Genomic DNA, 144179 nt, shown 5'->3' with positions numbered 1-144179 from the left:
TCTACAATGATCTATTTAAAAAATAGAAACAGTCACAAATGTTTGCCCCGGGGACATGGATTGGGAGAAGAAGAAGGGTAGTACAAGAGGCACTAGCTTTGCTTTATAAACTCTTCTATACATGTGCCAGAAGTTTGACTTCAGTTTTAAAATTAAATTCAAGGCAGCCTCTGCTTCCACTCAGGGTGGAGGAGGACTGACAGTTACTAGAAAGTGGATTGAGCTATCTGGCCATTCGCTGACCCCCAGGAAGCCAGGCCTCCCAAGGATTATGGAGGGTGAGACTAGGAGGCTTGGGGTAGGGGCAGCTCTGCTGGTCAGAGCCCCCAGGGTATGCCCAGCAGAGCTGGGATCCCTTGCTGCCTTGAGAACCTCTAGAGGCACATGGAGTAGGAAGCCCAGACTTCCAAGTATTGGCCTGTGCTGACCATCTGATGCCCTGGGCAGAAGCCAAGGAGCAGGCCTCTGTGGGGGTCAGTGTCATAGCAACTCCTCCCCCATGTGGTCTGGATCTGGCTAATAAGAGCTGGCTGCCTGGGGGACCTGAACTGATTCTTCCACCCTCTCACCCATTTAGTCATTTTGTCCTATTGTATACTACTCATTCATACTGCGTTGAAACCACTCCTGGACAGAAATTCAAAATATCAAACATCTGACCAAAAACAGTAACAAAGTGGCATTTTAAGACAGCATCTCAGGGGTTCTAAATAGCAAACACCAAAAAAATGCAAGCTCTGCTGCTTTGGGAAGGCAAAGGGACATCTACTTTTCCAAAAGTCTTCTAAAACTTCCTCTTAGGCAAAGAAAAAAAAGAAGTCCCTCAGCACAGCCACCTGTCAAGTCAAATAAGATGTTCCTAGACTTAGCAAAATTTTCAAATATTTGGTCTAGGAATGGAGTCCTTTCATTCAGGTAAGAACTGGCTCACAGTCCTGGGGCCATCTGCTCCGAGGCCAGCTCAGAATCCAAGAACAGCTCTCTTCAAAGTGTAGACTGCACTCCTGTGGCCGCTGCTGTGAACAGCAACTCAGAATGAAAGGCTCGAGGAGTCCAGATGGCTTCTTAAGTAGGAAAACTATGTTCCACGGGCAGGTCTGAACTAATTGCCAGGGGAGTGGAAAATAGGATTTATTTAGTACTTTAACATCATGAAAGACATTATAATTCTGGCTTGGTTTTGGGGGTTATTTTTGTCAGCAGAAACTAGGAAACCTCTGCATCAATGAGCATTTCCCACTAGCCCTCAGCCTGGAACACCTCTGAGCCCTTATCCACAGGTGCTTTGTTCTTTAATTGAGAGCAGTGGTTCTCAAAGTGTGGTCCCTGGACCAGCAGCTCCAGCATGCCCTGGGGATTGGTTAGAAATGCAAATCTTGTCTTCACCCTGTCTGGAATTCTGTGGTGGAACAGTCCAGAACACTCTGACAGAAACTCTGGGACTAAGACTCTGGCATCTGTGAGCTAACAACCCCTCCAGAGAATACTCAAGTTTGGGAACTTCCGCTTATAGTTTTTTAGAATTAGATGTGATTGGGTTTATTACTGCTTGTCACTGAAACAGACCTAATAACCAAAACACTGACCCTTCAAGGGACCAGAAGAACACCTCTAGAGATTCCCCAGAAGTTTTAAAGTTTTAATGGTGAGAGTCTTGTCGTCGTCTTCGTCGTCTCCTCCTCCTCCTCTTCCTCCTCCTCCTTCTTCTTCTTCTTTCTTCTTTCTTCTTTCTTCTTTCTTCTTTCTTCTTTCTTCTTTCTTCTTTCTTCTTTCTTCTTTCTTCTTTCTTCTTCTTCTTCTTCTTCTTCTTCTTCTTCTTCTTCTTCTTCTTCTTCTTCTTCTCCTTCTTCTCCTCCTCCTCCTCCTTCTTCTTCTTCTTCTTCTTCTTCTTCTTCTTCTTCTTCTTCTTCTTCTTCTTCTTCTTCCTCTTTTTTCTTTTTAAAGATTTTATTTATTTATTTGACAGAGAATGAGCATACAAGCAGGGAGAGCAGCAGAGAGAGGGAGAAGTAGGCTCCCCAATTAGCAGGAAGCCTGATGGGAGGCTAGATCGCAGGACCCTAGGATCACAACTCAAGCTGAAGGCAGACGCTTACCCAACTGAGCCACCCAGGAGCCCTGAGAGTTTTGTCTTCTTGCTCAATGCTCAGAGTGGATTCCCCCAGCAACAGACTCTGAGACTCAGGGATAAGCAGTATATTGGGGAAGTGATCACAAAATACACCTGTTGGGGCATAGGGAGAAGCCAGCAGAAGGTGTGTCCAAGTTGGCACTGTCAGAGCCTGGGTTCAGTCCCCGGGGAGCTTCTGAGGATGCTGGAGGGCATGTCCCACCCAAAGGTCATGAAATCAGGGATATTTATCCTCCATTCCCCTTCTGTCATTGCTGAGGGAGGATCCTGGGTGCAGTCCCTCGACACACACATGACCCTGGGACATCCTTTCCTGCTCCAGGTGAGGCCAGAGTCTGTGGCCAGAGGACCTTCATCCAAGGAGAAAACGGAAGGCATCCCCATCATCTGCTCCCTGCAGCTTCCCCAAATTGCTGGCAAGAAGGAAAATTCTTGTAATTCCATTCTGAGCTCCCAAGACTCTGGTTCTTTATTCAAATCCTCCTCACCCATCAGGGCACCAAACCCATCAAGTCAAGTGCAATTTTGTTTTTTCTTTTTCCTTTTTCTTTCTCCTCCTCTTCTTTTTCCTTGTTTTTCTTCTTCCTCCTCCTTATTCTTACTCTTCTCCTCCTCTTCCTTCTTCACAAACACCCAAATCTCTTTTATTGGGAGGAATGGGTACCCAGAAGTTGGACATTGGGCCCTCTCACTGCACTGCTTATTTACCAGCTCTGCTTCCAGAGTCCTCCAACTTTATCTCATGATGCAGCTCCGGTGGGCTAGTGCCTTCCCCAGACACCCCCATAGCTCCCAGTTCAGAGCTGTCTCTTGGAAAGCAAGGATCAGCCCAAGATCAACTCACCGCTCAACTATCTATGCTGACTCTGAATAATGGCAGGCCCACACAGAATGCTGTGCCCAGCCCGCATTTGGGAGAGAGCTCTTCCACAGATGACCGAGATGGACCAGACAGCACAAAACAAGAACTATCAAAGGGGCACAGAAACAGTTCAGAGAGCGGATGCACCACAGACTGTTCGGGAAAGTGGGGAAGGCTGGGAGGACAGCGATACCTGGACCTGACCCTGAAGGCTCGAGGAAATCTGTGCAGATGTGGGGAATGCCAGCAGCACAGCCACAGTGAGAGAGCAGGCTGAGGGCTGTAGAAGGCAGCAAGCACCCCGTGTGGCTGGAGCTTATCAGAGGGAGAGAGGAAGAGTGGGAGCCCATGTTGCATGGTGAGAGCCCTGCTCTGGGCAAATCCCTTTGACCAATTCCTGGGCAAATTCCCAATCAGAAAAGCCAATATCCCAATAAGGAAAGGAAGAAAGATGGAAGCAGATGTTGGGATGCTGTCGTGACAAGCTGTGCCACTCAGGGACAGGCATTGCCTGTCCATCCATGTGTCAGCACTAGGTATGGTGCCCTGGTTTTAGAGGAGGAAACTGAGCACTCCAAGGGTTAGGTCACTCAAGTCCATATGACTCCAAGTTCCCATGTTCTCTCTGCTTGACCCACCTGGATTGTTCTAATGGCTCCAGAGAAAGACAACTGAGCCTGAACTCCAGGATCCACACAGCAGCTATGGGGGCATGAGCGACAATGAGACCAAAGTGAAGTGAAGAAGGAAGGCACCTGTGTTCTCCCAGGCAGACGGAAGACTGGCACACAGCAAGACAGAGCCTCATGAAGCAAGAGGAGCTTAACACACTGTAGAAATCACAGTCACTCTGAAGGGAAACCCTTCAACACTGAAGCAGTTTCTCCCCCTTCCTCCCTGCACACTGGCACACACCAGTCTGCATTCCGTCTCTCTGGATTTATCTAGTCTGGATATTCCATATAAATGGACTCATAGGACACGTGACCTTTTGTGTTTGGTTTCTTTCACTCAGCAAAATGTTTTCATTGCAATATATGTCAGCATTTCATTTATTTTGTGATCAAATAATATCTCATTGTGTGGCTAAGCCACAATTTCTTTATCCATTCATCCATGGATGGACATTCAGGCTATTTCTACCTTTTGGTTACTCATGTTCACATACTTGCATTAAGTACCTGTCCTTCAGGGTACCCCTTGTGGGGTCACATGGTACCTCTCTGTTTAGGTCTTTGAGAAACAGCCAGACAGCTTTCCACAGTGGCTGCACCATTCTACATTCTACACCATTATACATTCCCTCCAGCAATGTAGGAGGATGCTGATTTCTGCGCATCCTCACCAACACTTGTTATTTTCCAACTTTTAATTATAGCCATCCTAGAGAGTGCTACAGAGGACTTCACTGGGGTTTTGATTTGCATTTCCAGGGCAAGCCATTTTACGGGATCATCCATCATTCCCTGAGGCTCTCACGTTGACAGTTTTCTCCCCTAGGCTCATGAAGGGCAGGAGACATCTTACTCTCCCCCACGTGGTCAGCTCAGGGCACCAGGGCTTAAGGAGGTACACAGAGGAGTTGGGACACCACCCCCAGATCTGCAGTCAGTCAATATGCCTGGGTGTCTGGAGATGATAACCCTGTCACCAGCCATCTCACAGGCCACACCCTCTAGTGATGTCTATGAAGGACACTGAGTGTGCCAGCTCATTCACTCTGTGCACTACCACTTACAATGTCTGCTGCAGTGGATACCATGGGTCCACCACGGGCCTGGGAAAATTCAGCTGAATAAATCTGAGATTAATAAATTTACTCAATAAATTTATTGAATTTTTAAAATTGAATAAATTTATTCAATAATTCATAAACTTGGCAGCATCCCATCTAGGAAGTAGAGAGGAGCTCCCCTGAGTTGGAGAAAAGGAAAGGTTTTTAAAGGCAGAAAGGGAGCAGAAAAAGAAATTATTAGCAAATAATGCATTGTTTCAGGGAAAGTTGCCTTCCAAAGGGGAATGGAAGGGCTGCAGGGTGGATTATCTCATTAGTGCAGAATAGGTAATTCCACGTGACTGGCTTAAGGTTACACTTCTGGGGGAAGCTGAAACTTTAAAGTCTTAAGTATTAAGTCTTGGTTTGATGGCATGCGGTTTAGCACAACTGATCTCATTTGGGGCCTGTATCCTTTTTAATTTAATTTTATTTTATTTATTCATTGGACAGACAGAGATCACAAGCAGAGAGAGGAGGAAGCAGGCTCCCTGCTGAGCAGAGAGCCTGATGTGGGGCTCAATCCCAGGACCCTGGGATCATGACCTGAGCGGAACATAGAGGCTTTAACCCACTGAGCCACCCAGGTGCCCCTGCTGTATCCTTTTTAACAGTGAACTACAGGCTTTCTCCATATTTGGAAGGGAAACATCTTGGCCCCTCTTGCCAGCAGGCCAGAAGTGCCAGGGAAATGACACCCTCCCCAGCAGCCTTCAACTCTCAAGAGTTGGTGTGTGAATACACCAGCTCCCTCCTACCCTGCCCTCTAAGGAAGATCTATCTGAAGCCTGTGTTCTCCTGCTGTTCTAGGCTGAGCTGTGCAGCCTGGTTAGGCTCCACTGACCATGGCAGGAGCTGGCTGAGTAACCAATTGGGATCACCAATTCCAGTGTGTGGATTTTTCCCCCTGACACCGAACAATTCTCCAACACCAGTTAGTTATCCTATAATTCAACTCAACACTGACACTATCTACCTGGAGACAGCATCAGATCCTACAGAGGAAGGGCTGAGTCCTGCAAGACTGCCCCCTGCACACACTGCAGGTGTCACTTGCAAGTCCAGGTTGTCACATATTTCTGATCTACTGGCTATAAATCAGAGGTTCCCATGTGCTCCCCTCCTTGGGTTCAATTAATTTGCTAGAATGACTCACAGAGCTTGGAGATACATTTTACTTACTAGATGCTGGTTTGTCATAAAAGGATATAACTCAGGAATAATCACACAGAAGAGAGGCACAGGGCAGGGATGGAGAGGATGCAGAGCTTCCCCGCCCTCTCCAGGCACGCCACTCTCTTCAAATCTCCGTTTTCACCAACTTAGAAGCTTTCTGCACCCCATCCTTTTGGGCTTTTAGGAGGCTTCATTACACAAGCATGATTGATTACATTATTGGTCAGAGGTGATTAAAATTCAATCTTCGGGCCCTCTACCCTCCTAGATGGTTGAGGGGTAGGACTGACAGTTCCAACCCTCTAATCACAAGGTTGGTTCCCCTGGCAACTTTCCCAAGGACTTTCCCAAAAAATACCTCATTAACATAACAAAAAGGCTTTAATTAACACTTTTATGGCTCTCAACACTTAGGAAATTTTTACTGCTTTAGGAGCTCTGTGCTAGGAACAGAAGACCAAATATATATTTCTTATTATAAATCACAATACTATTATCTACTTTTTCTTAATTTTCCTCTCCCCTACTGGTGCTCCTACACCTCCCAAATCAGTGACTTCCGCCTCTTAGAGAAGCAATCCAAACCAAGACATCTGCCTACCAGCCACTTCATATACATAAATTCATGAGCCTACTTAGAGACAGAAAACTAAGACCATCCCTTCAGGTTTAAAGGGAGTGGAACACTGGCTGGAGCAGACAAATGAAATGTCATCTTTAAGAGAGAGAAGGTTTCCAGCCCCCACTGCTATGAGGTCAGAGAACAGCTTGAAGTATTTGCCAGCTGAATACTGAAACTCACAAAAACAGGGGTAAGCATAGGTGATGCTGGTAGGAAACTCTGCTCATGAACTCAGTATCTGGTCCCCACCAGGGACAATTCTCTTCCTGGAAACACAGGCCCTTCTGCGGTCAGCTCCACAGCCCATTAGCTGCAGGGATCATGCAATCACTGCCTCTCCTTGTCCTGACCCACACTCCTGGGATCACCTACTGGTGCTGCTGGGGCTCTCTCTCACCTGCTTACAGAGAACATGCTTGTCTTGCAAAGGGGCATATGCTAGTGCCTGGGAAGCTGGTTCTGGCTGTAGATAACAAACTGATACCTTTCTCAAAAGTACAGTCTTGACTAATTCTTAGAGCTCAGGAGAGAGCCACCCTCCAGACAGTGGTGAGTTCCTTGAGGTGGTATTGCCTTATAAGGCCTCTTGGGGCCCCATCTTCAAGGTTCCTTTGGCAGCAGGTGACAAACCTGATTCATACAAATGTCAGTTTAAAGGGGAGGTATTGTCACTTGAGACTTTCTCCTAAAGCCTTGAGGCAGGGCCTTAGCAAGACTTGGGAATGATGGTGAGAAAGAGCCCTGGCTCTCTTGCTTTATAACCGACGGCCATGAACCCCGGTGACTTAACAGGGCAACAATCATTTATTTTGCTCACAAATCTGCTATTTGGGCTTGGCCAGGAAGCCTCATTTCTGCCCCCATGCCACTCTGGCCCCAGGTAGCCCAACCCAGGACCAGAGGGTCCACTTCCAGGGCCATCCACTCAAAGGACTTCTGGCTGCCAGGGTTCCCCTCCACACAGGCCTGCCCATGTGACCTGGGCTACTCACAGCACGAGTACTAAGAAAACCTGGCAGAGGCTGTATTACAGAAGTTACACACTCACAGGAGCCTGCCTGAGTGGAGGGCAGTGTAACAAGCAAGGTTCCAGACAAGATGTGGGACTAAAATATTTTTGTGGCCATTTTTGGAAAAAATAATCTGTCACAATAAGGAAGAAAAACTACCGGGAATCTAGGGATCCACTCTCCACAGCTTGTGAGTGTGTATGAGAGGGGAATGTGTGTGTGTGTAAACTAGCTCACACTGTCCCTCTCTTTCTCTCTGGCGACATAGTTCTCCACATCTCCTTAATTTATTCTCTGCTCAAGGCCACACCTCAGCTCCTAAGCATATGGGCAGTTCTTCCTGCCTTCCCAGAATCTTCCCAAACTCAGGGCCTCAAGTGACCCAGAAATATAGCCCCAGTTCACTCTGGTCCAGCAGCAGTCCATTCGATTCTGCTAAGACAGGGGGAGAAAAACCACACATGTTTGTTTTTGGTGACAATACACTGGGGGTACAACTGCCCAGCCTCTGCTGTAAATTGCCTGGCAACAAGTGAAGCAGCCTCCCATGGTGAACAAATGCTATTAGATCCTGCACCAGAGAGCTATGCTGATGATGGAGAAAAGCTCAATCCTGTTTGTGGACCCAGACGTCCAAGAGTCTGTCTTCAGAGCTAACAGAGGCTCAGCCTGTGTGACCAGATGTGCCCCAAGTTTAAAAGCCTACTGTTGGGAGGAACTGTTGGCCAATAAGGAAGTTGCTGCCAATGCAAAACATCAAGACTAAAGTCTTCTGGATGCTTCCTTTGTGCTTGGCCTGTGTTAAGCACTTGCCAGGCCTTGTTTCATTTGTTCCTCATATCAACCCAAGGAAAGGAATATTGTTACTGTTCCGCTTCTACTGATGAGGCAGCTGAGCCTCTGGGAGGTTAACTCGCCTGCCACTATCACGCTGCTAGTGAATGGCTATTAGAGAGGACTCATCATAACTAGAATGTTGTGGAGCAATGACTTGAACCCCAGCCTGCCTATTCATTCAAACACCACTGACTGAGACCTTGTTGGGGGTCAGGCACAATTCTAGATGCTGGAGACACAAACCCGGAAGGTTCCTTCCCTCCTGCCCTATGGTGGCTGGTGCTGGCTCTGCTCCCTCTCAGGGCTAAAGCCCTGTGCTTTTTACAAGGCTTCGGAGCTTGACTTGTGTTCTAACCTGCTTTTCTACTTTTGAAGCAGCTTTGTGGCACTTAACGTCTTTCAGTCTCCTCATCTATAAAATCAGAAATAACAATACCTCCGCCAAAGTTACAAGAATGAAACAAACAAACAAAAAGACTTACATGGGAAACATGGTGAGACCTGAAGCATCACAGCCTCCAACCTACCACACAGGCAACAAGTCAACCCTCATTCCATTGATGTGATGATTTGGATTTTTGTACATTAAATCCAAATTTCACTGTCCCAGGGTTTATAAAGACGTCTGTGTGAATACGGTTCCAAAGATGCTATTTCACCCTCTCTCATCAGCCTCACCTTATTATAGTCCAAATTCTTCACCTACTTGATTTAAGTGGAGGAGGTGGTTTGCCTACATGAAATTGCCCATCTAGTTTCTAAATGTGTCATGAAATCTGAAAGCAAGGGTTCTCTCAGGAATGCAAGCAAAGGTACACCAAAGGGAAGCCAAGACAGTGTAAGTTAAATGCACTACACTCCAAAGATGTGGCAACATCTGTAAATTCATCATGCTTAGAGGGCTCCCACTTTTGAAGGAATTACTCAGTCTCTCAGACCAGTGGATGGAGTTGAGGATCTTGTTGAAGAATTTTTTTTTTTTTTTTTTTAACTGTAAACTCTGTTTCCCAAGCCCCACACTAACTGTTTCGATCCTGTTGAGTCTATCGTTTTAAAGAAAAGTTCAGGTTCCAGATTGGCTGAAATGCAGCTGGTTTCAGGACTGGAGAATATAAGCACAGTACCACCCAGGCCACGGCTGGAGCCTCGGAGCTCCTCAGTTCCCAGGACGAGAGAGGAAGCTGCCTTTGTTTCCTTTTCTGGCACACTTCGGTTGCTTCCCAAACTTAAGACTCCTCCCACCCTGGACTCCTCTCTTGCTTCCAGTTGAGTTTCTCACTTAACTAAAACGGGTTTTCTTCCATGCGTCCTTTAGGATGCCAACTCCTAAGTCCGGAGGGACTTAAACTATCCAGGAGAGTAACCTGCTAAGATACTTCATGAGGCAGAGTTAACAAGGGCCCTGCCGGCTTCACCTGCTCGGCCGCCGCGGGACATTCTGGCGCCCCACTTACTACGTCTGTGTGAAAACTTTAGTTGCGTCACTGCTGCTGCTGGTGGTTTCCCGAGGTTGCATCAAGTCCTCTTTTGACTAGAATTTTAACTAGAATTACCCGAATTGCAGGAGAAAGGAGGTCGTAGGACAAGGATCTAATCCCGCCTCCCACACTTTCCCCATCTTCTCCCGTCAAGCGGGCCTCCACTCAGCTGGGAGAGACTCGCGCGTCTCTAGCTCCGGGGGCGGGACCTAGGAGATTTCATCCAATAAAGAATCGCACCTGACCAGTTGGCCCGGTTTCTATAACCGGTTAAGCCAATGAAAACTCGACCGCTGATTTTTTTTCCTGCGGTCTTTGGGAAAGTGCCTCTCCCGGAAGCCACCTCCTCCCTTGAGCCACAACTGGGCGGAGCTAGCCTCCCCGTCTTCCGTCCCGCTGGCTGGCACAGCTGCCCGTCATGGGAGGCGGGCGTGGGTGGAGCCGTGGGCTCTGGCGTCTGCGCGGCGCACGGCGGGCTGCGCGCGGGAAGCCGCGGACAGCGCCGACAGGTTCCCGGGCTCAGGCATCTCCGCGACCGGGCGGATCTGGGAGGAAGGGTGGGAGAAGGGCGGCTCTTCCGGTTCCTCCTGAGGCGAGCGGCGGAGGAGCGCGGATCCTAGGCAGGCTCGCCCCGCGACCTTCGGGGGCCGGCCCTCCGTGGAGCTGGGGGTCGCGCGGGGGGCGGGCGCCGCCGCCCACGGTAACCGGGAGACAACCCGCGCGAGCCGAGGGCCTCGCCCCGCTAACCGGGATCGCCCGCGCTGACTCGAGCCGCCCACGTTGGCCGAGGTCGCCGACCCCCGCCTACCGGGGTTACCGCCCCCCCGCTGACCGTGGACGCCACCTCCGCCCGCACTGACCCCGGACGTCACCAGCCGCGAAGGTAGGTGTCCCCCACCGTCCCCCGCGCCCGGCAGTCTGAAAACCCCAGGGCCGGCCTAGGGACTCGCGAGACATCTGCCACGTGCACCCCCCCCCGCTCTCCCCCGATTGTCAGGAGTCAGCCGGGTTTTGTCTTCCCTCGTGGTGTCGTTGCAGTGCTGCTTCAGGTTTTTGCCCTTGCGGCGTGCTTGGCAATAAATCCTCTTGGCGATGAAGAGTCGGGGCCCTGGAGGTCTCGACCCAGAGATGGCCAGGGAGGGCTGGCTTTGTTTTTTGCGTGGATGAAAAGCGACTCACCGCCAGAAATGAGGCCTGTTGCATCTTCTCTGGTCCAGCTCCAGAGATCCTGATGGTGTGGGCTTCCGAGAGAAGGCGGCATGTTCACAGCCTCATGCTTATCTCACTTTCCATGATTCTTTTCTCTGATTAAGTAGAGAAGGGCAAGCTTCAGCCTGGTAGGTAGCAGAACCACAAGACAAGGAGGTGTTTATCCTACTGGTATGGGGCCAGGACAGGTTGCTAAGGTGTGTTTGGAAAGTCTCTTTGGCAGAACTGAGCAGGGGTGGCGGAGGGGGCGTTTCTGAGAATGACTTGAGATGGTGGAGGGACTGGGGTACCTGAGGGTGAGGAGTAATGTGGGTGGTCAGGAATTCCAGCAAGAGAGAAATTGAGGCCGCTGAAAGGACAACTTCAGACTAGCAGTCCTGGAATGGTGCCCTTAGAGACTTGATTTCTTAAGTGCAGGTAAAGGACAAGTGAAGGCTGAAGATAAGCAGGTAAAGGATAGTTAAGCAAAAGAACAACATAGTCCTGACATTTTCAAAGGCCAGGTGCCTTCTCATAAAGATACATGAGGACTGTGCCAGGACCTTGATCCAACCCCTAAGTTTCTCCCTTTTGTTTGTAAAATTGTTTTATCTTTTTGTGGTGACCATTAATGAGGTGTGATATATGTAAAGTAAGCAGCAGATTACCCAGTTCATAATCTGTGTCTGCTGAGGCTTGAGTTTCCAAGAAGGGAGTGCAGAGATGTCTGTCTGTGCCTGGTCCTGTCACTGCTTACTTCTAGGACCAAGCTCCTTACCTGCTCTTTATGGTTCTTTACTAGAGGCAGTGGCCTCCACCTTGCTCAGCCCTTAAGAGTACTTGACTCTTTCCCAACTCTATGTGAGATCTTTTATCTGTTTCATGACATGATATAAAAAAAAGGTTAATGTCTTAGAAATAAAAAAGTTTAAGTGTATATTTAAACATATCCATTATTTTAGTAATGTTCTATCATGAACTTTTTTCTTTTAGTGAAATATTTAAAAAAAATTTTTTAAAGATTTATTTATTACAGAGAAAGGGCACGAGCAGGGGGGAGGGGTAGAGGGAAAAGCAGACTCCCAGGGAGCCCATTGAAAGTCTGGACCAGAGAGACCTAAGCTAAAGGCAGATGCTTAGCCAACTGAGCCACCCAGGTGCCCCACTTTTAGTGAAATATTTTAATGATGCAGAAGAGAGCAGAGAGCTGTAACAGTTATACCATACTCTGAGACAAACAAATCATAATTTTTTTTTATGCTTTTGGACGTCCTTTTTTTTTTTTAATGGAAGGTGACATTTCAGCTATAGTTGAGATTCTTTTTTGATGCCACCACTCCAACCTTCTATTCCATAGAACTTGTTTCTTTTTTTTTTTTTAAGATTTGTATTTATTTGTTGGGGGTGGAGGGGACAGAGGGAGAGGGAAAAGCCAACTCTGTGCAGAGCTCAGAGCTAGGTGGGAGCTTGGATCCCACAACCCTGAGATCATGACCTGAGCTGAAATAAAAGTTGGATGCTTAATAGACTGAGCCACCCAGGCACTCCAGAACTTGCCTTTCCATTTTTAACTTGTCTTTCATTTTGGCTCACAGGATTTGCCTGATAGGTATTTGTGCTCACAGAAGCTAGGTGCCCTCCCTTCTTATTCCCAGTCAGCTGCCAGGTTTGCTTGTCATGAGGTGTGTGACCACTATTTTGGTACTGTCCTAGTGACATTTACTTTCTTATCCTCTTAAGAAATCTGCCTTCTCTTTGCTCTCCCAGTATCTGTTGGGTGAGCTCATGATAGGTTTTCTCAGACTCGCCACCAGCTGAGGATCATATGCCATCTGATTGGTCTTTATTGGGCCACTGTTGCCTTTGTTGTCTGTTTCTCCACTTCTCTAGGGGCAGTCACACCTGGTCCATGCTTCCAGGAAAAAGTGACCTTCCATAGTCGAATGTACTGTCTTTTACAAAATGAGATTTTTAAATTTATAGTAATAGCTACCATATTTTTGGACATGTAGGTATCAGGCTTTTTAATTAAGCACTTGGTGGACACTGTCTTGTTTAAGTCTCACATTACAACTGTGTCATGAATGGTGATATTTCCATTTTAAAATGAGCAAACTGAGGCTTAGTAAGATTAGGTGTCAACAAAATTTGAGCCTAGAGTCATCTCCCTACAGTATGTAATTGTTTTGCTACCAGTAGAAAAGGAGAATTATTCCACTGTTGGGGCAGAACGAACTAGAGCATTCACATGGGTTCTCTTCAACCTTTCGGCTTCGCAGCCTCCACTCCCTCAGGCGCAGGAGCACCTGGGCCTCCTTCATCAGGGGCAGAGATGGCATCCGTGGACTTCAAGACCTACGTGGATCAGGCCTGCAGAGCTGCTGAGGAGTTTGTGAATGTGTACTACACCACCATGGACAAACGACGGCGTCTGCTGTCCCGCCTGTACATGGGCACGGCCACCCTGGTGTGGAACGGAAACGCTGTTTCAGGACAAGAGTCCTTGAGTGAGTTTTTTGAAATGTTACCTTCCAGTGAGTTCCAAATCAACGTGGTAGACTGCCAGCCTGTCCATGATGAAGCCACCCCGAGCCAGACCACAGTCCTTGTTGTGATCTGTGGAACAGTGAAGTTTGAAGGCAACAAACAACGGGACTTCAACCAAAACTTCATTCTGACTGCCCAGGCCTCACCCAGCAACACGGTGTGGAAGATAGCAAGTGACTGCTTCCGGTTCCAAGACTGGGCCAGCTAGTGGGGCCAGGAAAGGCCTCTGTTGTAGCCCACCTCTGTAGGGAAATACACATCTCAAAATGTGGGGACACAATTTCCTTTCTCCTATGTCAGGCCACACTGCCCTGGCTTAACTCTGCAATTGCTGGAGTCCTGTGAGCCCCTTTCTGAGTGTATTCTTGTTTGTCATAGATGCCTTTTCAAAGTAGTCGATTTTTCTATTTTTCTATTTGTCCAGTAGAGACCCTGGTTCTGGAAATTCTGACAAATAAAATAGTAAAAATGTTGCTTCTTTTCCCTTCCTTGATGTGTTTGTCCAAGTTTTGAGGGAGGCAGAGTCAAAGGAGGGTTAAAGGCAGAAGCTTAATAGAAAGCACCTGAAATGAAATTCTTTAGGAAAATACTAAAAAGTTAGTTAACAACTGCTTATAAATGAAGCAGCTGTATTAACTACTCTTGTAAAGAAGAGGTGAGGAACTGCTTTTAAGAGGAAGCTGATTTTATGGACCCCGAATATCAACTCTAATTCTGTTTTACCACTGTAAAAAAAAAAAACAGAACTAGAAGGTTCTATCATCCTTTGACCAATAAATGAGATCTCATGGCCACTGTCTTCCCCAGTTACTTTTTCTTTAATAAGAGTGCTAGGTTTGAGATAGGTTTATGGGCTAGGATATTGGAATGGGAACTTCTGAGAAGGAGAAGAATACTGATGTGTAATGGAGGCACAGATCGCAGTTTGCTCCTCATGCCCTTCTCCTTATCTAATTTCTGAAGCCCAATGGTGAATGGAACAAAGTACCCACCAAAAAGAGGGTTTGTTATAATGACTTAAGTCCTGGTCAGTGATGGAGAATTGTGGGAATTTTCTTGTTTGTAAACCCTTCAGTCCTCTGCCTGCTTCCTTGAGAGCAGTTACGATGGCCTGACCACTGGCTCTGGCTCATTCTGGGCTGTGGAGGCAGCTGTACCCTAAAGGTAGGGTTGTGTTAAGTTGGAAGGAGCCTAGATCCTTGCTAACTATGTGGAAATATTCAAATGGACCTAGTTCACCTACCTTTAGATTTCTTTTTAAATGAGAGAGATTTTATCTGTAAGACATTATTGGTTTGGGGCATGTCTCACCTACCATAGTAAAATCTAATCCCAAGTGAGGAAAAAGATTTGCAACAGGGGCAGACAGTGAGTGTGTTGTAGGGGAATGGTTCTGTATAGTGTCCTGGAGAACCAGACTAGTTCCAGGTGCCCTCAGGAATTCAGTTCACAGTCTAATTGGGAGGCAAGACATTTTTAAAATGGTAAATAAATTCAGTTTCAAAGCCACATATGAATAGCAGTCCAATCACTCCTATAGAGATACATGCCTAGCAAGCAGAGACAAGCAGTTTAGCTGAGATGCTGGTGAAATACTTGCAAGATTGGAAGTGAGGTCCCAAATCACTATGTGGAATTGTCAGACCCCGGAGCTTTGTCCCATAGGGAGGCCAGTGGAGTGGGCTGGGAAGGTTAGTGCAGAGACTGATGTGGAGATGCTGGCCTTCAGATCTGAAAACCCTCATCCTTAAGGGGTGAAGTAGGATGCCACCTGTCATCTCGGCCTTGGATAGAGGGTGCGAGTCCCATCCGGCCATCAGAGAGCTTGACATGAAATCTCAAGACTGAATCACATTGGCCTGAAAAGCTTCAAGACAGCAGCGGTGGGTGTTCCCATGGGACAACAGGTTTGGGAAATTAAAAGTCTAGACGGCATTCTGAAGAGAGCACCAGGGCACCTCTGGTGGCCTCCCATTCTCCCCTCCAGGAACAAAGGAGAGCGGGTTCAGTTGGGAAAGCATTCAGATGAAAGACCACCCCTCCCTAGACTACACAGTTAGTGTGCTCTGAGACCCGATGAGGACAGTGAGGTGTATGAAGAAGGGTTATGAGACACTTCAGGGAAGTTTCCTTGAAAGACTGGGGCAGCCAATCTTTGTTTTCCTTCCACCCAATCTTCCTCTACCCTGTCATTTGGAAAGCAGGTATGAAAGTTGATGTACTAGAAGCTCTGTTGGGCCATGAGGCTTATTTGGCCATATGCAAGTGGTGGAGGAATGAGAAGCAGGTCTTGGGCTCCCTGTCAACCTCATGGAGTCCCTCACCAGTCTTGGATGACCTCCCTTGGCTCTCAGGGGCAACAAGAAATGCACTTTAATCTTCTTGAAGCCACTGTTGTTTGACTTAGACACGTAGCCAAATGTACTCATCAGTAACAAACTGGAGAAAAGTACGTACAACAAAGGACAGACATAGTATTTCTTTACTATATAAAGAACTCTCAAGTCAGTAAGAGAAAAAAATAAAAAAAAAACAGCACAAGGAAAAGACAGGCAAAATATATATATGGAAGGGTGATGGGAGGGAGGGAGGAAGGAAGATACATAAACCCAATTTCCACCCCCCTCCCTGTTTAGCAACCACTTCAGTGATGGCAGGAGTTAACCATCTCCCATCTAGTCAGATGGGCAACAGCCAGAAAACCCCAGACCCCATTGCTAGCCAACATGGACCATCAGGGTGCAAGTGTTGATTTCTTCATAAGATGGGAGAGTGAGGGTGAAGAGAGTGAGGGGGAGTGGAGTTAAGCATTTTGGGAAGAGAGGAAGTTATCCCCCCACTGCAGCTCCAAGGGCCCTCAACAGGGAAGTATGGTAGGGTGCCAATTCCCTTGCCTCTAGCCCAGGGAGAAAGGACTTCCAACAAGGTCTGACTAGCTTGACATGGATAGTCAAGGGTCTATGAGATCCTACTGGACACAGCCTGAAGCTACTAGAGGCCGGTGCTGTGGCATCCACCTGGGATGGCTGGGTTTGGTAGGCCATTGCTGCCATGTTGGGAAGGGTCTTAACTTCCCTCTGACATGGAACAAAAAAGTCTGAACCCTGGGGTTCAGTACTGAGGAGACAGTGTAGGGGAAGGGGCAGCAGCTACTGCACTGGGGTGAGCCTGTACACAGGAGCAAGCCTGGGTCAGTTTTCCAGGCCGAGACAAGGGCCTGAGCAGGGAGCGCAGGCTGGGCGGCATTTGGGAAGAGCTGACCGGAATGTGGAGGTGGCCCTTAGGGTTCCTCAGAGTTGCTAGGGAGGCATGAGCCCCCAGAACAAGAAGTCTGTTTTCCAAGGCCAGAACACCTCAGTGATGTGGGGAGCCTCAGAAAAGCCATTCAAGTACCCTCAGAGAGGAAAAAATCACAAGTTCAGAGAGCACAAACTCCTCTTACCAGAACATTCACCTCCAAAGGCTCATGCTTGAGAAACCCAGGAGTGACAGAGGTGGGCGCAAGTGGCTAAAGGGGAACCTCTGCCTCCTCCAAGATGGTGGCTGACCCAGCTGAGGGAAGGGACAAGACACAGAGCCTTCTACTCACACTTGAGGCTTTGGGGAGGGAGGTGGAATTGAGGTGAATGCAGGACTGTTTCATCTAAGAGTGAGAATACAGTGTCATCAGGGTAATGGCGAAGGTGTCCCCACCAAAGGGACCATGTATGGCAGCATTAACTGTGCTCTGGCCCCATCCCACAAATAGCCCCCTCAGACATTATTTGCTCTGTGGGTCTTAGCCAGATAGACTGACCACCCAATTTGCCCAGGACAGGGTTCCTGGAGGTGGGCTTTCAGTGCTAAGATAAATAAAGTCCTAGAAATACTAGGACTAATTGATCATCCTGCTCTTAGCCCAATTTATGCTACAGACCAGTAAACTCTAAATCGCCCTGTGATCTCTGGAAACAGGGAAGAAGGGGAGTGGTGGGAGCTGCGGCCACCAGTGCTGAGAATAGGGGGTTATCAGGCTTTGCAACAGAGCCCTCATGGGCAGGCATGTCCCACCAGCCACCTGGGCCTCCTGAGCACCTGAAATGTGACTCATAAGACTGAGGAACTGGGTTTTTATTTTATTTTAATTAATTTAAATCTGAATAGCTACATGTGGTTGGTTCCATCTGTATTGGGTGGTACAGTGGAAGCAGAATTGCTGGTCTAGAGACATTCCCAGGTAGCTGGGAAATCCTGAAATGAGGAAAGAATGTCACCACCACCGGGGCCTAAGTGTTCAGAGGGTACAGGGAGCTCCTTAACTGGAATATGTCTCAGAACCAGACAGGGTTCCATGGTCCTTGTTGGGCACAGGACAGGAAATGCAGAAACCCCACTTCATCTAATGAGAGAATTTCTCCTGCCCATCAAGGTTCCATGGAGGCAAGGCAGAAGAGACCTCAGCAACCTGCCTGTGCTCTGCTGCTGTCCTTCTTTAGTTGTCACCTCCCAGCTGGGAGAGGGATATGAGTTAGGTGATTAGTTGGCTTCTTTTCACTGACTGGCACAAAGTGATTAAGGCAATCCAGTTCCAGAGTATTCTTTCTCCTGACAGGGTCAGGTGGGAGTGGAAAGGCTAGAGTATGTGCCTGACTCTTCTGCTGTAGCCTGAGGATGAGCTATTGCCCTAAGGAATGCCGTGCATATGTGTGAACTGCTGTGCATGTGGGGGCCAGCTGCCATGGATGAACCTTCCCCCAACACTCTTCCAACCACCCCCCACCACCATTCCCAGCTGCACTAACTTGGCAACATTGCCATTGAATTTTTATATTTCAGGATTTCATAACTAGGTCCTTTTATAGGACAAGGGAAAAAATAGCTTACAGAAAACTGCCAATTACTCAGCAGATAGACTGCACATATTCAAGGTGTAAACCTCAGTAGAAAACAGGGCTTCAGCAGCCCTGTGCACAACCACAAGGGAAGTGAGGCCTGCCTCCACACTACAGATCATGTGGAGGACGAGCCCCTTTCCACCCCTGGCAGATCCCTGAAACCTATCTGTGGGTGGTGACCAGGTGAGTGGTTTCAAAACAAAGGTAGACAGCCCTCAAACTTCACTGTCCCATAGATCACAATGAAGACACTCATCTGGCCATCTGTTTCTGGGGGCTTCATGGGCTGGCAGTGGACTGTGCTGATGTGGAATGACCAGGAAGGGCCAGAGCTGAAAAACTCACCCTGAGACTTCTGTCTAGAGATGGGCTATCCATTCCACATCAGCATGGCATCCACGTATGGCCAGCTGGTCTCTCTTCATCCATGCTGGTATAGTAAACATCAGCACTTGGTGGTAGTCGAGCACACCAGCTCATGACATTTCTTTCCTTTTTTTTTTTTTTTTTTTTTTGCTCATGACATTTCTTGAAATACAATGAAGAAGCCATAATCTTAGGCAGCCACAGAAGTACTCCCATTTCGGGACATCAGGAGCCGCAACCCTAGGAAGCAGCCTGAGTCTTCAAAGACTGATCCCTATTTCTACATGCACTCTAGAGTACTTCAAGAGCAGCGGTTCTCTAGACCATCAGCTGGGCCCTTGGACTGGGGCTAGGGACCTCCGGCAGGGCCCAGGTGTCCAGCTATGTCATTCCTGCACCCTTCCTCTGGTTCTGGGTCTTTGCACTGGCTGTTTTCCTGCCCGGAGATCTTTCCCAGGAGTCCCCAGGTTGCACGTGCACCTCCTTGAGTTTTTGTTCACCTTCCTTTGTCCTATTCTGAGCCATAAGCCTCAGATTGCCCTGCCCCAGACTCTGCGACTCTGCAGGCATTGCATTCCAACCTTTATATAATTAACGTTCTTACTTGTTAGTGCCCTGTTTGCCCAGGCCAGACGTTAACTTCACTGACCAAGGACTTGTCAAGTGTTTTGTTCACGTGGCAGGCCCGCGATACTTAAGTGGGCCTTATGGGCATGGGAATTCTGCCTGAGAGATGCCAGGGTGCTCCGGGGTCATGCCCACCTTACTCATAGAGCCCAAGTCTGAGCACAGAGTTGACGGCCCCAGGGCAGCCCACTCCATCATTCCTCCAACCCCGCCAGCAGTGATGGGGATGCCACCTGGACTTGCAAGGTGCTGGGCCACATAGCATGGGGTGTGGCCTGGACCACCCTCAGGGAAGCTCTCCTCCTCTTCTTAGAACCAGGGATTCCCTCCACCCCTGCCAGAGGAAAGAACAGGCCAGCAAAAGAGCCAGGCACAGACAGAACTCAGCCCATGGTAGACATTTGAAATTTTGTGGGTGGTAATTCCCATGGGAGGTCTGCCTCAGAGTGACAAGTAGGGTCAAATGAGTCCACTCGTGATTAGCATTCTGTCCCCAAAATCCAGCTTGCAGGACCATAAGACCCTTAAGAGTCTCCTGGCAAGCAGTTCCTTCAGGAGCAGAAATCTCTCCCAATCACCAGGGTAGGGGGCAAGAACAACCAGAGAGGGGTCTTCGGGGGTCCTGCAGAATGCCAGAGAACTGCATAGATGTGTTCAGGTTGTCATCTCTAACTTGTCCCCATCATTTCTGAAATTAAGGATGACTAGGTGAAGTATTTTTATCCCCACTATTAAGGGTAAACAGTGTTTTCATCACTTTTTCAACAAAGCAGCAGAGCAATATTTTAAAACATCCTGTGTCTTTACTAAAAGTAAAATATAAGCTTATAAAGACTTATTAAGATTCTAACACAGGTCAGAATAACTGTGAATTTGGCTAAGATGGTGTCTGTGCATTGTGCTAGTTTTTGGAAATAGGTATGTCCCCAAAGTGAGACCTCTGTGTGCTAGCAGTTTATTGACTGAAGTCGGGGTTCAATATGTAAATACAATAGGAAAAGACTGCACAGATTTCTGTAGGGGTCTGTGTGAGTTACTTATGGTTTCAATAATGCTGCGTAACAGATAATCCCCAGACCTCAGTAGCACACAGCAGAAGCTTTTACTTCGTTCAGGTGACACCAGGCTGAGGCATAACTGATCTTATTGGAGTTTGCAAGTTATGGTTGGTGGGTGTGCAGGGGTGCTCTTCTAGCCTGCGCTGAGCTGATTCACCTTAGCTGGCAAATCTCTGATCCATATGCCCCCATCTTCCTGCTGGGATCAATGGGCTTTCCCAGGGGTGGTCTCATGGTGATGGCAGAGGTGCAAGGGTTCAAGTAGGAATAGGCTTAGCCCTTTGATGCCAAGGCTTGTAACTGGCACACTGTGACTTCTGCACATTCCATTGGCTCAATCAAGTCATATGGCTGAGTTCAAGGTCAACAGAATGGAAATAGATGCCACCTCTTAGGGAAAAAGCAGAAACACATGGGAAAGAGGGTGGTCATATGTGGGGTGAGGATGATGCCAATGATCGGTACAATCTAGGCCCAATCCTGGAGCATGGGGGCTTGGGGGCAGAATGGGAAGGGCTTCCTTTAGGAGTCTGATCCTGCAGCTAAGACTTGACAGGGGAACAGGACTACGGAATCCTAAATTCTCCCACAAATCACTTAAAGTTATATTGATTCTCTCAGACTGGGAAGGGCAGTCTGGTAGGAGCTGCTTTCAGAGCAGGTAGCTTTGGTGTCTTGGGGGGAAGATCAGAGATCAGATGCTGCATTGGTTGACCTTAAAAACCAGCCCTGCCTCCTCCACAACCTGGCCTAATTCTGGCACCATGTCTCATTTGTGAAAAAAAGCTGCAGGAGGGGCACCTGGGTGGTTCAGTAGGTTAAAGCCTCTGCCCTCGGCTCGGGTCATGATCCCCGGATCCAGGGATCGAGCCCCACATCGGGCTCTCTGCTCAGCAGGGAGCCTGCTTCCCCCTGTCTCTCTGCCTGCCTCTCTGCCTACTTGTGATCTCTTGTCTGTCAAATAAATAGATAATAATCTTTAAAAAAAAATGCTGCAGGAAGTTCCTCTGTCCCATAGACAGAAGGCTGGGTCTTGGTAAGATGAGGTGCCTACGGTGCAAAATTTAAGGAGGTGCCACTGTCAGAGCCTAAAGGATGCCAATAAATTGAGGAAAATATCTGTCACAGGACAATGATATTTTCTTAACAATTTAAAGAGAATTTCTTTACCATTTACCAGTTCCTTTACCATAATTTCTATAAATCAGTAAAAGGCTTAGCAAACTGGAAAACTTGTAGAAAGATACATGCATGCAGATCACAGCAATACAGATGACCTATTAAGATCAGACAAAGCACTCCAACCTCATTTTTATTTTTAGTTTCTTAAAAGATTTATTTATTTACTTATTTGAGAGAGAAAGAGAGAGAGAGACAGTGTGCACGCACAAGTGGGTGGGGCAGAGGGAGAAGGAGAATCTCAGGCAGACACCGTGCTGAGCTTGGAGCCTGACGCAGGGCTCAACCTTACAATCCTGAGATCATGACCTGAGCTGAAACCAAGAGTTGGATGGGACACTATACTGACTGTGCTGCCCAGGCCCCCCTAATCTCACTTTTAAATTACATATTGCTGTAGTGGATGTTGTGGCCATTTCCCTGGAACCCCCCTTGTAATAGATTTTTAAGGTACTGGACCCCTGCTCATCTCTGGGTAAACTTCTAGTGGGTCTCAGGCAGTCAGAATAATCCTGTTGCTACTGCCAGAGCAGCAGGTTCAGGGACCTGGGCCAAGCAAACAACTGAGGAGCAGAGGGAAAAAGGAAATTGAATGCATGATGGTTTGATGCACCATAGAACTAATCCAACCACAAACCCCATGTGCACCACCTCCAGGTCTTTTGGAAGTCAAGTCATTTTTTTTTTTTTTTTAAGACTTACTTATTTTAGAGCAAGCCAGACAGAGCTCAAGGTGGGGGGAAGGGCAGAGGGCAAGCTCATGCTCAAAACCAATGAGATCATGACCTGAGCCAAAACCAAGAGTCAGACACTTAACCAACTGAGCCACCTAGGTACCCCTCAATTAATCTTTTTTAACATGTAAGACAGTGTGATGGGCCGCTTGGCAACTTTCAATAAAAGTCCAACAGATGTGAATCACTAGTACTTTTCATTCATCATAGTGATAATGAACCAAAACATTTTGCTGTACTCCATGTTGGTTAGGGTCCAGGGAAGGGAGCATTCCTGCCCAGTTTGGGGGGATGCTGATTGGTGCAGGTTCTTCTGAGGGCAAGTGACATTTCAAACACACTTACTTATCTTTGTAGTTCCATTTCTTTTTTTTTTTTTTTTTTTTTTTTTAAAGATTTTATTCATTTATTTGACAGAGAGAAATCACAAGTAGATGGAGAGGCAGGCAGAGAGAGAGAGAGAGGGAAGCAGGCTCCCTGCTGAGCAGAGAGCCCGATGCGGGACTCGATCCCAGGACCCTGAGATCATGACCTGAGCCGAAGGCAGCAGCCTAAACCACTGAGCCACCCAGGCGCCCTGTAGTTCCATTTCTATGTGCAGTTACCGTGGGTTTGAATGACGTGGGTCCACTTAAACATGGAGTTTTTACATTACAGGACTGTAAATGCATTCTCTCTTATAATTTTCTTAGTGTTTTTCTTTTCTCTAGCTTACTCTCTTGAAAGAATATAGTATATAATACATATAAAATATGTGTTAATAAATTATGTTATCATTAAGGCTTCTGGACAACAGTAGGCTATTAGTAGTTAGGTTTGGGGGTGGTTAAAAGTTGTATGTGGGGGTCGCCTGGGTGGCTCAGTGGGTTAAAGCCTCTGCCTTCGGCTCAGGTCATGATTCCAGGGTCCTGGGATAGAGCCACGCATTAGGCTCTCTGCTCAGCAGGGAGCCTGCTTCCTCCCCGCCCCCTCTCTGCCTGCCTCTCTGCCTACTTGTGATCTCTCTCTGTCAAATAAGATAAATAAAATCTTAAAAAAAAAAAGTTGTATGTGGATTTTTGACTATAGAGGGGTCAGTGCTCCTAACCCCCTGTTACTCAAGGGTCAACTCTATGAATATGTTGCAGATGGCCATAAACACACACATCTTCATACAAGATAATTAATCATAGCAGTCTTTGTGATAATCATGAAAAATCTCAAATGTTCAACACGAAGAGATTCAGCAAATTATAATATTCCCACAGAATGGATTATTGTGCAGCCTTGAAAATAATAAGAGGCAGACTTGTACATGGTATGAAGGACATGAAATCTTGGAGATAAAAATTTAAAATCTTTGTAGTATATTAACAATAGTTATAACAGGCAGTGCAGTCAACATTCCAAGAACTATTCAAGGTGTTTTGCACTATTTCCAACCTCATTTTACAGTTGAGAAAATTGATTTTCATGTTTAAAAAATGAGATTCCTTTTAGGCTTGCGCTGTATGTGTGGGCTTTCTGGAAGGACTGGCAAAAACTTAACAATAAGTTAAGTTCATGTAAAACTTAACAGTAGCTGTCTGGGTTTGGATTTTAGGGTCTTAATGTAGGGACAAGGCATTTGATGTATATTCTCTCAGACTCTCCATTTTTATAGTATGCATGTTTTGTTTTTTCGATTAAAATCTCATTTAAGAATTAAGAGTATGTTTTCGTAGGCAGGTGTAAAGGGCATTCAAGTTGCAGGTATCCACGATGAGAGGCCTCCCCGCTCGCCGCAGAGCAGCCAACCCGAGCCTGACCTAGCGCAATGAAGTCTCTAGGTAGATGCTTCACGGAAACATATTGGGGTCTCAAAAAAAAATACACATTTAAAAAATTTAAAAGTCACCAATTAACCTTGTGAGAAGTAACTTAAAGTTCTAATGATCTGCCCAAATCTACAGCGGGTGCTAAAATTCAAACTTTGACTGACCCCCAAGTTATGTAGATATGCTTCATTTCATCTGGAATAAGCCACTTCTTGGTCTTCGGAAGCCTGGAAATACAAACGTTAAGAAAATCACCCAGTAGGCGGCGCCGTCGTTCCTTCCCGAGAACCGCCAGGCCGCCAGGCCGCCAGGCTATGGGTCGCCGCGGCCTCGACGCCTGACTGACTACTATCCCCTCGCTGGTACTCGGGGACCCCTGCAAACCGGCGCCCTTGCCCGCAGCCGCCCTCTGAACCAAGAGCTCCCCCACCTTAGCGGGACTTCCCGGGTCTCGGGATGGCGCCAACATCATCATCCTGCGACCACCGAGGACGAACTGGAAGGCGGCCTGACAGCACCCGCGGCGGCGCGCCCACGTGACCCAGCGCCCTAGCTCCGCCGTCTGCCCTCGAAGGAGCCCTGAAAAGGAGAGGTCTCGGCTGGGAAGGGCGGACTTCCCGACAGCCAATGCGTGGTGAGCCGCCTGGCCCTCACTTCAGTGGTGCGTTCGGGAGTCCGGGAGGGGCGTGGCCTGGACTGCGGGGTGGACTCGGGTGGCGCCGGGTGAGCGGCTGGGCGTGTCCTGGTGGGCGGGGCCGAGGCGGTCGCGCGCGTCTCCCCAGTGTCGAGTTCCGTACGGTTCCTTATCTAGTTTTATAGATTTGTTTTTTAAATCAGATCATTTCTTATGAGAATAGTGTAATCTCCTTTACTCATTATGATAAAGTGAGCATTTCCCCAAGGTTTTCCAGTTTTACTGGAAGTAATAGCTGACAAAATTCCATTTATAGCATACTTTATAAATGTATACATTGTGTAGTAATTACCACTAGTTCCAGTAAATAATTTTAAACGTTACTTCAGTGACTGCATAATAAACCAATGCATAGATATATGTAAATTATTCAGTCCTCTCCTTGTGGGTAAGTACTCTGTTTCTAAACTTTTAGTAAATGCACTCCAGTGAGTGCCTTTACGTGAAAATTGCTCACCTCCTTGTATTTCTTCAGGATAGCTAACGGGTAAGGACAGTTCCGTGAATAGATAGATTTTGTTTTTCCTAACTGACCCTGAGATTGCATTCCCCATGGATACTTGTGCTGCATCAAACGTTGTGTTTAACCTTGGGCAATTTATCTAGATATTGGTCTGTCATTTTTATACTATTTCATTTGTCAGTGAAATCTCTGCTATTTGTACACCTGTATTTGAATTGTCTGTGTTCTTTGCTAATTCTGTTTTGGGTTGTTGGTGTGTTTTTTTTCTTATTGATTTCCAAAAATTCTGCAAAGAAGCTTGACATAATTTCTACCTTTGAACCTGATTATCTGGCATTTCTAAAGGGAACTGAATATAAAATTTATGATAGTCATATCTGGTTTCTTCACTTGGTCAAGCACTAGAGTTATTATGACACCCAACTGAAGAAGTCTTTCTGGCAATGAATGCTAACTATCTTACCTGGAATACAGAATCCTAGCTGCTCTTGTCCACACATGTTGTTGCTGTTGTTTTAAAGATTTTATTTTTTTTGACAGAGAGAGAGAGAGAAAGAGAGAGAGAGAGAACACAACCAGATAGAATGGGGGAGAGAGAAGCAGCACCGAGTAGGGAACCTGATTCGGGGCTCCATCCTAGGACCCTGGGATCATGACCTGAGCTGAAGGCAGATGCTTATTGACTGAGCCACCCAGGCACCTCCACATATGTTGTTTTTAATGTATATTTAGACTTCTAGCAGATTCTAACGTCATGTGGTGTTTTAAATACTTACATGAGATTCTTGATAGTAAGATTGCAGTAGTGTTACAGAAAGGTTGTCCTTTCTGTCATGAAGTGCAGTGTGCCAGGCACAGTGGAAGCCATACTAGGGGAAGCCCTATGAATGTGGGTGCTGTGGAGAGCTGTGCAGCTTCTGTAGTGAGCTGCCTGCAACACTCATGGTAGGGACACATGATTATGTGTGTGTGTGTGTGTGTGTGTGTGTGTGTGTGACAGAGAGAGAGAGAGAGAGAGAAAGAGAGAGAGTCTGTGTTTACAGTAAGTTACAGCAGGTTTTGTCAGGGTTTAAACTTCCAGTCACTTTGACTTACTATTGGAATTGCTTAATAAATAAACAGCAAAAAAGATAAGATGTTTAAATGGCAGATAGAAACATTTGCTTCATCACCAGAGAGCTGAGGCTTATAATTTGATTTTAGAACCTGCGGGTTGGACTCTTATTTTGAACCTTACAGTAGGCAAGTGAATGAATTATCATCTAATGTTGTATTTATAAGAAGTTGAACTTTACCAGACATTCATTTGAAGATATTCAAAATATAAAATACATAAAAATATAAAATCAAATTTTAATAACAACCGTAAGAATTTTTTTTTAAAGATTTTATTTATTTATCAGAGAGAGAGAGGGGGAGAGAGCAAGCACAGGCAGACAGAATGGCAGGCAGAGGCAGAGGGAGAAGCAGGCTCCCTGCTGAGCAAGGAGCCCGATGTGGGACTCGATCCCAGGACGCTGGGATCATGACCTGAGCCGAAGGCAGCTGCTTAACCAACTGAGCCACCCAGGCGTCCCAACCGTAAGAATTTTTACATTGTAATATAGATTCATTAAAAAGGAAACCTCTTTCAATTGTAGATTTGAATGCAGTGTAATGGACTCATATGAGAAAATGTGACACATATTCCAAGAAGTAGTGGTTTGAAAACTTTGGAGAATTAATTGAGGCCATGATTTAATAGGTTTTCTGTCCTGAGAGTATATCTTAGTGCCAAGAATTTTCAGATAGGGTCAGAAAGTGACAGTTAAAATGGGGGGTGGGAGGCAAGGGCAAGGTCAAGGTGGTTAGAGGATATGGAATGGTAGATTAGTCCATGCTCTCCAGAGATACAGTAGCTATATGTATTGAGATAAATAAAGAGGAGATTCATGACAGGAATTGGGTCATGCGGCTCTGGAGGCCAAGCCCCACACTCTGCTGGCTGCAAGGTGAAAAGCAGTAAAGCCAGGGAATCATTCAGTCTGAGGTCAGAGACCAGTGGTGTACATGCTGGAGTCCAAAGGCCCAAGAACTAGGAGCTTTGAGCTCTGAGGGCAGAAGGTGGATGTCTTGGCTCAAGAAGAGAGAATTGGCCCTCGCTTTGCCTTTTTGTTCCACTTGGGCCCAATGGATTCGATGATGCGGCCCACATTGGTGAAGGTGGATCTTCTTTATTCAGTCTACGGAACCAAATGCTAGTTTCTCCTACCCCTGCAGACACATGCAGAAATACTATTTTACCAACTATTAGAGCCTCCCTTGGGTCAGTGAAGTTGGAACAAAATTAACTGTCACACATCAGATAAGACCAGAAACTAGAAAAATTGAGGGGAAGAAAAATCTCAGTTGTTGAAAGGGGAATTTTGTTTTACTGTAGAATTCATCCTTTTTCGTTTCCATAAAGAAGGCTGCTACTTGCTCTTCAGCATTTCTCCTGCTGAATTTATGGTTACCTGTCTCCTTACCTTGATCTGGAGGCCCTCCACATGACTCTTTTCACATCACACGCTTCCTTTTATGATCTTAGATAATCTTACTCAGTCCTCTCTGGTCTGTCTCTGGATAATTCTAAGATTTCTTTGGTTCTGTCATTCTGTAGTTTCATTATATTGTGATTAGATATAAATTTATTTTTATCCATCCTTCCCAAACCTGAGAGTTTCTTTATTTAGTTCTGGAAAATTACCAGCCAATATTTCTTTGGCTCTTGCCTCTCAGTCTTTCTTCCTTCTTCAAGTCCTACTGGGAATATACTAGACTTTATTATTCTTTCCTCCATCTTCCTTAACTTCTCTTTCTTATCTCCCATCTGTGTCTCTACTGCATTCTTGGTAATATCCTTAGGTCTGTTTCCAGCCCAGTAATTCTTCAGCTGTGCCAAATCTGCTGCTTACCTCAACGCAGCTTTTTATTTCAGTGAGTATATTTAACTTTCAGAAGTTTTATTTAGTCCTGTTTCATATCTGCTTATTCTTTATCTTATTCTCACATATTTAAGTCCTTCTTTTGTTTTAAACAATGTGAACATATTTATGGTGGAATCTGAGAGTCCCAGTAAAGTTTTTACAGGTCCAACATGCTGATGTTCCACCGCTGGCATCCACTTGCTCAGGAATCTTGCTCCCTTGTCCGTCCCTCCAGAGCAGTTTTACATTAGCTTCTACGGGTGCTCCTGGAATGTTTCTGGCCAGAGACCAGGCTTTCTGTTAATTTCCAAGTTAACAGGTTCCCAGGTCTCCGGGGAGCATAACTTGGACAACAACTCCATGTGCATCTGCAGGCCCATATTTATAAACCTTCAGGAGAGACTTTTACACCTCTAACTCAGGAAAAACTCAACAACTACTTGATTCTCTGTGCTAATAGATTTTGTTTTCTCTAAACTATTGTTTTCATTGAGGGTGTGGTTCTCAGCTTTCTGAGGCTCAGCTTTATGCAAGGTTTCACTCTTCTTACTTTTCAGACTCTGTGTGTGTGTGTGTGTAAATCCAGACTCCTAGCTCTATTATTAAGACCAGACCCACAGCCCCTTCTAGGGCAGTGCAGCTCCCACAACAACAGGCTTCATATTGAGCTCCCTCTTTATTTCTGGACCCCAGAAATTTTCCAGATTTCTTGCAAACTTGGCCACGAATTCAAACGACAGCTGCTATATTTAAGCTACCATTTCTAAGGATTTGTAGCAGGATTGTCAAGTTATTACATAGTTGGCTCTTTTGCTGGAATTTTTCAAATCTTATTTCTACAGCCTAACTTGGGAAAGATCTTTGGCTTCTGGCAGGGTCAGCAATTCAAGGTGACACATACCATTCCTTTTGCTTCACTTGCAGGAACAAAGTGAGCTTATAATGTAACTAAAGAGACCCTGCTGGTGATCTGAGTGACCCAATAACTACCGTGTGGGAAACAAAAGACCAAGTAGAGAAGTGGCCACATGTCTGCAGTCAACAATGGAGCATGCACACTGACTGAACACATGTTACATGGTAGAGAGGAATAAGCATGCCTTCTTTATCTCCTTTTACTTTCTTTTTACTGAAAAATAAGACACAAATACAGAAAACTACATAAAACAAATATTAAGCTTAGTAACAGACCCACTTGTAACTACCACCCAGGTTGAAACAGATGTGCAGCCACTCCAGCACCCTGTCCTGTACCCACCCCAGTGTAGAGCCACTGCTCTACACCCAGGAGGTCTCTGAATGGTACGTGCCATTTTCTTTCCCATCTCTGAGGTTTTAGGCTCTCCCCCAAGGAATTGCCATGTTTGGACACTAAATACCAAGGGGCTGGCACCACTAACCCACTAAAGCACATTCTTTTAGTGTGTCTAACACCACAGTGATGGGAGATGTTCCCAAGGCCTCCACCTGTCCAGGGGCTCTTAGAGAGGCATGCACTGACAGACTGGGTGAGCTGTTTGCCTCAAATCCTGTGGTTAAGAAGGAGTAATTTTTTTTTTTTTTTAAATCCGGAACCCACCGGTCTCTCATCAGCCGGTTTCCCCCTTGAGTCTTGATCCCCACATAGGGGATGTGAGCTGTGCATTATCTCATTCCTTAAATGTTTACCTTATTTCTTATAGTTTCCCAGTTCATGTAAATGAGTGTTTATTCACTGCAATTACATCTTGTTTTTCTACAGAGAAATACATGAATCCAGACAAGACAAAAACTGCAGCCAGTGTGCTGGGTGATGGTCCCACTTAACCAGCTGATCAGGGGCAAGACATGATGAAACAGATGTACCTGGAGGAACACAGGGGCAGCATCAGATCCTGGATCAGCAGGGGCCAATCACAGGGAATCTGCTGGCTGTGAAGAGGAGGGAGCAAATTCATTTAATGCAAATTTGAAGAAGAGAGAAAAGATGAAAATGATGATGGAGAAGAACATGGAGGTCAGTTCATCTTAAGAATGCTCTTTAGGACATATATTTCCCACACTGTATGTAAAACTTCTTCTGAGCAAACTAAATTTGCATTGTTCTTTCTGTAGACAAAGCTTTATGGCTTTTTTCCCTTTGGCTACCAGGAATCTCAGAGCCACATGTACAGCCTGTTCTGGACACTGTAGGTGCTCTGGGCACCATCTCTGCACTTGTGTTCTTCCTGTCCTCTCTATATTTACAAGTGTTTCCTGAGCTTAAAATCAGCAGAAGAAAACCCAAGAGAAAAGACTGGCAGATCAGCAAGAATTTTAAAACCTCTCCATGAAAAAGGAAAACTCCACACTAACTGAGACAGTGTGGTACTGAGGATAGTCCTGTCGATCAACTGAACAGAGTCGAGAAGTAAATGGTGGCATTCAGTCAAATGATTCTTGACAGGAAGGCCACACAGTTTAATGGGGAAGAACAGTCTTTCCAACAAATGTTGGGACAACTGGATAATCTCCTGCAGTTAGAATTAAGCAGGACCCCTACCTCATATGTATACAGAAGTTAACTCAAAATGTATCAAATTGAAATGTAAGAGCTAAAACTTTTGGAAGAAAGTAGGGATAAATCATCATGACCTTGAATTAAGCAACAGTTTCCAAAAGCAAGAAAGAAATAAATTAGACTGGAGTCCCTCAGAGTTAAAAACCCCTGTGCTTCAAAAGATACTATCCAGAAAGTAAAAAGAAATACTTACAAAATATATGTGATAAGGGACTTTCATCTAGAATATAAAAGTTTATAATAAAAAGAACAATAACTAAAAAAATAGAGGATCTGAATGAATAAAAATTTCTCCAAAGGAAATACACAAATGGCCAAAAAGCAATGAAGATTTAAGTGAGGATGCAAATCAACTTTTAGCAATGTAAAATAAAATCATAAAATAAAAAATTATTCTGGATCTGGGGCCACAAGTGAAAATTGTGTTCATACCAATTTCCTGGAATCATGGACTACAAAAAGGAGTGTGCCTAAGCAAAGATGCCTCTCTTTCACTCTTCAAATACTGACTTAGTACCTAGTATGTGTGGGAAGCTGGCTCCTGTTGAGATAAAACGGAAAATAAAATCTTCTCCCCTAATCTCTATAAAAGTAGTAAAGAAAACACTTTTTAAGGCGTATTATTGAATACGCCTTAAACCAGAATGTAACATGCATCACAGGCAATTGACAAGGAAAGAAATCTCAGCCTTTTCATGTTAGCTAACTAGGTACAATCTGTCTCAATGTACAGTAATAACTAGTGCTCCAGTAAGACGACTAGACACTACTACTGATCACACATAGTTCATGCTCTCTACCTGGTGAGTGGGATGACTATCTAGGTCATCTACTTGGTTTATCCAGAGTAAAAACACACTTCTCATACCTTTATGACAGGAGTTAGTTGTGCAACTTTGGAACAAGGCGCCCTTTAAAGTTAGTCTCCTAGGAAACTGGGAGATTGGGCGCTTTCTCTCTGGATGCTTACACTGCGAACAGATGGCTCCGGGAGCCCTTGAACACAGCTGTTCTAGGTTCTGGATCATAAAGCTGACTCAGGGCCTAGCTAATCTTCAGAAGGAATTAGGTACATCTCAAAGAGAAAATACTTACAATGATCACTTTTCTAAACTACTTGCTCAAAAAGGGGAGGAAAATATTTTCAACAGAAAGTTAAGCATCTGATTTTTAATCTGCGTTTTATAGTCCTACAAATTACCGACACACCCTGAGGGTAAGACCCCGCCCAGTGCTACACCGGCCACAGTGAGCAACAGGATCTCGCAAATCTTTAGCCATTGGCTCGCAGCGGAAAGTCAGGCCGGATTAATGGAGAACTGGAAGTTTAATTTAAGGCGAGTCTTCCAGAACAGGATTTTGATTAAGAGTGCACAAGGATGCATGGAAGCAGCAAGGTTTGGGGCTGAAGGATTCAAAGATGGAGCATGGATTCTTTCCACCGAAGGGCGGCTGGGTCTTTGGGAAGCTCCACAATGAGCACTCAAACCACGTGCGTGGCTGCAGACTCCCGGGACCCTACACGGTACGCTGAAGCAAGGTGAGAGGTGGGGTCTCGTGGCTCTTGAGCCGGGGCCAACTCTGGCGGCGACCCTGCGGGAAGAATGCCCGCCGAGCACCCCGCCCCTAGCCAACCCAGTCCTGCAGCACGTGGAAGCGCTTTGTCCGCCACCGGCCAGTCTCAGGACGCACGCGGAAAGCCAGCTCCTTCCCGGTGCCAGCCGCCGTCGTAGATCCTCCCCTTCTTCGAGTGGCGGACAACACACCGGACTACGTGTAGCACCCGGACTACAAATGCCACAGGCAGGCAACCGAAGACAGGCCCGAAAGTGACCACGCACCCCTCCCCCACTCACGTGACCTTCTGGGGCTGGCCCGGCTCCGCCCCCGCCGCGCCAAGAACAGCCACGGAACCGCCTTCGTTGTCTTCTGCGCAGGCGCAAACCGTGACTCGCTGCTGGTGACGCAATCCAGCATGGACTTGGGCTCCAAGCATCTGTCGAATCACGTAACTCTGCTCGAACGGCCTCCGCAGTCAGAAGTGCGCGCGCAGCCCCTACCCCTAGACACGGGAGGGGCGGGGCCGTCTGGGGGCGGAGTGGGCCGGGGCGGCCAATCGGCGGCGCCCGCGCTGTTGTCCCGCCCCGCCCAGCCAGCCGTCGGTCCCCGGGGGCCTGGTCCGGTGGACGCGCGGTGGCGGCGGCGGCGGCAACGCCGGCTGGGAGGTGAGTGTGCGGCCCACGGGTCGCCGGGGCTTCTCGCCCCAGCCGTTGCCTCCCGACTTGTCCGGGCTTGGCGAGTGGGCCGGCAGCGCGTGCCTTCCTGGGGAAGCGGCGGACCTCGGGGGCGCAGGAGCCTCGGGCGGCCAGGTTCGGGGTCCAGGCCCGATCTTGCGGGCGCCCTGGATGCCCCCGCGGCCCAGCAGGCACCGGATCCGTTTGCAGAGGGAGCGTGTGTCCCTTGGAGGTGTGCGGGTCGGAGGGGCCGAGGGGGCGGGGGCGTGCGCCATCCAAGCGAGAGGCCGACCGGACGCGGCCGGGAGGGATTGCCGCACCTTCCTTAGTGCGGAGGAGCCGCGGAGAACGGCCGGCGGGAGGGAGATGCTCGGACACAGAGGTACGGCCGGGCGCCAGCCAATTACAGTGGGAGATGCAGCTGTCACCCAGGCCAGAGGATTCCTGTCGCCATGATCACTGTCTTCCCTTCCTGTGCTCAGACAGGATGGGAAATCGCACTCAGCAACCACTTTATTGATTGACTCAGAAATCTCTGTTCGCCGCCTGTAGGTTCACACGTCTGCTTGAGGGCCCGGTTGGCAGAGGTTTGGGGCAGTGGAGGGCTACTGGGGAGAATGGGCATCAGATTGAGAGAGCCCTCTGCAGCCATTTCTCCGGCGCTGGGGCTGAAATCAGTGATGGTCCTTGGCCAGTGTACCGCTCCTTCCCTGCCTTATCCATTTGGGCTTGGTGGGCGTTCTCAGTTGACTGTGGGGTGTCTTCGGGTAACTGTTCAGGCCTCCTGGATGTTCTAGTTACAGTTGAACTCTCAGAGGGCAGTCTTTTTCGTGTTTTGGGGTGGCTGGTGGTTGTAGGAAGCCAGCTGTAGCCCCAGGTCCTGGAAACAGTATCACTGGTGGGACTGGAAAACTGGGTAGAGGTGAGGATGGTTTTCCAGGAAAGATGAAGACAAGTTCTGCCCTAGACATGTTGAGTCTGAGGCAACATCTAAGATCTGGCTGAAGGGGGATAGAAGGAGGACGGGTACTTTGGACAGGGGTGGAGATTTAGGAGCCAAAACATTTGTAGATTCTACAAATGAAGGTAGATTCTAGAGCATAGGGTTGGAGTGCATCTTGAGGAAGCACATAGGGAGTCTGAGGAAAGAGTAGTTCCAGTAAAGAAGTGACCTGTGCTGGTGTAGGGGGCCACGGAAGCCAGGGGAAGGAGACCTTGGGTAGGGAGTGAAATCTGCAGTTTCCAGTCATGGAAAGATCTAGGGAGGAAAAGCAGCTCTTTGCATTTGGCACTGCTTAGGTATGCTGAGCAGTTTCAGTGTGAGTCTGGAGTCCCTGGCTCAAGCCCCGGCCCAACCACTTAATCTTGTCAGTTCCTCTTCTGTGAAATGGGGAAGGTAATAGCGACAATAGCACCTAGGCCTCGTGTATGGGAAGCCAGTAGCAAGTAGCTTACAAGCCACAGGTGAAGCTGTAAGCACTTGACATGTTTGTACTGGAGCCTCATGGGCTCTGCCATCTTTCTACAGAGCAGCAGACTGTGGTTCAGAGAAATTAAGTTACTTGTTCAAGGTAGCACAGCTTGTGAAGTTATTCTCAAAGAGTAACAGTAATTCAATTATGAGGTGTCTAGGGGTGCTGGAAATGGCCATGGATTATGGACTATTTTATCAAGTTTTCCTTGTGGAAAGTAGTTATAGTTGGTTGTTTTCTTTTCTTAAGATTTTATTAATTTGTCAGAGAGAGAGAGCATGCGCCTGTGTACAAGCAGGGGGAGCAGTAGGCAGAGGGAGAAGCAGGCTCCCCACTGTGAGAGGAGTGGGATGCAGGGCTTGATCCCAGGATTCTGGGATCATGACCTGAGTTGAAGGCAGGCATTTAACCAACTGAGTCACCCAGTCTCCCAAGTTGGTTGTTTTCTTTCTTATTTTTATTTTATGTTATTTTATTTTTATTTCTCTCTCTTTTTTTTTTTAAAGATTTTATTTATTTATTTGACAAACAGAGATCACAAGTAGGCAGAGAGGTAGGCAGAGAGAGAGAGGAAGGGAAGCAGGCTCCCCACCGAGCAGAGAGCCGGATGCGGGGCTCGATCCCAGGACCCTGAGATCATGACCTGAGCCGAAGGCAGAGGCTTAACCCACTGAGCCACCCAGGTGCCCCTATTTTTATTTCTTTATGAGAGAGAGAGAGCACCAGCATGGGAAGGGGCAGAGGGAGAGGGATAAGCAGACTCCAATGTGGGACTCCATCCCAGGACACTGAGATCATGACCCCAGCCAAAGACAGTCAACCAGCTGAGCCACCCAGTCTCCCCAGGTTGGTTGTTTTCAAAGGCAGACATGATCCTCTAATGTTTGGTGGCCATGTGTTTTAATTATTTGATTTCCTGGTCAAAGAAATAGACGTTGTTGTTGCTGTAAATTCTATTATGGTTTTGAGGTGTGTCTATAAGCAAGTTAGAAAATGATCTAGTTAAGCAGATTACTGCTGTAATATATTTCATTAAGTATGACTTTGGTTAATTATGTTTATCATTGGGAGAAATCAGTAATTTTTATTTATTTATTTATTTTTTGGTACATATACTACCTTAAGAGGGTGCATTAGGACTTCACTTTAGAACTCACTAAGAAGTAGCGTGACTTATCTCTTTAGATGAGGAAAGCTAGGTTTTGGTTGTTAATCAGTTGATATCCTTTAGAGAACTGAAATAATCTTGACTTTTAATCCTTTTGCTCAGGCATGAATAATTCTTGTTTCTGTTTTCAGAGCTGTTACACGAAAGAAGAAACATGGAAAGTGGTGCGGTTCTGCTGGAATCCAAATCCTCACCATTCAACCTTCTGCATGAAATGCATCAGCTACGCCTTCTTGGTCACCTGTGTGATGTGACTGTCAGCGTGGAGTACCAGGGCGTCCGTGAAGAGTTCATGGCTCATAAGGCTGTGTTGGCAGCCACCAGCAAATTCTTTAAGGAGATGTTCCTTAATGAGAAGACTGTAGATGGTACGAGGACTAACGTTTATCTAAATGAAGTACAAGTTGTTGACTTTGCCTCATTTCTCGAGTTTGTGTACACTGCAAAGGTACAGGTAGAAGAAGATCGGGTGCAGCGAATGCTGGAAATGGCTGAGAAACTAAAATGTCTGGACTTATCAGAGACTTGTTTTCAGTTGAAGAAACAGATGTTAGAATCTGTACTTCTGGAGTTGCAGAACTTCTCTGAGTCTCAGGAGGCAGAAGGGAGCGGTGACTCCCAAGCCGCTGTTGCTCCTGACCCCAGGGCAAGTTCCCCAGGGGACAGTCCTCTCACTAATGGCCTTGGGGATTCCTCAGATCCCCTAGTAGAGACAATCAGCAATGGCGTGTTGCCAGATATGCCCCTGAAGAAGTCCAAGGAGAAACCTGACAAGAAAAAAGATGCAATCAAGCCTCCCTACCCCAAAATCAGAAGGGCCAGTGGAAGGCTGGCTGGAAGAAAGGTGTTTGTGGAAATCCCTAAAAAGAAATACACAAGAAGGCTACGAGAGCAGCAGAAAAGTGCCGAGGACGACATGGGGGACTGCCAAAGCCCCGAGGACCCCAACCCAGAGGCCATGGGAGCAGAGGTGGAGCCCGTCACAAAGCGCGAGGAGGGCGGAGTGGGAGTGGAGGCAGCCCAGGAGCTGCCAAAAGCAGGCAGTAGGGAGGACGCAGGAGGCGTGGAGGAGGAGGATGACGAGGAGGAGGAGGGCGAGAAGAGGAAGAGCAACTTCAAGTGCACTATCTGTGAAAAAGCCTTTCTGTATGAGAAGAGCTTCCTGAAACATATCCGGCACCACCATGGGGTGGCCACTGAGGTGGTTCATCGCTGTGACACGTGCGGCCAGACCTTTGCCAACCGCTGCAACCTCAAGAGCCACCAGCGCCATGTGCACAGCAGCGAGCGCCACTTCCCATGCGAGCTGTGCGGCAAGAAGTTCAAGCGGAAGAAGGATGTCAAGCGGCACGTGGTGCAGGTGCACGAGGGTGGTGGCGAGCGCCACCAGTGCCAGCAGTGCGGCAAGGGCCTGAGCTCCAAGACAGCGCTGCGACTGCACGAGCGGACGCACACAGGCCACAAGCCCTATGGCTGCACCGAGTGCGAAGCCAAGTTCTCGCAGCCCTCGGCGCTGAAGACCCACATGAGGTAGGGCCGGGGCCACCGGCCAGAGCCACTGCGAGGGTGCTCTTTGCCTGCCATGTGGCCCGTTTGTGTTCTGAGGATGGGGTTGGGGAGAGATCGAGGTCGTTCCAGGGTTTGACCAGTGTGGCTATGTCTGCAGATGTTCCACTTTTAATTTGTGGCCTCTAGAAATTGGGGGTCTGCTTTGGGACGTCTGTGAATTCTCTTTCTTGGTGGAGGTGCCTCTTCTTTATTCAGCCTTCCTACAGGCCCTGGGCTGATGGCTATCCCCCTCACCCTGTGCCCAGTGCCAGCACAGAAGCCTGGACATGAAACCCAGGCCCTGACAGTCTTGTCGCACGGCCACTGCAGGCCAGGCTTTCCCAATCCCAGAGTAGCCTCTGGAGCTTACCATGCCTGCCATGCTTATACTTGAGGGCCAGTTGGGCTAATGGCCTTCATTTCTCTTTTCCTTACTCTTCATTTAGAACTTGGACCTGTGACCAGCTGGTCCCATGGTCCCATTGAAGATCTCAGTGAGAGGACTCTTAGGGCTTTAGGACCCTCCTCTGGTTGTAGGTGTTCGTTCTCGGGGCTTGGAAAGTGCCACTGGTTAGTCTAACCTTCAGAATGAGGACAGTGTCTTCTGTTCATAATTTTTGACCTGTAGGTGGAGTACACTGGTTTTTATTTTTTTACTTAAAAAAAATGGTTTCCTTCCAGTGCTGTTTATGCTTGAAATCCAGAGAAGCAGTTTCTCCTCTTTTCTAGACCTGCCATCGTCAGGCTGGGGCGTCTTTGGGGTGGTAGCATGGTGTTCATTTTCTTTTTACTCTGTGATCAGTTAAAACCTTGACAGGAAGCACGCAGTGAGTCGTGGTTGATGGCTGCTTCATCCTAGTTGTGAAACTCAAATGCTGATGCACGTTCCTTAGAAACCAGCTTTTTTCAGCATTTTGAGAACCGTTCTTTCTGGACTGCTCATGTCGTCTTAGGAATCGTTGGTAACGGTTTTGATCACATGGTGCTTGGTCAGCCGTAGTCCCCAAGGTGTTTGTGGTCAATTACTGTGATGAGGAAGCTTTGCAAATACTGCATGGTACTATTCAGTGGTGAAGAGAGGGAGCAAAGGCGAGTGTCTGCTGGCTTGGGCCCTGCAGCGTCCCCTGGGGAAGCACAGCAGCCGCTGGCCTCCAGCAGAAACGAATTTGGGGATGGAGGTCATGGGCCTGTGTACTTCCCCTTCAGCCATTCTCATTTGGTCTCTTGGAATAACCATCTTTGCAGGCTAGAGTGGAAATTATATTGCAAAGTGAGCTTTGAGATACATCCTAAGTTATCATCTGAATGTTGTACTTTCAGAATTCATACAGGGGAAAAACCTTTTGTCTGTGATGAATGTGGTGCAAGATTCACTCAGAACCACATGCTGATTTATCATAAAAGGTGTCACACAGGTAAATACTCAATGCTGTTGTGATTGAATGTCTTTCTAGCTGTAGAAGAAACTGCCATTTAATTTAGAAGTTGGCATCTACTAAAGTGGTGCAGGCTAAGGCCGTGATATAGCTTTTCCATCTCGAAAGTGAGCAAAAACAACTCAAATATGCCCATGGCTCTCTGGTGCTGGCATGCTCATGGTGGCAGCCGTGCACACTGGGCAGTAGGAGCTGGCACGTGAGTCTTACATATCAAGAGGTATGAAACAGTTCCTACTGTTCTAGCCCCAAATTCCATTTCCAGGAATCTGTCTTAAAGCAATTATCCAAAATATGGGAAAAGCTATATGCTCTCATCCCGCTTCTTGCTCTCTGTAATAACAGAGCATTGGAAACAGCCTGATGGTCCAACCACAAGGAAGTGGTTCAGTAAACTGGTAAATCCATCCCTTCTCGGCACCTGATGGGGCCACTCCCAGGGCTATGAACGTTATGAAAAACACCTGTGCTTGGATATGGATTGGAAAATGTACAGTTGTGCACACAGCTAATTCCAGTTACATTGAAAACCTGCACATAGAAGACTAGATGAAAATAAATTGCTATATAATATATTAGGTGGTGGGATTATCTCATTTCTATTTTTCAAAATTTTGTGATGTGATTTTATTATGTGAGGGAGAAAATTCAGGTTGACTCTATTCAAACTGAGCACAGCCATCCTGAGGTTCAGAACCTTAGTGTATAGGATGTAGAATCTAACTGTCGTACACTGCTGTTACCATACTGATCCAGTTCTTTCTTGCTTGCATTTAAAAATTTTTAACTCTAAAGACTGCCATATGAGCCTCAAGTTCACATGCAGGCAAGGCAGAGCTGAGGCATTTAATGATGAGAATTATTGACACCCTGAATAAGAATTGGTGCCTGATGGAAGATTGGGGATGGAGGTGAGGTCAGGTCACACTGAAGCATTAAGTGAGAACTGGTCAGTTGATGAAAATATTAATGTATTCACGGTCTGTTAAAGCCAGTATTTTTATTTTGATGTTTGTAAAGTCAGGGGCACACCTAATGATCAGATGAGTCTGATTTGTGGGATTAAAAGACTAAAACTATGCAACATGAAATAGAAACATTTTTCTCCTGTTCTGTAAACCAGCCCAGGTTTGTTGGAATTGCTGCCCCAGAACAGCGGTGCATATGTATCCATATAAACTTCCTCTCCTCTCAGGGGACACTTTGGTTCTGATAAAGTGCCACACCAGTGCTGCTTGGAAAAATCCAACAATTCCCCCAAACAGATTGTAATATTAATTTCTTGTTTGGAATGACTAAATTTACAAAATTTGGGCCAACTAATGATCTAATTCTAGGCTAGTGGAACCCTTCTTAGGATTCCCAAGGATATTTTACCTGAACTTGCAGGAAGTAGCAGGCATCCTACACAAATAGATGTTTTAGGACAGTTTCAATGTGAAGATGTCACGTGCTGTGACTTCATATGTGTTCTAGAGTGTGGGCCAGCTCGTCGAGGGTTCTGGTGCTTGTAGCATTTCTAACTTTCTGTCTCACCTTTTCATGTAGGTGAAAGACCTTTCATGTGTGAAACATGTGGCAAGAGTTTTGCTTCTAAGGAGTATTTAAAACATCACAATAGAATCCATACTGGATCCAAACCCTTTAAATGTGAAGTTTGTTTCAGGACTTTTGCCCAGCGGAATTCACTCTACCAGCACATTAAAGTCCATACAGGTATGGCTGGCATGTCTCTAGGGAAGGGGAGTTCCCTAGTGTGGCAAGGATAATGTCCCAAAAGTTTTATGTTTACTAGAAAACTATCAGAATTTAGCATTGTTTTGTGTGTCATATAGCATTTTAAAATTTCTGAGTTTCTAGTTTCTGGCTCTCACAAACTGGAAAGGTAGGAGTGTTTGGATGTGGATGTGGATATGTGGACATTTTAATACTTTCAGATTAGAATTCGGAGTAATGGTCCAGATATATTAGTGTACACACACACAAATTCAGTTATTATGGGACTTGGAATTTTATATTCTGTTACTGTGGAAAACAGGTTTAGTTCTATAGATGTAGTACCTGCTTTTTAAACTCCCAGAAGTTTAGCATAAACTCCTGATATCACAGGAGTAGATTTGTACCTGTCAGTCGACTCTTGAGTTGTTCCCAGCATAGCCTTCTGACTGCTGCTTTCCAGTGGTCTCCTAGGAGCATGATTCCAGAGCATACCAGAATTCAACACAGTAGGCTGGAGAGATCAACCAGTGACTTTTTTCTCTTCCCATCTCAGGGGAACGTCCTTATTGCTGTGACCAGTGTGGGAAGCAGTTCACCCAGCTCAACGCTCTCCAGCGTCACCATCGCATCCACACGGGGGAGAAGCCATTCATGTGTAACGCGTGCGGGCGGACATTCACTGACAAGTCCACCCTGCGGCGGCATACCTCGGTAAGCAGCAGCGCAGTTTCTGCATGACAAATCACTGGTCCCAGGTGCACGTAACTCTAGACAGAAATGCCGGCCATCATTCCATAGGGTCATCGTAGAAGACGACAGTGGGCCTTTCCTTTTCAGGTTTTCTCTGCAGGGAGCACATTCACAGTGTGAACGAAGAACTGAGTCTCGGGTCCCCAAGAGCACAGTCTATGACACGTGCTTCTTAACAGTGACAGTGGTGGTAGAGAAATAGTTGGCCATTAGTGGAAGGGTATTTTGCCATGGTGGAAACTAAATTGAAGTTGAAAAGAGACCACTGTTGTAAAAGATGTACTTGTTCAGAGACATGTTGTGACTTCTGTTTTGTGTTTGATTTGTAGATACATGATAAGAATACTCCATGGAAGTCTTTCCTTGTTATTGTAGATGGCTCACCCAAGAGCGATGACACGCACAAGACTGAGCAGCTGGATGAAGAATATACGTCATCCAAACTTTCGGATAAATTGCTGTCTTTTGCAGAAAATGGCCATTTTCACAACCTTGCCACAGTCCAAGGCAGTGTGTCCACAGTGCATGAGAACAGTTCTGCAGACCCAGCCTGCAAGTCGGACGATTGCGTGGTGTCTCAGGACACACTGCTGGCCACTACCATCAGTGAGCTCAGTGAGCTGACTCCACAGGCAGACACGATGCCAACACAGCTTCACTCGCTGACCAACATGGAATGAGAGCTTTGGTGCCTGCCAGGCAGATCGTATGCCGCGTCTCCGCATGTGATTGCTGTATGCAGGTTCACGTCAGGGGCTAAGACGAATTGTCTGCGAGCAGAGTGGGCAATACCTTCTGCACATTTTCCTGAATCTCTGCTAACTTGCACGTCTTTATCAAAGCATTTTTAGAGCTTCCCCTTAAAAAATCCTAGTCTGCATGATCTCAGCTATGCTTGATCGACAAAGCAGTTAACATGACCTCACTGGATCCTGGTGCAGGTCGTATGCATAACGCTTGTCCTGATGTGTAGGAAGTTTGGACAACTATGGAAATGTAGAATACAGAGCCCTGGCCCAGCTCATGAAGTTTATGTTAGTGATCTCCCTGGTCTCTCAGCCTGCCTTACCCCTCTGTGTGGGTTTAGTTCCCTGATAATTTTAAGCTATTTTTCTACCAAGCTGAAATAAAACTGGGACCATGTATTTTCAGCTCTTTGCTGTTGAACAGAAGCAAGTCGATTTGCTTGGGGACCCTTGAGTTGGGACTGAAGAAATGGATGGTTGCATTCATTCTCTTCCACCTCCTGTCTGTAGGCACTAAAAAAGGAATGACAATTTGAACACTTGAAAAATAGCTTTCTGTAATCTGTACTCACAGCACATTCACAGCTAGGAAGTTGGCCATAGAGTGACTGCTGAAATGAAGTGTAGCTGTTGGGTTTCATTCCTAAAGTCTGATTAGGTAAAAGCTGTCCTACCAAAGATTCTAGCAGCAAATGGTGTAGTGTTTTTGCAGAAGTGTAAAAAAGTGAAGTAAGAGGCTTTAGAACACTTGAAACACTGTGGAGTCCTTTTATTCACAAGTAGCAATGAGGTGATCTGGCAAATCTTAGAACACAGAGTGTTAGTATTTTTGGCTAGGTTTTCCTGACTTAACTCTGTGACTTTCAGAAATGCAGAATTCCTCTTTTATGTATCAAGAGCTTGAAACAGGTAAGTAGTTCCCTCACATTTCTTTCCTTGGGAACATGTGAGCACATAAGCAGAAGGGACCAAAACCCTTGGAACTTGTCTTTGATTATGCCTTAAGAGTAGATTGTGAAGAACCAGGAACTTTGCCTTCAGTGCTCCTGTGGCTGGCTCATGCTGGCCTTCTGCTTAAAATGAATTTGCAGTGAAGTTAATTCTTTATTTGCTAAGCCTGATTCTTGGTTCCAGTGGCTTGGATGTGTGGCCGCATGCTAAGTGCTTTGACTCACATGTAACCCTAAACATAATAATTTAAAGAGAGAACCCGAAGAGTTTTTTTGTTCACTAGTTGTTTTCCTTGTATTTTAATTTATTAAACTTGCTGTGAAAACATGTTCACTTTCTAAGAGAAAGGTACTTTATCCTAAGTTCCAGGATGAAGATCCTCAGCTGTACCATGCCAGAAACTAATGTGGGAAGACTCTCCCTAAATGCTTATTTTGTTTTAACTTGTAACATGTTAAATAAATACTAAAACCACTCTAAGATGTTTTAGGTGCTGATAACATGTTTCACACTTGCTCTTGAAGATGGCAGTACTGAATTTTCAGTGATGACAGTGTATCCTGGTTGTGTTTACAGAACAGCAACAGTGAAACTGTCACACAAGCATTTTACTTTTGGTAAGAATGAGCCTGCCCAGCTGATGTACTGTTTCATGGAATAAAGTCATCTTAATGGAAGGAATTTAAATAATAGATTATTTTGTTACCTACTGGAAGAATTTTTGTCTTGAATTTGTTTCTTTAGAATTCTACAAAAAAATTGTTTAATGTGTTAATAAATGTTTGCTTTCTAAAATGTTTTGCATATCTAAAGTTTATTTCCACTGTTAGAATCTAGGCTCTGTAGAAATAAGATTCTTAACTGGAACAAGTATAATTCTCTTCCATTTCATGGGCAATGAAAAATCAGGGTGTGTAGTCCTAGGATTGTCTATGTAACTGGACATTTACGCCAGATGTGAAAGCCTGGTGGTTAGGGACGCTGGCCTCCTGTGAGGGACGGCTTACTACCTGTGCAGTTGGTGCTGGGGCAGAGGCAGAGAGGCCTTTTCAGTGTGATGTGACAGGCTCCATCACAGCTGTGTCTCCAACTAGACCCATTTCTGTCCTTACCAGGAAAGTAAGGCTGCCCCTGAGAGCAGAGAAATGCAAAAACCCTGCAGAAAACCCAGCACAGAGGGATTTGTGGGGTGTCATGATTCCTCTTCATCCAAGTACAGTCTTGCTGAGAGAAAACAAGGCTGCCCTCTGAGTATATCAGTACCAAAAGTGTAATCAGAAAGTACCCAAAGTGCTGGTGCTGTTCCTCCCATAGCATCATGATAGGCGATGGGGTGATTTAGTGCCTTCCAAACATTTTGTGGGAAATGCTCGCAGCACAAAGTCTAAAGCACTCTGTCACCTTTGATTTTACCCAAATTTGTTGTACAGAATTTGAAGAAAGCCATGTTGTGGTGGTGGTAGGTAGAGAAGACCTGACTTTAAGAGAAATATGGTTTTGCTATATGTGATAATCCAAACCAAAAAATTTGAGAGTTTTAATTCTAACCTATTCAATTTTATACCTTGCCACACCAGGGAAATTTTTGGAGACCAAATGAGTGCTTGTCTCTTAACTAATAAACTTGGTGGTGGTCATGTTACTTGAAGTAACAATATTATTTTGGTGGGAAGTATGAGGCCCAAGACACTTTTACAAAGAGGCATTCACTTGTACCAAGACGGCCTCAAATAACCAAGCAGGCTATAAACATGGCTTAGAATGCCATTTGGCGTAACATCCCAGTTGAGCCCTGGAAAGCACCCGCTTACCTCTGCCAATCTGTACGAGGACCCTTACCACAGCTGACAAAACCAGGTTTTTAAACCACCATGGTGGCTTTCATTAGGAAAGGATTCTAAGAGACATCTGAATAAGACAGATCAACTCAGAATGCCTAAACTGGAACAGCCTGTTCTACCATTCATTTTTTAAAATTTGCTTTGAAATATCTTTATTTAAGTTGTTGTGAATATACTGATGGACCTGACCACTGTTCTCAGAGGGGAGGAGCCGGCCTACACTAGCCTCTACCCCCAACTTGAGTCCCAAGTGGCCCGTGGCTCGACCTGCCTCAGGGACATGTCACCCCGCTAAGACATCCTGCAGAGTGACAGGAATACCCACACTATGAACAGACTTGAGTGGCTTCAGGGTTCCTCACCCCCCCACCCCCACCTAACAGTTTTCTAGAAACCCAACCTCCTTGTACCTGGAGGTGACTGTGGCCTAAGGGATGCCAGAAAAGTCTTTGCCAGGTGTGGCCAGAATGGACAACACCATGTGAACCCAGGGACTGCACGTACAGGCTAGAACCAGGGCTTCCACATAAATCTGCTAGCGGATCTGCTCCAGTGCCTTGCATTTTCAAGTGATGGAGGTTTTGAGGTAGCTAAACTGTTTGGATGGATATTCGAAGAGCCCAGCAAATAATATCCATTGCCTTAAACCTTAATGGGAACTCCTTCAAGGAAAGGAAGCTACTCTTGATTTGTATAAATTTACATAGGAAAGACCCATCAAAATACTCATAATTTCCACTTTATTTTCTGTACAGGGTGACATAAAACATACATATTCTTTCTGCTAAGGTAGAGTGATCATCACATGGTTAGTTTTCATAACATAATCCTCCACCCGAGAACACGAGGGAGGAGACCCTGCAGTGCCCAACACAGCACTGCGCAGGCAGGAGCCTGCTCCAGGCCACAGCTCACACTGCAGGCAGGAGGGTCGCAGGTGCCATGCTGTACTGCCGGGTCCCCTGAAGGAAGCCACAGAAGTTGCATTTGGACATTTTAAATGCACAGTATCAGAGAAAACAATAAATGCACACACTTTGGTTACAGGGATGTCATTACACACTGTCACAACTGTGCAAAAATACTGTTTTCAAATCATTAAATAAAAAAGGAACTCACACAAGCTATAAAAATGTTGCCACAAAAAGCAAAGCTTTCCTGTAAGAAATTTTAACTGACTCTGACTACGAACTAACTCCAGATTTGATAAAATACAAGAACCCAACATAAATGGTCATTATATTTTATTCATAAAGAACATTCTGTAACTCCTGAAAACCTAACTCGGGCCTTGTGGTACTACCGTATGTTGACGGGACATTTCAAAAGTTTGGAGAATGTTAATGGACTTTCTTCTCATTCTCTTATTTTCTGGCAGTTCTGTTCTAGCCATTACAAGTATTTTTACTTTTTTCATGTGAAATATTAAAAACAAAAAATTCTTAACCCAGCCACTGATCCCAGTGTTTATTTCAAGACAAACTAGCAACTCTCCAACTAACATAACAAAATGGTGCCAGTACTATTTTTACAAGCCATACCTCTTTCTCAGACAGGGGTCTGACGGGACCATGTTGAAAGCTAAAGGAATCCTAAAAGAAATCATTTGGTTCTTTAAGTGGTCACATCAGAAGGACCTTTTAACAAGTGAAAACAAACCTTGCACACTAGTGATGAAACAAGCATCCTGGCAGGCTAGGATTTAAATGCTCTCCAGATGAGAGAGACTTATAGTCTGAGGACACAGACAAAAAAGCACCCTCCTTCCCATACCTCACTTTTACAAAAGTGCATTTGGCTGGTTGTCAAACAGATGAAGCATAGGAACCCACACTCTGCTCTAATCATTTCTTCATAAGAGATTCTGACAGGAAGTGAAAAAGTACCAAAAGGGCTGCATTCCAAATTGTACTATAAGTGATAGCCAGCTTTCTTCTAAGAATCCCAGACCTTTAAAGGAAGGAACATTCATCAGATCCCAGGTCACAAGGCCAGAGTGTCCACGTCTTCTGGTCCATTCGGCCCACCCTGTGACATCTCTGACCTTCCTCTCCACCAGGCTATGTTGGCACAGGTGACCCCACAACCGCAGCTAGGAAATCCACAGTGACCTGAAGGACAGCCTCTACTACCAGGCATCAGCTGGCCCTATCAGCTACTTTCTCCCTCATCTCAGTTCAACATGCTCACCATCCCCTTGCCTTCCTCCATGCTCAGCCCTTTTTGTGGCGTACCCTCTACTTCCGCCCAAAAAAGGCCTACCGATCCCAGTGGAGGGACATCCAAAAATGAAAACACCCTTCAAATGCCAGTTTCCATCTGACCTAACATGGGAAATTTCATTATCTGTCTTTAATGGTAGCAGCATAATTTTAGAAAGACCTACAAGCTAGGACTGGCAAAAAAATACACATCAAACTTAAGTCAGTTAAGCATAAAAATACAGAGAAGATTCAGAAAACAAGACCATGTCTAAAGCACAGTATCAGCATGTTAAATTCATAAACCAATAGAGCAAATATTATGTAAACCAAAATGACAACTAAATTCAAACATTCAAGCCAAAATGACTCCATTAGCTGAGAAGAAAATCAATTCTCCTCAGAAGCTCGTTGCCCTTCTTCCCCAACGGGACACATGGCAAACCTCTGTACCGTATTTACACCACCTAACCCATCACGTTTAATTAAAGGGTAAAATTAATGGTCTCTCTGTGACCTTGACGCGAATTCACATGGTGGTGGCACACCAGGCATCATCTCAACGTGGACAAGTGTATGAACGTGAAAGTAAACAAAAGGACATGCCTTTCAAATTACTTTTATGTGAATATAAAGGGTTCCACTCCAACTAAAAGTGGGAACTATCTCCAGGAAAAGGAAAAACTGTTGTGTACAGATCTCTAGTGTGTGAAGGAGTATAAATCCATCAGACTCACCCTGACATTGGCCCATACACATCAGCAAGCCCTGCCAGGAAAGTCCCTCTTCTCACAATGTTAAGTAAGTGATGCTGGCAGACCCCGGCTGTTCTGAATTTTCGCATGCATGTTAGCAAACACAACAATATAAAAAGCAAACAAATGATCACTAGCACCATCAAAAGAATCACAAGAACAATAAAAACCATTTTTAGTAAGTGAAGCCATAAAGCTCATTCCTAACAACCATCCTGAACTAAACATGTAAACTTAGAGAATACATCCAGGTGCGAATTTGTAGAAAGTATGCAAAGCATCTATTACAATGATTAGGCTGGGTACTCCAGTCTAAGAAAATGACAAAAATACACGATAAAGTTAAACACAGGCTCTGCTGATATCAAAACAACAGGAATAAGATTCTGAAGTAGTTCTCAGAAAACTCTGGGTCTCTGACAAACATGAAATAGCCCACTGCACCCACAATATGCACAGGAGCTTCCCAGCCGTCCACTTCATGAAGACACAAACACAGGGAACTTAAACACACAGATGGTTTGGCCCATGTGCAACAGAATTAAGCCATTTAATGGGCATCCCATAAAGATCATGTGGCCCTAACATGAAACTAAAGAGGAGTCAGCTGCATGCCACAAAGACATAAATGTTCACTTTAGGTCCCCGTCTCCTTCTCCATCCCCTTGGATGGACTTTTTGATACGAAGCAACATGGTCGTGAGCCACTGATCCAAGCGAGATATTGAGTCAAATTCCTTCACCTAGTTTAAAAAAAAATAAAGGGGAACGGAAATTAGTCTATGGAAATATAACCAAAGCACACAAAAAAAACTCCAAGCTATTTAAACATTACTAAGTGATAACCCTCCAACTTTCTTCATTTAAATCCTTCATTCTAGTTTATAAATTTTCTTCATGAAAAATGGTTTATATCATTCATTCCAGTTTATAACTCTCTTCTCTGAAATGGCTTATGTGTTCTGTGACTATTTTGATGGAGCTAGTGACAAGTTCCTGTGCTTTCTAAACTGCTCTATGTGCTAACATGCTGAGCTCCTAACTGCCTTTGTAACTGGAAGAGCATACTTAATGTGACAAGGGAAATGAAACCTCGTATAAGAACGGAACATGGAAAATGCATGGTGTTCTAATAGTCACTGAACATGAATCAGCGTATTTGCAGAGACAGGAAGGACATGTGGAAGTGGAATCTCTTTAACTCATTTCAGTGCATTACCAGAGAGTGGTATTTCAAATATGATTCAAATGGTTTGGGAGCCAAAGTGAAATGGAAAACATTCCTTTCCACTATTGTGTCAAAGCCATGAGTAAATTAATGGAGGATACTGAGCAATCTGCTTAATTATAAACATAAGATGGCAAATATGGGAAAACAGAAAACTAATGAGTATATCAAAAAAAAATCTTCCATTTCTTTTATGCCAAGAATATACCAAATTCTGTTTTTTATATTTCAAGCTGTATTTCATTCAAACAGCAAATTTTAACAGTATGTGATAGTGTATTAAATTTGTCTCCCAGCTAAATTCAACAGGCTAATGGAATTAAGTAATTACAAAGGTTTGTGGGACATATAAAACATAGCCTTTGGGAAATACAACTTAGGTATATCGGAAAAATCTTCAAATAAACGTTCAGCACTCATACAATGAAAAGATGTTTCTAAACTTCTGAGAATGTACTACATTGCAAATGCATAACTTACTGCTTCAGTGTAAGCTTCACTGTTCTGTTCTTCATGAGCTTCTAGAAGTTTCTGGTAGCATAAGCATGAAAAAATTAGTTTGGTAGGCTAAAATGTTCCACCTATGAATAGATACTTTAAATACAGAAATAGCCTTAGTATCACATTAACTGATGTTGCCAAACACCTTACAGAATAGAGGAAATTCTCAAATATAAGCCACAAGTTAACCCAAATCAGGAATCTAGTTTTTGTGCTAACATTTCTGAGTTGCTTGGTTTAGAACACAATGCTTATGTCTTTGACTCTGCTGGCATCTGAGACCTATTCTACAAAAGCAGGAGAGTACCAGTGCTCCTCAGAGAATTAGAGTTTCATTTTAGACCTGATCCCACCTGACAGCAAAGGGTGTTTTTCTTCTTCAAAGTTGTGGTGTTACTTACTTTCAATAACTTACATTCCCTTGAATCAGTAAATGCTGGAAACATCTCTTCATATTTCTCAAGAGCAAGCTGAAAGAGAAAAGCCACTCATTAATGCCCCACTCACTGAATCAGGAAATAAAGCCCTTTCTATCTGAACATCTTACTACTTCAGTTAAGAATTATCTGCAGCCTATTTAAATGTATAAGAAGAATGCTGTTAAACTCAACATCAAAATCAACACAGGAAACCTTGTTCAGTTTGAATTACTAACTTCAGTTAAGAATAAATTTCTAAATCAGTTTTTCTAAATTAGGTTGCTGTAGAGAAAACAACTTGGACCAAATCTAATTTGTAAAAACTCACAAACCAAGTTTCTGTGACCATTCACTACATAAAGAAATCCTTCCTTAACAATGTCCAGATTCCACATAAATACCACTCTGCTTAAGTCTGGAGGGAAGGACACCTTTCCTCTCAGCAGCTTTACTTCTGTTGTCCGAGCCCCAGACACAACGACAGTCCAAGTCTCTGCCTCCTGTCTCCCCAGTCCGTGTTCCCACACAATTTTGGAGTTTAAAACAAAGGATGTTATTCCACTTTTATTGTCTCACCACTTTGCCCCCTAATTTCTTTTTCTTTTTTTTAAGATAGATTTATTTGTTTGAGAGAGACACAGAGAGAGAGAGAGAGTGAGAAAGAGCGAGTGCATGAGCAGGAGGGGCAGAGAATCTCTAGTAGACTCCCCACTGAGCAGGAGCCCGACACAGGTCTGGATCCCAGGACCCTGAGATCACAACCTGAGCTGAAAGCAAGAGTCTGATGCTTAACCAACTGTGCCACCCAAGTGCCCCAACCCCCTAATTTCTTTAAAGCAAAACTACTGAAAGGAACACAGCTACCACTTCGGCAGTAGTTTCAAGATTACAGCTAGGAAGCACAGCGTAGTATAACTGTTATTATTATTATTAATGCATGCAGCTTGGTTTTGCTATAACCAATATCACCCAACAAAGCATATCATGAATGACAGAAGGCCTGAGGCGAGTTCTCATGGGTAAAGTGCAGTGGAAACTCGCACTGTGTGACTCCTTACCTTGGCATTCAGCTCATCTACTATGAAGTGACAGAGGGCTGCTTTAAAGAAGTAGTCCTTTGCACTGTACTTCAACAAAGGATTATCCATGGTGTTTGCCCCAACCTAGGCACAGAAAGCAGAATAGATTTCAAAGGTTTGCTTTTTTATAGTAGGCAAACTGATCCTTACCTTCCCTTTAGAAAATATCTATATCTTACATCAGTTTTGCAATGAATATATTTTTTTAACTCAGTATCACACACTAGAAAATTTTACTATATAAGAAACAATATTTGATACATAAAGCACTAACATGTTAAAAATGACCCAGAAGACTTCTACTTCCAGGAAGATGGAAAAGACATTATTTTTCTCTATCCCTCCTGCCAAGAGCAACTGAGAGCCCCAGTCACTTTATATAAAATCAACAAAAGGAGACTGAAAAGTAGAGACAAGATAGCAGACCAGCTAGGGTCCTTGAGACACACATAAAATACAGCAGGGAGTTCTCTGGGTTTTTTCTTTCATCTATCCATCTATCCCCAAACTAAAATAGAAAAAGCCAGCAACTCATAAGTGCCACACTAGATGCAGGAGGAAAGAAGCAAAGAAAGAAAAAATTCTGAATATTCAGAAATTTGCTTTTTCTAGCTGAAGGACCTGGAAAAGGGCAACCTAAAAAGACAGAAAAGTTTAGGTAATTACTGCTTACTCTAGCCAATGCCATAGAACACCATGCCCTACTCACTTCAGTAAAGACCCTAGATGGAGCTGAGATGTTAATGCTTTTGAGACTGCAATTGTGAAGGAACCCCAAACCCCTGCCAAAGTGGCTTCATGAAGGCCCAGAAGGAAGCCATGTCTTCATCCCTGCCAGCTTGTAATGGCCCATCCTCCTTCATGCCTGCTGCAAGGCAATGGAGACTATGTTGGGAGCCTGGGCCTTGCCTCCACCCAGTAGGAATAAGACATCATCTCTAATCTCCCAGGAGTCATGGTTTCAGAAGAGGCCTAGTGTAGGCTTATGACTTCTATCACCATTTGGCAATAATGAGAACAATCCCAATGTGGTGTTGGTGGAGAGCAAGCAAGGGTGGGAATGGCCACCCCCACCCAGGAGTAAAGCAACACGCCCCTTCTTCTGCCAGAGCAGGGTCACAGAAAACCAGCTGAAGGAGAAGGTTTATTTATTTTAAGGAGAGAGAAAGAGAGCATGAGCAAGAGGGGCAGAAGGAGAGGTAGAGAAACTCTCAAGCAGACACCATGCTGACCACATGCTGAGCACATGCTGAGGCTAACAACAGGACTTGATCTCATGACCATAAGATCATGACCTGAGTCAAGACCAAGAGTCAGACGCTTAACCAACTGTACCACCTAGGCACCCCTGAGAGAAGGTTTAAACATGATCAGGTCCAGCTGTCATAGTAGCTCACAACACTAAGACACGAGATCTTAAGCTACATGAAAACCAACAGATGAAAGCTCTGAGGTAACAGAAATGTTAAGATTATACAACAAAGATTTTAAAGGAACCCTCAGAAAAAATGCTTCAATAAGCAATTATAAAAATGCTTAAAACTGGGGCGCCTGGGTGGCTCAGTGGGTTAAAGCCTCTGCCTTCAGCTCAGGTCATGATCCCAGGGTCCTGTGATCGAGCCCCACGTCGGGCTCTCTGCTCCGCGGGGAGCCTGCTTCCTCCCCCCTCTCTCTCTCTGCCTACTTGTGATTTCTCTCTCTCTGTGTCAAATAAATAAAAACTTTAAAAAAAATGCTTAAAACTAAATAAAAAACAGAAAGCATCAATAAAGAAAAAAGAAATTTTCAGCAAAAAAAAAATCTCATAAGATATAAAAAAGAAACAAATGGATATTTCAGAACTAAAAAGCACAATAACTTCATAAAAAGTGGATAGGCTCAACATCAGAATAGAAAGGAGAGGAAAGAATCGTGAACTAATGACAGAACACTAGAAATTACTCAGTCTGAATAACAGAGAGCAGACAACAGACTGAAAACAAAAACAAAAACAAAAACAAATGAACAGAGTATCATCAGAGACCTATATGACTATAAAATAAGGTCTAACATTCAGGTTGTTTAAGTCTTGGGAGGAAAGGACAGAGAGAAGGGAAGAAAGAGTACTTGAAGAAATAATGGCTGAAAACTTCCTAAATTTGGCAAAAAACATAGAACCTACAGATTGAAGTAGTGAATCATCCAAACTGGATGAAAGCAAAGACACCCAAGCCAAGTCACATAAACTTCTCAAAAACAGAAGCTAAGGAATAAACTTTAAAAGTGGCCAGTAATGGGCACCTGGGTGGCTCAGTCATTAAGTGTCTGCCTTTGGCTCAGATTGTGATCCCAGGGTCCTGGGATTAAGCCCAGCATCAGGCTCCCTGCTTAGCAGGAGGCCTGCTTCTCTCTCTGCCACTCCCCCTGCATGTGTTCCCTCTCTTGCTGTGTCTCTATCAAATAAATAAATAAAATCTTAAAAAAAAATAGAATAAATACAATCAGCACTAAAAAAAAAAAAAAAAAGTGGCTAGAAAAGAAAACAATACCTCACCTACAGGAGAAAAATAAGTCTGAATGAAAGCAGACTTCTCATCAGAAACCACAGAGACCCTAAGTGGCACATTTTTCAAGTGCTAAAAGGAAAGAATTATCAACCCAGAACTATATACCCCAGGAAAACGTGCTTCAGGAATCAAGGGGAAATCAAAACATTCCCAGATGAAGGAACAAGAATTTGCACCAGTAAAACCTGCCCTAAAAGAATGGCAAAGGGATGTTCTCTAAATGCAAAGGAAACAGTGAAAGAAGTAATCCTGTAACATTAGAAGAAAAAGGACACAATAACTAAAATATGGGTAAATACAATAGGCTTTTTTTCTTCTCCTGAGTTTTCTAAATTATGTTAGAAGATTGAAATTAAAAATTATAACCTTGACTGAGGTGGTTTTCAACATATGTAGAGAAAACAGTTAATTTATACTGAATGGGGAGGACAAAGGGACAGAAAGTAAGACTTCTATATTTCACTGGAAATGATAAAATGGTAACATCATCAACTTGTGATAAATCATGTACATATTACACCTACAGCAACTAGTCAAAGACTAGTATTTAGTCAAAGACATTTACTTGAAAACACTACAGATAATCAACCAACGCACTATAATTCAGGAAAAAGAAAACAGAAAAACAATAAAGGGCATAAATAGAAAACAACAAATAAAATGGCTGACTTAAGCCTGAATATATCAATAATTACATTAAATATAAATGGTCTAAATACACCAACTAAAAGAGATTCAGAGATTAGACTAGATTAGATTGGATATTCAGAGAATAGATTAGAAACTAACATAACTATATGCTATCCATAAGAAACTCACTTCCATTACAGTGATAAAGGCAGGTTCAAAGAAAAAGGACAGGAAAAGATAATATAAATATTAATCAGAAGAAAGCAGGAGAGACTATATTAGTATCAGATAAAGTAGACTTCAGAACAAATAAAACTACCAGGGACAGCAGGGGACATTATATAATAATAAAAGTGTCAACACACCAAAAGACATGGCAAACCTAAACATGTATACAGCAAACAACAGAGCTGCAAATACATGAAGCAAAGACTGATAGTAACGAAAGAAGAGAGACAAATCCACAATCACAGAGACTCCAACACTTCCCTCTCAACAATGTATTGAGAGAGAAAATCAACAAATATATGGAACTCAACAGTCCAATCAACCAAGAAGACCTGATCAACACCACAGAACATGTTATGAAGCAACAGCAGACCCACAAACAAATGCCAAATCAGACCATATTCTGAGTCATAAAACTTTATCAAATTTTTAAGAATTGAAATTATAGTGTATTCTCCAGCTACAACAGAATCAAACCAGAAATCAACAACAGAAAGATAAAGAAGAAAATCTCCAAACACTTGGTAATTAAGCAAAACATGTCTAAACAATCCACAGAAATCAATATATACAATGAAATAAATAATATAACAGAATTGTTGAGACATAGTGAAAGCAGTGTTTAGAGGGAAACTTATAGCACAAAACATGCATACACAACAAAGAGGAAAACCAATAACCTCAGTTCCTATCTCAACTCCCTAAAAAAAGAATAGTAAAATAAATCTAAAAAAATAAGCATGAATGGTGAGTGCTGTGAAGTGAGTAAACCTGGTGATTCACAGACCTGTACCCCTGGGACTAATAATAAATTATATGTTTATAAAAAAAATTAAAAAATTAAAACAGAAAATGAAAGTATATAATCAATTAAAAAATGGACTAAAGATCTTTAAAGACATCTGACCAAAGAAGATACACAGATGGCAAGTCAACATATGAAAAATTGCTCCATATCATACGATATCAGGAAAATGACATTCAGATAATGATGAGATACCTCCACACACCTATTGGAATGGCCTAAATCCAGAACACTGACAACACCCAATGCTGACGAGGATGTGGAGCAATAGGCACTTTATTCACTGGTGGTGGAAATGCAAAATGGTACAGCCCTACTGGAAGACAGTTTTGGCAGTATGCTACAAAACTAAGCATATTCTTATTGTGAGATCCACCAATTGTGCTCCTTGATATTTACCCAAAGAAGTGGAAAAAAACATCCATGCAAAAATCTGCTTGGGGATGTTTATAGCAGCTTTACTCACAATTCCAAAATTTGGAAGGAATGAAGATGTCTTTCAGTAGGTGAATGGATAAATAAGCTGGGGTACATTCACATAATGGGAAATAATTCAGCCCTAAAAAGGAATGAGCTCTCAAGACATCAGAGAACATGGAGAAATTTTAAATGCAGATTACTAAAATGAAAGAAGCCAATGGGCAAGTCCATATACTGTGTGATCCTAACCATTTGACATGATGAAAAGGCAAAACTATAAAAAATTCCGTGGTTGCCAGGGGTGTGAGGTACCGAGAGAAGGATGAGTGGCCAGAGTACAGGAGATTTATAAAGGAGTGAAAACATTTAAATTAAAAAAAAAAAAAAAGCATGAAATAATAACATTAGAAATCAATGAAACTTAAAAACAGAAGTACAGAAAAAATCATTGAATTTTACCGAATGTTTAAAGAACGAACACCAATCGTTCACAAATTCTTCCGAAGAGAAGGGAATACTTTCCAACTCATTCCATAAGGCCAGTATTACCTTGCTACCAAAACCAAAGCTTTCATAAGAAAATTTAAGATCAATATTCTCATGAATGTACATTGAAAATCCTCCAAACAGACTAGCAAACTAACTGAGACAACTTATAAAAAGGATTACACATTATACAGTACAGGATTAGTTTTCTCCTAAGTGAGGTCTTGCCTTTGTCTGTGGCTCCTGGGGAGTCAATTCTAAGCCCTTGCTTGGAATGCCCACCTGAAAGAGTGTTTTTTTTTTTTTTTAAGATTTTATTTATTTGTCAGAGAGAGCGAGCAAGAGCGAGCACAGGCAGACAGAGTAGAAGGCAGAGTCAGAGGGAGAAGCAGGCTCCCTGCGGAGCAAGGAGCCCGATGTGGGACTCGATCCCAGGACACTGGGATCATGACCTGAGCCGAAGGCAGCTGCTTAACCAACTGAGCCACCCAGGCATCCCTGAAAGAGTGTTTTTGCTTACTTGGATGTGTCTGACAATATGGTTCAGCTCAACCTAAGGAGGGACTGGAGAATCTGTGACTGAGTCATAGTAAAAATTCTAGACACCCAATAAGGTGAACTTCTTCCCCTGTTGGCAATACTCCATGGATATTTTCATCACACATCATTGTTGGGAGAAGTAAGTACTGTCTGTACAACTCCGCTGGGGAAGGACAAAAGGAAGTTCTATACTTGCAACTCTCCTGGACCCTGTCTTAAGCACCTCTTCTTTTTGCTGATTTTAATCTGTATCCTTTGGTATAATAAGCCATAACTGTGGCATAACAACTTAACCACTGAATCCTGTGAGTGCTTCCAGAGAATTATCAAACCTGAAGGTACTCTTGAAGACCCTCAAACTTTCCAATAATCAAGAAGGATTTATCCCAAGAATGTAAGAGGTTGGCTCAAAATATGAAAATCCATTGATGGAATACAGCATATTAATAAAGAACAAAAAACATATGATCATCTCAACAGATGGATAAAAAAGTGCTTGACTAAAGCCAGTATACTTTGAGGATAAAAACACTACGAAGGAAGAAAAGGGTACTTCCTCAAACTGATAAAGCATATCCACCAGAGACCTGCAGCTAATATACTATGGAATGATGAGTACTGAAAGCTTTCTGTCTAAGATGGGAATAAGACAAGGATGTGTGCTCTTGCTACTTCTATTTACCATTGCTCTAGAAGATATAGTCAGGGCAAATAACAAGAAAATGACGTAAAAGGCCACCAAACTGGAGAATAAGTAGAGCTACCTGCAGATGACATGAATACACGATTTTGTACAAATAAAATCCCAAGGAATCAAAGATAAACAAAAATCAAACAAACAAAAAAATCCCAAACCCATTAGAGCTAATAAACTAATTCATCAATGTTGCAGTATATAAAACTAGCAATTAACAATCTGAAAACTGCGAAAACAATTCCATTTACAATAGCATTAAAAAGAATAAAATACTTAGAAGCATATTTAATCAAAGAAGTGCAAAGCTTACACACTAAAAACTTCAAAATATTACTGAACGAAATTAGAGAAGATCTAAACAAAAGCAAACGCACCTTGGGTTCATAGTATGGAAGACTTAAGAATGTTAAGATGTCAATATTTTCCAAATCGGTCTATAGATTCAATGTAATCCTCATCAAATTCCAGCTGGCTAAGAAGTATGAACTGACAAACTGATCTTAAAGTTCATATGGACATGACAGGGTCCCAGAATAGGCAAATAATCTTGGGTTGAAAAAAAAAAAAAGATCAAAGTTGAAGGACTTACAGTTCCTAATTTTAAAACAAAGCCATAAAATCAAGACAATGTGATACTGGCATACAGACAGACATATAAGACTAATGGGACAGAATAGTCAAACAGAGTATCACTCAAATAATTTCCTATGAGGGGGCCGAGACCATTTAATGGCAAAAAAGTGTATTCAACAAAAAGTGCTCAGAAAACTGCATAGCCACAAGTAAAGGAGTGAAGTTGGGTCCTCACCTAACACTATATACAAAAATTAACTCAAAATGAATCAAAGACCTAAAAACCTAAGGGCTCTAACTATAAATCTCTTAGGACTTCATCCAAGTTAAAAACTACATGTCAGGGGCACCTGGGTGGCTCAGTGGGTTAAAGCCTCTGCCTTTGGCTCAGGTCATGATCCCAGGGTCTTAGGATCGAGCCCCACATCGGGCTCTCTGCTCAGCAGGGAGCCTGCTTCCTCCTCTCTCTCTGCTTGCCTCTCTGCCTACTTGTGATCTCTGTCAAATAAATAAATAAAATCTTTAAAAAAAAAAACAAAAACAAAACTACATGTCAAAGGACATCAACAACAGAGTAAAAAGCAACCCAAAGAATAGGAGAAAATATGTGTAAATCATATATCTGATAAGTAATTAATATCTAAAATACGAATTAAAATATAAATAAAATATAAATATCTAAAACAAGAATTTCTAACTTCTTAGAAATAAGAATTCCTAAAATGCAATACATAGAAACAAACACCCCACTTCAAAAATAGGCAAAGAAATTGAATAAACATTTCTCCAATGAAGATATAAAATGGTTAACAAGCACAGGAAAAGGGTCAACATCACCAACCATGAAGGTAAGAAGTAATGGAAATCAAAACCACAATGAATTACTTCATACTCACTAAGATAACTATTACCAAAAAGACAGTACTGCTAAGGATGAGGAGCAACTGGAATCCTGGCACATTGCTGGTGGGAATGTAAAATGGGGCAGGCGCTGTGGATGAGTCTGATGGTTCCTCAAAGAATTAAAAACAGACCTGCCACATAAATCAGCAATCCCAATCCCAGGCATATAACCAAGACAATGGCAAGCCTCCCTTCTCAAAAACATGAACACAAATGTTCAGAGCAGCATTATTCGTAAATAGTTCAAAAATGAAGAAAACTCAAATGGTAAACATTTCCTGATAAACAGGTAAACAGGTGGCAGAATATTAGTCAGCTATGAAAAGAAAGGAAGTATCATTACATGCTAAAAAAAAGATGAACCTTGAAAAAAAACTGCTATGTGAAAGAAGTGAGTCCCAAAAGGACACCTATCCTAGAAGGCCTAGAATGAACAAATCCATTGAGACAGAAGCTAGATACTGGTTTCCAGAGACTGGGAGGAGAAAAGAATGGAGTCCTCCCCACTAGTGGATAACAAAAATGCTTAGAATTCCAAGCATTAGGTGCTGGTGATGGTTACACAATTGTGACTATACTAAAGCCCACGGACTTGTTTTTTTACCAGAGTGAACTATATGATGTGTGAATTATATCTCGATAAAAAGTAAAATTAAATAAAATGTATAATTAAGAAAGAACAAGATTCAGTGACTTCTACCAGAAACTGTTGAGACCACAGCATCCTCACCTGCTCGTAGATCTCGATGGCTTTCTGGTACTGCTCCAGCTGGGCAGCATACGCTGCCACTTTCAGCAGACACTTGTTAGCTGAACTGAAATCAAGAACCAGAGCAGAGCAAATTAACAAAATTTAACAGAAAAATTAAAAGGTATCCCAGTACAACACCTTTATTTGGTACAGCCTGATATGCTCACAGAGTATAGTAAAGGTTTGTCTTTTATCGCACGTAACAAAACCAATTTTAATTATATTAAGAAAAACAGCACTTGCCTGTTGGATTCTTCCCCTTTGTAATAATCAGCTGATTGTTCATAATGTGCAATAGCCTGAAAAACACACATGCATTTTATTCAAACTACTCAGAAGAGCTACAATTACACATTAATTTGCAGTGGTATTATTCCTATAAATAATAAACCTATTTCAACAGCACACCTTTCACAGCTGGCCTCCTTTATTTGGGGAAGACAAGAGAGCATGCACATCCAGAAGCCTAGTGACAGAATACTTACCATCCATCAAAATCTCTTCCTCCTTTCCTCCAAAGCAAACGCCCAGCTACATCATTTCCCCAGCCCCCAATGCAATTCCAGGTCATTGTGACCTGTTGTTTCCAACAGAATGTAAAGAGGCATGCTGTGAGCCTCTTCCAGGCTTGGTCTGTCCATCTAACTGTGCACCCTTCTCTAGGTCTCTTCCGCTCCCAAGACCTAGAATGCCAATGAACAAGTCTGGAGTGATAGGGGAAGCCAAAAACTGAAGACAGCAGAACTGCTGTCCACCTGATTCCTAAATTACTACAAAGGGAAGAATATACTTCAACCACCATGTACCCACTGCTGCCAAACCCAGGACAGCTATATTAGAGACATATGAAGAGATCTACAGCTTACTACAGCAGCACAGAATTTCCTCCTTAATACCTTAAGTGTCATCTAGAATAAGGATGTTGCCTTCAATCTAAAATATGTGGTGCTAAATTAACAGTCAAGTGAAGAGGAAACAAATTGCAGGCTGGAAAGTTAGGAACCCTGTGGCATAACATAGAGTAAAATCAAGCATATGACAACTCAGAAGGTAGAACACAAACACATCCCTACTGGAGCCAGAAACTCCAAGGGAAGAAGCTCTATGGCAGCAAAGTTTTGTGAGAGAGAACTCGGGAAAGAATTAGCTTGTTTGTAGGCAATTATAAAAGAATAGGCAAAGTCCAGTGATAGGGCCTCATAAGACTGGAAAGGCCAATGACCTCTATATCCCAAACAGCAAAACGTAAGCTTGAACAATATTTTAAACTAGGTGTCTGACAAACTTTTCTGTAATTGCCCAAATTATAAATATTTTAGGTTTTGTGAGCCATACGGTCTGTTGCAACAACTTAGCTCTCCTGCAATGCCACAAAAGCAACGTGTCTATGTTCCAAAAACTTTATCTGTAGACAATGAAATTTCGACTTCACATGATTTTTATGTGTCACGAACTGCTTTTTTTCCCAACAGTGATTAAAAAATGCAAAACCTGTTCTTTTTTTTTTTTTTTTAAGATTTTATTTATTCATTTGACAGAGAGAGAGATCACAAGTAGGCAGAGAGGCAGGCAAAGAGAGGCGGGGGGAAGCGGGCTCCCCACTGCGGGACTTGTTCCCAAGACCCTGAGATCACGACCTGAGCCGAAGGCAGAGGCTTAGCCCACTGAGCCACCCAGGTGCCCCGTAAAACCTATTCTTTGTCAGAGAGAAAGCAAACACAGGCAGGCAGAATAGCAGGCAGAGGCAGAGGGAGAAGTCATCTCCCTGCCAAGGAAAGAGCCCGATGTGGGACTCAATCCCAGGTTACTGGGATCATGACCCGGGCAAAAGGCAGCTGCTTAACTGACTGAGCCACTCAGGTGTCCCTGTAAAACCAATCTTAACTTGTGGGTGTACATAAACAGGTGGTGGGTCTATAGAGCTATGCCTTAAATTTCAAGGTTTTCCCAGTAAGTCCTAAAGAGGAAGCTGGCATCATGCAAACAACAGTCTAGAGTGTTCCCTTCCCACTAAGCCCATAGCTTCAAGGAAGTACCAAGTAATGACTTAAGAGGGAGGCACAAAGACAAACAACAAACCAAACAGGCTTAGGGAACCATGTTAAAGCTTTGGGTATGGCTCCTCAGAGCTGACTGGAGACAGACTTGGCCATAATGCCTCAGCCCCCACTTTCTGCAGGTACTAGTACAATGACCAAGACCAAAAATGACTTGGTTTATAGAATTTGTTTGCTCTGAGGCCTCGGGCTAAAGGGGTCACAGTCAATATTAGCCAAGTCTGGACTACAAAGCACATTGACAGTGTGTGAAAAACTGACATTTCCGGGATTTTTTTTTTTAAGATTTTGTTTATTTATTTGATAGAGCACAAGTAAGCAGAGCAGCAGACAGAGGGGAAGGCAGAAGGAGAGAAGCAGGTTTCCTGCTGAGCAGAGAGCCTGGTGCAGGGCTTGATCCCAGGACCCTGGGTTCATGACCCAAGCCGAAGCCTAACCGAATGAGCCACCCAGGCACCCTGACATTTCTAGGTTTAAACAATTATGGTTTGGGTCTTTTTGGTCAGCCTACCCTAACTAATATGCTCCCCCAATAAATCTTCTGAGTATTATTTATAACAGAGGCAAAATTAGAAATAAGGCATATAATAGACTACTACCCTAAGATTAAGAATAATGATGGGGGGACGCCTGGATGGCTCAGTTGGTTAAGCAGCTGCCTTTGGCTCAGGTCATGATCCCAGCGTCCTGGGATCGAGTCCCACATCGGGCTCCTTGCTCAGCAGGGAGCCTGCTTCTCCCTCTGCCTCTGTCTGCCATTCTGTCTGCCTGTGCTCGCTCTCTCCCCCTCTCTCTCTCTGATAAATAAATAAAAAAAATCTTTAAGAAAAAAAAAAAGAATAATGATGGGGTGCTTGGGTGGTTCAGTTGATCAAGGGTCCAACTCCTGATAACAGCTCAGGCCTTATCTCAGGGTTGTGAGTTTAAGCCCTGTGTTGGGCTCCACATTGGGTGGGTGGAGCCTCCTGAAAAAAAAAAAAAAAAAAAGATAATGACAGTATTACTATGGAAATTTCTTCATGAAATATTAAATTAACAAAAATACATGAAAGACACACTGTGGCCCTCTTTTTACAAATACATAAACACATATAGAAAACATCTGGGACAGATTCCTTTGGAGCATTTGTCAGAGCTGTCACATACACATGCCTGTGGGATGATCTGATCAATGCATTTATTCTCCCACTAAAATGTAAGCTCTGCGAGGGCAGGTTGTATGAGAGTTTCACTCACCATTATGTCCCTGAGCCTACCATGTCTATCATACAGTAGTGCTCAATAAATAGATGCTAAGTGAATGAAGGCAAGCTGCATTTCAAATGATGGCCCCTAGACCTCCTGGAGGGTGGTGGGGAGTGTCACTACTTATTTCTACAGTTCTTACAACACCAGAACTCAATGAACAGTGTTTGATTGAACTGTCTGTAACTGCTGTTCTGGGGGTAAAAATAAATGGCCAAATGTGGAGAATATGGTTTAACCTAATAGTTCTTCAATAATGATAGTGGTTCATCGAAATGTTATAACTTTAAACTACGGCTAGATTTATCATAGTAAAAAGGAAAACCAAAGCTTGGTTTTTAATAATACTAATTAAAACAATAATCAAACTTTATGATATTCCCAAGTTTTGACAGAAGCTGTAGTTGAAAGGAAAGCCTTATCTAGTGGCTTAACAGGGAAATTTCAGAGAAAAGAAGTTGTCACAGCTCATTTTTTGGTGGGGGGGGGGGGAGCTTTAAAACAATTTCAGAGGCTGAAATTCAATTTATTCATTCATTCAACAAGTATTTATTCACTCAGTGTTTCGCTTTACTATGTAAGCAAAAACGTGGTTAAGACAGGTCTCCTGGCTTTACAAAGCATGCAGTCAAGTGGAACTAACATTATAAAGTAACACAGAAGGTTCAAAGTGCTGGAGATCATGATGGAGATATTTATGGAGGTCCAAAGGAAATTCATGGTGGGGGGTGATAATTAAGAGGTTCCTGAGGTTTAAGAGTCAGTAACCTATAGCTCATTAAGCCATGTGCCCACATGGCTCTAGCAGTCTAACGTCCAGGCAAGTTTAGTCAATAGTGACAAGAAAAAAACAGGCTAATCAGAAGAGCTACTGTGCCACTGCATGGCAGTCAGCTAAAGCTTTGGCTGGCCAGGGGGTGTCACTGGTTGTCATTAAGTGATTTGGTACTAGAAGTACCACCCTATATCCACTGGGTGCTGCCAGAGTTGGACAGTAAGTACTTGAGGGCATGTGGAACACTCTGCTACATGAATAGCTTCAAGGCTGCTGACCCACTCTGGATAGCAAAGATAGCAGAAAGGCCTGATAGTGAAAAAAAATGAACAAGAAACCAAAGAACACACTTACAAAGACAGTCAGTACTCACTGACTCCAAAACAAATGATCATGACGCTGCTATATAGGAGCTAAAACTCTGACATATGCTATCTTTCTTTTAGAATAAACAGAAATGCCAATGGTCTGCTGTCCCAGAGAAAGGCATGTAAATGTCCCTGAAAACATCTTAAGACGAACACATGTCCACTGTGGTTCCTATATATACAATTCCTCCAAAGACATGAGAATTTGGAAATATCCTCTCAGTAGGAAACCATCACCTCCATGATTTAGCCTCAAAGACCACAATTTTTATACATAGAGTAAGCACAGGATACCATTTGATAATGATATAGGAGTGTGTGAAAATAATTATAACAAATACAATGTGGTGACGACCTCCCACTTAGTAACTCCCATGTAGCATGGAAAAATCTCCAAGACATACTGTCAAGTGAAAAAAAAATTAAGTACATATTGATTGCATATTAGTACACAGGATGATATGTATAATCAAATATACACACACAAAATCAATATTATATATTTTCTATAGATAACACAGAAGAAAGCTTTTTAAAGATAAACACCAGAGTGGAAACAGGTGATTACCACCTGAAAAGAGGTAACCGACTAGGTTATCAATGAGATTCATGATTAAAGGGATTTTTGTCTTAGTTAAAATGTTTTGAATTTTAAAAACAATCATAAAGTAAAAGCGTATCTCATATACGGACACCTGGCTGTCTCAGTCATTGGGGCAACTCTTGATCTCAGGGTCCTGAGTTTGAGCCCTAGGTTGGATGTAGAGATTACTTTAAAAAAATCTTAAAAAAAAAAAAAATTAATATGTATTCAGTTAAAAAGCCAAGATGCAAAACTGTATGGTTAAGCCCATTTGTGTCATGTTAAAGGACACATATTTATAATTTACACTTATATAGGAAACAACTAGAAAGATACACATCAACTCTTAACAATGGTTACTTCTGGGGTGCCTGGGTAGCTCAGTGGGTTAAGCCTCTGTCTTCAGCTCAGGTCATGGTCTTAGGGATGGAGCCCCGCTTTGGGTTCTCTGCTCAGCGGGGAGCCTGCTTCCCCCCCTCTCTCTGCCTGCCTCTCTGCCTACTTGTGATCTTTCTCTCTGTCAAATAAATAAAATCTTAAAAAAAAAATGGTTACTTTTGGGAGGTTGGAATGAGGAAAGGACACTTGTCTTTACATTAAATGCTTTTTATTGTTTGATTTTTTAGTCTATGAACATGTATGACTTTTATAATACATATGTAAACTCTGTTCATTCCTCACTCTGTAGGGAGAACATCGTAATGGAAAAAAACACATTAACCCATTTTGTGACCCCATCTGATAGTTCTGCTTTAGATGATCCTAAGCCCCATGACTCTGCCACACTGTAACATCGTCCCACATAAAATGAACTATGATCCCACACAAGTATTTCCCACTCTGCCCTTCCTGCTTCATTTGGACTAGACACACCCAGATGTGAAGCAGAGTCATAAGAAACCATGAATTGAATGTATCAGGCATCTGACACCTTAGAAAGAAGGTTTTCTCCACACAGCTAGTATACATGCGCAGGGCTACAACCTTAATCTTCCATTTAGTGTATTTCAAAGGTCCTATAAATCCCATGGCTTCTGTTATCTTCATGAAGGCACCAACCTTCTCCTCCATAGGCTGTGGTGAATATTTGGTAGTAGAAAGCTTATTTGTGGTGTGATACTTCCTACTCCACTAAACATCTATCCCAGGAATCAGTTCTGACCCACCACATTCTAGGGACTGGCTCTTCCGAGGACACTGGAAAGTATCAGACAGAGACCTGCCCTACTATCCCTGTGTAGAAGATACAGGTTCCAATCAGCTGCAAACTGCAACCCACTGGGAAATAGTAATCTGGTTCCTAAGGACTCGCACCAGCAATACCATGTTCCTCTACAACTATTTCTGGATAAGGGGCGGGGGATTCCAGAGTCCCCGTGGCCCCCACCCTTAGCCTATGTTGTCCTTTCACCAGCGGGTGCCTGGCAACAGCCTCACAGGTCATCTTTAGATGTCCACACCTGGTTTAGAATTTTAAAATGTAGTGAAATTTAACAGGCACAAGTAGACCCTTCCCATTAGAAATCTGCTTGCTGTTTCTTACAATTTCAAAGACCATGATAAATATCAAAAGTAGAGCACAGCCACCAATAGCAACACCACACATAACAATAAATACAAAACCAGCTTGTTATCCTGTTATTTAAGTAGCCCACCAAAGGAACTGCAATAATATTCCTTCCTGGGAAATCTGGTAAATGTCACGATGCTGGAAAATATATGAATCCTGAAATGAGAGACAAGACCCTCTAGGACTGTGGTCCTCATAAGTGTCCTAAAGGAAATGCAATTTCTAAGTCACAAGAAGAGTCTACTTTGTAGATAGATTTAAACGGCTTTCAGATGGGATCAATTCTTAGAACATGTACCCCTAGATAGGACCTAACATGAACTTGCCACAGCACACCTACACAGTAACAAACAGTATTAAATCATGTTCTTGAGGGGCTGAAACAGAAATGAATCACAGTTCCTCTGGGTCATTTAAAAGCCCATTTAGGGGCGCCTGGGTAGTTCAGCTGTTTAAGCGTCCGGCTCATGGTTTGGGCTCAGGTCATGATCTCATGGGTCATGGAATAAGACTGAGCCCTGAGTCAGGATCTGCACTCAGTGAGGCATCTGCTTGAAGATTCTGTCTCTCTCCCTCTCCCTTTGCCCCTCCCCCTGCCCTCTCTCTCTCTCTCACACATACACACACATGCATGTGCACACTCTCTCCTTAAAAGAAATGACTAAATCTTAAGAAAATTTTTCTAAAAAGCCCATTTAAAGAGGACCCATTTATTATTGTTTAATTCATAAAATCAAAAAAATAATGTGAGTCTTTGAAACTCCATACTTTATTGTTCACTAACTAAATCAGAGAACATACAACAGCTTGTATTAACAGGGAAAAAAATTCATTTGTAGTAAATGAAATGTAAGATACCTTACATTATATACATACAACTGATTTTTCAAACAATATATATAACTGATCATTGATTTTTCAAACTTAAACTTCGAGCACCAAGCTAAGGCAATAATGTTTCTAAACTAGTGGCTCAGTCAGTTAAGTGTCTGCCTTGGGTTCAGGTCATGATGGGGGAGGAGTGAGGGAGGGTCTCTGCTATGCAGGGAGCCTACTTCTCTCTCCCTTTGCCAGCTGCTTCCCCTGCTTGTGCTTGCTCTCTCTCAATATCTGTCAAATAAGTAAAATCTTAAATAAATAAACAAACAAACAAACAAACACAGGAGCCCAAATATCAGGGAACACCACAAGGTAACCCTGCATGTGCTGAGTAATACTCTTAAATTGCTTTTAAAAGGGCATACCACATCAGCGAAGGGAGATGCCACCTGCTGGCCAACTCGTAGAATGGCAGGAAAACCATCAGGGCATTAGAAGTTGCCATGACAAATCAAAATCTTTAAAGAAGGAAAACAAGAGTATGCTATAGATCATTTTATCCACTCTGAATTTTATGGAGACCCATGTATGAAGTGGTTGCCCGAAAATATGCCTGGCAGCAGAGGCAACACAGTGCCGTGGGCTCCTGACTCAGAGTTCCTTCCTGACCATGCTGGGCAAGGAGTCGACAATGCAACCTCTGCTAGAAAGATGCTCTGCATGACTGCTGTCCCCGCGATGATTCAACCTCAATAAAGATATTGAGCCCTTCAAGACACCCTGACCAAAAAAATATCCCAGCCACACCAGACCCATCTCCTTTCTGTTAATGAACAGAATTCTGTACCAGGGAGCAAAGAAGGTTCAGGTTTGGGTCTCCTCACCCTCTCCAGAGTCTACAGATAGCTTCCCCAATAAAAAGGGGCATAAGCAACACACTCAGTGGCCCTGATTTAGTCACAAGCAAAGTATTCTTAGAAAACCATGGCATATTATGACAAAAAATGGCCAAATCATGAATTCTGTGTAAAAGCCATTGAATTTTGTGCTGCACAGCTACAAGGTAGAGCTTAGCATGAAGTGAGAGGGCAAAGGTTAACAATGCCAATCCAACTTTAGCAGTAAGAGACAACTCCCCACACCAAGATTCTATGTGCTTTGGTAAGTACGCTGCTATGGCAGAGATGGGTGCATTATCTGCTTATTTATCAGAGTTCTGGGCTCTTGGGGTACATCAGTAAGCCAGAGGCAAAGCTCTGTGCAGATATAGACACCCACTCTAGTGTAGGGAAAGATGATGAATAACAGGAATGATGAGCAAGCATTTGTAGCATATGATGTAAGGCAATAAGTGTGCTGCAAAAAAAAAGAAAAAGCTAAGGTAGGGGAGGTGTCTGGGTATATATTTGTGACAGGCCAGGGTTCCAATTTAACTAGGTGGTTATGATAAGTCTCATGGAAAAGGTAACAAATGAGCAAAAATTTGAAGGACAAGTGGGAGTTAGCCATGTAGGCATCTGTGGAAAAGCCCCACAGAGGAAAGAGCAGTACAAAGGTCCTGAGATAGGAGCTCATCTGGCATGTATGAAGATCAGCAAAGAGGCCATCGGGGCCACAGCATGGTATAGCATGGGGGAGAACGGTGAGGCAGAGCAAGAGGAAAGTTTAGAGAGGCACAGGGGTGAAGAGGCAGATCAGTGGGGCCTCAGAGTCCATCTCCAAGGCTATTCCTCTGGGTGAAGAGGAGGCAACATCAGGTTGTAAGCAGTAGAGACACAATCTGATGTATTTTTGATAAGGATTGCTCTGGCAATCCTTACACTGGGGTAGAGGGTCACTATTATTCACAGTATCAAAATCAGTATAATATATACGAAATTACCATTTCGTATCAGGAAGAAATTTCTTATGCTGACAACAGTGTCCATCTTCCTAACTTGCTAACATATTACACCTACCCTCTTGATGGTCCCCTAGAATTTTGGTCAACATGCTATTTGTCAGTATAAAGCCCCCTTTCCCTAAGAAAATGCACAGAAGCAGAAGAGGGTGAATCCAAAAGAAGGGGTGATGAGGACCCTATGCCCAGGACTCAGAGCTCAAGCAGGAAAAGAAGGGAAGCCAGTTTGGAGGCTCCTTGCAGAGATCCAGGGAAAGCTGACAACAAGGTTGAGTGAGAGGTGCCCAGACGTGGGAGCATGGAGGACACCATCAGAGAAATCGCCTGTAGGCTGGATGTACAGCAAAGGAGAAGGCAAGGATGCCTATGGTTTGGAGGGGAACATCATGGTGGGGTATCAGAATTCTGACTCAGACACACTGGGTTGGAGGTTGATGGTCACAGACAGGAGGGTAGAATCTGAGGTGTAAAGAGATGCGGACTGCAGATGGACTTTCAAGCCACCGGCATACAGATGATCTGTAAAGCTATGATGCTGAGTGCACAGAGAGTACTAAGGGAGCAATGTGGAGCAAAGGAAGACAAGGAGTCAACCCTGGGTGCCCCACACAAGAGGGCGGGGAGAAGAGGAGGCATCATTAGGCACCTGTGCCAGAGGTTGAGAGAAACCCTGAGACAAAAGAGAGGAAGAGGGACGCCTGTCTGATGCCACAGCAGGCTCAAGGAGTGCTCTGACTATTCAGATAGGACACAGCTGTACTCCTAAGAGCATGCCTGGTGCTCATCAGCCTGGCAAAAACAACCAATGGATTCCACTACTGTTTGTCCTTCTCAGTCACACCTCCTGTCTTCCTTCTACAGTACTTAAGACAGTGTTACACAAACATCTGTCTCCAGAACTGTGGCAGCCTCTGGAGTCTGACAAATGTCTTCCTCTTGCTGAGGTACCTTGAGCCCTGCCAGCCATCTCCTGTGAGAAGACAGTATGAAACAGGAGGAAGCTGTGTGCTGGGGCCAACTTTGCCTCAGCTCCGCTAGTTCCAACCTAAGTGGTTCTAGGCAGTGCAGTCCTTCCAAGTCCGAACTCCCACACCCATCAGGGGACCTCTGTGTTTTAAAACTGGAAAGCAGTTAAATCCACAGCATGCAAGCAAGAACAGAGCCTGGGAAACAGTGGTGCTCAGTGAGCATTTTCTCCTGCCTCTCTTCTTTTGCTACTATAAATCAGAGCTCAGCAAACCAGACCAGGTGTGGCCAAGCTGGCATTCAGCTCCCTTCCTCCTCCAGGTCAGGGCCTGAATATAAAGGTGTGAAGACGCCTGCAGTCCTAAAGCTTCCTTCACAGGGCCACAGAGGCCTTGGTGACCAAGAGAAAGACTTCTGCTGACACCACCATCCTGACATGAGTCACCCAGAGCAGAGATAACAGGAAGGCCTGGTAAACCTTACCCAGCTCTCAGGGGCCACATGCTCACCCCAACAGAGGCCCATCTAGTCTTCAGTCTGTCAGGCCACCCACCCTCCATATGAAGCCATCTCAATGGCGCTGTACCACTTAACTCTGGGAGAGAGCTCCCTGAGTCATGTCATCCACCTGCCTCGTACCCAGCTGTGGAGGAACTGTGCCCAGCTTACCTTCTCAATGTCTACCAGTTCGGTCTCATAGATCTCCGCAATGGTGATGTGGTGCTTGGCTGCGATTGTAAACCTTCCCTGGGGTTAAAAAAAACAAACAAACAAAAATACAGAGTTACATCCTGCTTTTACCATTTTGAATGTCAATCCCTTTGGGAAGCAAAAAACAACGACAAAAGTACAACTGTAAGCCATCTCCAGGATTCCACCCCATAGCCGCTCAAGCAAGGCAGTGTCTTACCATGTCTGTGTAAATGTCGATGGCTGCATTTAAGCAGTTGATAGCCTCTGAAGCGAAGGCATTTAAGAAAAACAATGAAAAATCCATTCAGTCAAAGAGGGTTCTGGGGAGCCTATCTTCCTGGCTGTTACTAGAATGTTAAAGAGGTTGCATTTGCTGTGGACGGTGGGCAGGTGAGTTAGTAAAAAGCAAGCAGAAATCACACACAAGGCCAGACCCCTCAGTATGGTCAGTTCCCAGCAGGTGTAACTGCAGCTGGCCTGGGACTGGCTCAGTACTCTCAACTTGACAGTGAAGACCCCAGCCAGGGCCAAGACTACATTAAAAAGCAGACAAAACCATGTGGGCTGTCATCAACACTGATCAGCTTTAGTTGCTAAAATATAAATGTAAAAACATTCCTCAAATGATATCATATATATATGTTATATATATATATGTGTACATATATATGTCTTCTAGAATTTATATATATAATTCATATGAATTATATATATATAATATATATGAATTATAGAAGACAGTCCTTCATAAGGAAGATCATTTCAATAGATTTGATTCTTCATGCAGCCAAAATCAAAAGCACTTCGAAATACCTGTTCAAACAACTTAAAGTCAACATTTCATACAACATTAAAAGACGCTAATTTTTAGTTTACCGATATATGCCAAAAGGAAGAAAAAAAAAATCTAGTGATACTGCCAATAAATTCTATTCATTTTCTGAAACACTGAGCCAACAAATTTCCTGTCACAAAATGGTGGTCTTTATAAGGCTGACATATGGGGGACAGCTCCAAATTTATTGCTTTTGCTTTAAAGGAGGCAGCAAAGAGAAAAGGCCTGACTGAAGCATTAGAAAGGTGCACAGATTAACAAAATTAAAAGCAACTTCCTCCCACGCTATATTAAGAAATGTGGTTTATTGTATCTTTAAAAATACAGAAAAATAACCTACCCACGATGCCACTCAAACCCACTGCTAGTATTTTGATCCACTTTTCCTTCCAGTGTTTTCTGGATGCATTTCTATGTGCACACCTTTCTTCATAAATTTGAGATCTCAATTCTCATGAGGTTCTTTGGTTACCATGTAGATATTGACGCTCATTGAAGAAGCTCTTAATCCAGGGACTTTATTAATGCCTGCATCATATTCTAGAATACTGATGCATTATAATTTTACCATTCTATCCGTGCTGTTCATTTAGGCCATGTCCAGTTTTTAACATGTGGAAATAGAATGTGATTAATCTTTATACAAAAGCCCTGGAAGCAGCTTCATTCTCAATTATATATTCATAATGAAAGTTGGGATTTCTCTGTTAAAATGCACTGCTAAAAGAGAAAAATGAGACTCCACAGCTACTAGTGCATGTGCTATAGGAAGAAGTTAGTACTTTTAATCACTGAGTTTATACTCTTAACTAGAAAAGAAATAATATCTGCAAAATTTTGCCACTTTAAATATACAAGTTCATTCTTTCTTCAAAACCAGTACTTTGAAAAACATTCCTCAAAAAGTCAGATGAATATTGGGTGAATAAGTTGTTTTTACCTATCAGATATTATAATCTCCCATTAACTGGATCTTAAAATGCACTTATATTTAGGAGTGAGGGACCATTCTTTTTCTTTACTGAGTAATAATATATTCATAAAGTTAAATGGCATTTAAGAAAACAGTGCTGTCAACTAAATAGCCAGGACAAATTGAACATAATTTCTCCTCATAAAACCTCAAAATAATTATGGAAAAATCCCTAAAATTACTAAAATGTCTATCATCCCAAAGCACAAAAATTTATTTTTCCCAGGACTCCAAGGTTGTGCACCATATCCTGTGAGAAAGGTCCCTGACATTGACCCTATGGTTCTAGTCACAGAGATGGAGGTGCATCTTACCTTGAGGGTCTGCCTTCTTGTAAGCATTGCCAGCATCCACAAAGCTGGTGGCAGAATCATGCTTGCTCTGAAGCTGCATATGGAGCTTGGCTGCCTGACAAAATGCATTTCCTGCAGCTGAAGAAGACAGGTCACTACAATTAATCACAGAGGAACAGGTGTTCCCAGGGTGGTCTGTGCTCTTAAGTACTGGACCTACTCCTGGAAAAGTTCCTTGTCACTGAAAAGCAGCATTTCAGTCAAAAGCACATGTAAATGTGGTCAAGTGCAACTCAGATATGTGTAAAGAAACCTGAACCAAGTTGAACAGTGACAAAAGTATCTCTCAGCCCCAGGAAACCTCCAAGTGGCACCTGAGTAACAGGTCTCCATTTAGTACCAGAGCCAGTCCCGTTCAACTCCAGCATATATTAAACACTGACCAGGGCATCAAGCTATAGGTGTTTGAAGAAAGGTAAAACACTGAGGTCAGGAATACTTATTTGCTCATCTTTTTTCTCACAGCGCCCAATGGACTTGGCTGTCATTGTTGAAGAAAGCGCTGATGGAACCTTCTCGGACAAAGTATCTCAAAGAGTGAAAATTAGGCCCACAATTTCAAAACTCAAAGTTTCTTAAGTTATAACAAAATCTGACTGAACTTCATATGAGGTTTAATATGTTTTTTTCTCCCAGTTAGTGTGAAAACTTGTACATTCCTTGTGGGATGATGGGTGGGTTTGGTTAGGTGCGGTCCGGGTTTTTGCTGGGACAAGACATAATGTGAAAGGTTTATGCACAGAATTTTTTCAAAAAGGTTTTGATCAGGGACTGTAAATTCTGGAGTGGCAGAAAAGAAGGAGGGAAGGAATGCCTAGCCACAGGAGTGACATGAACAAGGAATAAATGCTTGAAGGCAAGAAAAACCTCAGAACAGAGGCCACTGATAAGCCCACGCTACCTGCAGGAGGGATGAACACAGCGGGCAGGGGAGGTGAAGGCTGAAAATGCTATGGGGACAATTCTGGAAGGCTTTAATGCCTTAATGTCAGCACGAGGAACCTGGACAAGGATGAGCCCCCAGTGTCATGAAGTTCTTGGCTCAGAGAGAACCACCACAGACTGGGAAGCACAAGGCCTGTGGGGTCACAGCTCAGTGAGGTCTGGAATAGGGAAGTCAGCACTTATAGGAATAGATGGGAAAGAGATCCCTTCACTAGAAAAAACATGATGACGAACATCAGAAGACCTTTTGGTACTTAAAAAAAATATTGTTAGTCATTTCAAAAATCGTGACAGACACCAAAAAAACCCATTGCTGGTATTAAGAAATAAAGCATTCAATTCCACAAAGCTTTGGCTATCATCCCTTATTCTGACTCCTCTTCCAGAGGTAACCACACAGTTCCTACTCAGGCTTCTGGACTTCCACCTGAGGGAAAAGAAAAGAATCAGTACGGACTCCCGATCCAGCCTGCCCAGGCTCAACTCTGGCTCTGGCCAGAGAAAAAGAGTGCCCAGGTAGTGTTGAAAATCTCAGACATCAGTCTGAGCAATCAGAGAGGAAGTGGCCCCCCACTGAGTGAGACTGGGGAACCCTTGCCCACCATGCTTTAACCCTTAAACTGGTGAATCATGGGGTTGGCAGTCCCACAGGAGGGGCTGCCAGGGGAGTAGGCAAGCACATGTGGCAGCAGCTAACTGAATGGCAGCTCTGATGGGCTCTGCCTCAGTAGAGTACAGTAATAGCTTGGGCCTCCCAAGTAAAATGCTTCTAACAGATTGGCTCCTGTTATGCATACAATGGCCAATCTCATCAGTACATGCAAATCATTCCTTGGATTATACCTTTATATGATACAAAAGATACAAATGGTGAGACAATGCTCTTTTCTCCTCTACAGTTTTCAATATATTATAATTCAGGTGTAAGTACATTTTGAAAACATAACATATCCTTTTAACCTAAAACTGAATCGATAAGTGAATTTTACTCAGAAAGGACCATTCATTCAGATTCTTATATTTCTATAGCAATTTCTTCACTGAAATGCTTTTAAAGTGTCAGCCTTAATGGGTAAATCAACACAGTTACACCCTAAGCTTATACAATATTATAGTCCATTATATCTCAATAAAGCTAGGGGAAAAAAGCAGATGGGGAAAAGATTTGTATAGAGGGCAACATCCCTACTTTAGATCATGTAGCAGGTGCAAGCCAGGACTACAGACCCAGTCCCTGTTCTAGCTGAAGGCTGGCTCCATTTTCATTACAGAAAGATCCTATCACAGAGACATAAGAAGCCCCTTTTTTATAGTAGGGGACAAGTTTGATTCTCAAATCACTGTTAGAAAGAGTCATCTTTTCTCAGACCAATAAAATAATTCCACTATTTTGGAATTGATTTTGTTACGTGTAATTTCACTGGATAGAAAGCATTATGTTAAAAAGTAACAATAAATCTGTTGGAGTTTATAGAAATAACACTCTTACTGTCACATTTCTCAATGTAACCTCAATCAGCTACCACAGAGCTCCTCCCACAGTAAGAAATTCTCAACCAATGTTTAGGTAAAAAAACAAACAAACAAAAAAACAGGCTTTGTTCACTTAGATCAAGGTTCTTTTCTTCCAGGCCATGGTGGCCACACCAGTTATTCCAGCAAGGACACCTGTCTCAGCCAGGGAGGTGACACAGGAGGAATGCAGACAGCTATTTCTTCCTTCAAGATGATTTTAAAGTTATCTGCCTGAAAAGCAAAAACAAACAAACAAACAAACAAAAAAACAAAAAAATGTATACATACCACTCCAATTTTTAGCCATCTTGAACATATTTGCAGCTCTGGTATACATTTCACAAGCCTCTTCTATTTTTGTGTTTCCTCTGAGAAAAATTTAAAAATGAGGTTAAGTTTTCCTACAGCAACCATCCACATCTCTAACTCTCCCTCCCTCAAATAATAAGCATTTAATGAGCATTTACTATGCGCCAGACAAGTAAAGAATCTTAGCTGCTTGCTCAAAGGGTACACACTTATTATTCCTGTCTTCTAAATGAGGAAACTGACGCATACAAAAGTAAAGTAAATACCCCAAGGATGCCACAGAACTGAGACTCAAATACAGAGTCTCAGACTGAGTCTTAGACTGAGACTCAAATACAGACTCATCTCAGAGCCAGAGGTCTTTTTTTTTTTTTTTTTAAGATTTTATTTATTTATTTGACAGACGGAGATCACAAGTAGGCAGAGAAGCAGGCAGAGAGAGAGGAGGAAGCAGGGTCTCCGCTGAGCAGACAGCCCTATGTGGGGCTCCATCCCAGGACCCTGAGACCATGACCTGAGCGAAAGGCAGAAGCTTTAACCCACTGAGCCACCCAGGCGCCCTAGAACCAGAGTTGTTTTTTTTTTTTTTAATTTTTTATTTTTTACAAACATATATTTTTATCCCCAGGGGTACAGATCTGTGAATCGCCAGGTTTACACACTTCACAGCACTCACCAAAGCACATACCCCCCCCAATGTCCATAACTTCACCCCCCCTTCTCCCAACCCCCATCCCTCCAGCAACCCTGTTTGTTTTGTGAGATTAAGAGTCACTTATGGTTTGTCTCCCTCCCAATCCCATCTTGTTTCATTGATTCTTCTCCTACCCACTTAAGCCCCCATGTTGCATCACCACTTCCTCATATCAGGGAGATCATATGATAGTTGTCTTTCTCTGCTTCACTTATTTCGCTAAGCATGATACGCTCTAGAGCCAGAGTTTTTAATCAGAGTTTTCCATGTATAGAAATTGAAGTTTTGTTTCTATCATTAATAAAGTTATGGCTTCTTGTTGGATGGAAAAAAAAAAAAAAAGAAATTGAAGTTTTAGGTCAATTGGAGAAATAAGAAGTACAATATATATTTTTTAAAGATTTTATTGATTTATTTGACAGAGAGAGAGAGAGAGATCACAAGTAGGCAGAGAGGCAGGCAGAGAGTGGGAAGCAGGCTCCCTGCTGAGCAGAGAGCCCTATGTGGGGCTCGATCTCAGGACCCTGAGATCATGACCTGAGCCACCCAGGCGCCCCAAGAAGTACAATCTTTGCATAAGATTAAAATTTGAAGATTAAAGACATTTTTTACCCTGTTTTTTAAGAGTGTAGCACTATGTTTATCCAGACTTTAAAAACAAACAAATGAAAAAAAACAAAAACAAAAGCCTGAAGCCATGCTTTTTGACTGTAACATTATCACCTCTGGCAGGAGACAAGCTGTTCTCCATCATGGAAGGGCCTCAGTGTCCAGACCATCAACCCATGTGGAAATGCATTTTATAACATCCTGAGAAAAATTTAAAAACTGCTGCTTGAATACATACTGTTATGGAAAGTTCTCCACTAGGCAGCTGATTCCACTGAGGGACAGCTTTAGCTGTCAGACATGTCCTCTTACACAAAGGCAAAAATAATCCTCTGTAACTTGCACCAGAGTTTTCTAATTTAGCCTTCGTTCTTCCTAAGCTAAACGAAGACCCTTTTATAAATGATGTTTCTCTACCTTGTCTATCTATACTATAAACATAAATAACCAAAGAATGAAGATAAAACACCATATGCAGTGAAGAATTCAGAGTGGTTTAAGGACACAAGGACTAAGAGAAAGGGGAGATCAAGGCTGACCCTTGGAGAGTGGGCACAATATGAACAACAGTGAGCACATATGCATATATCAGAAACTCAAAGAGAGTCTGAGCTCTAGCAGAGGGACATAGACAATTCTGTGTCAGTACACCTCCGGTGTAGTACACGGACTCCAGTGTGACTCACACCTTAGGCGGTAACTACTTCTCTGGGCCTCAAGTTTTTGCATGTGTAAACAGTAGATAGCAGAATATCTACTTGTGGGTCATTATAAAGATCAATGGAAATAATCCATATATAGTGGCCACTGCAGGGCTTAACCCAGAGTCCATACTCAATCAAGATGATTATTATAATTATGTGCAGGTACTAAGGCATAAAGACTTTTGGGCATATTTGTACAAATAAGGGACATGCCTGTCTGCTAAGGAAGGGACTTATATCTGGAATGTGTAATGAACTCTTACAACTTAATAAAAAAAAGAAATGACTTAATAATTAAAAAAAAAATAGGCAAAGGATCTGATTAGACATTTCCTCAAAGAAGATACACAAACAGCCAATAAGCACATGAAAAGTTATTCAACATCATTAGTAATCAGGGAAATGCAAATCAAAACCACAAATGATATCCCATTTCACACCTGTTAGGATGGCTAGAATCAAAAGACAGATAATAACAAATGTTAGGGAGGATGTAAAGAAATTGTAACCCTCCTATACTGTTGGTACAAATGTAAAATGCTGCAGCCACATTTAGTTAGCTGCTCAAATCATACTTCTGAGGAAGTTTTTTTTTTTTTCTTTTTTTAAAATTTATTTGACAGAGATCACAAGTAGGCAGAGAGGCAGGCAGAGAGAGAGGAAGGAAAGCAGGCTCCCTGCTGAGCAGAGAGCCGGATGGGGCTAGATCCCAGGGTCCTGGGATCATGCCCTGGGCCAAAAGCAGAGGCTTTAACCCACTGAGCCACCCAGGCGCCCCAGTTGCTCAAAAGGTTAAACGTAGAGTTACTATATGACCCAGTGGTACACACCCAAGAAAAATGAAAAGACTATGCCCATACAAAAACTTGTATACAAACATTCACCCTAGCATTATTCATAACTGCCCAAAAGTGGGAACAACCTAAATGTCCATCAGCTGATGAGAAGATAAAAAAACGTGGTATATGCACACAATGGAATATTGGACAATAAAAAGAAATGAAGTACTCTAAAGCTCTAATGCGGATAAGCCTTGAGAGCATTATGTTAAATGAAAGAAGCCATGAGCATATTATAAGATATCATTTCAGAGTAAGCAAATCTATAGAGAAAGAAAACAGATTAGTGGGTTGCCTAGAGTGTAGGAGAAAAATGGGCAGGAGCAAGGAGAGTAGAGTTTCTTTTGGTGGCAATGAGAATGTTCTAAAATTGGATTATGATGGATGCACAGCTTTGTGACTATGGTAAAAACTATTGAACTGGACACTTTAAATGGATGAATTATACAGTACTTATTATATATAAAGCTGTACCACTCTCTTCCTCACCCCACACACAAAAAAAGAAAAAAAAAAACCTTTGGGGGCTACGTCACACAGTGAATGACAGGATGGCGACAAGCCACACCAAAAATATATTGTCAGAATTAGCAAAGCTTTCTTTCAATCACACCCTTATATATTAAAACAACAATAAAACAATTAGCTAATTACCCCAATGGAAAATTCCTAAGTTTTTTATCTTAGCCGTCCATAATTCCCTGGAGCTAGCAAAGGCTTACCACTTTCTTGTCTTATTTTTCTAAAGTGTACCAGGAATCTTACACTGTAATTATAGTTCAATCATTCTTATTAAAGGTTTCCAAATAAAACTAGCTTAATTAAAATGTACTTTACCCTATTATTTTTGGAGACAGATTCAGCTAGGAATAATAGAACGCCTACATTATGCTAGGTTTTATGCTGGATAGTTCCACATATGTTATGTCATTTCCATCATTATTACAACCACAGTGAAAGATGCTAAATCCATTTGACAGAAGAGAAAATTCTATCTGCAGATGCCTGGCTCAGGTCATGATCTAGGGGTCTTGGGATTGAGCCCTGGTTTTAGGATTGAGCCCCTCGTCAGGCTCCCTGCTTAGTGGGGAGCCTGCTTCTCCTTCTTATTCTGCTTGTGCTCTCTCTCAAATAACTAAATAAAACTAAAAAAAGAAAAAACAAAACAGTATATGGAGGTCAATGGCTCACCCAAGGTCATCCAGTCAAGGTCAGTGGTGGCGCTGAACCTGATGTCATGTTCAGTGATCATTATAAAAATAATGAATATATTTTTATAAAAACTAAAACACTCCCCTCTCCTAAAATAGAATCTTGAGAAGTATACTCATTTTATAAGCACTAGAAAAACTCACTTGTCATAAACAAAACATAACTTTAACAATTTATGAAGAAATGTACTTCTGAAATCATTCCAAATGCATACTGTGCTCTATTCATGTGAAAGTTAATGTTTCTGAATTTTAAGGACGGATACTCAGAACTTATGTTCATATAATTCAAATGGTTATTATTCAAAGCCTCCATAAGTGAGGTATAAGATCCTTGAAAAGAGAATTAAGTTCTAAGAGGGAATCTACATTATAAAGTGATATAAATATAAGTACAGGGCACTAAACTGACATTAAGAGAAGCTAAACTGAGCCATACTTAACTATTTGGGGAGATTATGCTACCAGACGTTTGAAGAAAACGCCTTCTGCACTACAAAACTGACCAGCCCTAAGAACCACCACTGCCACCACCATCACCTCCATCACCATCACCACTGCCACCACCATCACTATCCCACCCATGTAGCCTCAGTTGACTCCACCAACTCTCGATTCCAGGGGCAAGGCGGACTCCCTTCCCTTCTTGACACTGCTTATTCAGGAGACACTCACTGAGATCAGTGTCAGAAAACACTAAGAAAAAAAAAATGTTCTCACCCATGAAGAGATCAGAATACCGAGGAAAAAATATTTAACTTCAGTGCTTGGAAAAGATCTTAGTGCCCATCCCACCTCCCATGTTCCACTGAAGAAACATGGTGAGAGCCCCAATATGTCCCACCAGGAGCCAGTGAACCACAGAGCTGTACCTTGAGCCCAGCCTGCAAGTCCCTCCCTCTCTTCACAATCCCACCCTGTCTGTTCCGATTCAGATGCTGGAGGGCAAGGGGAGGAGAATCCAGCCTAGGAAACTACAGCCCATTATTTCAATGAACTCCCATAACATCTAAACGCAGATCAGTCATTGATTTTTTAAAAACGAATTAATCCTCAAATAATCTAAAGTCTTGATTTTTCCTCATCCTGAATAAGAACTATTTTTGGAGTACTACAAAACATAGTACAATCATAGTACATGCTCTTCTAGGACTGTGGGTGAGAAGAGGGGGACGTTAAAGTAGCATCATGGGGACTAACAGCACACACAATGAGGTGTACCCAAAAGAAAAGGAGGCAACTACTGAGGGAGAAGCAAAGTTGCTTCTAAAATCACAGAGTAGCAGAGAAGAAATATAAAAAATGACACTGACAGTGCTGTTTCGGTGTGAAAGCAGAACTAGAGACAAAATTCAACTCTATCATAATCAAAGTATCCTGAATGGATGTCAAACTACATCAGAGGACTGCAAACAGGGATAACTTTTCCGAATGCCTGGGACCCGTGGGAGAAGACCTCACCAACCAGGACAGCTCCTTACTTTCACTATCTTTGAGTAACATTACTTTAGCCCTTAGGCTGACCCTAGGGACAGAAACCAGAACAGGGCCTGGCACACAGGTCTCAGTAACAATGCTGACCATCCAGGATCTGGTGGAAGAAATTACCCACATTACATTTTTTTGGAAGTTTTCCCATTTATCATCCAAACTAAAAAGCAAACACAAAAAGTATCCAGAAAGGAGAGAAAAATTCAAACTCTGTTCAAAATATCTCCATTAACAGAAATGCTATTTCCCTACTCACAACACTTCTGACACCAAACATGTGGGTTTTCCACATCTAATTCTCCAGTTCTCTGCAGGCACCAACTAGGTGTCTTACAATTCAATTCAACTGTGACACTACCCAGAGTCAATGCAAACCCAACATGATAAGGGGTCAGTCCCACAAGACTGCCCCTACTTCAGACAACATTCTCAAGTAATGGGTCCTCAAGGTACTCACATCTCTAACTTGGCTAAAAATGAGTTCCCACAACCCCCTCCTCAAATATGATTAATTTTCAAGAACTCACAGAACTCAGGAAAACATTTTCTTAAGATTACAAACGATGTAACTCAGAAACAGCTAATGGAAGAGATGCACAGGGCAAGGTATATTGGAAGGAGTACAAGGAGCATCCATACCCTCTCCAGGGGCACCACCTCCCAATACCTCCATATGTTCACCATCCCAGAAGCTCTCTGAACCCACCATTTAGGGTTCTGGGAAGATTCTTCACTACATAGGCATGACTAATTAAATCACTGACCACTGGTGATCAATTCAATTCCCAACCCTTCTTCTCTCCTGGGAAGGTTTGGGGGTGGGGCTGAAAGTTCCAACCCTCTAACTATATGGTTGGCTCCTCTGAGGACCAGTCCTCACTCTGAAGCCACCTAGGGCCCCAACAACAGTCACCTCATTAGCAAAAACTTTAGTAATGTTGAAAGGGGTTTATTATGATACAGAAGATCCTTCTCTCACTCTTATCACTGAGGATCCCACAAGTGCTTTACAAGTTCTGTGCCAGGAACCAAGGATGAAGAACAAATATACATTTCTTATTACATCACAACATCACAGCCACTAGAGCACTAGAACTAGGGAAATGCAAGGAAAACGTGGCTAGAGGTGGTGGCCTCCAGAAGAACTGGCTTCTGGGAGAGGCAGAGGCAGCTCCATGGAAGCTTGGTAGTGAAAGAAAAGAAAACCAGTGATAGAAATAAACTAAGAGTCCTGTGAAACAAAGGAGTATCACAGTACCAAGAGTCACACTACACCCCTAGCACTCCTCCCTAACACTTTTCAATAAAAAAATAAAAGTCCTTAACGGTATCTATGGAAGAGAGGATTTAAATTAAGAAAGAAACCTGTGAAAGCACCCAAACCCTTCATCTCCCATTACAGAAACACATGCTATTATGATCCCAAGAAAATCCAAGACACTCTAAACAGAAGAAGGCAAGCAGCAACCATACAAAGCTACCATGTAAGAATTAAGAATAAAACCTTTGCAACTGACATAAATGTTCCCTCAAACTACCACAAAGCAGACAAAAACAATTCCGTATAATTTAAAGATTATTAAACAAACATTTATAGATATGAAACTACATCACAGGCCAGAAACTTAAAACTCAGAATGCAAGAGCATGCAGGGGACCAGAATATACCACCCCAAAATACGCCACTTTGGCATAAAGATTATTTTGAGCTGGAGGAAAATGAGAGTAGCAGATCCAGAAAGACACCTTCTAAGAGCTTCCCCATTTGACTAAACACAGAAATTTCTAAGAAATGAGGACTGCCATAATCCCCTCTCTTGGGAAAGTTTTATGGTCATGAAGCAGATGGAAAGTTCATACAGAAATGAGCGTGCACAAACAAACTTTACTCCTTTGTTTTCCAGTTTGCCTCCTTAGAAGACTAAAACCTTTTGTCCTGACACTTCTCTATAAATACCTCGTTCTTTGTTAGGTGCTATAAGCCCAGTTCTAATTACCCCTCTGAGTTACTCACTGCTACCTGTGTTCAATAAACTACTTTTTCTTGTTAGTCTGTCTGGAGAACCTAGGAGAGTAGAGAACAAAGGTGAGGTTCTTCCTTCCCTACATGTACACAAAAAATAAGACCATGAACTCCTATTTCAAATTCTAGAAGAAAAGAAAGAAAAAGACCAAGTCATCTCAGAAGTAAAGTCTTATCTAGAACATACCTATGGGGAGAACAAATTCTATTAATACTGAGGAGAAAAATGAAAACAGCCAAGAGCATGGAAGTGAAATAAGGGAAGAAAATGGATTCAAGAAAAAGTGATAGGATAAACATAGTATCTGAAAATAGGAGTAAAACAAAAGAAAATATTGAAATAATATTTAAAAATCTAATTTCAGAAAATTTTATATAAACAAAATAAGATGTGAATCTTTTAAATACTGAAAGGGTCCGTCATGTACTAGGAAAACTGACCCAGTGAAACACATCTAGTAACACTATTAGATTTTTTTAAAAGACTTTACTAATTTATTTGACACAGAGAGAGAGAGAGAGATCACAAGTAGGCAGAGAGGCAGGGAGAGAGAGGGGGGGAAGCAGGCTCCCCACTGAGCAGAGAGTCGGATGTGCGGATGTGGGGCTCTATCCCAGGACCCTGAGATCATGACCTGAGCCAAAGGCAGAGGGTTAAGCCACTGAGGCACCCAGGCACATCAAGACTATCAGATTTTATAAATCAAGAAAATCTTTAGGCTTCCAGGCAAAGTCACTTACAAAATTAAGAAAATCAGGTTAGCTTGATTTAGACTTCAGCACCAACATACAAAGGAAGACAACCTACAAAGCAAGTTGACAGGGGAACAACATTTTTGAAGAAACTCAAGGGAAGAAAAGATCACACAGTCAGCCAAGTCAACAAATAAGTACTACTGATGGAAGCAAGGACTTAAGGAATACCATATTGGCTTCCAACTACGGAGATGACTAAGGAACATCAGTGAAAAGGCTGGTGGTGGGGGCATTGAATATGTTTTACTACAGATCAAAGAGAAGAGAGAAAATGTAGAGACAGGGTAGAAAAATAAAATGGAGACATCTGTTCCAATAAAGTACAAATAACTGAACCCTGTCCTTCCACACACATACGCTGGACAGAGGGAAAAATTTAGAACAAGCTCAGGGACTGGCACATAGGTAAAGGGTGTTTTCCACATCAAACAAATACTAAATGCCTACCAGAGCTAAGGGCATTAAAAAAGATTCATAGTATAAAGGTTACCAGTAGAACAAAAATACAAAATTCCCCCCCTCCAAAAAAATGCACAGAAAAGAGATCACATGGGGGTGCCTGGGTGGCTCAGTTGTTGGGTGTCTGACTTTAGCTCAGCTTGGGTCAAGATCCCAGAGTCCTGGGGTCAAGACCGGCATCTGGCTTCCTGCTGGGCAGGGAGCCTGCTTCTCTCCCTCTCCCACTTTCTGCACATGTTCTTTCCCTTGCTATCTCTCTCTCTCTATCAAATAAATAAATAAATAAAATCTTAAAAAAAAAAAAAAAAAGATCACCTGAAGAAAGAAAATGAAAGCATCATACATAATCAATACAAAGACAAATATAACAAAGCAGGATGACAGATTTAAAAACCAATTATATACCAGTCATACAAACAATGTAAATGGACTGAAGGTTTTTAGATTTGCTCATAAAATAAAAGCCAACTGTGTGCTCAATAGGAGCGATACAATTAAAATAAAGCTATTCTGAAAAGGCTTAAGATTAAATAAAGAGATCGTCACAAGTATACCACATATATCTACCAACTTCAATTTGTTGCAACAACAAATAACCCTCAAATCTTCAAAGGCTTCTCTCTCACTCAGTTTACCTATAACTGCAGGCCAGTTGTGCTTGTTCTTTCTCCATGTGTCATCTCTCTATTCTGGCATGTAGCCCTATCTGGAGTACTCTTTTTTTTTTTCCTTTCTTTTTTTTTTTTTTAAACCAGGGCAAGGGATGACCCCTGTAGCTTCTGCTCAAGTAAAGTGTGCATCCCCCTTCCACACACTCCCTCAAAGTCAGTCATGGGCCAGAGAAGACTCAATGGGGAAGGGAAGTGCACTTTGCCCAGAGCCAGGCAGCACAGGTCACATGGCAGCAGGCCGAATGTATAATCCTTTTACATAATACGGTCCTCAAGCAGGCAAATGCAAATAATAAAAAAGCAAGGACTGCTACTCCAGTATTAGACAAGGCAGAATTTGAGCTCAAAAATACCAAATGAAAGAATGAAATTCACTTGCTAATGCTAAAGATACAATTCCTAACAAAATTATATTAATTGTGAATATCTACTTACCAAAATATAAGTAGCCACCTTTATAAACCAGAAACTACAAGAAATGCAAGACAGACAGAAATGCATTTATAAAAGGAGATCTGACCGGACCCCTTTTGGTTCAAGAAAGTCAAGTGGTCAACAAATAAATACAGATGTGAAAGGCCTGACAACATAATCAATATCTAGATCTCAGGGATCTCTATCCAGGCATATACTCCAATAAGAGAACATCTGCCTTCTTTTCAAGTGCGCAAGAACCATTCATAAATACCAATCATATATCAGGGGCAAAGAAAACCTCAGTAAGTTCTCTGATTATAATGAAAGAAAACTAGAAATGAAAGCACCTCCACCTCGAACACAACCCATAAACCCTTGGGCTAAAGAGGAAACAAATTACAATAAAAAACACTATATATCAAGATGGGGGGGATACAATTTAAAAACATTAATAGTTTTATTTTATTTTTTTTAAAGATTTTATTTATTTATTTGACAGAGAGAGATCACAAATAGGCAGAGAGGCAGGCAGAGAGAGAGGAGGAAGCAGGCTCCCTGCTGAGCAGACAGCCCGATGGGGGCCTCGATCCCAGAACCCTGAGATCATGACCTGAGCCGAGGCAGCGGCTTAACCCACTGAGCCACCCAGGCGCCCCAACATTAATACAATTTTAAAGGAAAATTCATCCATGAATATTCGGATCCATATAAATACAATAATGAAAATAGTGAAAAAAAAAACACCATCTTCCATTCACCCCAAAAAAGCCAGAGGGAAAAATGGAAGAAAGCAATCGAGGTAAAAGCAGAAAACAGGAAAATAATAAAACCCATAAGTCAAAAATATTAGTTGTTTGAAGGAAAAAGATAGAAAGAATCAAGAAAGAAGGGTAAATGCAAAAACACAGAAGTGACAGAGGGAAGAAACTACTGAACTGAAGAACATTAAAAAAAAGTCCGTTTGAGGGTTCACTTAAACCTTCAAAACCATAGCATGAGATTAAAAGGAAAATCTCTACATTATTTTTATGAGGCACCTGTAACATTGATACATCAACCTGATGGGCTATACACAAAAGAACCATAAAGAAAATAATTCAAAAGAAAAGAATTAAAAACAGAATCGAATAGCACATTAAAAAAATAAAAATTATATCATAATCCAGAGGGGTTATTGAAGGAATGCCAGAGCAGTTTAATATGAGGACATCCATTAACATATTAGTAACTAAGGAGAAAAATCATGTTTGTCTCCACAGATACTAAAGAGGCCTTCAAAATGTAAGCTTGGGACACCTGGTGGCTCAATTGGTTAAGAGTCTGCCTTCAGCTCAGGTAATGATCTCAGAATCCTTGAATCAAGCCCCAAGTCTGGCTCTTTGCTCAGCAGGGAGTCTGCTTCTCCCTCACCCTCTGCCCCTCCCCACCCCTCATGCTCTCTCTCTCCCTCTGTCTCAAATAAAATCTTTTTTAAAATATAACTCTTCAATATTTAATGAAAACACTCATTAAAACAAGTTGACAGAGACTTCCTTATCATGAATATGCACTTTAAGCCAAGAAAGTAATGATCTGTTAGTTATTTCAATTATAATTAAATTACCGTTACTTGTAAGTCCATTTAAATACAGAAATGATTAGCATTCTGAAATTCTACTTCTAGCATTTCCTCTCTGTCAAATAAATAAATAAAATCTTAAAAAAAAAAAAAAGAGGGAGATCACCTGAAGAAAGAAAATAAAAGCATCATACATAATCAATACAAAGACATAATAAATATAACAAAGCAGGATGACAGATTTAAAAACCAATTATATACCAGTCATACAAACAATGTAAATGGACTGAAGGTTTTTAGATTTGCTCATAAAACAAAAACCAACTGTGTGCTCAATAAGAGAGATATAACTAAAATAAAGCTATTCTGAAAAGGCTTAAGATTAAAGAGATGAACCCTAAGTGTTAGTCACTGAAAATGCTTTAAAGGTACAAAAGCTTTACTGATCTTACCATCTAATCAATGAACACAAAGTGAAGCATAAGAACAGATTGCAAAGTCTCCTAGAACTTGGATGATTCTGTGTCCTGGCTGGATGGACAGACACCCTTGGCTTACACCCATCTTCCTGGCAGCTCGAAAATATCCCAGTTTGGACAACCTATTCATGGCCACTACGTAACTCACAGAAACAGGGAACCATTGGAAAAAAGAATTAAAAGTAGAACTACAATTTAATTTAAAAAATTAAAATTTAAAAAATTTAAAAAATTTAATTTAAAAAATTAAATTGTAAAATTATAATTTAAAAAATTTTAAAAATTAAAAAAATTTTAAATTAAAACTAGAATTACAATTTAAATGTTATTCGTACATAAACATTAATATTCAGAGATTGACAGTTAACTAAGTAAAATCAAGAGGTAAGAGAGAAAATACAAGGCCATGCAACTATTCATCATTTTTAGCAGAGTCAATAGATATTGTCTAAAATTAGTAAATCAGGAAGTAGAAGTATTCCAAAATTATTTAGAATTACAGTGGTAATCATCAGAAAAATTAAAAGGAAATTAAAAATCATTACTTCTTGGGAGTATCATTCTTCTTTAGGAGAGAGGAGACTCAGGGAATACTTTACTTTTTAATTGGAACTTTACCATAGTCCTTGCATTTTTCTCACATATGTAGAAGCTACTACATTTATAATAAACACATATTTAAGTAAAACATAGAAGGAAGTGACATGAACTCCCCTTCACTTTGTTGCCTTTGCTCTTGAAAACTAAAGAGAAAAAAAATCAGCATGATAGAAGGATTCACATTCTCTCCACCAATATCCACTAAGTGCCTACTGCATGACACAGGTCGAGTGAGGTGTGGGGTGAGAGCAATGACAGAGGACAGACTCCCCAGGAGCTTACATTCTGGAGCTACACACCACCATGGGTCCTCCCTACCTCTTCTAAACAAGTGTACCTCACAGAGCTCACAACAATGAGAGAACAGAGGTGAACACTGCAAATGCAAACAATATAGGCCAATCTAGAACGATTTTATCATTTGATACACAAACTATAACTTGGCACTAAAACTAGAAAACAAAACCAACCCCCCCGCCCTTTTTTAAAAAGGAGTGGTGGGGAGGGGCAGTGGGAGAGAGAAGAAGAAAATCTCAAGCAGGTTCCACACTCAGCAAGGAGCCTGACTCAGGCCTCAATCCCACCACCCTGAGATCATGACCTGAGCCAAAACCAAGAGTTGGTTGCTTAACTGAATGAGCCATCCAGGTGCCCCTAATGCTTTACAAATGCTATCATATGTCCTTACCACATTTTGGCAAAACTTAAAAACAGTCTTTGTAGAAATAAGGCTGAGTGAAGAATACTCATAATTAATGGCCTACAATATTTAAGAAATAAAAATTTAAGAAAATAATAATTTTCTTTTTTCTTTTTTTAACAGATTTTATTTATTTGACAGATCACAAGCAAAGAGGCAGGGGGTGCAGGGTGGGGGTGAGGTGGGGTAGGCCCCCTGCTGAGCAGAGAGCCAGATGCAGGGCTGGATCCCAGGACCCTGAGATCATGACCTGAGAGCCAAAGGCAGGCTTAACCCAGTGAGCCACCCAGGTGCCCCGAAATATTCCCAATTTTCAAAAATAGCTAAGAAATTACAGACTCAATAGCATCAAGATAACCCAATAGGGTCTTTCATTAAATTTGACACTGCCAAATTCATGGCTCTTTACAAGCTTTATGGCTGGGCAACAACCCAAAGCGAAAGACAGCATTAGCCATGCAGAACATCTTCCAATTGTCATTCTCAAGCAGCCATTCTCTGTGATGTGCACTGTGCAGGCTATCCCCAATCTGGCCTCCTATTAACAAGGAAAAGACAGTAAGAGAGACCTTAGCAATTCAAAACTACGTCACACTCAGGCCAGTTTAAGAGCTCGTCCCTGGGAACAAATGAAATGAAAACACTGCTCTTTTGGTGGTAGTTTTGCTATACTGTGCTAAGCTCTTCAGAAATAGTAAATTTTAATTCAATACTACAGCTATAAAAACACACGACTTTCTAAACTGGCAGTCAAAGAGAAAAGCAGAACACGCATAATAGGTATTTTGTGATGGCGGCATCCCTCAGTGGTTCGCTAACATCTTGGAGACAAGAATGGGACTTGTTGTGCCTTTTACACAGAATATATGATTGACCTTTCCTCAGGAATATACAATGTGTATTTTCAACTAACCTTACTGAAAGCAACAAAGAAGAGAAAAAGAATAGTACAGAGAATACAGTATTGCCATAAAACCTGTGTGGGTGGTGGATAAACGGGGTGAAGAAATTAAGCTCCTAATACATTTTAATCTGCAGTTTGGATTATGAGAATGAGTCCATACAAAGTACTCTACAGTATGCTGAGCACCTTCTAATGGTGGCCAATGTCTTTAGAACAGTAGCACCTGCTCCCTTTAAAGCACTAACTGGTCAGCTCTTAACTACATTGGGCTTGAATGATACTCATGATACACATCAGTTATGTATGTTCAGTGAATTCAGGAGTCTGACACAGGGAGATGGACTACACTGTGGTTTCAAGAAAGGATAACAAGTAGATGGAAAATTTCTATATCAAAGGAAGGGTGGCACGGTGGACTAACATGTGCTCCAGCCTAGAAGGATGAGGAGAGGTACAAATGATGCCAAATACATTGGAAGATTCTAAATATCTAAAACTGATACAGAATCAGTCTTCCTATTGTTACTGACAGAGAAACTAGGCCTGGTTTTTGGCTTCAAATAATTATATACCATTAAAACTCATAGAACCCTGAGTACTCTTCTTCCCTAAACTTTCCTGGAGCCAACATTCACTGCAAATAACACAGTCCCCCATAGGATAAATAAACTTAAATGGTACAAAGCTCTTTCAAATCTTTAATTAAAAGACCAAAGACCTAGTCCTCAAGGTCTTTGGCTCTGAAATTCTGGCAGTCACTTAATCTGTCTGGCTCTTTGCTTCCTCGGTAAGTAGTGGCTGACAATTTTGATGAATATGCTAATTAATATTTCATAATCACCATCTCCAATGGTTCTAAATGTTTTACAAGCATAAACTCACTCAACCCTCACTGTAAGATATATTATTATTATCCCTTTTTATAACAGACAAAACTAATGCACAGAAAGGCTAAATACCTTGCCACCCCCGCCCCCTGCCCCATCCAAAAGCTAAGACAATCAACTGGCCTGCCATATCCAGGCCTAGGATGAAGTTACTTTTGTGCAAACTGACTGTAAAGGGCGAAGGTTAAATAAAGTCTTCCTATACCTTCTGTCAATGAAACAGGTGATCAACAATCAAGGAGAAAACAGACGCTTGTTTATAAATAAAAGCCTTTTTAAAATCCTTTTAGGATTACTGGCTCAAGACTTGGCCCAGTTTCATAAAAACAATAAACACGACACCTCTTCACAAAAAGGAGGGTTCCCCTGAGACCAGTATCAAGTGCTGTAATGTTTTCCTCTGCCAATTATAGATTCTCTTCCAGGGAAGTACATTCTGACTTGAAATCTTCTGTGACATTAAGATCACCTCTAGGCAGGAGGTGCTAGGACATTAAATTTTATATGAATATATTTTAAATGTGCTGTGAATCACAGAAAGGAGCTATTAGGTATTAGGTAGTGCTCCTTAAGTAACAGCATATATCGGGGTAACTTTTAAAGGGGGAACAGTGTTTCTTAAGTATCACTGTATATCTGGGTAACTTTTAAAGGAGGGAACTTGTGATTAATTGCTATGTTTGGAACTACAAATCCTATGAGAAATTTAGAAACCAGCTAGGATAAATGCCCTTTGAGAGGTTCCTGCAGATAGGAACCCTTACCTTTATGCATCTTTCCATCCTACTACAGTGCTCTGCATGAAAGCTGCGTCTAAGCATTTCCTGGGGATGTATCAATGGTAGTGTTTTATTATAATCAAAAGAATCCTGGTGGTAAAACAAACAGATTCCAAACTGAATTTAGAGCAGAAATAAACCTGTCTAATAATGCATCGATTAAGTACTGGTCCTTCTCAAAAATAAAAATATGCTCTTGCTCGGCAGATCTTTCACTTTCAAAAAAGAAAAACAACAACAAAAACCACAAGGAAATTTCAGCCTCTCTAATCCTAAACAGCTGAATCATTCACATATTTAACCGCCCAGAACTGTCAGTGCAAGCTCTGCTTTTTGCTAAGTCTGAATTTAAGACCTTCCCTAGGAGAACATGGGAGAATTACAAAAAATTAACGGGATTCCCAAAAGACACCTACTTAGGAGCTGCGTTATCCTTAATCAAACAGCAGGCTCTGGCAAACCCATCAATCTCTGCTGAAGTAAAAATACTACGCTGAGGAAACGTACTCGTTCTCCAACGAACGTTTATTAAATATCTACTTGGCGCAAGGCAAACCCGCAGACGATCTCTGGAATGGGGGCGCCACGCCAGTCTGCTGCTCCGCGGGGCCCACCGCTCAGCCAGATGCGCCCAGATGCAAGGGTCAGGCGACGGGGCGGGGGAGCGGGGAGGGCGGGGGGGCGGGGGTGTCCCCGGACCTGCCCCTCCGGCTCCTCCTGGGCTGGCCTCCCACCAACACCGGTCTCCTAGAGATGCAGCTTCAACCATGGCGAAATGAACAAATGTGTCCCGCAGCCGCGGCGACAGCACCCTCCAGGTGAGACGGTGGGGCACCCCCCCACCAACGCAAAGATAACACTCGGCAGGTGGGGGCGTGGAGGGCGTGGGGGCCCTCTGGGGACCCCAGGGGCTGTCTGGACGGTGTGGGGGCTGAGGGACCCCGAAAGATTCTGGAGGTTCCAGGAGGTACGGGGGTGAGGTCTGGGGGCCCAAGGGCATCTCTGGAGGGAGGGCGGGGGTTCTGAGAGCCACCGGGGCATTCTTGGAGGGAGTGCTTCTAGGATGCCCTAAGGCTTAGGAGCTGTCCGGAAGATGCAGGGGAAATGAGGACCCACAGGCGTCTCAGGGGAGAGAGGGGATTCAACAGGACACGCCAGGGGGCAACTGGCTGGGGAGGGGGCCCGCGACGGGAGACCGCCCCCTCAGGGCACTCGCAGTCTGGTGCTCACCCAAACAGCCCTCGGAGGAAGGAGTGGGAGGCCTTGACTCGCTTCTCGGCCTCCGCCATCAGCTGCACTGCCTCACGCTCCTTCCCCGCGTTGTCCATGTCGCCCGCTGCAGCCACCACAACCTCCTCAGCCGGTTCCGACGCGCCTTCCGCGCCTTCGCCCTCCTCTCGCAGAGGCGGGGAGCGCCGGCGAGGCGCGCAAGGCCTATCGGGACTTGTAGTGCCGGGTCCGGTCCTGAAGGCGGAGATGTGTGAGGCGTCAACTACATTTCCCAGAAGGCCGCAGAGCGGGGCGGGGTGGGGATCAGAGCTTGCAGACTGCCCGCGCCAGGGATTTCGGGGCGAGAGGCGTGACTCTCCGTAGGGGTCTTAGTCCAAGGTGAACTTTAATCTTTTAAGTATGCGGGGGAAATGGAAGATGACGCGCGGCTCCCTAGTAAGGATAACCTCAAACACGCAGTATCACGTTGGTTCAGGAATCCCTTGCTCACCGCGACTGACATCTGGCGAGGCGATGGACGAGGAAACGGGAGGTAACAGATTGGAACGTTCAGCCTACGCGCAAGTTCTGCAAGGAGGGAATCTAACGCAGCCACCGAAAGCAAATTCATTAACCATGTGATGCCCATCCACCCACCCACCCACCAGCAACAGCTGGTAGAAAGAGCCATTTTTATCCCCAGAGCAAGGCGTTTAAGAATTTATCATTTTCCCCAATATAAATTCAGAGTTATTTTTCATGTTACAACCTAATGTGGGTCTTCTCTTCCTTGGTTATAAATAAGTTGCATTTAGGCTACATATGCATAATCCACTCTTTTAATTGACTGAATTATTTCCCATGTTTGGGAGGCTTTGAGCTCTCTTTTCCTTTACACGGTGCTGGCCGTAGAGACTGAGTCTCCTCGGGCACAATTTGGCCTGCCCAGAGGTCTTCTAATTTCAGGGCAGAAGTATCCATAGATAGATGCTATCATGTGCCAACAATTTCCAGGCCCGTCCTGGAGGGAGTGGCTATTTTTGTTTTGTTTTGTTTTTGTTCTATACAAAATCTAGATAGACCATTTACATTTGGCAATGCTAAAGCAATGGTGGTGAAACAAGAAAATCACTGCCAAATGAGAACTTGTGACAAAGTCAAACTATTAATAAATACACTGTGGGCACTGGCACATGAAATATATCTAAGAGAATGAGGCTGTCTTCAGAGACCAAGGCAACAAAGGCCAAACTCCTAGAAAGGTAACTAAAGCATCTGTTGCAGAGTCCATACATTGAAGGCACTCTAGAGATGGAAGTGTCAGGTCTTCAGGCAGAATTTATTCACTAAATGCAGTATTCTAACTTTGAAAACCTAATTTCTGTTCTTTTATAGCAGTATTGGAGAATAAGGAGGCAGGAAATTAGAAGTGTCAGTAAATGTAGGATTAAAGAGAAAAACTGCAAAATCAGACATAAACATTTGAAAAGCAGAGCAATCCATGGGGATTTCATGGAGTCCGCCCAATTCAAAAGCTCCTAAGTGCAGCATCAATATGTTGATTTAAGCAGCTCCCAAAGCTGGCCCAAAGTAAAAGGATGTTCAAAAATACTGATCTCTAAGCTGCTAGCTTTTAAAATCAGGATCTCCTGAGGTTGGGGACTAGGAAATGTACATTTTAAAAATAATTCTCTGTGCACTATTGTAAAGCATACAATTCTAGATTCTCAAATCTGTGGTCAGCTCAAAAGGAGGTAGAATAGACTTGCCTCCTCTAAGCCAGAACATGCAGCTAGGGATGACAGGGTACATCCTGACATTTTTTTTATGTTTCTGGGTATTTCCTTCATTCTCTTGTTTCTGACAGGCACTACCATCCTTCCCCAATCCACACCCAAGTGGGAAAAAAACTTCAAATCACAATTTTATAAAGCACTTGTTTTCTTCTTGCAGAGACTAGATAAGGGAATGTAGCAGGACACAGAGACAAAACTCAAAGAACAAGGATAACAAGAGACAGATGAGGAATCCTCCAAGCAGGAGGAAGATGGGAACCTGCACTCTTGTGGATCAGGGAAAGAGTGAAGCACTCAAGTAGAAACTGTCCTAGAGTAGGCCCGAAGGACCCATGATGTGCACCTGTGCTGACCAGGATGGTAGCCACTCACCACAAGAGGCCATTTAAATCAAACTCAAATAATATGAAATCAAATGTAAAATTTTGTTTCTCAGTCACTCTAACCACATTTCAACTGCTCAATTGGAATGCACAAATACAGATCATTTCGATTTATTGCACAAAGTTGGCATTGCTGGTCTAGACATGTCTTGCCTCTCAGCAAGTGTCCACACTTGGAAGAAGAGACTTCAGACAATTTCTTAGAAGATGGAGCAAGAAAGGAGGAGTCTGCATACTTTACCAGGCAGAACAAAACACAACCTGCAGGCCTTTCCTTACCATCGGGGAAGACTCATGGGCATTCAGACTGAATGAACACACTGGAAGTTAAACTGGAATGTTGAGTGTCCAACTATTCACCCTGAGAGGTGCTCTGCAAAGGCAAGGCTGAAGCCATTTAAGAATAGCCAGCTGTTAGAGAGGCAGGATCGGAAAATGGTCTGTGTGAAAAACAAGGTATGGTCCTTTGTATGTTTTCATAGAAGGGTGTGCAGCATGGGAAGAGTCCTGTGTGGAGACCAGCACCAAGGGAAGGTGCAGCGGGCACAAATGCATTGTATCTCCAGGATTGTCCAGACTAATGTCTTGAGTGGCCAGTGCAGCAGCCCAATGCACTGGGTGAGTATCTCCCACGCTGCTGAGTTCAGCTGGCTTCTAGGACCACTGCCTAACCCACACCTGAGCAGCAGCTACGTGAGGAGCAGTTCACCTAGTGTCATCCCTCCCTTTGATTCCAAAGTCTGTAGGAAACTTCTGGCCATGACTAGCATTGGGTGTTCCCATGTCTGTGGGTCCCAATTGCTAGCACCTGAAATTCTCCTCAGGGTTCTCTTTGGCCTTCCAGGCTGCTCTGCTTGAATGCCAAAGAAATGAGGAGGATTAATTACATTAACAAGGAAATTAATACTTCTTGGCCTCATAAGAGCAGCTCCCAATCAATGAGTGTTGGAAAATTGGAAGATAAGTACCCTTCTGGTGGGACAACTGAGCAATGTTTTACACTCTCTCCTAGGGATCCGCAGTGGCAATGAGCTGCAGCTGTTCACAGTAGAACACTGTTTGTTCTGTACTCTTTATTGACTTTCTTCCCTTGCCTTTCCCCACACTCCTACTGGTGCTGCCTTCTGGTGTCACCTCCCAGGAAATTGCTTTCCCTAGAATCCTGGTCTCAAGGTCTGCTTCTGGGACCACACAAACTAAGATAGGGGGCATATGCACTGAGGAACAGTAGGTGTGTTCTGGTACCCAGGCACAATCATGGTGTTCATTACAAATTCATAAGCTGGTATTGTCATCTGTGAATAACTGTATACTTGAGGGTCCAGTTGTCACTTCACATGTAGGGGTGTAAAGCTATAGCAGTTGTTTATTATTGTTATCACTTGTGGTTCTGGGCCCTGACTGGGCTCAGATGGGTTGTTTTCACTTGAGGGTTTCTCACTCAGGTGGTAGCTGGAGCTGTGGTCATCTTAGGGCTACTCATGCCTGCTCCCTGAGAGGGGAAGACTCGAAAGGCTAGAAAGCTGAGCTTCCTAGTACCTCTCTCTGAATGTTTGCGTGGTGGCCAGGGCTCCAAAGGTGCTAGAGGAATGGTAGCCAGACGGCTGCTGAATTACTTTTACGATTTAATGTCTCAAGTTTGAAGCATCAGTTCTGTTTTCCTGAAGAAAATTGCTCAGGTTCACCTGTCTTCAAGGACAGGGTCTTACAGGATTTGCAGATGTGTTAAACCCACCAGAGTTGTATTCAAGGGAGCCTGGTTGCACGACAAATCTGTGAAGCTGGACTCCTCCAGGCTGGGGAGCAGCCTGTCACCTGCAAGGGCCTTGGAACCCTGGGAGACTCTGCCCCAACTTCACTGATATCTCAGCCTTATTTCTGTCTTTACTCAAAGAGTGGCTCAAAGGTGTCGGGAGGGAGAAGGCCTGGGCTGCTCCAGTGTGGTCCCCTTTAGAAGGCAGTGAAGAAAAGAATTCATTCCAAAAGCATCAACATAATGAATTCATGAAAATAAATGTTCTCTATTCATGTTGATGAGGTTGGGCTTCCACAGTTTGTGCAGCTTTGAGGATAGAATTTAATTACTCTATTTATGGTCATTCTTTTCATTTTCCTCATGGACTCACAAAATCTGAGAAAATTGAATGGGGAACTTCAGAGGGATAATTAAATAAGTGGTTTTTATTATATATATATTTCTAACCTTCAAGCCAGTAGTAGTGTGTGTATGTTTGTGTGTTTGAGAGATTTCACGTGTCGAAATTGCTACAAATATTCCTGAAGACAGCTTTGTTAATTATTTATATTTATTTTATATTTAAATATTATATTTAAATATTTATTTATATTTATTATTTTTAATTATATTTGTTAATATTATTTTCTTAAGAAATTATTCTGTGAAATTTAGACCAAAATATTAGAGAAAGCAAAATTAAATTTACAAAATATCTGTTAAAGGAAACATAGAAAATGGTAAATTAAGTTCAAGTAAATACTTCTGAAAAAGTAATATTGTCATTAATTAATGTTCTTCTTTTCATGAACTGATATGAAATTCCACCACACAGCTTAAAATTAACTGGATGCTTTTAAAAATGCCAAATGGACGTAAGAACCAAGATTACCCAACTTTTATTTATGTAATGAAATATTCTAAGACTTTTCTTCTCAATAGTTGATATAGTTCTTGCCGGAGTTATGGTTCTAAGCTACAGGCACAATGGCTTACAAAGAAAATGGGTGTACTTCCTGGACTGTTTTGATTTCCTTTCACATTATTAATTTAATTGATCTAAATTTCTTTAACTAGAAAAAATTTTAGGAAAAAGTCAGCCATTTCTACTAGATTTGTTGTTGTTGTTGTTGTTGTTGTTTGTTTGTTTCTATCAAATCTTTTTAAACCTACAGAGGCACAGGTATTATTAGAATGTATATCTGTATTTCATTTTTAGGATATATAAGCATTTTCCAGATTGCTACTGATCTTTGCAATTAAGCCCACTCCACGCTGTCATAGTGACGGTATTTGAAAATACAGTAAATGCTCAGCATTCACGGGTGCTGTATTTGCAAATTTGTCTATTTGCTAAAATCCATTTATAAACCTCATATCATTACTATGCATTTCTGCAGTTGTTTACAGACGTGTAGAGCCATGAAAAATTTGAGTGACATGATATACATGTTTTCAGCTCAGGCTGGACAAAGCAACACTGTTTTTTGTTTTTTGTTTTTTAAGCTCATACTGTAAATAAGTGTCCTGGTGATCTTCAGCACAAGAAGATGGTGCTGTGCCTTAGGGAGAAGATACATGTTAGATAAGATTTGTTCAGGTACAAGTTATAATGCTGTTGTCTATGAGTTCAGTGTTAACATGCCAAGATATGTGTCAAATAAAAGCAAGGTTTTGTGTTAATGGGCTTACAAAAATGTGACCAGAGACTCAAGGGAACCAAACCTGTGCTTCCCTTAGGAGCAATGGTTCAGTACTTGTTAACTCAGTGTTTGTAGTGATTTTCTAGACCGTAACTACTTCAATTGAGAATTGGCTGTACATTGGGAGAGTGTCCAAATAAAATGAAATGCAGCCGCATGTAGACTCTCTTTCCCAGTCCCTAAAAGACATGGACAAAAAGTAACAAACTAGCAGCTCTTCCAGGGAATTAAGATAGAGGGAAATGTCCCTGTGTTTGATCAACCCCCCATCCCACTTATTACCTTGCTTTCTGCTGTTCTCTGCCCCAAGAGGCTTATCTGTAGGGACTCCACCAATAGGGTCCCATGTCCTCTGACTTCTGGTGCAGGAGGCCAATGAGGTACCCAGCCTGAGGTGGAGGGCAGAAAGTGACTGAGATCAAGTCATTTGTTCCCTGGTCCCTCTGCCAGGTGGCCAGCTGAGGCTCCCTGACATCTCGATTACTCCCCTTATCTTCCAGCAAATGACAGTCCTGTGCCCTTGGATTCATTTATACCTGCAACATTGTAAGTATCCCCTTTAAATCAACCTTCCTATTTTCATCGTGGCTCTATCTACTGCAGGGACCCTGACTGACATGTTCCCCAGCTTTGTTGTATAAGGTGCAATCTTGAGACCCAAACTAGTAAAGGTCTGTATAAGAAAGGAAAATCTTGGGCCGGTCTCACTCAGGAACATGTATACAAGAATTCTGAATGAGATATTAGCAAATACACTTGGCACAAAAATATTGATGATTATGGACATAAGTGTGAAATGCTTAACTTTAAAACTATTCAAAGTTTGTTTTTTTTTTATTGAAGTATAGTTAGTGTCACATGAGTTTTGGGTGAAATCTTTCAGAAGTTTTAGATGAAAATACAGGAAAGTAGCTTCATGACCTTGACTTCCTAAGTGAGATATCAAAACTGCAAACCATAAGAGAAAAGATCAATACATTTCCTCCATTAAGATGAAGGATTTCTTTTCACTAACATAGCATAGAACTCAAATGAAAAGACAAAATCACAACCCAGAAAAGGTATCCGCAGCAAATATACCCCAAAATAGTTATTACTAAGGATGAAGAAACCCTGCAAATCAATAGGAGGCAAACAACCACATAGAAAAGATGGACAAAGGACTTGAACTTGAACACTTGAAAGTTACAACAAAGTTTGGGCCTCTTCAACTTCTACTGCTTGTTGCTTCAGGAGGATGGCTGCCTGCTCACAGGAAAACGGAAGTCCAGCTGGAGCACCACCGTCTGCAGAGACTATGTGCTTTTTATTTGCTTTCAAAATGAGACATGAGGGTTCCTTAAATGGAGTAGCCTGTGTAGGAGCTGGTAAGCCGATGCTGTACCAGGGAGAACGGCCACAGAAAGGAGACCAAAGGCTGCATGAGGACAATGGCCAGCCGACAAACCCTGTTACCCTCGGTCCCCAGGTGAAGGTCCTACAGAGACATTGAGAATATTCCGTGTCTTGTGACATGTCTGACTTTCTGAGCCTTGTGATTTCCCCTGTTCCCTTGACTGGAAAGGGAAATTGTACACTGAGCCTTTTGGGGCAATGCCAGCTCTGAGCCATCTGTAGTACCACCTTGTCATTGTTGACATTTTGCGCCTGCTGCTGGCCTGCTCCCCAGGACCAGCGGGCATCTCCAGCCAATGTCAGCCGTACTCTTCTGCTGCAGCTCCAGGGATGAGGGCTCAGGGGCTTGGGGCTGTCATCGGAGCTGCCACTAGCAGCTGAAGCAATGCTCCCCTGCAGCTGTGCTTGGGAGAGTACTCAAGTAGGTGCCCAGACTGTTCCTCGCTGGGCTGGCTTTGAGGGGTTTCTGGCAGCGGGGGGCTCTCAAATATATTTGCTTCTTGTCAAGGTAATATTCAGGTCAGCAGCCAGTGGACAGCAGAACAAGGAAGAGTTTATCAAACAGTGCTCAAACAAATAAATAGATAAGTAAGTAAGTAAGTAAATAAATAAGGGGAGAAGAACCCAAGTAAGATCATCCCTGCTTTTTGCAATGGCATATTTGTTTTCTGAGAGTTATCACACCATGACTCTTCTCTATGTCGTGTGATGTCAATGGCAATGGGGATGGAGAGAGGCCAGGAGGGCGAAGTTCCCAGGAAATAGCCTGAAGCCCCCAGGGCAGTTCGATCTGCTTTACCACCAAGGCTTTTGGAGGTTTCCCCTTCTTATTAAAATAGCCAACATGATAAAGCCCTGTGTGCCAGGCTCTGCTAGGTACTTCTCTGTACCTTTTATAATAACCTGATGTATTTACTATTATATGGATTTTACAGATGAGGTAACTAAGATTCAGAAGGTGAAGCAGCTGCCAAGCAACTGTGGAAAGGCAGCTCCATGTCTGACTCTGCTGTGCAGCTCTCCTACTCTTCATGGCAGCCTCTGGCCCCACAGCGACACCAGAACGGACCAGCCTGGAGATCTAGACTCAGTGGGAATGGTCTACCTAGCTACCTGTCCTGGAACATACACAGCATCCTGGGGCATGGAGTCTCACCTGCTAGATGACCTCCCAATCCCTTCCCGCTTTGGGGAGCAATAGCACCCTGCTTCAGGTTTCCAATCAGAAGCAAATCATGATGAGCAATGGTTTTGACCAGACTGGTGAGTGGTCTGTGCAGGCCCAAGAGAACTGGGGTCAAGGAAGAGCCTATGAAGTTCATCTGTGAGGGAGGGGTAGTAAAGACAAGGTAGGGTAAAGGGTAGATTAAAAGCCGCAGCCAGGAAATTCACAGTCTCCAGACTCCTCACCCCACACCAGCAGAGCCATACTGCCTGCAGTGATAAGATACATTCTCCCTCTCTTTCCTGCTATTTTTCCCCCCTGGGAGCAGCCCGACAAAGAATTTCCAAGGCTGGTTGGCGACAACTAGGCAGTTGTGCACTCACAGTCAGCCCCCTCTAGCCTGCCACCATATCACCCACACACCACACAGCTGTGGGTTGATCTAAGACACATCTCATGCCCTTGCCACTGTGACTGCTCCAACAGTGGCCCTGCTACCAGGTTTAGCCCATGAGTCAGAAGGCCAGGTGTGCTGGGCTTTTGGGAAAGATGCTTATTCTTTCTTAAGCACCAATTACTAATGAGGCTGACTTGTTTTCCTCTGAAGGGTGCAGCAGCAAGTGAGAAGGTGGCCTGGGCCCATGCAGGTGGGAGATGCTGCGTTGCAGTCCTCAACATTCTCATACTTGCACCCACGTAACTCTGGACAAGGGCAGTTTTTTCTTTCTCAGTGCCCTGGGTGCCAGTCATGGAAAGGGGCAAAAGGGCAGCCAAATCTGTCCCATAGGAAGCTCTGTGCTTATTCCTCCACACCCTTCATCCATCCATCCATCCATCCATCCATCCATCTGTCTAACCAAATGGCTTTATTGAGGTATAATTGACTATAATAAACTGTACAATGTGATGAGCTTTGATGTGTGTCACCTGTGAGATCACCACTCTACTCCATAAAATGAACGCATCTGTCACCCAAAGTTTCCTCATGTGCCTTTGCATTTCCTCCCACCCACCCACCCTTATTTCATGGACATACACAGACCATATTTCTTATAATTTCAGGCTATAACTGGGAACCTCATTTTCCCTTCTTTTATTGACCAAAATGAGGCTCCTATTTTTCATTTTTCCTGTGAACATAACCAGCCCACCATATATATCATTATTCCATGGATAATCAGGGTCCCTATTTTCCTCTTAGCCCATGATTGTAACTGACAATATAATCTCCTATTATTCTATGGAAATAAATAGGTTCTCTGTTTTCCTCTTGTTCTGTGGACATTATTGGGCCATATATAGAGCCAGGGCCTCTACTTACTTCCCTTTTATTTTAGGGACATAAATAGGCTTTAATTTATGAGATAATATAAAATATATGTATTGGCCTCTGCCTCTGGTTCCTGGCACAGAGCCCCGAAACCCTTGTAATTTCCTAAGTGGTAAGAGTACGAACAGTATCTTTAGTTATAATATTTGATTTTGGTCTTTGATCCTGGTTCCTGATACAGAGCTCCTAAAATCCTTGTATTTCCTAGGTGAAAGGAGTGCCTTTTGTTCTAATAAGGTGACTTTGAGTGAGCTCCTGGGTGGGGGGCTGGTCACCAGACAGAACCACCCGTGGTTAGAAACTTGGAATTTTCAGCCCTGCCCTCTATGCTTGTGAGAAGGGAGAAGGGTAAAAATGGAGTCAAAGATAGATCATTTATTATACAATGAAGTCTCTATAAAATCTTAAACATATAGGGTTTGGAAAGCTTCCAGGTTGGTCACCATGTAAAGGTGCTGGGAAAGTTGCCCTCCAGGATGGGACATGGAAATCTCACACCCATTCCCTCATACCTTGCCCTGCGCATCCCTTCCATCTGGTTGGTCATCTGTATGCGTTTACAATAAGCTGGGAAAAAGTGTTTTTCTGAGTTCTATGAGCCACTCTAGAAAATTAATTAAACTTAGAAAGGGAGTCATGGGAACCTTGGATTTATAGCCAGTCGGTCACTGAAGCCCAGTTGACAACCTGTACTTGCACCTAGTGTCTGAAGGTGGTGATAGGCAAACTAAGCCCTTCATCTGTGGGGTCTGAGGCTGTCTCCAGGTAGAGTGGACACGTAACTTGTGTTGGGGAGAATTGCTTGTGAGGAAAAACTCACATATTTGGTAGCCAGAAGTGTCAGAAAGTATGTTTTGTAAGATAGAAAAGGAGACTCCCCGGAGTTCCCAGGAGAACACAGGTAAGAGCTAGGGTTTTCCCTACACAGGTGGGAAGGTGGGAAGCTGAGTTTTCCCTTTTACCTACTTTCCCCCTTTTCCATGGAAACACACAGAGACCCCGCTTTCTTTTCCACTAATTCCCTCGACATGACTAGACTCCCTGTGTCTGCTATGAAATGGATATAATCAGCACCTCCCATCTTCATTATAGACTTTCATAGACTTAATCAGGCCATCTGTTTCCCCCTTATTCCAGGGACATGACCATGTTTCCAATTTTCTTCTTATTCCTGAACACCTGGGGCCCTTATTTTCCCTTTATTCCTTGGGAAGCAATCAGACCTCATGCTTTTCCTTATTTCACAGACACTAAAGGCCTCTTATTTTCTTCTTTATGCATGGACATGCCAAGTCGCCTGTTTTCTCTTCTTTCGTGTATACAACTAGGGCTTTTTCTCACATTCTATGGACATAACCAGGGTTCCTATATTCTCCTTACCTCATGGACATAGCCATCCTCTCTATTTCTTTTTCTATGGACACAACAAAGCTGCCTAATTTTCTTTTATTCCATAGATATGACCAGAGAACTCTGCTCGTCCCCTTATTCCACTGACACAACCAAGCCCCCAACTTTCCCCACATTAAACAGGCACACCCTGTATTTTCTCCTCATTGAATGGAAATATCAGCCCTAATATTTTCCCTTTCTTTGGATTTTATCAGGCTCAGTATTTTTCTTTTAATTTATGGACATTGCTAGACACCTTATTTTCACTATATTCCATGGACATGACCAAGGTCCCTAATTTCCCCTTATATTACTGCCTTTTCTCACAATTGACTGTGGATATAACCAGGCTATTCATTTTCTCTTTATTCTATGATCTTAACCACTCCCCATGCTTATCCCTGATACCACAAACATTATTGGAATCTTATTTTCTCCTTGTTATGAACATAATCAAAACCATCATTTCCCCTCCAACTATGGAAACCATCTATCCTCCTGTACTTTTCCTCTGATTCATGCATAAATGCTGATCCCTATCTTCAACTTATCCCATGAAATTTTTTTTTAATTTAGAATGAAAATTTATTTTGTTTTATTTTTTTATTTTTCAGCATATGAGATGGCATTTTATCCCATGAATTTTATCAGGTCTCCCATTTTTCACTTATTCCACAGACATAACCAGGATACTTGTTTTTCCTTTAAGCACAGAATTGATGAGGTCTCCTATTTCCCCTTATTCCCATGGATGTGTTTGTTTCTCCTTTTTCCTTCTCCAGGGACATGACCAGGGCCCCTGTCACCCTCCCTTCATGGAAATAATCACTCTTCCTATTTTTCCTGAATCCATAGTGTGGTAGGCTGAGTAATGGCCCCCTGGAACTTGTGAACATTGTTTTATGTGGTAAAGAAGGACTTTACAGATGTGATTAAGTTCAAGATCTTGAGATGGGCAGATCATTCTGGATTTTTTTGGTGGGCCTTAAATACCATCCATATATCCTTATAGGAGGGAGGCAGACAAAAGAGAAGGAGGGCATATAAAGCAGAGATGGAGTGTTGTGGCTACAAACCAAGAGATGCTAGCAGGCGGTAGATTTTCCCTTGAAGCCTCTAGAGGGAATACAGCCCTACCAACATCTTGATTTTGGTCTAGTGAAAACGACTTCAGATTTCTAGCCTCCAGAATTATAAGACGATACATTTCTGTGGCTTTAAACCACCAAATTCATGTGAATTTGTTACAAAACCATAGGAAACTATATGCATGGATACACTTGTACTCCCCAATTTTCTTCGTATTCTGTGGACAAGTTAGTGGGTTGAATTGTGTTCCTCAAAAATATATATGCAAGTCATAGCTCCTAGTACCCATGAATGTGAACTAATTTGGATATTGAGTCTTCACAGACATAATTAAGTTAAGGATCTCAAGATGAGATCACCTTGGATTGAGGGTAGGACCCAAATCCAACGACTGGCATTCTTAAGAGAAAGGAGGAAGGGATTTGAGACAAAGAGAAAAATGAGGAGGCCATGTGGAGAGAGGCAGAGATTGTTATGCCACCATAAGCCAAAGAACTCCAGGTGTGACAGATATGGTCCCTTTTTCTGTTTAATTGTATGGGGAGAACCATGGTCTATATATTTTTTCTTATTCCATGCAAATTACTGGGAATTCATTTTTCCCTTACTTTTTGGAGATAGCCACACTGCTTATTACTTTAAGTAGATCATTTTTTTTATGTATTTGGCCCCATCTTCATAGATTTTCCAATACGGTCCATTGAATATTACTTTGCCTTCTTCAGGTCCGCAGGGTATATCTCGGGTTTCCAGGCCAGTTTGTACGCACATCAGTCAGAATACTTATGCATCTATGTGACAGTGGTGCTCCTGCAGCTCTGGCTCAGGTTGTTCAAAGCAGCCAATTCCATCAGATGGACAAGTCCTACAAGGCAGGCTTTGAGGGTCAGGGAGGATATTGTAACAAGTCCTAGTAGGATTTTCACACTAGAGGGTGATCTTATCCCTGGGCAGTTGGGGTCTGACAGACCATGGGCTTCTGCGTGTACATTCAGAGTCATGGAAGAATCCCCTAGAGGATGTTTCTGAGCTCTGGATGATGCCTGACCTGGGAACAGGTTGTTTGGTACTGGATTTAGTCTCCACCACAAACCAAGATTGGTAGTTTTTCCTATTCTTACATTACAGATGAAGAAACTGAGACTCAGAGATTAACTGTCTCTCCGAATCACCCAGCAAGAGATATGAACCCAGGAGATTCAGATTGCAAGGTGGTGCTGCATGTGTGCTGCTTCCTGAAGACTAAGGTCCTATTTATTTTTGAACATTTTAACCTTTATTTTGTGGAATTTAAGAAACAAAACAGATGAACATAGGGGAAGGGAAAGAAAAATAAAATAAGATGAAAACCCAGAAATTGCACTACTAAGATACCCCAAAGATACAGGTGTAGCGAGTTGAAGGGGCACCTGAACCCCAATGTTCATAGCAGCAATGTCTACAATAGTCAAATTGTGGAAGGAGCCGAGATGTCCTTCAACAGATGAATTGGTAAAGATGATGTGGTTTATATATGCAATGGAATATTACTCAGCCATCAGAAAGGATGGATACTTATCATTCACATCAACATAGATGGAACTGAAATAAGTCAATTGGAGAAAGATAAACATATAGTTTCACTGATAGGTGGAATATAAGAAATAGCAAAAAAAATCATAGGAGAAGGGAGGGAAAAACTGAAAGGGAAATCATCAGAGAGGGAGAAAAACCATGATAGACTATTAACTATAGGAAACAAACTGAGTTACTGTAGGGAATGTGGGTGTGAAATGGAGTAACAGGGTGGTGGGCATTGGGGAAGGCATATGATGTGGTGAGCAGTGGGTGTCATATGCAACTGATGAATTGTTGAGCACTACATCTGAAACTACAGATGTATTATGTGTTGGCTAATTGAATTTAAATTAAAAAAATAAGATGAAAACATAGAGGGAGGCAAATCATAAGAGACTCAACTCTAGGAAACAAACTGAGAACTGCTGAAGGGAATTCTATCCCTGAAACTAATAATACAGGGTATGTTAACCAAATTGAATTTAAACAAAAAAATTTAAAAAATCAACCTTTATTTTACAATAATTTCAGACTTACAAAAAGGGTACAAAAATAGAAAAAAAATGTTCACCCCACTTGCCCAAATGTTAGCATCTCATGTAAGTACAGTGCAACGGTAAAAACTAGGAAGTTAACATTGGTGCAGTGCTATGAACTGATCTACAGATTTGATTCACATTTCATTAATTGTCCCACTAATTCTTTTTTTTTCCTGTGGCAGGACCCCATTTAATATCCCACCTTAAAAGTTTTTAAACTGGGGAGCTATTACAGGCTTCTGGATGCAGGCGATGGGTTCAGGGCATGTTACCCCCAAATACGGCACTTCGGTGCATTGAAGATCTTAAGCCTAAGGAGTTTGAGAAAATGGTGAAGCAGGAAGGACACTCTGATCATCCCCCACCCCCCACCCAGAGCCGTTCTTCCCTGAAAACAGAAGACAAATCGCCCATGTGAAAGGAAACTTCCATGTACCAGGAAGAGGGAGGACATCCTTATCCCCAGAGATGGGGGATAAGGCTGTATAAGCAAACCTTGTTTTTTCTCCACTGTTTATTACTCCTAGTCAGAACACCTTGTCTTGTTTATTCTTCACACATTTACTGTTTCTTTGTCTACAGAATATATAAGCTTTTTGTTCTGGCCACTTCTTCATGTCCTCATTTTCTTGTGACGCCTCCCATGCATATATAAACCATCAATAAAACCTGTATGCTTTTCTTCTATTAGTTTAATTCTTAGGTCCAACCAGAGACCCCAAGAGTGCTGAAGAGAATTTTTTCCTGCCCCAAATTAGCAACACCTAACCCTCAGGGGTCTTCAGGATTAATTTCTGAATAAGGATCAGAGTTTATTCCCCCCTCACAGGGAAGCTAATATTACCTCACAAAGGTCTACTAGGGTCACACCAAGATAGCAAGAGCTAGTGCCAGGGCCTGCAGGTACAGTGGGATCCAGCCAGCAGAAATCTGTGTTGATAAAGGAGGCAGGAGAGTAAAGAGAACCCATCTCTGAAGGAGGCACAGGGAATAGTTGATGGCTGGGTAAGACAGGTAGAACCCACGATAGGTAAGTAGAATATATCAAACCCTGTTCCATATCCTGATTCCTCATATCTCAGTTCAAATACAATTTCCTCTGTAAGTTTTCAGTTCACACCAATGACATTTCTCTGTCCAATATACTTCTTACCACACAGCACTGTAAAGCTCTGTTCTGGGGGCTTTCTTCCTGATAGTTATGAAGGCAGGGAGAGGGTTTTGTCCATCTTGCAGTTGTTTAGAAATTATACTTGCCTGCATAATGGAAGAATGAAGTGGGTATTATAAATATGTGGAAAATGTACAGACCTGAAAGAGAGTTGAGCACCCATGCAGGGAGATTTCCTGGGTTGGTCCTTTGGTTGGATAGGGGGCAGAAGCTTGAAAGGATGAGGCTGGGGTCTCAATCTCTGCTTAACCTGGGCAAGCCTATAGGACAAGAGGCACTGCGGGAGGGTGAGTGTGCTGCAGTCTGACTCCAACCCCACCCTGGCAGGTGCAGTGAATAGGAGGTTTCCGAGGCTTCAAGATGGGAGTTGGATGCTGGAGGAACGCTCTGTGGCTGTTGGCTGCCCTGGTCCTGGCAGCCAGACTAGGTCATTTTCAAAGATGGGAAGGCTTCCAGGAGAAGTCCATGAGCAAGGCAAATATGAATTCAACACTCCAGTTCTTCATGGAAACCTACAACAATGCTAGCAATGACACCTACTTATTTCAAGTCGACAAGCTACTTCGAAGTCAGATGCAGGTTTGTGTCTCAGTTTCTCTGCATGTGGGCAATGTCCACGTGGACATTCAGGGACGCGGTATGGTTCCCAGAGAGAACCAAGTGATGGTTTCACCAAGGTTGTGGGGAGGCTTCATTTGGGATGAGCATGCTTTGGAGTGATTTGGACCCAGACTTGCCTTTGCCACACTTTCAAAAAGTTTGCCGAATGACTGGAATGAAACCTTAACTCTGTTACTCTTGGTCTGAAGTAAAAACAGTTTCTCAGGTTCTCAGCTATTCTTTCTTGAAAAGAATTGCCTTTTGCGCTGAAATTAGTCCTACCAGAGTGACAGCCAATGAGGATGACTTCGTTTCCTTTAATAGTCTGCTTTGGTGAAATAGAAACATTTTCTGTAGGTTCCCCCTCAACAGAGTCTTTCAGTGTCCAGGGCTGTAAAGTCTCAGCTTTCTAGCTGTATTCTAAAGGAATCTGGAATTGCACAGGGCATATTTTTGGGCGAAAGGGAGAAGGGGGAGTGAGGAACAGACTTCAACCAGATCATCTCTCTTTTTATGTGTTTTGCACACAAAGTTTCTTTGAAATACACCAATTGAAGATGACAAGGAAAGAGAAGTTGTTTGAAAACCACTTTCGTGGGTCCAACTTCCCTTCAAGTTTACATAGTAAACAATATGTAAGTTAGAGTGGAGGCAATAGCACATTTTAGTTCAATTAACCTGATTATGGGGGGGAAAAATGACAGGAGTAAAGGTCTCTGGCTAGAAGAGACAGGCAGGAGGCAGTGGAAACAGGCGAAACCAGCAAGGCCGGGGCACAGAAAGGGGCAGTCAGTGTTAGTGTGACACAAAGTAGGCCTGACATCATAGTGTGGACATCAGTCTGTCCCTGTTTCAGTCACAAACTCTTGCCCCAAGATGGTGGTTCATGCGGCCCACAAACACTGAGGTGACTTGGCCACAAGGTGGCGGCTAATGACCAAAGTTCTTGCCAACTTGGCTTGTTCTCCCAGGTCCATGTTCCCAAGGATAAATCTGAGACTCCCAAGAGGGCTGTCTTGTGCAGTCAGTCCATTATCATTAACAGTTAACTCTAGAAGAATAGTTTATGAGCTATTAATGTCATTCAGAAGGATAAAGGAACAGAGTATGTGTGCCCCTTGGAAGCCAGGGGAACCTAGGTCCTTCCGCCGCTTGATGGTGTGTGTCCTAATACTTCACAGAGGGGTATAGGAGGAGGGCCTGAGGTGCTACATGCACCCAGGTTCCAGGTCCCTCTCATTGTGAGATCTATGTCAAGAGCCATTCATACTCTCCAGGCCTGTTTCTTCACCTGCAAGTGGACAGGATAAGAGTAAAGCAGCACTCGTGAAAATATTTGTATGAGTATGATGATTCCTCTTATTACCTGGCAATCCAGTTTAATAATGAGTACAAAAACACTTTGCACACTGGAATGTCAGTAAAATTTATGGCCAGTATTTTAGATTTTTCATATCTATGGAGTATGCTGTGTGAAAGCTCTGCAAGATGCCAACACCTGGATGGAACTGTCCTTTGACAAAGATAAAGGAGCCCTGCATCCTGAGGTTCTTCAGGTGGCAGATGCTGGGACCAAGATGGCCATAATGCCCTCAAGCCTCCCTCTCCTGCAACCACCCTGAGTTTTTCTGGAGGCAGTTTCCTCAAGAGGGCAGTGTGGGCGCTCTCTCCCTTTACCACCACCAGGGAGAGTACAAAGCCCTCTCCTTTGGTTTGATCCTGATGAAGAGACAAGGAAGCAAGAACTTCCAGGAGCTTCTCCCCTCCCCAGGGTAGAGCTCTCTTTCCCACGTGTTGACTTGAGGGACCCAGGCATTTCCAGTAGAGGACATGAATCCCCAAAGCATTTGTTGGAGTTCCACTGCAGGGTGTGGGTCCTGCCACAAAGGGCTTTCCCAGTCTCCCTGCCTTCAGAGTCCTTACAGCCTGGCACTCAATCATGAACGAAACAAGACAGAGCCCAGCAGCTGGAAATAGCCCTAGGGTGTGTTCTCTATGGTTTACACATTCACTGTTTGCGTACAGCCTAGGAGGAAATTGGCACTGTTCTCCCCATCTTCTAGATGAGGAAACTGAGTCAGGGAGGTGGCAGGGCTTGGCCAAGGAGACAGAGTTGGCAGCGGTAAAGGCAGAACTCGAGCACAATTCTTCTGTTTTCTGTTCCATTGTTTTCCTAATTCCATAGCTGCTTCAGAGTAATGGTCCCCACACTTTGTTAAAACACTTAATAATTCCTTATAGTTTATTTTAAAATTTGCTTTGTGCTTTCAGTAAGATGCATGCTTCTCTGTAGCGCATGCAACAACAACTTGAGCTGGCCCAATTATTATCTGGACTCTGTAGCTGAAGAAAGGGAGGCTGCTGGGCATTTGCTCAAGGGTGCAGTGCTGGTAGGAGGGAAACAAATGCCCCAAATCAATTCAGTTTCTACTCCTGTTTTTTAGCTGTGTTGCTAAATTGCTTTCCTTCAGGTTGGCTGAGAAGGAGAGTAGGGAGGGAGGACATTGGGTGAAGCCAAGGGACAAGATGCACCCCTATGCATTCTGGGGATCATGTGTATAGATATGGGGTATTCTGGGGCTTCTGGGCAGCCAAACTCAATGTCTTGCCAGTCCTTCATCCTGAGGACGCAAGGGAAACAGGTGAGAAACCCTCTATGGCTGCAAAAGTGAAGGCAGTCCAGAGCAAGGGGAAGGACTCTGCACATGCTGAAGGTCGACCAAGGGCTTCAGCTGATACTGTGCATCCTCCCTCTGGGAGAGGAGGGAGACATGTTTTAGTGTATGAGCTCTGGAAACAGGGAGTGTGGGTCCTGGGGCTTCATGGCCTAGCTTTTCCTGGACAAGTTCAGCAACTGGATGCTGGGAGCCGACACTAACCGTGCCACTCTTTCTCGGTAGCTCACAACTGGAGTGGAATATATGATATCTGTGAAGATTAGCCGGACCAAATGCAAAAGAAACAGCTCAAGAAATTCATGCCCCATTCAAAGCAAAAAGAAGCTGAAAAAGGTGTGTGGTGACAGTAATTTGAGCAGGGACTTGTGATCAAAGGGGGAAAAGTAAAATTTTAAAAAGTATTTGGACATCGACAGCTTTTCTAACTGTATGGATATGGGCCTTCAGGCTGCCCAATGCCATTGGAGGTGTCCAGAGGTGGGAGGAAGGTTCTCTGATTGGGCAGTCTCTTCACCCTGAGCTGTCATAGCCCTGACTGCCTTCCCCTGGCAGTCCTGCCCTTGACCTTCAGGTGGAGACGGTTTACTTTCCCTGGGGCTTTGCTCTGGTCTCAGCTCATACTCTCTTGTCCCTGGGAATTATCTAGTTTCTTTCTTGTCTTCCAACTTCTGCTCATCTTTTCTGGCTTTTCCCAGTCTATCCTGGTGCAACCACCTGCAAGCTGGTGTAGACAGAAGGGACACTCTGTTCCTGAGTGCAGAAGCAGGAGGACAGTGGGTAATGCTGCTACTGCAGGCTGTCCTGCCCAGATTTCATCCCAGAATCCTGTTGGGCTGTAGGCTCCAGGTGCACCTGTTCCAGGTCCCAAGTGACTGGACAGGTGGCGTCCAGGGTGACATCCCTGTTCAGGCTGACCCCACTCTGCCCAACCATGTGACTGCAGACATGGGGACTGGTCCAGATTCCCTCAGATAAAGGCTTGTTGGGGGGCAGGAGCTTTTTGTTCACCTTCAAAAAATATTTCCCTGAAAGCTGTTTTCTTTCTCCTTCGACAGAGTTTCATTTGTGATTTTTTGGTGTACACTGTGCCCTGGATGAACTATTACCAACTCTGGAACAACTCTTGTCTGGAGGCTTGAATGCACTGGTGCAAAGATATTTGATGAAAACTTAGATGGTCATACTGTGCACTTTCTATTAGACTTCTAAGGACCTCTTCCCCCTCAACAGGGTCTCCATACACCTGCTCATACTTGTGCACACATGCACACTCACACATGTGTACATGCACACTCACAACACACTCATGCACAGGCATAACCACACATACGCAGACACACACTCACACTCATGTACATGCTCACATGTTCACATGCTCACACTTACTCATGCACATATTCAGTGGCCCTTAGGGTGTTGGCTGCAATTTGAACAGAAGGATGTTAATTCTTTGGGGGAAACAGAGTTTTTCTACTTCAGTGCCTGTCTCTGAAGTTGTTGTGATTCAGGCACATTCTGACCCCTGGCCTGTGCTTGCAGGAGCTATGTTTCTTCCCCATACTCTCTGTGACTTACACATCTTTGTGAGTGTGGCTGTAGTCCCTAAGTTCACTAGTCTGGTAACTCAGTAGAAAGACCCTCACGACTCAACACATAGTTGTACTCACAGCTATGACTTATTACAGTGAAAGGGGATAAGATAAAACCAGCAGAGGGAAAAGGCTAATGTGGAGAAGTTCCAGGGAATGAGGTGCAGGTTTCCAGAGTCCTTTCCTGGTGCAGTCAGATAGTATGCACTTAATTCCCCAGTAGTGAGTTGTGATAACATGTATGAAATGTTTTTCCCAGGGAAGCTCATTACAGACTCAGTGTCATGGGTTTTCCCTGGAGCTGCACACATAGGCAGTCTCTGCCTAGGATGTGTCCAAGCTTCAGACTCCCAGAAAGAAAAAAATGTATTCAGTATAAATCACATTGTATAAATAGTATAGACACAATGAGGTCCTCTCATCACTTAGAGAGTTTTATATCAGATTAGGGAACTGTTTGCCATCCATGTTCCCACACTTCAACCAAGACCAACTTTACAAGTAGGGCTTTCCAAAGACCATTCTGGGCTGGCTGTGTGATCTCTTTTCTTCACAGAGAGTTCCTGAGCCTCCTAAGTGTTCACTGCTAGAGGAATAAGACCTATGGCGTTTTCCCTTATGTAACTCATAGTTGAGCAGATTAGGTGTAGACTAGACCAGAAATGGGGAGCAGATGAACAGTGAGAACGTCCTCAGTGACCAGACCCACCAGCACACTTCTAATGGCAGCTCGAAAGAGGATTTGCAAAGGGAAAGAGTAAACACACAAATAAGAACCTCAGATTCACCTGAGTGACTTGAGAGAGAAGGGAGAGCAGAGGTGCAGTGTTAGAGGTGGTGAAATTTTTATGCAAGAGAGAAGGCAGAAACATCCAGTTTAGCAACTCTATTGTCACTGAGGGCTGAGTGGGTGACTTGCATGGGCCTGCTATCCTCACTTTCTCATTTGGTTATCATAACAACCTATGAAATAGCAACTCCCACCTTCATGTTACAGATAAAGAGTGTCTCTCCAGATCCTACCATCCTAGCTGAGTTTGACGTGTTGGTTGAGCTTTTACAAATGGAATCATACAGTATATATTCTTTTGTTTTTGGCTTCTTTCATTCAACATATTTCTGAATTTTTTCATGTTGTGTATAATTGTAGCTCACTTTAAGATTGTGTAGAATACTATTTTGTGATTATACCGCACTATATTTATCCATTCTACTGATAATGAACTTTATGGTAGTTTCTAGTTTCTAAAGAATAATAGATATTAAGAATAAATATGCATGTGTGTGTCTAATGGGAGACATATGCATGAGTTTCTGTGGAGCATACAGCTAAGGGTGGAATCATGGATAATAGGATATATGTACATTCAGCTTTAGCTAATTTACTCAAGATTTTTAAAATATTTTCAAATTTTTTACTTAATTTACCTCTCTAATGTTATTTAATTATTGATTTTATGGACATTGGGGAGGGTATGTGTTTTGGTGAGTGCTGTGAAGTGTGTAAACCTGGTGATTCACAGACCTGTACCCCTGGGGATAAAAATATATGTTTATAAAAAATAAAAAATTATATATAAAAAAAAATAAACCTTGTTCGGCTTCTAAGTTCTTACTTTTTAAAATATCTTTTGGTTATATGACCTAATTGTTTTATTTGTAGCTTTATTTATGTGATTTCAAATAATACTTTATTCTTTTGATAATATTTTACTAAACTTTATAACTTGCTTTGAATTTTTAAAGTGAACTCTTCTTGCCCTACCCATTTGCTTTGCTTTTATGAATGGCAACTAGGAAGGATAGACACAAGGTAGGCCTCTGTGATGGGGGAGGGAAGTCCAGTCCCTGATGTCTAAGAGACCCAAGACAGATCTCCTTATAAGAGAGGCAGAGAAGGATTTAGCAGAGAATCATGGAAGAGAAGGTGTGCGAGGCAGAGAAGGTAGTGATATGGCCACAGCCCAGCAAAGCCAGCAGCCACCAGAGTTGGAAAAAGAAAAGAACAGATTCTCACCTAGAGCCTCTCTGGGGATCACAGTCCTGCCAACACCTTTGATTTCAGACTTTGTGGTTCCAGAACTGTATGAGAACAAGTCTCTACAGCTTGAGGTCAACAAGTTTGTGGACATTTGACAGCAGCTATAGGAAGTTTATACCCTGTGTTTCCTTTGTGCTTTGTAGCTCAGACTTGGAGATGAGGAAGAGGGAAACCTAGATATGACAATAGGGGCAGATAAAAAATGTCTCAGGAAAAACTTGCTCTCTCTGGCCAAAAGATCAGGATGGGGTACCCCATTGGAACAGAGAACATTTAGATAAGTGCTTTACTCACTGCAAATACTGAAGGAAAAAATGAGACTCTACAATCCCTTGACCCCCGACAAAGGGTGAGTAGGGAAAGTAGATATTCAACCTCTTGAGACTGTAATGAGGAGCCCAATACTCATGTTGAAAGTGTCACAGAAAGCCAAGTAGGGTGCAGAGCTTTCACCTCATTGAGTGTCACAACCCCCCTGCTCCCCACACACATTCCCTGTGGTGATAGTGGAGGCCACATAGAGCCTGGAGTTCTGTTTTTCCCCACTGAGCCTGGTTGGGGCAAAAGGCTGAGTTCCCATCCCACCCAGCTGTGATGAGGAATCTCCCTGACCTGTGTCAACAGAGGCTGAATGAGGAACCTAGCCTTCATTGCCCACTTGGGAGTGATGAGATGGTGTTCCTCTTCCCTATATAGCACTGTCAGAGGAGGCCTTCTAAGAGACATATAAGTGGGATCCAGAAGTACAATATGAAAACATCCAGGTTTTAATAGAAAATCACTTGTCCTACTAAGAATAAGTAAAATGTCAACTTAAATGAGAAAAGAAAAGGAACAGATATTTACATAGAGATGAGACAGATCTTAAAATCATCTGATAAGGATTGTGGAAGAAGGGAAGATATCCTTCAACAGATGAATGGATAAAGAAGATGCGGTTCATATATACAAAGGAATATTACTCAGCCATCAGAAAGGATGGATACCCACCATTTGATAAGGATTTTAAAGCAGTCATCATAAAAAGGCTGCAATGATCAATTATCAACATGCCTCAAACAAATGAGTAAATGGGAAGTCTCAGCTAAAATACAGACAATCTCAGCAAAGAAATAGAAGATGTAAAGAAAAAAACAGGTTGAAATATTAGAATTAAAAAGTGAAATAACTGAAATACAAAATTAAATGTGTGGGCTCACTAGTGGAATGGGAGGAATAAAGGAAAAAAATAAATAAAGCAGAAGTGAGAATAATGGAAACTATCCAATCTGAATAATACTGAGAAAGTCGACTGAGTAGAAAAGAACAGAGCCTCAGAAACTGCTGAAACTATTACAAAATATCCAACACACTGGAATTGCAGAAAGAGAGGAGAAAGGGGGACTAAAAAACTATTTGAAGACATCAAGATTGATCACTTTTCAAATTTGGCAAAAGACATAAACGTATAGTATCAAAGTGAATGTATATTACTCAAATGTGTATTACTAAAGTGAGTAAATACTAAACAGGATAAACCCAATGAGATCTACAGCAAAATGCATCAGAGTTAAACTTCTGAAATTTAAAGATAAAGAAAACAATCTTGAAAGCAGTGAAAGAGAAAAGGCACCTTACCTATAGGTGGGAAACTCCAATTTGAATGACAACAGATTTCTCATAATAAACCATGGAGACTAGAAGTGTTACAATGTTGTTTAGGAGCCAAAAGAAAAGGAAACTGTCAATCCAGAATCCTGTATCCACCAAAAATATCCCTCAGGAATAAAGGGGAAATAAGTCATTCTCACATGGAAGGAAACTAGAGAATTTGCACCAGAAGACCCGCCTTAAAGTAACAGCTAAAAGAAGTTCTCTAAATATAAAGGAACTTTTTAAAAAAAGGATCTTAAAGTATCAGAAGAGAAAAACTTAAAAAGTAAAAATATAGGTACATACAATAATATTTCTTTCTCTTGAGTTTTCTAAATTATGTCTGATGGTTAAAGCAAAAATATATCATTTCCTGATGTGGTTCCCAATGTATACAGAAGAAATATTTAGGACATTTGTAAATGAGGAATAATAAAGGGGTATAAAGGGAGGTAAACTTCCTACATTTCATTCAAACTGGTAAGAAATCAGCACCAGTTGAATGACAAGTTATGTATTTATAATGTCAATGTATTTATAAAACAAAAACAAATTTATATATTTTTTATATATTTATAAATTTATAAATTTGTATTTATAAATTTTTATATATTTATAAAACAGAAACAAAACACAGAGAGAAGAAAAAATAAAATAATAGACCTAATTCCTTTCAGCAATTACACTGAATGTGCAAGCTACAGTAAATGGTCTAAATAAGCAAATTTAAAGACAAAGATTGGTCAAGTGGATTAAATAAAACATGACCCAACTAAATGCTATCTACAAGAAACTTACTTCAAATATAATCATATGTGTGAGTTGAAAGTGAAAAGATGAAAAAGTTATATTATGTGAACATTAGAAGAAAGAGAGAGATGGGGCACCTGGGTGGCTCAGTGGGTTAAAGCCTCTGCCTTCAGCTCAGGTCATGATCCCAGGGTCCTGGGATCGAGTCCCGCATCAGGGTCTCTGCTTGGCAGGGAGCCTGCCTCCTCCTCTCTGCCTGCCTTTCTGTCTACTTGCGATCTCTGTCTGTCAAATAAATAAATAAAATCTTAAAAAAATAAAATAAAAATAAATAAAAAGTAAAAAATAAATCCTCACCTGGAGAACTAAAAAAAAAAAAAAAAAAAAAAGAAGAAGAAGAAGAAGAAGAAAGCAAGAGAAGCTATATTAATATCAGGTAAAGTAGATCTCAGAGCAAAGAAAATTACCAGGGATACAGAGGGACATTACATAATGATACATCCTTTGGAAAATAGTTTGACAGTTTCTTTTTCAAAGAGAGAAAGTCCAAAAATATACTTTACTATATGGTGCAGCAATTGCACTCCTCAGAATTTAACCCAGAGAAATGAAAACTTACCTCCACACAAAACCTCATATATGATTGTTCACAGAAACTTTATTTGTAAAAGCTGAAAACAACAAACACATCCTAAAATAGGTAAATAATTAAACAAACTGTGATGGTATCGTATACCATGGAATACTACTCAACAATTAAACAAGTTACTGAGAACATGAAACACATTGGATGGATTCCAAGGGCATCGTCACAAATATCAAAAGGTCACATACTTGATTCCATTTATATAACGTTTTCAAAATGGTGCAACCAAAGAGAGAATAAATTAGTGGCTTCAAGGAGATTCAGATGGTGAAGAAAGGGAGTTGTGACTGTATAGGGGTTAGTTCAGAGCAACTTCATGATGACAGTATAGTTCTATATCTTGATTGTGATTACAGTCACACAAATCTACACAGATGACAAAATGACACACATGCAAACTATAACAGTGTCAATTTCCTGCTTGTGATATTTTTCTATAACTACAAAAGATGTGACCATGCAAGGAAAATAAATGAAGCATACAAGAGACCTCTCTGTACTATCTGATAAGTGTCTTCTTTTTGTTGTTTCAAAATAAATTAAAAAAACTTGGCCTGAGAAATCCAAAAGAATCAATGGACATAAATGTTCTAACTTTCTTTTATTCTAGCCCAGGTTAATAAACTTTGCCTTCAGACAAAGCAGCCAAAACCAGCAAATAGTTGTATGACTGATTAATATTAAAGTATTAATGCTACTGCCAGCATTCTTACTAATCATTACCATCCATTTGAATATTTGTTTTGTTAAGTAGTTTACATGCACTATCATCATTGATATTTATAACTACCCCAAGAAATAGGTACTGTTATTTTCAATTAAAGATGAGGAAACTATGTTAACATTTTCCTGAATAGTTCATGGAGGGGAGTTTTATCTGAGCACCACCTGGAATGGGGTCTTGAGCATTCCAGAACTTTGGTAGGAAGTGTAGGAGGCAAAAATACTTTTCTTTCCAAGCTCCCAGCTCTCTCTATCTGGTAGAGATTTGATGTGTCTATTTTGAATCCCTGTACACAGTCCACATGTAGAAAGAGTACCCCATTGGCACTTTGCCTTTATCCTCCCACATCTTATCTTACTATGCATGTCAGCTCCAAATGCAGCACCTACGCCCCTTCATCTCTGGCTGCCTTCTCTGCCCTCAAGCCACCCCATACCAGTGGTTTTGGGGAATTAATTTCTCCTTTAGGAGCTTTTATGCAGCCAATGACTAACTGGGCTGTAGCATAAATACCTTACTCCCTCTCCCTTCAGGTAGATATGTGTGTGTGTGTGTGTGTGTGTGTGTGTGTGTGTGTGTGTAAGAGAAAGTTGTGATTGTGCACGCATGTGTGTGTAAGAAATAGAAAGTTGTGAGTGCACGCGTGCATGTGTGTGTGTGTGTGTGTGTGTGTGTGTGTTTTATAATGTCCCTAAAGTTCCCCAGTAGTATTAAGCCATAAGGCTTTTTCCTCAGTTCCTGGGAATGAGATCTTTTTCTCCCCTGCTGGATGTGAATGAGGACAGATGTGACCCAGCTGGCAGCCCTCTGAGACCACATGGAAGAAGTGGAGTGGAGAGATGAAGTTGGTGACACTATTTGAAATCCTGAATCAAACTGTTGGCTTGGTGTGTGTATATGTTCAGTCCCCACTACTAATATGGCACCAGTGGAAAGGGAGTCCACTTTATAGTCCCTTTATAGTCTTCCTAGTTTCTCTCCGCCTTCAATCATTTGTCTCTTGGAGGAATTATTCTGATGGGTCTATCTGGGATGAATAAAATAGTCATGGTACCACCCGGTCCTCCTCCTTCCCACATGGGCACATATTTCCCCTGGTAATTCCAAGTGAAGTCCTCTGTGAAGAGACCTGCCCTGATCCAATTTTGCTGAGGCTAGGGGTATAAATCTATAGTTTGGTATTAGACAGTTCATTGTCCTGAAAAAATAACACACGTCTCCCAACTTAGTCCTTATCGGTAACAAAGACTCTCATCTTTTAAAATTACTTGTATTATTTGTCCTTATTCAACACTTTAAGCAAGAAAAGGGATCCTCCTCATTGGGCCCTTCAGAGAATGCATTGTAGGTCACACTTGCAAACAGATTTTGTCTGATCAGATAAGTAACCTCAGCTTTTCCCCTCTTCCTCCTCATCTTCTACTTATTCTACAGTCTGAAGACTCCTACTTGAAATGAGGCTGGGGTTGAAATTCTGCTGTCATGCAAGTATAGTCTATAAGGTCAGGAATTATCCACATTGCCTCATTAGAATCCCCAAACTGCCCTTGCCCTGAGTAACTTCAGATTATATCATTATGAACTGAAGAATCTGGCAAAAAAAAAAGAGTGGAATCATAAACACTAAGAGTGTTAAGATAATAGTTTGACAAATATTTATTTTCTATATTGAGAATTACTGCCTATTGCAGGATACTTTCATGTATAGTGATTGCAGGTACGTGCTCCGGGACACCTAGCCATTGGTGCAGTTTTTGTTCAGGATTCTGTACTTTTCAAACCAAGGAACAAACACTGAGTGGAAGCATTCAATTTGCTAAAAAAACAAAAACAGTATTCAAAAAAGTTCAACATGCAAAGTGAAAATTTTAAAGGAGCAGGAGGAGGATATAACACATGTAGTTGGGGAAATGACACCACTTCACCATGCCTCCATCCAAACATGATTTGACTTCTATTTTGATTTCAATCACTTGATAGTAGAATTAGTGAGATCATTCCCTAAAACACCCTTCTGTTTATGGTGATAGTTGGAGACTAAAAATAGGCTCCATCCTGCCATACTCATAATAGAAACCAGTGATTCTTTTTTCCTCCTTATTTTTTACTCACGTGTCATTTACTTCATACTTTCCCTTACATGGCCTCTGTTGGCTTCATCCATCCATCCATCATCTATCCATTCATCACCCACCCATTGTCCATCCACCCATTATCCATCTATCCATCCGTCCATCCATTCTCCATCCATCCATCCATCCATCCATCCACTTGGATCCATCTACTTGAACCCACCCATCACTATCTATCCTTCCTTCTCTGCATTTCTCTTTGTTCATCCATTGATTCATCATACCCTCTCCCTCCTTCCCTTGTCCCCATTCTCTCTCAAGATTTTGTTTTTCTTTTTCACTTCTCTTTTATCCCATAATGAAAAATTAATAAACATAATTTCTTAGTTTGATTTTGTTTTCTTGCTTTTCATTTGAAAGCCCAGGGTTGGGGGTAGGAGGCTTACACACTTACATTTCTTTTAAAATTGGAATCAAAATACCAATTCCATCAGCTTAGTCACATCAAGAAGATCCTCTGATTTTACCCTGTTGTTATAGTCAATTATTCAGACTCCTGACTTTCCTTGTCTCCCAAATTCTTTCAGCAACAAAGGAGCAATGCCTGCCAAGTAGGATCTTGGTCACTCTTACCTTCACTTCTCCTCTTTGTGTAAGTCATTGTTATCTATGCATTCTTTTCAAGCAGGCTTGAATATACCCCCAGTAATTCTACCCTCCCTCATCCTAATACCACAGAAAACCCAAGTGAGTTCCTCCTGAATTAATGTGCATTCACACAGTACCTTATAAATCTCTCCTTCCTGAAAGGAGCAGTTAGTAGTCTCAAACTTTTGACAGGTGGTCTGCCCCATTTCCATGTTCACATGATACTACACATGGTCGGTAATCTGTGGGGAGCAAGTGGCAAGGAGATTAAAGGACTTCTCCTTTCTCTGTAGCTTCTTGTGGCAAAAACTCCTTTGCATGGTGCCCAAGGTCAAGTACTCCTTCCTGGACAAACTGGTGGGCTTCTCTCTCCCCCTCTTATCTGACTCCTGTCCTTTTGCCATTCAAAGAGAATTCTCCAGAAACCAATCTCTGGGCAAAGGCACCCCTTGGGCAACTCAAATGAGTTGGCCAAGGGTCTGTAAACTGTCTGGAAAGGGCCTGATAGTCAATCTTTTAGGCTTTGCAATCCATGCAATCTCAATTACAAGTACTCAACTTAGCTGCTGTGGCTCAAAAGTAGCCCTAGATGATGTGTGCATGCATGACATGGCTGGGTAGCAAAACTATTTACAAAAATTTCAGTCAGGCAATATTTGGCTCCTGGGGTATGATCTGTTAACCCCTGCTCTTAGGTGTCATTTAAATAATTTCATCCATGTCAGTGAATTTATGTTTCTCCTACAATTCCCACTTGAAACTAAATGAGGCTGAAATTCACTTGTATGGGCATCCCCTTTGGACTGTCCCCTTTGGAAAGGCATGGCTAGGAGAGGGGGCTGCACTGACCTGCTTCTGGACCTTCAGGACATGCACAATCTGGAAACTGTACTTGTCGTCACTCTTTTCATTGAAGTCATTGATCACATACTGCATAGTGGCTGCCACATAGCACTCTGATGCAGGAACTTCTTTGACACTCAGAAAGGTTTTCCTTTTCTCTTGGTAGGTGAGGGCCATCAGAGATACCAGTATGGCCAGCAGGATTTGTGGGACCTGCCAGAGTCTGGCCATTGTCCCTTACCTGGGGAGTGATAGGAGGAAACCCCCCCCTTACCCTCCAGGGCCAAGCAGGATCCCACTGACCTTCCTTGCCTGGCCATATTTAAATGGTCAGTAATTGAAACCCACAGCCGCCCTCCTCCACCCTCTCTACTATAGCTGGATCTGGTGAATGAGCAGGAATACTCTGTCATGGTTGGCAAGTTCAGTCCCACTTTCTCTTCTTCTTTTTGCATACATTCACCTATCACACACATACACTTATGCAAATACTCATCTCTTCTCTTTTGGGGGCTTCTGTCTTAGCAACACACACCCTCTTGCTACCCCATGCTGGGTATGCCTTGCTACCCAGCATGATCTGGGTGGAAGTCAGGCCAGGTGCATCTATCTATTGAACCCATCTCAGCCAGCACTGTGGGTGCTCTGGAGTGACAGAAAGCAATGGAGACATGGGGGATGCTGGATCACAGGGCAGTGGGGCACAAACAGGTCAGCCAAGTGAACACCACATCCTCTCTGCCCTTTGCCTTTCTCTTGGACTCTTCTTATCACCCTTTCCCTATACTCTGCCTGGCCAGGATATCACCTTTCCTTCAGGCCTAAATCTTGGTCTCTTCCTCTGTGTTAATAATTCTTTTTTTAAAGAAAATATTTGTGATGTTATTGTATCATGAGACATTGAAACATCTGAACAGATGAATATCCAGGCAGTTAGGCAGCCACCTTTCCTTTCACTTCTGAGTTATTAGGGCAACTTTCCGGTAGGTTAAAAATAAGGAAATAAAAAGACAAGCCTTTGCATTACTTAAGTCTTTCCAAGGTATGTGCTGGTTCAACACAGACTTTGTCAGATGCAGCTAGTGTCCAAATGTCATGCCCAATACCTCCATAGTGGCAGCACACTGAGCCCACTCCCACCACGACCCTGATCGTTTGTGTATAATATTTTGGATATCTGGAGGAATGTGAATAGTATAAAGAAGAGGAGAAAAGAGGAGCAGCAGAAGTGCTTGGCTGGGAGGAAACCAGTTGAAGTTGTGCAGGGAAAGCCTTGAACATGTGATTGGTGCAAAGCCAAGCATTGGCAATGTTCTTTAATGGGAACATCTGGTGGAACCCCACATTGGGGTTTTCATCAGCCTTGAGCTGGCCCACAACCATGCTGTTGATGCAGCTATCTGGCATGGGCTGCTGGTTCTGCACTGTGATGCTGCACTGGGTTTCTGGAACGGAAGACTAGACAACCTCTCCACAATGGCAGCTTTCCTCAGGAATTGCTGTCCCTCCCATGTAAGGCATGATGGGTCAATATAAATTGTTCCCGGTTGGTTCCTGTCATATTGAATGAATATGGATGCAATCTGCTCTCAAATAGGCTTGTCGGCCACTCTGAAACATCATCCAGCCTTGTTGAGATCCAAGGGGCTGGCACAATGATGGCAGTGGTGCGACAGCCTGTATTAATAACTCTTTCCTTTTTTTTTTTAATGTATTTATTTTTGAGAGAGAGTGAGAACACAAGCAAGGGGAGGGACAGAAGAACAAGCAGGCTCCTGCTGAATGAGGAGCCCGGCTCAATCCCAGGACGCCGAGATCATGACCTGAGCCAAAGTCAGACGCTTAATCTTCTGAGCCATCCAGATGACTCCCTGTGTTAAGAACTCTTAAATTTGGGAGGTGCATGGCCTCCCTTGGAGAAGCCAATGGTTTTCAGATAACAAAAGATGTGCCCCATATGGGAAGCAGACTCCATGTATGCATGAAGTCATGAGACAGCTTTATATTCACTTTCCCCTGTCCCATTGAATGGCTCCGGCTATGCTATTTGTCCCCTGTAACCTTTTAGGGCACTCTCAGACAATACATACAACCTCAGTCTAGTAATCAAGAACCAGTCTCTCCAGGTGATTAGAGCTTGGATTGTGTTGTGATGCTATACTTCTTCCTCCTGGAGGCCTGCCTACAGGGAAGAGTGATAGCTCCTTTTTCATTTTCCCCATCTGTTCCATCTGCCTCATCTTACCATCTTACTTCAGGACCCTTCTGATGTGGGGACGAGGAGAAAAAGAAGGGGTGGAGATACTGAGAAGTTCCTACACGGCACCAGCTGCAGTGCTTCTGGACTTGTTGGGAATTATGCAGTATACAGTTCTGTGAGTCCCTTCCTGGCTCTACCCCAGCCTCCACTGCTAGTAACCTCTCCTCCACAGCTCTCTTGGAAGCTGTGTTAGTTTCCTAGGGCTGCTGTAATAAGTTATCATCATCACTGGCTTAAAAACAACACACAGTTATTATCTCACAGTTCTGGAGATTACAAATTCTAAAATTAAGGTGCTAGCAGGGTTGCATTCCTTCTGGAAGCTCTGGAGAAGAACCGATTTCTCTCATTTTCTCGCTTGTAGAGGCCACCTGCATGCCTTAGCCTATATCCCCTTTCCCATCTTCAAAGCCAACAGTGTAGCATCTTCAAATGTTTCATCTGACCTCTGATTCTTCTGCCACCTGTCCTTCTCTGACTCTCTACCTCCCTCTCACAAGCATCCTTGTAATTATTTCAACCCACCCAGATAATTGAGGTTCATCTATCCATATTAAGAGCCTTAGCTTAATCACACCTGCAAATCCCTTTTGCTTTTGGAGGCAGCCTGTTCACAGATTCCAGGAATTGGACCAGAACATTCTGGGGGAAGTTATTCTGTCAATCCCAGCAGCATTCCATCTGGTTGTTTGCCCCAGATGTCTTCCATCTGGTTGTTTGCTCCCTGGGAATCCATTGGTTTCTTTAAGCTAAAGTGTATGGACCTTCCCACTCCAGCTCTCTCTGCTCAGACGAGTTCTGGCCCAGCCGTTTCTTGGGTGCCCAGCTGGAAAGCATTGAGTCAGTCTTAACTTGTAGCCTTGGTGAGGTTCAGACAGGAGCCCACATTGCTTAAAACTTTCTCTCTGCTCTCCAACTCCTGACTGCTTTATTTCCTCAATATCTATGAGTCTTTGCCTACTGTGAGAAATTTCACATTCTTCTCTAAAACCTCACCTTGAAATCTCTCTCAGTTAAAAAGTCCATTTGAGGGGCAACTGGGTGGTTCAGTCGGTTAAGCATCTGCCTTCAGCTCAGGTCAAGATCCCAGGGTCCTGGGACTGAGTCCCGCAAAGTGCTCCTTGCTCGGTGGGGAGCCTGCTTCTCCTGCTTCTCCCTCTCCCTCTTCCTGCTACCCCCCCCGCCCCCACCCCTTGTGTTCTCTCTCTCTGTGTCAAAAAAAAAAAAAAAAGCCCATTTGAGCATTGAGAAACATCCACATAAAATGTTGTATGTAACTTTAGAGAGGTTATAGATCCCCAAATTATACCCACTGTCATGGGCTCTGAATGAAGAACCTCATTTCCATACTCAAAACTACTAAGAATTTGGCCACGTTCAGTGCTTCCATAGAGTAGACCCCTATATAACTGCCTTCACGCCAGGTCCTTATTTTGAGATCTGATCCTATATTTCTACCTGGTTGCTGCAAATTTCTTTGAAAACCCCACTGTGTAGTGAAGCTCCTCAAACTCAGGACCAGATCGTCCTTACTCCCCTCAAACTGCCCATTTGGGTGTACCACATAACTGTCCCTTGGAAGTCCCAAAAGCAGCCACCAAGGCCCACCTAGTCCTCATTCACCATTTTCAGCCCACATCCCACCATGGATCATTTATGGGTAACATGGGCCAATGGCTTTATTGCCACAAGACAATGCATCTATGGGTACACTTCCTAGTACATTTATCTTATTAAAAAGAAGAGAAGAGAAAAGAAAAGAAAGCAAGATAAAAGAAAATAAAGAAAAGAAAATTCCCACTGTTGGTGGGAATGCAAGCTGGTGCAACCACTCTAGAAGACAGCATGGATGTTCCTCAAAATTTGAAAAAAGAGCTACCCTACAACCCAGCAATTGCACTACTGGGTATTTATCCTAAAGATACAAATGTGTAGTGATCCAAAGGAACACGTCCACCTGAATGTTTATAGCAACAATGTCTACAATAGTCAAACTATGGAAAGAACCTAGATATCCATCAGCAGATGAATAGATAAAGAAGATGTGATATATATATACAATGGAATATTATGCAGCCATCAAAAGAAATGAAACCTTACCATTTGCAACAATGTGGATGGAACTAGAGGGTATTATGCTTAGCGAAATAAGTCAATCAGAGAAAGACAATTATCATATGATCTCCCTGATTTGAGGAAGCTGAGAAGCAATGTGGAAGGCTTGGAGGCTAGAAAAGGATAAATGAAAAAAGGTGGGATCAGGAGGCAGACAAACCATAAGAGACTCTTAATCTCACAAAACAAACAGAGGGTTGCGGGTGGGGGGGCAGGGGGGATAGGGAGAGGGTGATGGGATTATGGACATTGGGGAAGGTATGTGCAATGACGTGTGTAAACCTGGCGATTCACAGGCCTGTACCCCTAGGACTAATAATATATTACATGTTAACTAAAAAAAAAAAAAAGATTTTAAAAAATCAAAAAAAAAAAAAAAAAGAGGGAAGATGAGGACATACAGTGAAAAAAAAAGAACAAAAAAACATTCTTCCTGGCAGGAGGCTTTCCGCATCCTACTGACAGTTGGTTTGGAGGCTGAAATTAAAAGGGGAGGGAGGGTAACTGCCCGCTGTCAGAAAGTCTTCCTGCTCAACTTTGAACAGGACACTTAGTTTCAGGTTTACATGGATTTGCTTAATGTGTTTCCTGCCACAGGCTTGGATGCGCTCCATTGGAAGAAGTTATCTGACCACCAAATTCTCACCTCAGTTTGAAGGACACGCTGAGGAAGTCTGCCTGGTTTGTTTCTAAAAGTCACACATTCTCTAGTGCTTTTGTAAGTTCTCCGATGACGTCAACCTTAAAAATAAAACTGCCAGTTATTTTACTGGCAAAGCGAGTTTATTTGGAGATAGCAGAGGAATCACACTTCAGGACATACACAGTATGGTGAACCATAGGATAGTCTGAAGAGACAAAAGGAAGGTCAGCTTTCATTAGGTTTTAGGAGGAATCACACTTCAGGACATACACAGTATGGTGAACCATAGGATAGTCTGAAGAGACAAAAGGAAGGTCAACTTTCATTAGGTTTTAGAAGGTCAGCTTTCATTAGGGAGGATTATTTTGAGCAAAAGTTCACTGGAGAAGAACAAGTCTTACAGACTGTGGTGGTTTCTCGTTGAGGGCAAGCAGTGCTTAGTGCACCGTTGCTGGGACAGGGAGGGGGTTTCCTCCTTTTTCTTAAAGGCAGGAGACAAAATTCCTATGTAAAAAATGTCCTCCTTGTCAAGATAATTTTTATCTTTTCTCTTCCTGCTGGTGCTGCCCACTGCCAGGATCAGTACGTGCAAGAGTGTTCCCTTCAGGGCTTCCCGACTCCATTTTAAATGAGGTGTCCTTTAGGCATTTCCACATTTTCCGCTTTTGATCAAGATCTTCCCTAGAGAGCATCACTGATCACAAGGATTTCTCCCATTTTGTGCCTTTGTCCTGTTGCCAGGAAAGCCCTGTGCTGGCTGTCACGTCCCATGTTGGAGGTAAAGTGCACTCACTGAAACTACTGAGGCCACATGTGAGCAACAAGGAAGGGTAGGAGGGAGAAGTTTCGGGCCTTTTCCACCCACACTCTTTATCTTATCAACGTGGTAAGCATTGGAGATCATCTCCATGCATTGAAGCAACATCATCCTCTTGGATGCATCCCTTTTGCAGACATTTGACAGGCAGCAGGTAAGAAGTTGAAGAATAATTATGCAAAGTAGAATTAGAGTAATGTGGTAAATCCAGTTTGTATGATCATTCTAAGCCAGGAGCTGAAACCTGAGGGTAGCCAGCTAAATAGATCAAGACGATGGAGTGTGAGGAGAAATTTGCTTGCTCTCTGATCCTCTATAATTAAATTTCTGCTTCTCTAGAGGCATCGATCCATGTAAAAAGGATGGAATTCACAACTGTATAAATGCCTCTTTGTTCAGTAAGTAGATAATCAAGGGCCATGTGATTGTCTATAACTACTTTATCTGGCGAGTCAAGTGATTACCACTGGGCTGCTACTGCTTTGGCTGTGGGACTGGCTAGCTTTCCTACTATTAGGGAGAGATTTCTGGTCATGTGTTGATTGGCATGTGAGAAAGGTTCTCCCTTTGGAGACAGTTCTGGAGTCATGTATGCCTCCTGGAAGTTTTTGTTGAAGGTGGCTATGGAGGCTCAAGGCAGGGCAAGTGGGAAACTTCTGATGTGTTATAGATGCTGACTCGGACAGTTAAATGTCTCCATAAGCATTGACCCCTTGTGCACCAGCTATCTAAACGTTCATGCCCATGGGAAATGCTGTCTACTGCAAACAAAAATGAAACCAGTTGAGGCACAAAAGACTTCAGGTAAAGTTTGGTTATTGATAGATTCATTAACTGGAATTTCTTGATTGGCCTGTTCAAGCCATGGGTTGGGGGAGTTTGGGATAATATCTGTGAGAAGCCATCCTTTCTAAAGTAGTCTTTTCTAAAAACGTCACAAAGAGGTGTAAACAACTTCTAAACCTTTGGCAGAGCTATAAATATCTGGGAACCTGCCACCAGAATGCCTAGCCTTATAAGTAATCATAGCAAATGGAGGAAGTTCTTTTAAATGAGGATCACTGTCTGACTGCAAATCTGAAAAGACAAGGCCAAAAAATATGAGCCTATCAAAGAGTGATTGCAGCCTGGCCTTGAGGGGTTAAGATGGTGTGTGTACAGAACAGAAAAAGAATAGTTATTCTTGTACTGGCCTTTTCTGCTGGCTGCACAGACTCTTTTGTTACTCAACGTACTAGGCTATAAACATGTTAGATCATTCCACAGGAAGAAATAGAGTGTTTATTATGGTCTAGCACATACCTACATATATAAAACTGAAATAAAGTTTAATGAACTGACATATATTTCCTGTTTTCAGTATATGCCATGCATGCACTCCATTTTGTACTGTATGAAATTATTTTTAAACACATCTGTAGATAATAAATAAGTCTATAATATATCATCTGTAAATTATAGATAAAACTGAAGATACATTATCCATATATCAATGTAGATACAAACAATATGCATATTTTCTACTTAAATAAATGTTAATAATAACTCAGGAACAGTCTGAAAAACAAGAAGTCACAATAAATCCTTCTACAGTTGGTATAAGGCTATTGTGAAAGTTTCATGGCTTCTCACTTTCCAAAGCAGTGTCTGCTGCTTTGCCCAGATTCTTTCAGGTTTAATGCAGTTTGTGCAGAGTTAATTTCTGCATATTACGTTAAGTGTTCTAACATTTTCTCTTGATTTATTTTGTGTTCTCAGCTCTTCCAACCTTTTTTTTTTTAAGTTATTTATTTATTTGCGAGAGTGTGAATGCGAGAAATCACAGAGGGAGGGGGAAAAGCAGACTTGATGCAGAGCAGGGAGACTGATGTGAGGCTCAATCCCAGGACCCTGCGATCAGGACCTGAGCTGAAGGCAGACACCCAACGGACTGAGCCACCCAGGAGCCTCCCTTCCAACTTTTTAAGCATAATCTTTGCTCTGCTGATCTTGGTGGCATTCTCTCATGTGTCAGGGGTCTCACCTGGGTCTACCTGATTCTATTACACATGGCCCTTCATGCTTCAGCAGGGTAACTTAGGTATGTCCCATGATGGTGACAGGCTTCCAAGAGAATGAGAGGATATGCTCTAGGTCCTTGGGGTTTAGACTTGGAATTGGCTTACAGACACTTCTGTGACATTCCATGAAAAAGGATAAGAGACTCCACCTCTCAGTGAGAGGAACTGTAAAGTCGCCTTTGCAAAGGGGGTGGATATAGGGAGGCTTAAAGAACTGTAACCATTTTATCAATCTAGCACAGGATATTAGTCCCAAGTAAAACTGTATTTTCCTATTCTTAAAATGATTATCACACCTGCTGTTCAAGACTATTATCTGTTCACGCCTTCTCCCCTTAAAGATAAACTCTTTAGACTTATTTTTTTTCCTGCTCTTCTGTCCCCCACCCCCCACCCCAGCATGAGCATGATGGGATGATTTTATTTCTTCTTTCCTCCATATTTACTCCTTGAGTTTGAGATTCATTTACTGCCCAAAGGAGCTCAGTTATTCCAACACTATTTGTTGCAAAAGTGTTTTTCTACCTTGAATTGCCTTTTACATCAATGTAAAAAGCGAGTAGGCTACCAGTGGTTATATTTCTTGACTATTCTGTTCCATGTATTTATCTACCATTTTGCAGGAACCATACTCTAGCTCTATAGAATTTGGGGCTGGTTTCCTTGGGATTTTCACAACATGATGCATGTACTCATATGATGTTTCTGGGCATACATATAATCATGTTGTATATGAATAAGGAGAGTATGTAGTTGAGTCATATTTTTATTCATTTTGACAATCTCTTACTTTAGATCACTTATATTTAATGTAATTATTGATTGTGTTTGGATTGAGCCTACTATTTTAGTATTTGTTTTTGTTTGCTACCTCTTTTTAAATTTTCTTGATTTTGTTAATATTTCCTACCTTTCCATTCATTTCAAAAGTCCTTGCCTTTATTTCTTTGAATGTTCTATAACAGTTGCTTTAAACTCCTTGTCAGACTGAGTTATTTCAGCATTGGTGTCTTTTTAAAAATTGTAGTTCGCACACAATGTTACATTAGTTTCAGGTGGACAAAGAGTGATTTAACAAGTCTATATGTTATGCTGTGCTCACCACAGGTATAGCTGGTGTAGCTACCATCAGTCACCATACAATGCTATTACACCATTGATTATAGTCCCTATGCTGTGACTTTCATCCCCATGACTTATACTTCCATAAGTATAACTGACTGAGCCACCCAGGCACCCTGACCTTGACATTTTTGAAGAGGCATTATACTGTGGAATTTCCCTAAATATGTATTTCTCTAATTTGTGCAATAGCATGGCATCCTGGTAAGTGCTCTGACAGTACAGAAACCTGTCTGTGGATCTCTCCTGGTCTGTGCCCATTGGCCTCAGGGGACACACATACCCCACCTCCTCTCAAGGCCCCAGTTCTGACCCTACCTCCCTGAAAAGGGAAAGCTCTGTTCTTTTTGTGGCTGTCTTGCCAGCTGTCTTGGTCTCTCCCAACATTTTTTTAAAATTTAATTTTATTTTTTCAGTGTTCCAAGATTCATTGTTTATGTACTGCACTCAGTGCTCCATGCTATATGTGCCCTCCTTAATAACCACCACCAAGGCTTACCCATCCCCCTCCCCTTTCCAACTTTTGAGATAGTAACAATGAGACTGATTCAGAGCTAAGGAATAGTAATGTCCCTATAGAAAGCATGTTTATTCACTGGCTTATCATCCCAAGGACAAGGCCAGAAGTGTGGGATGAGGCAGGAGAGCAGGGGCCTATTGGCCTTGGTCTGGGTTCCTTGAGCATTGAACTATGTTGGTGCTTGGTCCTGGTTCTGACTTATAGCTGAACGACTGAGGAACAGAACTTTCTTTGCCCCATTAAAAAAAACATTGCTATCTAAACTTTCAGATCTCAAGAAGATAAAATATTCTTTTATTTATTTATTATTACATTTAATTAACCAACATATAATGCATCATTAGTTTTTGATATAGTGTTCAACAATTCATTAGTTGTATATAACACACAGTGCTCATTACCACATGTGCCCTCCTTAATACCCCTCACCCTTTTACCCCATCCCCCTACCTTCTTCCCTTCTGTAACCCTCAGTTTGTTTCCTGGAGTCCAGAGTCTTTCATGGTTTGTCTCCCTCTCTGATTCCTCTCCTTCAGTTTTATTTTCCTTCCCCTATGGTCCTCCATGTTATTCCTTATGTTCCACATATGAATCAAACTGTATGATAATTGTCTCTCTCTGCTTGACTTATTTCACTTAGCATAATCCCGTCCAGTTTCAACCATGTTGATGCAAATTGTAGTATTCATCTTTTCTGATGGCTGAGTAATATTCTGTTGTGTATCTGAACCATGTCTTCTTTATCCATTCATTTGTTAAAGGACATCTTGGTTCCTTCCACAGTTTAGCTATAGTGGATATTGCTGCTATGAACATCGGGGCACATGTGCCTCTCCTTTTCTTTTTTCTTTTTTTTAACTTTTTTTTTTTTTTTAAGATTTTATTATCTATTTGACAGAGAGAGAGATCACAAGTAGGCAGAGAGGCAGACAGAGAGAGAGGGGGAAGCAGGCTCCCTGCTGAGCAGAGAGCCCGATGCGGTGTTGGATCCCATGACCTTGGGATCATGACCCGAGCTGAAGGCAGAGGCTTTAACCCACTGAGCCACCCAGGTGCCCTGCCTCTCCTTTTCACTACATCTGTATCTTTGGGGAAAATACCAAGTGCAATTGCTGGGCCATTGGGTAGCTCTATTTTTAATGTCTTGAGGAACCTCCATATACTCTTTTCCAGAGTGGCTGTACCGGCTTGCATTCCCACCAACAGTGTAAGAGGGTTTTCCTTTCTCCACAGAGGATAACATATTCTTATAATAGTTACTCTGTGTGTTCTGTTGAGTTTTAATGTTTACTTGGGAATGACTGATCTTGAATGTGATATAAGAATTGGACACCCAGGCAAGCATCAGGTGTTCTGAGATACAGGGCACAGCTTTGAGAGGGGCCAATAATAGCCCCCGGTGGATAACATTGCTGTAGAAAGAGGCAGCAGTGCTCAGGCCAGCTGGGAGACTGGCAGAAGACAGCCAGCAGGTTAGAGTTCGTTTATGTTCAGGGAAGGGGTTCTCTTCCCTGCTTCTCCCTGCTGACACATGGGCTCTGGAGGGTGGTGCCAGCATGTGTGATGGGAGCAACCTGGACTTCCCTGCAGAACCATATGCTTCTCTCCTTTGTAATTGAGAATTTTCCTGAGCCCCTAATAGGTATATGTAGTTTTTGTTGTAACAAAAGATACATAACATGAAGTTTATTGCTTTAATCATTTTTTTTCATTGACATTTTCTATTTTATTGTTTGTGTTCTTTTGCTTTAATCATTTTTTTAATATAATTTTTTATTTTTTATAAACATATATTTTTATCCCCAGGGGTACAGGCTTTAATCATTTTTAATTGTACATTCTATTGGTATTAAGTATATTCACATTGTTGTGCAACCATCACCACCATCCATCCCTAGAACTTTCTCATTTTCCTAAACTTAAACTCTGCACTCATTAGATAGTAATACCTCATCTCTTCCCACCCTCTTGTCCCTGGCAACTACCTTTCCACTTTCTGTTTGTATGGATTTGAATATTCTGGGGTACCTCATATAAGTGTAGTCATACAATATTTGTTCTTTGGTGACTGGCTTATTTCACTCAACATAATGCCCTCAATGTTCACTCATGTTATCCTTTGTGACAGAATTTCTTTTCTTTTTGAGGCTGAATAGTATTCTGTTGTATTGATGTAAAATATTTTGTTTATCCATCTATCTGTTGGTAGATATATGTTACTTCAGACTTTTGGCTATTGTGCCTAATGCTTCTGTGGATGTGGATGAGTACATATCTGTTCAGTAAGCCCCATTCTGGAGCAGTAACTGTCAAACCCCAGTAGAATTCCCAGGGGTCCTGACCTGGGCAGCTCTCTGCTTTGTCTATGAGTCTACAGTGAGTCCAGTCACCTGTGGGCTTGATCTCTATAGGGAAGGAGGGAAATGGTCCTGCTGACCTTTCCAGAGGCAGTGCTGGACCGTGGACCGGAGGCCAAAGACAGAATGAAGAGAAATTTAAGGTAGAGCCAGGTTGAATGTTCAGTGCTCTTTCAAGAGGAATGAATTTTTTTTTTTTTCACACAAACCTCCTGAGAGTCAAGGGTTATAGGAGAATTTCCCAGGAAGCAAAGACCACATTACTTCTGCTTCAGACTCCGGCCACCAGGCTCACAGGGCACAGGCATTCTGTAGATGGGCCATACCTAAATTTGAGAGGCACAAGAGGTTGGCCAAGAGAGATTCCATCTACCTATAGATACCCACCAGGGCACAGGGGCCACCAGTTTGAAAGAAAGCCTTCATCAGGACTGCAAATGAACTTAGAAGGCAGCAGTTCAACTCAGCACATCCCTACCTGCTCCTTGATGCTTAAACTCCTCTACCTGGGGACTCAGCCTTGTCTTTCTGGTGAGAACTTAGGCTATAGGCACTACTTACTGCCCCTGGGAAAGACAAGTGGTGATGGACACTCCTGCGGTGTGGAACTGTATCATCTCTGTCTTGCTTGACTCAAAGCAAGATGTGGAGAGGAGAGAGGAGTAACAGGGTACCAGGGTGTGAATGGAGGAATGGGAGGGAGTGGCTTTCAGTACCCTGGGGAAGAGGTGTTTCTTTGCCTCAAGTGGGGGACAAAACCTGGAGTTCAGCACCTGCTAAGAAGAAGAGCTGTAGCAAATATCCCAGTTCTTCAGTTGAGACCATGAAGGGCCACAACCTGCATGTTAATTGGAAATAGACCAATTTAAGAAGCGCCACTTCGAGTCTTCAAGGAACTGAAATGAAAACTCTAATTACCTAGAATTCTATAGCCAGCAAAATTTTTCTTGAAAATGAAGGTAAAGTAAAAACATTTCAGATCATCAAAAAAAAGAGGAATCTCAAAAATTTAAAAGGTGAAAAGAGTTCAGAGTATTTTTTAAAAAATTTAAACTTCATTTTATTTTTTCAGTGTTCTGGGATTCATTGTTTATGCTTCACACAGTAGACAACTGCAATAAAAATAATTTGGAAAACTCTAGCTCTTGTAAAGTTAGTAGTATATTTCTCAATAAGCCAAGGGTCAAAGAAGAAATCACATAGAAAATAAGAAAATACTTTCAATCAAAAGATAATGAACATATGGCATAGCAAGTCTTCTGAGATGTAGCCAAAGCAGGGCACAGAGAATAATTTATCATCTTAAAGTCCATATATTAACCATGCTTGAAGGACATGTCGGGGGTATGGGGGAAGTTTGCTGAACCCTTAGGACAAGGGCCTCCATGGAAGTACAGTTGTTTAGTGAGAAGACAGTTTTCGAAAGAAAAAAAAACCAACAAATTAACTAATTAAGAGGTACATTATCAAGATCCAGCCAAAAATTAATCCTTAAGAGAGTTCTTTGGGAATAAGAAATAACCCCAGTGAAAATAATGTTGAAGGATGCAGAGCAGAAGGGTAAATATGTTATTAAATTCAATTAACTTAAGACAATCATCTGTTGTATGGTCTTTCAAATATACAGAACTTAAACACCTGACAACAATAACAGGGAGTTAGGAGTAATAGTCTTCTAAGGTCTTTTCACCATCTCTGAAATGGTGAAAGTACTAATTTACATCAGATACAAGTAACTCAATGATGCTTGTCATAATTGTTAATGGTACCACAAAAGAAGAGTAAATTAAGGAGTAAATAAAGCCATGGAGAGGAATAAATGGAAACTTTGAACTTGAAAAAGAATGCAAGAAAGAAGAAAAGAAGGAACAGACAATGAGATGAATAGAAAACAAATAGTTATATGGTCAATTGGAACCCAAACCCATCAATAGTGGTGGTAATACTAGTTGTTAGTGATCAGTAATATGAGTCATTGTAGATGGAATAAACCCTCAAAATAAAAGACTTCTAGACAGATTTTAAAAACTGTTTGCTGCTCACAAAGGAACATCTTAATGATTAGGACACCAACCGTGAGTAAAAAGATAGATAAAGATGTATCATGAGAAAAATAATGACAACAATGGTGATGTAGGAGTTCTGATATCACCCAATGCAGACTGCAGAGCAAGAGAAGTCCATTGGGATAAAAGATACAACTAACACATAATGGTAAACTATTTGACCACCAAGAAGGTATAACAGTTCTATTTGTATAAGCACTTAATGGCAGAGTCTCATAATACATAAAGCAATCATTGTGAGAAAAGAACAAATTCACGATCAATCACAATGAGAGACTTTAACACATTTCTGAGCAATAGACAGAAAAAGAGACTGAAACCTGAACCCAAACCAAAGCAAACCAAACTCGATATAACAAAATAAAGCAAAAAAGGGTAAGTATATGAAAGGTTCGAAGGAAATGGTGTACTGAGTGGTATCTAACTCCTAAATAATATAGAATATACCTTCAAGAACATATAGAATGTTGGTCATATTCTGAGCAATAAAAGAAATCTCAACAAATTTCAAAGAAGTTAAATAATAGGGCATTTTCTGACAATGTTGGACTTAAGCTGGAAGTCAACAGGAGAGAGGATGATTAGAAATTGGCTATGGTAGGAATTAAATAACACAGTCACACTAGCCCACAGATCAAGAAAGAAGTCACAGTGAAACTGAGAACATATTTTGAAGGGAGGGAAAACCAATCATACTAAACTGGGAGGATGAAGCCAGATGTACCTTCTGGCAGAGGCCAAGTCAGGACAGTAGATTAGACAGTTCCCCAACCTTCCTCATTGCTGGCTGGCCATCCGGTACTTCCCTGGGTCCGGGTAGTGGTGGGCTCCAGCCAAGGTTGTAGGAAGCCTTGGCAACTGCCTCCACTCCCATAAATGGGCTCATCAGCATTTCCAGGAATCTATGTGACTTGTTCAGCTGATGCACTGCCATGGGAGCAAACAGGTGGATACAATGCTCTGCAGGATGGGGGCTGAAATAACAACTCAGGCAGGCAGCCCTGGCAATGTGCAGGGAACAGAGCATGTCGCATGTATGCCTTGTGTCCAGGGTTTTTGTGACAAGGGGTGAAGTTGTGACCCCTCTTCCTCCATTCTTTCTGTTTGGTAATATGGAAGGGACAGGCAGGTAGATGGAGAGACGGAGCTGGACAGAGGCACCAGTCAAAGTGGGGAGGTCAGCAGCTCTCAGAACAGGGCTGTGTGGGATCCGGAGATGTGGAGGGCAGCCCAGAAGCTGCTGCCACCCCCTCCTCCCATGTGTCCCCAGACCTTGGTGTTGACAAAAGACAACATGTTCCTGAAGACGCCTCTGCTTCTGGGACTCATTGCGCTGGGAACTCATGTCTGGACCAGTCAAAAAGAATTTGTAGACATTAGTAAGAACCATGATTATTTAGTGACATCTGTGGAGTTGATCTGGCTCAGTTCAGTGAAGACAACATGGAAGAACACTCATACAAGTTGTTGGAGGTTGGTTAAGCTCAGAAAAAGGTGAGTTGGAATCAATCTGTCCATGACCAGATTATAGTCCCTGCATGAACGGCCCTGAGCTGGATGCCATGCCAGCAGGGCCCTGGTAGGGAAGGCCTCACCTCTGCGCCACATTCCTGAAGAAACTGGGTGTGGCCCCCTCCCTGCATAGTGCCCACCAGCTTCCCTCAATCTTTCCCATTTCCTGACCCTCTGCCTCTTCTTGGACAGTAGCCAACCCTGGACACCTGTAGGATGTGAGAGCTCCTTGGGCACAGGTACTATACCTGTTCTCCCAGCCCTTGTGCCCTGTCCTAGCTCAGGGTCTGGAGACTGTGTAAGTGAGGTTGGGAATGTGTGTGTGTGTGTGTGAGTGAGAGAGAGAGAGAGAGTTGTTGGTGTGTTTGGGGCATGAGTGGATATCATGTGTCAGTTACAAAAACTGAGCCCCGAACAAGTCAGTCTTCTAGATAATTCCAGGTCAGGAATTATCTAATGAGAGGCAGGTTACTCCTCAAAGTGATTTCTGGCTACATTTCTAAGTTTGAGTTCTTGAATTTTCATGAACTTCTATTTAACAGGATGAAATGGTAACTTTTAATAACTTCTGATAGAAGCCTAATGAAACAAACACATGGAACAGCAGCTACTTTATAAATATCCAGTTCAGTGTTAACAAGAAGAGCCTTTCTGTGCAGCCAGCTCCCACATAAAGAGACAAACATCCCCAGCCCCCAGAACCCCCTACATCCCTGTCTAGATGCTGCCCTGAAAGGGACCACCAGCTGCGATGGCTCATCAGTGGACTAACAGACCCACTACCCTACTCTCTAGAGGAGGATTCTCTGGTGTTGTCCCCTTGTGTCTGGATGACATCGCACAGGTGTATGATTGAGAGATCAGTGGTGCTGTTAGGGTTGCTGTGGCCCATGCAGGCTCGTTGCTGTGCAGCTTCTGATCCTGTGAGCATGCTCCCTCCTGTGCATTCAAGGCACTGCAGATGCGACTAGCAGGTGCAGGCCATCAGAAGGAGTGCCTCAGGGAAGATTTCAGTACATGCTTCAGGTGCATTTAGGGAAACCTTTCTGTTGATCATACGCTTACAGAGAAATTGCACATGATTTGAATATTCTATTTATATTCATATTCTAGTCTTTTGCCCACTTCTTTTTTTTTTTCCTGCTCTTGGTACTTGAACTTTAATAAGGACTGTACAGGCATTTGGCAGCACACATTCTATCAAGAGATTTTGACAACTAGAAAGCAAACAGAAGGACAATTTAAAAGTAACATCACATCCACTCAAGCTGTCACTCAAGTGCCTACCAGTGATCTGACACCAAATCAATAGTATTACGGTTCATTGAAGTCAGATCAATGGTTTCACAAAGTTTCAGAGCAGGCAGCTGCAGCAGCACAATAGCAAACTCCGTTTCCTGTCTATTATTACAAAGGAGGTGATCACTGTCTGGCTTCTTTCAGTGCCAAAGCCTCGGCACACTACTACCTCTAGACTCTGGGATTCTCACCAAGATGGCTGGGTGTGCCGTGCCATCTTCTCCTCACCTACCCCCTCCCTCTATCCTACCACCTCCTTCTCCATTCTCCAGGAAAAAAACAGGAACTAGCTTGATAAGGATTTCCCCTCCTACCCCCCACCCCCACAAGAACCAGAGAGAGTCCATATCATAGACACTCTATGCTTTTGCCCACTTTTCTATTTTATTCATTCATGGGAAGCAAATATTTAGCAGCTGTTTTATAATTTCTTCTTGACAGAGGTTTTTAATGGATAGATATTTTTAATGGAGTTGACGTTGCACTGCACAATTTGTAAAGAACAGGGTGAAGACCTAAACAGCTGCCCCTTACAAGAAGGCCCAGGAAAGAAAAAGGGTTGATAATAAAATTAACAATAATATTAAGGAAGGTCTATGAAAGGAAGCTTAGAGAAAATGTCAGGGATGATCCTGGGCCACAATGAGGGTCTTGGCCCACTCCATCCAGGTCTCAGGGCTCCACCCAGAGAGGGAAGGTGGTCACACTAAGAAGACAGAGTGGCTTCCAGCAGAGTAGTGAAGCTGAGCCCTGCTTTCACCTGGCTGGCCCACCAGAAATACTCTGAAAATACCCATATGACCTTCCTCCCAGGATGAAGCCCTCTCTCTAGAACATAGCCTGAATATTTCCTGAAACCTTGGATTCTGGCTCTGTGATCCTAACTCTTCCTTTATTTTGGTTTTGGAGGACTCTTTAGTTTATCTAGTCATCCCACATCCCCCTCTAATATCCTGGACTTCAAGGACATGTCCCAATCTTCCCTCCACCCCAGCCTTAGGGAAAGTCTCCCCTCTGGGTAGGTTTGCAGCTCTTGCTGAGTGTCCAGTGTCCAGCTGGACCATCTCCTGAGCAGTCTGCTGGCTCCCCCAGAACTCATGGGGGCAGGGAGAATCCAGGAAATGTCATGGGTACTGGCAAGACCCATGGGTCTTAGTGGGGTCCTAGTGGGACCCTCTCAGGAGCCCCCACCCCACATGTGCAGATTCAGTAACCCTCGCCCATCATTTTGGTGGAGATTTGAGCTCCTCAGATCTTACCCTAGGCTGTTGTTTCTTTTTGCTTTTTGTCATTTGTAATTTTCATGTACGGTGAACTCCCACTCAGTCTTTCATGTGAAGAGCTCTCCATGTGTTAAACTGTTCTAATCTCATAATTACTTTTTTTTTTCAGTTCAACTGCACCTTTATTGTGGATACCAGACCATGGCTTTCCCAGTTCTTCCTTCTGAACAGTACCTGCATGCAGAAACAGGCAGAGAAGGGGCCCCTGGCTCCTCAAGCAGAAGTTCCTAGGGCATTTGGGTGGTTCAGTCAGTTAAGCATCAGTGTTCAGCTCAGGTCATGATCTCAGAGTCCTATGATCAAGTCCCACATCGGGCTCTGTGCTCAGTGGGGAGCCTGCTTCTCCCCCTGTCTTCCTGCCTTCTCATTGTGCTCTCTCTCTCTCTCTCTCTGACAAGTAAATAAATAAAATCTTTTTTTTTTTTTTTTTTTTTTAAAGATGTTCCTTTCCCTCCATAGAACAACAGTCAGTCTGTAGTCTCAGGTCTGTTTAGTACCAGGAGTATTAAATGTATCTCAGAACACTTTCTGGGTTCCCGTCTGTTTTGCACTCTCCCACATCTTTTATATTTTGTAGGGGCACCTGGGTGGTTCAGTGGGTTAAGCCTCTGCCTTTGGCTCGGGTCATGATCTCAGAGTCCTGGGATTGAGCCCTGCATTGGGCTCCCTGCTCAGCAGAGAGCCTGCTTCCCCTTCTCTCCCTCTGCCTGCCTCTCTGCCTACTTGTGATCTCTGTCTGTCAAATAAATAAATAAAATCTTTAAAAAAAATTATATTTTTTAAATGTTGCTGCCTGTGACAAGGGGTGGAGAATTCATCATTACTGCTCTTACCTTGACTGTAGGTGCAGAATGTTGAGTCAATCAGACTCCCTAGTTCCTGGGAGGCTGTCCTAGTGGTCCTTGCAGTGTCCCCACTGGTTGGTTGGTGTATTTATTCATTCACTTACTCATATATTCATCCACTGTTCCATCCATCCATCCATCCATCCTTTCATGTACCCGCTCACCTGCTCACCCGCTCACCTTCAGTCTCTCCATGCCCCTCATCCATCCCACTCAAAAGGAATGTAGACAAATTTGCCAAGGAGCAGACACCTGTTTCTCTCTTCTGGCTCTGGAGCCAGGCTCACAATGGGGTGATCCTTCTGAGGAGGGGCCATATCTAGTCCCAGAGATTGGAGGTGGGTGAGTAAAGCTGATAAAATGTTCTGCCTTCCAGGAACACCCATCAGGGCATCTGCACATGAGCCTCTTGACACATAGAAAGTCATCCCAGGGTCTCTGAGAATAGCTCAGAGAATGGTTACTCCAGTCACCATGTCCCACCTGCTCCCTGATGATGCCTCCTTCCCAACCCAGCTTGGCCTCCATGGCTGTCAACATCAATCATTACCCCTGGGATAGGCACTGTGGTGATAGCACCCAGTCTAATGAGCAACTCTGTCTTCAGGGATCCTTGTGGGGAGTAGCCCTGAAGGGGCAGAGTAAGGAAGGGTATGGGACCACCTGGGGGCAAGCCTGGGGCAGAGAGGCTATGGCAATGATTCTTAGAAGAATCCTTCAGCAGGGAGGGGTTAGGGGTTACCTTCCTTCCTTTTGGGTTTCTAGGGTGTCTATTTTGAGTGTGGTTCAAAGTCTATCCTTTTCTTGCTTATGTATTTCCATGATTTGGCTATAAGCCTGTAAAGATAGATCTCCCACATATTTGGGGCATATTCATTGGGGACAGAATAAAGATGGTGGCCTGATCCAGGTTTTGTCCTTTGACCAGCCTGTGCATAGAATTTCTGGCATCTCCCCACAGTTTGATAGGAGCAAATATAAGCTGACAAGGAATATGTGTGGTCAGTAAAGGCAGCCTATTACCTGCCCTTGGCTTGAGATCAGTCAGTTCAGAGTGGTCTAGCTTTCATTGTTCAGACACCCCTGGTGGCTGAGGACAGCCAGACCCTCCCTGAAGTCCAGTTGTTGTTGCTCGTGGGTGCCCCTCATAGGTGAACACCTTCATCTTCTCTTCCATTTCACATTGGGAAGGTCTGGCATCTTGTTCTTTTCAGTTACGTTGTGCTTTGAGCTCAGATACACCTTTCATGCACCTGGGGGCATTGTAAATGTCCCTCTGTTAGCATCAAGTCCTTCAGTGGACCCAGCCACTGTATTATTTTAAGCCCTATACTGATGATTCTAATGAGCTTCCCTTGGGGCACCAAGGTGTAAATACAGGTTTGTAACTGTGGCCTCTTGCAGCTTTCAATAAATATGGGATTAGAAACACAACCTTTCAGGAACTGACGGTCACAGTTTTGCTTGAATATGGAAGTTACAATAGTTCTATCCTCAGGCTACCTCTTCCTATGGTCTCCACATTGGTAAAGCCAGACCAGACAGGGCTAGTGGGAGAATGATCAAATCCAATCCAGAAGCCACCAGGTACATATACACGAAAATGTATTTGTACACAAATCATTGTCCTGGATTTCAAGAATCCACTGAACAAATCTGATTTTTTATTTTTGTTGAGAGTTTAGCTAAGCTATTTAATGGTACTGCTGTCTTGGCATCTACTTTGCGTGGCCAGGAGGCCTGCAGGGTCTTAAAATTGACACTGGCGTCTCATATAAGCACAAGCATGTGCCCTAGATAGCATCCTACAGAGTTACATGGAAGTGCGTGATGGGTCTTCCCTTGCAGCTCTTGTGAGCAACAGTCTCCTCTGCCTGCCAGAACCTCCCCCTTGTTCTTCCTTAGATAAGACCCCCGTGGGGTTTACCAGAACTCTGCCCTTTGTGGTTGAGTTGGCCAATCTGGCTGTATCCCAAGAACCCCAAGGTACTCCACTCAGTAAGCAGATCCTGTGGCTCCACCTGTGTTGTGCTGTGACCTCCACATTGTGGACCCTTCAGCTGCTGAGTACGTTCCCCATAGCTCCTCTGTTTCAATTTCTCCTGTGGTCGTTTGTTGAACTGAGATTCTCCATGCATCACCCTGTGCTCCACTTAAGTGTTAATTGGCAAATTAGTAACAATTATAAAGGATATTCACCACCAATTATGGAACGGGTATTCTTCTTGAGCTGATAGACTATGGATCCAAACTGAACATATTCTGATCCATAAAGTGAATCTCAATGAATTTGAAAGAACTAATTTCATTAAGGATAAGTGTCTCTGGCTGCAGGGATGTTTTGATTAAATTAAGGAGAAAAATGGTTGTCGAGGTAGCAACATACCTTAAAAGAACATGAGTAACCACAATTCTGATTAGGGCATGTGATCAAAGGAAATGATTAAACTTAGGATGTGAAAAGCATATGTGGTGTTCCTGAGGTTCAGCCTCAAGGGAAGTGACAGTCTGGACAGGCACATGCAGAGGATGGGCACAAAAATTGTGTCTCCTGCAAAAATGGAAGAAATTATGACAAAAAAACATAAACAAAGGAAAGAAGAAACAGCTTGATAGAAAGGGTCATGAAATGCAACAGTGGGTCCATTGGCAGGCCTCACGAAATTACTGATCCCTGCCTGGTACGAGATATCTAGAAGGAAGGCAGTTACAACCCATGTTGGTAGTATCCTGCAGGTCTCGAAAGATGACAATGGCCACTCTTGTCATCCCGCTGCTGGGAGTGGGGAGAAAGAACCAGCCATGTGGGGACGGACCTGAGCTTCTTAGGGGAGGCAGCATTCAGGATCAGACACATTTCTAGGCAGGCTGTGGAGTCCTCATCTTGATTATCCTTAGACACCCAGGTTGCTAGCTATCTACTGATGTGCAACAGTGAAGGTGGTCACAAAGGTGTCTGCCGTTCTGGCCACATTCCTATCTCTTTCTGGGGTAGTGCCAATCTGTCTTTATGGCCTATCCGGCTGTGACCCTGGCCCTGTATCCTTTCTGGGATCATCATCAATGTTCAGGTATCTGTTTACTCCATGCCCAAAGTGGGAAAATCCTTCCCTTGCAGTGTCCTCACATGCATGGGCAACATGTCATACTTTCCTGGTCCACTCACTCCCAATACCTTGTATGAGGTCAGGCAGGTACTGTGGTTCCTTTGAGAAAAGCCTAACAAAGATGCCTCAGCAAAGGCCATGGGACTTCAAAGTGGCAACACTGTGTGGAAGCACATGTTAGCTAGGGCTGGACAAGACCTGTCTTTCCCAGTTCTGATCCCTCTCATGCCCATGGCTGCCATCCACATCTATTCCAGCTAAGCCCAGCC

At 43.0% G+C, this 144179-nt stretch overlaps 5 protein-coding genes, 2 long non-coding RNA genes and 1 pseudogene across 9 annotated transcripts; 4 read left to right on the top strand and 4 right to left on the bottom strand.

The window, feature by feature from the left end:
• Positions 1-10636: 10636 nt before the first annotated feature.
• NXT1 (nuclear transport factor 2 like export factor 1) lies at positions 10637-14098 on the top strand. The gene is made up of 2 exons (XM_082743068.1): positions 10637-10773; positions 13358-14098. Exon 2 carries the CDS (start codon positions 13411-13413, stop codon positions 13831-13833), a length of 423 nt encoding a protein of 140 aa, XP_082599194.1. The 5' UTR covers positions 10637-10773; positions 13358-13410; the 3' UTR covers positions 13834-14098.
• Positions 14099-32878: 18780 nt separating this feature from the next.
• Positions 32879-43722, top strand: GZF1 (GDNF inducible zinc finger protein 1; the record flags this gene model as incomplete). Its single annotated transcript, XM_082743012.1, has 7 exons — positions 32879-32911; positions 32970-33369; positions 35909-37307; positions 38646-38740; positions 40310-40477; positions 41034-41191; positions 41560-43722. 7 exons carry the CDS (start codon positions 32879-32881, stop codon positions 41908-41910), a joined length of 2604 nt encoding a protein of 867 aa, XP_082599138.1. The 3' UTR covers positions 41911-43722.
• A 1769-nt stretch (positions 43723-45491) lies between these two features.
• Positions 45492-92677, bottom strand: NAPB (NSF attachment protein beta). 2 transcript variants are annotated; one of them, XM_082744385.1, is made up of 11 exons: positions 92448-92629; positions 75416-75495; positions 72629-72745; positions 70724-70770; positions 70483-70560; positions 59774-59829; positions 59510-59594; positions 50931-51035; positions 49855-49923; positions 49433-49483; positions 45492-48467 (listed from the first exon to the last, which is right to left on the bottom strand). In XM_082744385.1, exons 1-11 carry the CDS (start codon positions 92543-92545, stop codon positions 48357-48359), a joined length of 897 nt encoding a protein of 298 aa, XP_082600511.1. In that variant the 5' UTR covers positions 92546-92629; the 3' UTR covers positions 45492-48356. The 2 variants fall into 2 exon arrangements, with proteins under 2 accessions (XP_082600511.1, XP_082600512.1); XM_082744386.1 differs by lacking the exon at positions 70724-70770 and having other exon boundaries at positions 92448-92677.
• On the bottom strand, positions 65119-66684 carry LOC309871411 (ubiquinol-cytochrome c reductase complex assembly factor 1 pseudogene; annotated as a pseudogene). The gene has a single exon. The product of its transcript is annotated as a ubiquinol-cytochrome c reductase complex assembly factor 1 pseudogene (transcript).
• On the bottom strand, positions 88747-91410 carry LOC309871413. Its single transcript, XR_014315263.1, has 2 exons — positions 91203-91410; positions 88747-89185 (listed from the first exon to the last, which is right to left on the bottom strand). It is a non-coding gene; the product is annotated as an uncharacterized lncRNA (long non-coding RNA).
• A 14722-nt stretch (positions 92678-107399) lies between the features above and the next one.
• Positions 107400-112509, top strand: CSTL1 (cystatin like 1). Its single transcript, XM_082744388.1, has 4 exons — positions 107400-107540; positions 108009-108260; positions 111182-111292; positions 112015-112509. Exons 2-4 carry the CDS (start codon positions 108042-108044, stop codon positions 112096-112098), a joined length of 414 nt encoding a protein of 137 aa, XP_082600514.1. The 5' UTR covers positions 107400-107540; positions 108009-108041; the 3' UTR covers positions 112099-112509.
• A 7567-nt stretch (positions 112510-120076) lies between these two features.
• Positions 120077-122135, bottom strand: CST11 (cystatin 11; the record flags this gene model as incomplete). Its single annotated transcript, XM_082743011.1, has 2 exons — positions 120077-120157; positions 121911-122135. The coding sequence occupies 2 exons, from the start codon at positions 122133-122135 to the stop codon at positions 120077-120079; spliced, it is 306 nt and encodes a 101-aa protein (XP_082599137.1).
• Positions 122136-127168: 5033 nt separating this feature from the next.
• LOC309871408 lies at positions 127169-140680 on the top strand. The gene is made up of 4 exons (XR_014315262.1): positions 127169-127236; positions 127664-127893; positions 137135-137358; positions 140068-140680. It is a non-coding gene; the product is annotated as an uncharacterized lncRNA (long non-coding RNA).
• Positions 140681-144179: the final 3499 nt, after the last annotated feature.

The sequence above is a fragment of the Mustela nivalis genome (genome assembly GCF_964662115.1).
Source record: "Mustela nivalis genome assembly, chromosome: 8".
Classification (NCBI taxonomy): Eukaryota; Metazoa; Chordata; class Mammalia; order Carnivora; family Mustelidae; genus Mustela; species Mustela nivalis.
This window is presented reverse-complemented; position numbering and strand designations above follow the sequence as displayed.

Excerpts from the sequence above, each read along its gene's own strand:
- NXT1 (XM_082743068.1), top strand. The coding sequence starts at position 13,411 with ATGGCATCCGTGGACTTCAAGACCTACGTGGATCAGGCCTGCAGAGCT.
- NAPB (XM_082744385.1), bottom strand. The coding sequence starts at position 92,545 with ATGGACAACGCGGGGAAGGAGCGTGAGGCAGTGCAGCTGATGGCGGAG. Across the intron at positions 70,771-72,628 it reads CAAGAAGGCAGACCCTCAAG|AGGCTATCAACTGCTTAAAT; the intron begins GTAAGATGCACC and ends CCTTCGCTTCAG. Across the intron at positions 59,595-59,773 it reads AAAGGGGAAGAATCCAACAG|TTCAGCTAACAAGTGTCTGC; the intron begins GCAAGTGCTGTT and ends TCTTGATTTCAG.
- CSTL1 (XM_082744388.1), top strand. The coding sequence starts at position 108,042 with ATGGGAGTTGGATGCTGGAGGAACGCTCTGTGGCTGTTGGCTGCCCTG. Across the intron at positions 108,261-111,181 it reads TACTTCGAAGTCAGATGCAG|CTCACAACTGGAGTGGAATA; the intron begins GTTTGTGTCTCA and ends CTTTCTCGGTAG. Across the intron at positions 111,293-112,014 it reads GCAAAAAGAAGCTGAAAAAG|AGTTTCATTTGTGATTTTTT; the intron begins GTGTGTGGTGAC and ends CTCCTTCGACAG.